The 144179-nt window shown below is 40.4% G+C and overlaps 2 protein-coding genes and 1 non-coding gene across 11 annotated transcripts in view; all 3 read right to left on the bottom strand.

Moving 5' to 3' along the window:
• Nucleotides 1-44960, bottom strand: part of FHDC1 (FH2 domain containing 1) — a 51295-nt gene extending 6335 nt beyond the window's left edge. The window contains exons 1-11 of one of the 2 annotated variants that reach the window (XM_020781346.3): nt 44800-44960; nt 29709-30340; nt 16603-16664; nt 15947-16049; nt 9699-9784; nt 9508-9608; nt 7155-7225; nt 6932-7039; nt 5915-5985; nt 4769-4886; nt 288-452 (exon numbers count right to left, since the gene is read on the bottom strand). In XM_020781346.3, the coding sequence (XP_020637005.3) occupies nt 288-452; nt 4769-4886; nt 5915-5985; nt 6932-7039; nt 7155-7225; nt 9508-9608; nt 9699-9784; nt 15947-16049; nt 16603-16664; nt 29709-30188 (1365 nt within the window). In that variant the 5' untranslated portion in view covers nt 30189-30340; nt 44800-44960. Of the gene's footprint in view, nt 1-287; nt 453-4768; nt 4887-5914; nt 5986-6931; nt 7040-7154; nt 7226-9507; nt 9609-9698; nt 9785-15946; nt 16050-16602; nt 16665-29708; nt 30341-43706; nt 43914-44799 lie in introns of those variants that run through there. The other variant, XM_073001546.2, reaches the window with a different exon arrangement.
• Nucleotides 44961-66750: 21790 nt separating this feature from the next.
• ARFIP1 (ARF interacting protein 1) lies at nt 66751-130580 on the bottom strand. Of its 8 annotated transcripts, none has more exons than XM_020781334.3 (10): nt 130387-130575; nt 124127-124206; nt 111656-111757; nt 100031-100139; nt 99561-99656; nt 94152-94264; nt 88728-88949; nt 88036-88193; nt 86127-86301; nt 66751-68017 (listed from the first exon to the last, which is right to left on the bottom strand). In XM_020781334.3, the coding sequence occupies exons 2-10, from the start codon at nt 124202-124204 to the stop codon at nt 67862-67864; spliced, it is 1209 nt and encodes a 402-aa protein (XP_020636993.2). In that variant the 5' UTR covers nt 124205-124206; nt 130387-130575; the 3' UTR covers nt 66751-67861. The 8 variants fall into 8 exon arrangements, with proteins under 8 accessions (XP_020636993.2, XP_020636995.2, XP_078250903.1 ...); XM_020781338.3 differs by lacking the exon at nt 66751-68017 and adding an exon at nt 80853-82987 and having other exon boundaries at nt 130387-130580; XM_020781336.3 differs by lacking the exon at nt 124127-124206 and having other exon boundaries at nt 130387-130577.
• On the bottom strand, nt 105918-106077 carry LOC140707880 (U1 spliceosomal RNA). Its single transcript, XR_013537114.1, has one exon. It is a non-coding gene; the product is annotated as a U1 spliceosomal RNA (small nuclear RNA).
• Nucleotides 130581-144179: the final 13599 nt, after the last annotated feature.

Genomic DNA, 144179 nt, shown 5'->3' with positions numbered 1-144179 from the left:
CTCACAGGAGGCACAGTGGGGAATTGAACTCCTAACCTCAGCCTCTGCAGCCAGATACCTAAACCACTGATCAATAAAATATCTGTAGCAGCAAAACATTTGGCTTGAAGTTAGAAGAGGGCAGCTTTCTCATCAGAATTGACAAGTATCCTACAAACTAATCTAATCTTCTTCCATAGTATTACATAAAGGATTAACTGTATAAGATTAGCCAACAGCAAATCACTTTAATGACCCAATAATAATAAGATATTCCAGTACTTTGTTGAGTACTGTGTCCTCCTTACCTTAACAGCTTTTGTGAACCTTAGGCAAAAATCCCTGAATATCTGAAAGCACTCCTCCAGTTTCATTGTTTCTTTATCTTCACATAAGAAGTCTATAAGGGCATGTGCTTCCTTCAGCAAATCCCGTTTCCAGTGTTCTAAGTCTTTTAGTTCTTTCACAGCAAACTTTTAAACAAAACCAAAATACACATTAGATTCCAACAGGGATTGAGAAATGGCCCATATTTAATACTCTATACATATATACATGGGCTAATTTCAGCATGGGTAAAATCCTGGATTAAAAAACTGTGGCTAGAGATCACAGGGCTACAGCACTGAGAGTGGTATGATACCTTTGGGGTATTCATAGACTTTTTATCCCTGAGGCCAAACAGGCTTTTCCAGTATTTTGAAACACTACTCAAACCTGCAAGAACATTTTATTGCATGGAATAATAGGATACTTGTATGTATCACAGACAATGATGCTTCTGTACTGCCACTTTCAATATTTTGGCTCCTGACAAAAAGGCAACCACTGAACATTGTTCAAATAGGATATTGAAAGATGACATTTCCGTGAAGAGACACAGAAAAGCCAAGCTTTCACTTTCTAATAAAGTAGAAAGTAGGCAAATAAAATTAAATTTATGACACATTTGCAGCTAGGCTATAACACATAGAATTTAGCTGCAAATACAGGTGGGAAGTAGTAACATAATCTTGATATATTTAGAAATTTAATACATGTTTTAACATACTACACTAAGGTTCAGTTGCTGCTGTCCAATTGCCTGAAAGGAGTTAAAATGCAGGAGTCAAACTTTTTTGTCAATTATTTCACAGTTTACCCAAGATAGGTGCTTGATTTATTTCACCAATCAAATTCTCATCAATTCTGGCTTCTTTCACTAAAAACCCATTTCCTCAAATGTTACATAAGGCTATACAAGTAGTGTTTCAAAGGCCTTTGCTAAACAACAGGTAGCTAGGATGTTAAGCCAACAAATACTAATGAGTTTAATCCATTACTATTTTCCATCTCCTCAGTGAAGACAAAGGTATAGTGCACTTCATGTGAAATCTGTGGCACAAAGTAGGCTAAAGGAAAGCAAGTAAAGGAAAATAACCTAGCTTGAAGAAGTAAGACAATAATCTGGAGAAGAAACATGCACCAAAATAGATCCTGCTAAACACAGTGCAAAATAGAACAAATTTCAGTTAGCATTACAAGGCTGCTGGTGACTGTTGGGAACTATCACATAACAGTGGAATTTATTTCAGAAGTTATTTTCTAAAGAAAATGTTTCTGCAGGGACCACTGATGTGTGTTTCATCCACAAGCCACATTTAGATCACCAGGTCTCTGTATTTTGATAGTTTTTCCAATTCTTTATTTTCAGCTCTGGCATCCCCTGGAATTGCAATGTAAATGATCCAGACATTTCTGTGCATTTATCAATTTCAAATTTCATTTGAATATCTTCATTAAATTTCTGCAGTATGTTTAGCAGTGATTCTATCTCAGTGGAACTTTCAGCATATAGTTTTAGATCATCCGTGTATAACAGATGATTGATTTTTCTTGCTTGTTCTGAAACAGGAGCATGCATTATATGAACAAAAAAGGATGGGGGGGGGAGAACTATTGCTGTTGCTGTTGTTACACCTTATGCTGACTCCGTCTATCCAAGCAGTCTCAAAACTGGTTAGCAACAATTCTCGAGAGTTTGAGCCTGAGAACTCATTCATCCACAGCAGGAACTTGATGCCAGATGTTTTGGACCAACTTTGGCCCTAATGCCTGGGGTTTCTGGGAGTAGAAGTCCAAAACACTTAGTGCAGCAGAAGTTCCATAAAGGCACCAACAATCTCATGATAATATGCCCTTACATTAGGTGTGTTGCCTTAAGAACATTTAGTTTGAAACTCAAATTTTATTGAGACTTAACAAATATAGTTCCAGTGACAATTATTTGATCAAGATAATACTACAACCATAGATTTTAAGAAGATTAGCTTGGTTATTCCGCCCCCCCCCCAATCCTTCTTTGTTCCTATAATGCATGCACGCAGGCACATACAGAAAAAACAGGATCTTTCCAGCACTTTTATTTGTTTAATAAAAGAACATTCTTTGAAAATGAAGAGTGACAGAGGTGTATTCAGCTTTGTTTTCTTGGTGACTTCTCTTACAAAGCAGAAACTCAACTGGGAGCCTAAGGGTTTCCAAGGGATGGGGTATGTAAATGCTGCCCCCAGAAGGAGAGATAATCTTAGCTTATCACTCATCAGGGGGGGAAAAGATAGCATCCAAATCAGCTTTGTTAGTCATCCATTCCCCTCCCCCCCAAAAAGCAGTTATATAGATAAACTGGTGAAGGAACATGTAAAAAAATGGCACCATCTTTCATACTAGTATGTAATTCACACAGAGAAGCTAGCTTTTGAATCAGTTAGCCATTTTAGGGACAGAAATATTACATAAGAGAATGAGAATCACTTGTAATTAACTCCAAATTGGGAATTAGTACTAATCAAATCTGTTTGAATACAAAGTAAATATGGAAGCTACAAGAATACTGTGTCCTGATACTACAGGTTTGATGGCAATGGACAGAATACGAAGCCAAGTAACGCAAAATACAGGATCTTATAAATTGCTGAAGGCCTGTATAACTACAGTTCATTCCACTTAAATTTGAGGTGAGAATGGATCTAGAGTATTATATACCTAGTTGAAAACAATGTCAAAATCAATTAAGTCCTTTCCATTTCAAGAAGACAAAGACTGTAACTAGTACTGTATAGTCTTAGTCTGGATCCAACTCACATATCTGAAACTTTAGAATTCATAGGTCTTACAGCCATTATATAAGCTTAATATTTAACCATGGGTTATTTACCATAACATGGGCCAATGCTCCATCTAAAATTTAAAGTGTGGGATTAATGCTTGACCACAGGGCAGCACATAAAACCACTGTCTGAACTGGGTTTGCAGACCTTTATTTGGGCTAATCACATTTAAATGTTACATTTGCACCAGAAAAACCAGGTTTAAAGCCGTTTGTTGCTTTTGTAATCTCTGGCTTCTAATGTAATAAGTCTCTCTTGCTGTCCTTTCCTTCAGTATATCTCTCATGCACAGTTTAGCCTAGCAAATATAGTTTTCACTGCATGCTTGGGACTTTAACCAAGACTATTACAGTAAACATAGTGAAGCATTGGTTTACTCTGTAGGCAAGATCAGTAAACCACATATTCCATGTTACAGTTGAAGGAAGGAAAGAAAATGCACCAAGTACTTTTGTACAGGGTCAAAACAAAGGTTTTCTTCAGCTTTTAACTGCTGTCAGTAATGTTCACTCGTGAACTAGAATTACTGTATATGATGAATTATGAAAGTTAAAAGTTCCTATATTAGACCAGAGTGGATTTGACTTAAATTTGATTTAAATCACAGTTTAAATTTAAAAATTGGATTTTAAATGATTTAAATTTAAAAAAATTAATTTAAAAAATTGAAATCAAATTACTTTTTAAAAAATAATTGATATTTATTGACCCTGCATTAGAAAGATTAATTTTATAAGACTGCCAGGAACACAATTATGCAACCTGTAAAAATGTTGATCCGATAAGCTAATCAAGTGCCATTTAATTAGATAACCTATTAATGTTTTAGAAGAAACAATAGCTAATCTGTGACACTGCCACCATGCCTGTACAACTCAAATTACTATTGTACTAATGTATAGAGACAAACAGGGCTCTGTTTCCAGTCCTCTAAGTACTCTGGCAAACATTTCCCAAGAAACAAATAATGCCTGCTGTAAGGAGGGGTCAGGAGGGGGTCAAAAAGCAGCCAGAGTCTCTGAGGTTCTCTAGCAATAGCAACAAACTTTGCTTCTATTAATGAATGAAAGGTGGGATTCTTAGGAAGCTAATGGATACCCAGGACACTAGGCTAGACAATGTCCTCCATTGGACAGGACTCAGCTGTCAATTATTCTGCAAACTAACTCTATTTTAAATTGAAAATGGTGTAGAACTACATAAGGATATCAAAACAGGTCAATTACAGCTACTAAAAAGCAGAGTTATACATTTAATGTAGTGGTACAGAATGCTTTCATTATTCTTACTTTCTCATTAGTAAATTTTAACTCTGTAAGAGTGAACAACAACTTAATTAAGATCCCTCCAATTAAGAAGACATCCATGCTATTCTGAGTGATAGGCACAATGCATATATATTTCCTATACCCACTTGTATCTCTCAACAATCTATCAGTAATTTCAAAGAAGTAAAAAGCACCTGACATACCTAGCATCTTTCAAAATAAAAATGCCACTATAAGTAATGGGCTGCACTATAGGAGGAGCACTACTGTTTAAGCAACATTTTAAGATGACCAAGATTAATGTGGCTAATTAGGGCATCCGATGACAAATGCAGATATAAAAGAATACAAACTGCAGAAATCTAGACAAACCTGAAGGAAGCCTTCCATCTGTCGAAAGAGTTCTAGGTCCCGTCGAATATTGTCCTTCAGAGATTTTGTTTTGGTTGAGAGTGAATGAAGTTCAGCCTCTATATTTTCAAGAGATATTCTGCACAGGAGGAAAAAAGTAGTTACTTGCAGCAATTTTCAAAAAGTTATCTTTTTTTAAAAAAAAACTTGCTTGTTCTAACATATACTGATAAACAACATGAGCATTTTTGTTTAACAAAACTTGCATTCATAGTAACCTTCTTAAATAACATAATATACTGTAGCTGCCACTGCCTCCATAAAAAGCTGCTAAATTAGGGGTTTACAGAATTATAACAGAGATCCCAATTCTTTCCCCTAGTAATGGAGTGGGTAAAGGAATACATGTGAAGAGCCTCATGGCACAGTGGTTAAACTGCTGTTGTGCCGCCAAAAATCTGTTCACAATCGGGAGCTTTGTTTTTTCAATCCCAGGTAGCCGGCTGGAGGTTGACTCAGCCTTCCATCATTCTCGGGTCAGTAAAATGAGTACTCAGTTTGCTGGGGGGGGGCAATGTGTAGCCCACATAATTAACTTGTAAACCGCCCACAGAGTGCTTTAAGTGCTGGGAGGGGGTGATATATAAGCAGCACACTTTGCTTTTTGTTCATGCTCTGCTCTGCGCCTTAACAGAGCCATTTTCTGCCCAATCTGCACTCAACCCCAAAAATGACTGAGGAGGAGTATATAAGCCTATACAGTGCCACTCTGAATGTTGGACTTTAGCCTTTATGACCAAACAATGGGAATGGTTGTCCACAGAAGTGAATTAGATTAGTCAAGGGAAGCATGTTAAATCACCAAATACAAGCTGTGCCCCATAGTATTTATATTTATTAGAATCAAATGACACATCAATAAAATATATTTTTAATAATAACTTCTAATAAATTATTCTAGTAACAATCACCACAACCCGCTTAAAGATTAGTTCATTGTGTCTCTTAAAAAGAGAAATGTTGCAGGCATCCTTCTGTTTCCAGTGAAAATCAAACCAGAGAGCCTACAGTAAACAATTGTGGGGTCTGTTTTCAGGCCCAAAATTTGCACATGCTTTTAGCACTTGACAAAGAAAACGACCCCACGTTCTCAGCTTTCTCGCTCACCTGGCTGCCTCCTGAACATGCTTCAATTTCTCAGGAAAGGTTAGAAGGCCTTTATCTTTCTTTTGGGCTTCCTGAAACAAACAAAATGTTCCCATAACATTCCACTCTCATGTTGAAACCTATATTACACCTTCATGTATGTCTTTAAAAAAGAACAATTAAGATGTTTCTGCTTTGAACCTGTTCTGTCCGTTTGTAGAAAAAATATTGAAAAGCTGGAAAGGATCTAATTTAACAAGTTAAAATGACAAGTTCTGTTCCAGAGATCTAAGCTTTAAGGAGTCTCTCCCTTGAATACAATGAAGACACATTAAGGAGGACTATTAGGTAAAGCCAGCGTACTAATGTCTTTTGTGCGAACTAATTCAACATTTCCTTCTTAATCTTCATCACTTTCCCCCCCCCCTCCCCAGCTCTGGAGCTGGCAGATTAGCTGTTCAACCAGTTTGCACAGGGATAGGCATAAAGTCACAGAAATAAATGCTAACTCTTATGTTGTTGGGAAACAGAGAAAAACTAGGAGAAAATTAAATGGCATCCTTTATCATGAAGTATAAGGGTACAACTGCATAGCTAAAGAGAGTTAATTGCAATCTTCATAAACAGAGTCAAAACAAATAAGGCCACCACCCCCTTCTGTCTGGCATATCTGTTGTTAAAACTTTCAAGTGTTTCTTTCAAAGTTTCACAACTAAATAATCGATCAATCCAGGGCAGCTTCTGCTCCAGAAATAATCTGGGATTTGAAGAGCTAGACAGACTGAAAATCTAATCTAGAGGGGTGATTTTAAATATAGCACCACAAAATTTCCAGTTCCAGATCAGTTTACCAAGTTGCAGATCTAAATATTACAGCCATACATTGATGAAGAGGTAAACAAAAAAAGGCAGTAAGAACTGAAAGAACTCTTAGATCCTGTGACATGTATCCCCTTCCAGGAGATCCTATCAATCACCTATCCCTGCTCCTTAGATTTCTGTAGTCTATTATCTTGGAAATGTTTTTTATTTACATACCAAAGCAACAAAATGAAGCAGATTCATTCCAGGCTTGTTTGCTTTTGTATCTGCCAGCTTGAGTAATGATGACAATTTAAAGCCAACTGCATTGCCAGCATAGCCTCCCTAAAGAGTAGGAGTGGGGAAAAGGCAAAGGCAAAAAGAGGCATGAGATGGCAATCTACAACACTAGAAATCATTCCCCATCCCCACTGTGCAGGATCAGGCTTGTACCACTTACTGCATTCATAATATTGCCAGCTTGAAGGACCAAGTGCAGTATGGAATGCAACTCTTCACAGCACATAAGCTCTGCAAAAGAGAAAAGAATCTAAATCCACTGGTTATTTAGAAGGCAAGTATCTAACACTTTCAAATGGAATCTTCTCACAGATTAGTTAATGTAAAATGTATTTGGGATATAAAATTAAATCTGATTTGCCCAAGCAAAGGAGGGAGGCAAAAGCCTATTGAGAAGGCTTGAGCATTAATTTGTGCTGGATCCAAAGAAGGGCATACAAAAACAAAACAAAAAAAAAGCTGGCATAAGTTAATTTCTCATCTCTTCCTTCTCCCCTTCCCCATAGATCCTCAGTCCTCACAAATGCTTCTTCTGTGGATTGGGAGACCCAGATAAATAGGGTGGGTTGTAATGCCATTGCCATTTAGGAGATGCCCAGAACTAAACAGTAGGGGTGGTTCAAGGAATATAACTTTGCCAATTTCTCCTGGGTCACAGCCAATCATATTTAAGAATAACTTCTCTGGAGAAAGGAAGGCACAGAAAACTCATTTTCCAGCATTCCTCTGAATCTTTACTAAGTCCAACTACCAAAGGCATATTGATTATTTTAGAGCCAACTCCACAAAGAGTTTACTGTGAAGAACGTTGTTACGTCACAGTGGTGTGTGTAACAACCTGAAAAGTGCCTTAACTGATCAGTCTTTAACATCACAGCAAAGATCATTAAATGTTCTCATTCAATTGTGCCTCTAAAAAAATTGGGACTGCATGATTAGGCGAATCGCATATGTTCGCCCAAAGCAATTTAAATAGTTAGCTAATATAGAAGACAGAAAAAATAAACAAGCAGTTTATGCATCAGTAAGCAGTTCTACCAATGTGCTTTTTAACTTAATACTGAACTCAACAATGGAAGCAAACATATCATCACTTCCAGATTCCAAGCACCCTACAGTCCTTGTCTCATTGATTTGTTATTCCTCTGCAATGAATGTGTGACACAAAAACTAATGTTAATTATTCTGCAGATTTTATACCAGTTCAGAGAGAATGGCTAAAGGCTAATTTGGACATAGTAGGTTTCTCGAGGGAGTGACACATATTGTACATAGTAAAAGTGTAGAAATAACCAGTTGCTTAGCATATTACATCATACTAGAGGATGCCCACTGAATCAATAGTGGATTTTATGAACCAACTCCTCCATAACTTCCACTGATTCAAATGGGCCTACTCTAACTGCCACTTATTTTAGCACAGTAAATCACAGTTGGAGTAAACCTATTTGAATCTATGGAACTTACAGAGCAGTTGACTCATCAAATTCCAATTGATTCTGTAGGCCTCCTCTAGTGCAATTTATGATGCTAAGCAACAGAATTTTAGCCACTGAGAGTACTGTAGTTGAGTGATTGGACTTCCCCTTCCCCAAGCTTTCTATTTTTTTTCAAGTTGCAAGTAAACCCTTATTTATCTTTGCTCCATAAATCTTTCTACCCTAAAGTCATCACTACCCACTTCAAGACTGTTTCTCTTTCCTTCATCCTACAAATAGCCCTGCTCTTGCACTTGGCTTGCAGCTAGAGATAAAAGACCAGACAGAGCATATTTAAGCCATAGTGGGCACTGTTGCCAAACAGATGCAGGAGAGAAGAGATAAGCAGTGTGGAGATAAGGCATGGGATATTAAGAATCACAGTGTGTATATGTACATTACACAGTGGTCTTCATTCAATGCATCAAGACCCACTCTAGGTCAAAACCTGATGGGAATCATAAGAGCAACCTTGCCACTATAGAAATACACGGCCAAAAAACATAAACAAGACCTAGAACAGAAACATAAAGGTAAAAAGAAAAGGAAGATAAAAAATTAAGGAAGATGAAAATGTTGTGACACCTTAAAGACTAATTGCTATACAGTATTTTAATGTGAGCTTTCGTGGACAAATGCATTTTGTCAGACAAAGAAGGCAGTAAAAGTGGGGCTCACTAACAAGATACATGCACAGAGAGCACTATTCCCCAAACGGTAAGTTACTACAAATTACTAGTAATTTACAAATTACAAGGAAACAAGGCAAATGTGAATTCTCTCCCTCTCTTCCTCCCTCGGAGGGAGGGGGGAAGAGTAGAAAATTGACTCCAATAACTGCGCAAAAAACAGAAGAAGTGCAACACACACCAGACTGATAACATACACACACCCTTATGGAATGTGTCAGAGCTAGCTTGCTTCCTTTAAATAGCTATAGGGATCCTGAAATTCCGGATCTCATCACTGTAGTTAGGTTGATTAACCTGCGAGGGCAAACAAGAGCCTAATGCATGCTGCAGCATGTTTAATTACCCTTTGTAGCCATTCTTATAATTGTCATGTCTTTCTGCAGAGAAGTACAAGATGGCGAGAACTCTTTTTTTAACACCATGGCTTCGAGTCGCAGTGAATAGCTGAAAACAAACAAAAAGGCTTTAGAACTGGCATACAAGAGAGTGAGAGAGTTAGTTTATGGATGAATAGGACCAGGTTAGTTTTCTTACTTTGGCACCTGGATTAGCATGTACATAAAAGAATCTGGTTGACACAGTTTTGATAAGTCTCCATTGAAATCCTTTAACTTCTTTACCTAGGGGAAAAGAGGCAGAAGAGAGAGAACACAATTACATATAAAGGATAATCATGCAAATGTTATAATGATTTTTTCAAATTGAAGACTTCAACATAATTACTAACACATATTAAGAAAACAGAAAAACTGATTTTGAGGCTGGAACTCGAGATTGTATTGGATGACTGCTCTGAAAACAACCATGTACCTTGTACCTCGCTGCTATTCCCCAGTGGTACAAAACACAAGATATGAATTTCCCCTCCCACAATTTCCTTCTATTATTATTTGCAGGTAAATTTTGCATATTACTATGACCATAGACCCCATCAGGCCCAGCCAGCATGTTTAGTAGTGTGAGATCAGGATAGGGGAAGTCTAAAACATCTGGAGCATATCCAGTTGCAGAAGCTTGATCCAAAATATTTCTCATGCACCAAATATTAACATGTTCTGAATAAGCCAATAACTTCTCTGCCTTATGTCCCCACAGACAATAAATTCATAATGTTGCTGTAGGGTAGCAAAAAAGTATCAATGAACAAATATATTGGTGGGGAAAGCAGAACCCTGGTCTTTGCAAGAATTAAATGTGCTCATTTGATTGCTTAATGACATTGAAGTCTTCTTTCTGATAGGTATCAGGCAGTCAAAAGATGAGAAAATCAATCTCCACGTTGTCACAAATTTGGCAAAATGCACACACACCTGGCAGTTAATAACATTTAGTGCTACAAGACAGCATGAGACAGCTTGCCAACACATTAGCATGTAAGAGATAAAACAAGTTGTGTCTCATTTTCTTTCTCCCTCTCTTTTCTCTCTGCGTTTCTCCTTTAGGGGGACAATTTCATACATTCTTGGCTTCTGCTCAAACAAGGATACGTTTATTATTTTTGAAACATGTAAGTCTCTCCATTGACACAGTTTACAATATGAGGGTGGTTCAACAGACTGTGAAGAGTATATTAAAAAAAAAGGTAGATCAGCAACAATGATCATCACTATCATCACCACAAGTAACAAAACTTGGCAATGTGCTCTCATAGAAGCTTAGTGCTTAAAGTAGAATTTACATTCCAAAATATCAAAGTGAGTTTGGCATATGGCATGAAGTGAAATAGTACTGAATTTGGTGTTTGTGCACACCCACTCACCCACTCCCAATCCCAATGGTTCCCAACTTTGGGTAACCCAGATATTTTTTTGGACTGCAGTTCCCAGAAGCCTCCATTAGCTGTATTACCCAGGATTTCTGGGTATTGCAGTCCAAGAACAACTGGTTCACCCAAGGTTAGGGACCACTGTAGAAGAACAGGAGAAACGGGGGTGGGGGGGAGAGAAAAAGACCCCAGCACTATTTTTCATTACAGAAATAATAAAACGATGCCTTACCAGGGACAGGCACATTGAGACAGACATATTCCTTAAATCATGGCAAAAAGGCACAGCCATCAGAAGCCTAATCCGCATATCCTGTTCTATTTCCCCCTACTGAAGGCTCACTAACCTCGGCTCAGTCAAACCCAGACATACGTGGTGCTGATTGCTAAAAATTACAGATCCTATTCCTGCCAAGAAGTTACACTACAACCCCCATCAGTGCTGCCTGTGCATGATGGAGAGTTTTAGCCCAACGCACATGAAGATGATAGATCATAGATGGCTAGAAGAAGGCCTAATCCCCATTACGAATCTGCACATAGTTATTTAATCTGGGGTTCAAATCCCAGGTAGCGGCTCAAGGTTGACTCAGCCTTCCATCCTTCCGAGGTCGGTAAAATGAGTACCCAGCTTGCTGGGGGGGCGCAATGTGTAGCCTGTATAATTAAAAATTGTAAACCGCCCGGAGAGTGCTTGTAGCGCTATGGGGCGGTATATAAGTCCAATAAATAAATAAATAAATAAATAAATAAATAAATAAATAAATAAATAAATAATCATTAGGCAGTTATTTCATTATGATCTGCATAAACAAGAATCCACAAATTCAAAGGTTACTGAACCTTACACATGCCTCAACGTTGAGTGACAACATTTAAGAAATTCTCCAGTACTTTGTTCCTTTAAAAGCCAAACCTATACTCCAGAAATCAGAAATTGTACCAAACACAGAATTCCCCAGCCAGCTATGCTCCGCTATAGTCTGAAGATTTTTAAGCTTAGAACAAACTTTTGTGCACATTCTCTTTCTTATGTTGTGCTCATTACTATTAAGACAGCTACTGGCTCCAATATAGGAATGGCAACACACTGATGATATTCACATGGGTTCAATGGATCAGAAGACATCCCTGGAGGTGGTGGGCACAGAAAGCAAAACACATCCAAATGTCACTACACAGTGTGTTAAAACCAGCCACAAAAGCACATGACCTGTTAACAAAGTGTGTGAATTGGATCTTTGAAAGGTATTAGGTCCACAATCTATTTTAGAACAAAAAACACTTCTATAATAAAAATGATCACAAACTCCTAGTAAGAATTTTCTTCTATATTCTGAATTGGGATAGACAAGCATTACTTTTATTTATCTCAGCACTATGAAAGCCATCCCTGTTTAATTGATGCTATGCAGGAATCATGAATGTGTCATCAGGAGGCTGGGCAATGGGGGAAATGCAACAGGTACAACCCATGTGTTTCCTATGACCATATCACTCCAAATGTGTCTCATTTTGGAAGCTAAGCAGTGTGAGGCCTGGTTATTATTTGGATGGAAGATCACCAGGGAATACTGTGCCTAGAGAGGACTAGGAAACAATTCTGCCTGAAAGCCTGACAAACCACCATCAGAACTGGCAAAATTGGAACAAAAGGAACAATGGTCTGATAGGCCAATGGTATGACTCAGTTAGGCAAATTTTTATGTTCCTGTAAGTCAACAGCTTATCTGAATTATATAGGATTTTGCTGTGGTGGTGGGGAAGATCCTCTTCTTCTATTAGCATATGTTAACATGTCTAAACAGTAACTTTAAAAGATCAAGCAGATGGAAGGAGAGAACCCATCTTTCCCCTTCCATTTGTTCCTTCCTATTTCTTTAAGATATTTAAAGAGTCAAAGTGATAGTTCATGCTTTTGCAAAATTTTGCAGAAATGGGGTACTGACATTCTGGCAGGCTTGAAGCAAGGTAAAGTGGTGTTTAGGTGCCTATTGACTAGAACTGCAACTATGTTATGGAAGCGTGATAAATATACATTAGAGGGGCTTAGTTACTCCTTTCCTGTTGTGGTGTTGGAAGTCCTCTACAAACACCTTTTTATTAAATGTTCATTCTTGCTTAGTGTACTGGTAGTGTACATGTCAAAAGGGTGAAGAAAAGACTACACCTAGGAGGAGCAAGGCAAAAGCCAACAATAGAATAGGCTAGGGAAAGCTGCTGGGGGAAAAGGGGATGCTTAAATGAGAGCCAAGCTGACTGGGGAATTCTCAGAGCTGCAGACCAAAAACACAAACATTTCCAAGCAATGGTGTTGAATGGTTGAAGCAAGGATAGACACCATGATGTACAGAAATGGGGGTGGGGGGAACTGCCTTAGGTTTTAAAAGTAGCATGGTAAAACATGTCAGATAACAGAGTTTTAAGGTACATATCTCATACAAGAAGTGAGCTCAGCAAAGAGAACCTAGCAAGATGGTAATTAACAGCATGTGAGGAGGAATAAAATGTAAGGACAGAAGCTAGGCATTGATAAAGAGAGGACTAGGCATTTAATATAGACTGGGAATAAAAAGAACCAACTAGAATACCCAAGGAATCTTGAGTACTGTCCCCTAATTGGGGTTGCATGATCTCAAAATAAATTTCTCTAGTGGCAGTTTTGCAAGTATTGTATACGTTTACATGTGTGTGGTTTTTTTAAAGGAGGATTGGTGAGTTGTAATTTTTGTATTCAGTCTGAGGAGAACCACCCTTCAGAAAGACAAAAAAAGTCAAGTTTATGGGCTTGAAGGGAATATGAAATGTTGGAGTAAATGGTGAAGTTCTTTGTAAGGCTGTAGCAAAAATCATGTAAATAGGAGCGCCTAGAAATTTTATAATGAATGTCATAGATTATGAAGACTTTTCACTGAATGCTGAAAAAGTAAGATTACTGCAGCTAATACAGAACAGCCACCAACTGAGATGGGAGCATGGAGAGGAGAAACAGGGAATGTAGGAAGTTCAAAGCTGAGAAGAAAATTGAAATATATCAGGCAGGACTTTTTAAATGTGTCATGTCCATGGATGTTTTCCACAGAACTCAACATTAACATGTTTGAACTTGAACACCTTATTACTGCAGTCTAGATACATTAAGATATTCACAGATTTCTCACTTCCACAAGTTAAAGACTGAACATGCTAGAAACTAGCATGTTAATAATTAAGCCAAGATTGCAGTTAAGACAGCATATAGAACAAGGCATTGCTTTTAGAACTTGGACTTCGAAGGAGGACATTTTTATTATCTCAGTGGCTTGTTCCTTGAACCATACATTTCAGCAAGTCATTGTATTTGATCTTGGACACATACTGAAGTTTTTTTTTTCTTTTGCGTTCAAAATTTATCATGTTTTTCATGTAGGCAGAATTTAGAAGGTAGCAAATGTAAATCCTCGTAGGACTTTGCTCTTTCCTATGAATATCCCCAAAAGTCTACAGATAAACAGTCCCTGAAAAGGTATGCCAGCAAGAACTAGCTACCCTTAAGGTTACCACTGTTTTTGTTGTTGTTGTTGTTGGCTTTGCTGCAACACACTAACATGCAGCCTTGATATGGTTATAATTTTTTTGGTCCCTGCCATCCCAACTCTCAGACGATAAGACATTTCATGAAGAGCTGAATCTCATCTCTGATTCTATACTGGGTTTCAGAGCCCAATCCTCCTTTCCGAAGTACAGCTTGAAGTCATACATTGCAAGCACCTACCTGAGACATCCTCCCTGCCCCATCAAACAGCCCAATTCTGGGAAAGAGGAAGAGTCTGAGCTGCATTTTGATGCTAGGAAGTTGGAAATCAGCAAAGTTGATTGGCAGGAGGACAGGATGTTCTCACGGGGACTGACTTTGTGGGTTTTTGTTTATGCAGATTTGCTTTAGTTTACATTGTTATAGAATGAATCTTTCATTGATTCAGAGTTGGTTAGTGTACAGACTTGTTTAAAGGTGACAGTCATGCTTCCAATGCCATGAAACCTTTTTTTTAAACCAGTGTCTCTACCTACATGCACATGGCACACATTCCAGTTACCACCTGGTTTTTATCCTCCTCATCTCTCTGTTCAGGAACACTAATCAAAACAGGAGTTTTCTTACATCAGTGAAGTAAGTCCCAAGCGAAGCACTGTACTTCGAATATAATGCTATACTGTGGGCAACTGGTGCGCCTTTTTCCTCTAGTCCAAATTTGGCACAGACAATCCTTCCACTCTCCTAGGATAAGCAGTTATTAGAGATTGGCACCTTTTTAAAGGCAAGTTTTTGCAATTTGTAATTTGTCAAGATTGATGAACCACAAATCACAAGTTTATGATTTTTTCCTGACAAATTGATGTTAATTCATCTTGATTTTAAAACCCTATAAATTCCCCCTAGCACCTAGAAACACCAAAATTGCAGAGACACTTCTCCTGACTCTCCCCTACAATCCCTGCAAGTTTGGTGAAGATTGGGTTTTGGACATCTGAGTTATACACCCACAAAGTGGGTCCCCCCCCCCAGGAAACTGCCCTTTGGCAGCTGGTTTGTGGCAGTGCTGGAATTTCCCCAAGCCAACTGCTAAAGGCCACTTTCCTGGGAGGGACCATTTCGGTGTCCCTAGGTGGCTATGAGGGACATTCCTGGGGGAACCCTCTTTGTGGATGTATAACTTGGACATCCAAAACCCAAACTAACTTGCAGGGCTTATAGAGGAGTCAGGGAAAGGCTCTCTGAAATTTCAGTGTCTGTAGGTGCCTGTGTGTGTGTGTGGGGGGGGGTGTTTTAGAGCCCAACAAACTGACAAATCAAAAATCATTAAAAATCATTTATTTATGTTCATTGGGGGCTTTGCTTCTAATGAATACAAACTGAGGAATTAGCAGTTATTCAGAAAAAATTACTTTGCAATTAATGTTTTAATTTGTATCCATCTCTAATAGTTATTTGTCTCTGTTCACTTCAATGATGGTTGCGATATAACCCTCCTCTTACCTCTTCTGTTTCTGGCAATAGCTTGAGAAGTTCACGTAGGATCTCACAGCTATAGAGATCACTTCTTCCTGAGTGAAGATCATCAATTATACACTGAAAAGATCTTGGTAGGGAAATATAAAGATAATATATTTAAGCTTAGGAAAGGTGCTACTTCCAGATATTAAATCTTACACATTTTTCTGAGCATCGGATTCTATGAGAGTTTCATTCTAGTACATTATTAAATGGCAACATGTTAACATGCACACAAAATATCGCTTTGCAAACTCCACTTAGGTCTCCTACAACTTTGCTCCTTATATCTAAGAAGAATAGTGCCCAATCATTACACTTATGCTATTTTCACATAAAATAAAAAGTTTTAGAAAAACTGTTGCAAGTTTTTTAAAATCCACAATTAAAAAAGAAACTAGAAACAATTTTCAGTTAGGCATGTAAATTGTCCCCTGCCTAACATTACAAATATGGTGCCATGGACTGGAACTTGAGATGATGACAAATATACGAACCACCATATCTGCCAAACAGACAAATTAACTCTGTTTCAAACCAGATTAAGCCTGCAGCTTTATTACTTGTGGCTAAATATTTCTCCTTTCCTGCCATGCTTATTTCATCATGTTTGAGATCTGAGATGGGGTACAAAATCTTACTTTTTAAACTGTTTGAGAAATATCCCAATGTTCATACTTCTTTTGGCATCCAAAATATTAATCTGGAAAAAAGACAACAACAAAACACATTAAAAGGCTTGTTCAAACAGTACACTCTTTAATCAGGCTGGATTACACTGCATACATTTTCTGGCAAAGCAGAGACATTCATATCAAAAACAATAATAATTGTGTAGTTACGCTAGTACACAAGTCACACCATTTGAAGAGTTTAAACTTAAAACCAGATATTTTTAAACTAGAAATTTGGACAGAACTCTAACTAGGCATCTAGGTTACTTCTACACTTAATTCAGAGTGCAGTAGTGGTGTTTTGTTTGCTTGCTTTAAAAAGAGAAAAGAAAAAGAAGAAAGCTCAGAAGAGCTTGGACCAAACTGACCTGAAATACTCTCTTTGACTACATATACCTGTCTAGACCCTAACATTATTTTTACAGGCGTCTCTCCTGATTTTCCTAACAAATGAGACAAGGGAGGTAGTTTCTGGAGAAAGGGTCTTTCAAAATTTAACTCCAAACAAGGTTATGATGCAGAAATTAGGAATATAGGAATTGAAGAGAAGGGAAATAAGACTTGCTATTGATGGGTCAATTCATTAAAAAAAGACACCTTGAACTGACTTTTTACTCTGCTAAAATAGTATAAAGATCTTAAAATTTGAGCTTTCATACTGTTAAAATAGTAAAATAGCAAATAGAAGATGCTAATAGAAAGTGCTGTACTGCAGCCAAAACTGTGCTCACGACCTAGGGTTCATTCCCAGGTAGCCGGCTCAAGGTTGACTCAGCCTTCTATCCTTCCAAGGTCAGTAAAATGAGTACCCAGATCACTGGGGGTGGGGGTGGGGGAGAATGTGTAGCCTGAATAGTTAACTTGTTAACCGCCCAGAGAGTCCTTGAAGCGCTATGGGGCAGTATATAAGCAGCATGCTTTGCTTTGCTTTTTTGATATGGAAAATGTTAACATGAATAGTTTCCTTTTGTTACTATATGCTATTTCAAACATACATGTTACAAGGAACTTAGGAAATTTGCTTCATTGTACTACAGCTCCCAGAACTGTCAGGTCAAAATGGACTTTGCAGGTTGAATTAGAGGTTCTTGGAATTATAGTTTTAAAAGAAGAGCAAGTGAAAGCAAGGGGGGAGGGAACAAACCAGAAAACAGCTTTTCCACGTTCTGATATTTTACATGCAGTCAATACCTTTTTCCACACATATCTATAGTCTTCCAAAGGTAATATTGTCCTCATGACAAAGGTTATATCTGACCTGTTCTCTGGTGTTTTCCTGAACGCCCTCTTGCTTATTCCTAAGACTGTTAATACTTTTGGTTAAACTAATAAATAGAGATGGGAGTATTCGTATATGAATACGACTATCCCCGCACTGGTGGAAATAACGAGGGTTCGGTCCCATGGGGCCGGACTCTCCACTCACAATTTTGCAGCTGCCGCTGGCTCCGCAGAGGCTTCCGTTATTCGCAATCGATTACTCACTCCTGGCAGGAGGCGGGATGACAAGCCTCTCTGCCAGGTCACACAGTGGCTAATCCATTGCGGAGAACAGCATGATAGGAAGCCACCACGGAGCCAGCAGCAGCGGAGAGATCGTGACTGGACAGTCGAGCCTCACGGGGTTGGACCCTCGTTATTTCTACCTGTGTGGGGATATTTGTATACGAATACCCCAATCTCTACTCGTAAATATGGGCTAGGAAAGATCTGAAATGGCATTACATGGAAACAAACCCTTTCAAGAGCACTTGGACCTTTCCCAAGATAAATGGGGCTCTTCAATGCCAGTTTTAAAGTTAGTGTGTGACAATTACACAAGACCATTGTCTGTTTGCCTCTCTCACACACACATACACACACAGAGAGAGAGAGGGGGGGAGGGAGGGAGAAACAGGTAGTAGCTTAGAACACATAGCAGATGAAATCCTATTTAGTAAAGCTGCACTCATAAAAGCTGCTGATATCATCAACTACATATGCTAATATTTAATTTAAAGTTTCCTACCCATCCACCCCCAGGTTCTGAGGGTCCCTAGGTATCCCTTTGAACCTAGGAAAGCTTTTTGGGGCTCAATATAGAAAGGGGACCCTTTAATGTCTGAAATCACCACTGTTAATCCCACTAAGTTACCCATCTGTTTAGTGGAGATATTTGCACCTTGGTGGAACTGCACTGTACTAAAGATTAAGATCATGAAAAGAATGAAACCTCTTTAGTAAAGGGCAAAAACTCTAATTTGTTCCCAAGGATGAGATTTTCAATGTTTACTGTGCAGTGACATTTTGAACCCCTTACTTTGCTGATCCATCCACAGTATTTTCTTCTGTTTTTGCCATCTCAGCACTCACCCCAAAACTTTCCTAGTGGATATTTAACTGCAACACGCAAGAAATAAGCAGCCAGAAAGCAAAGTGGCTCTCCAACGAGGCCTTAGAAATAGCAAAGAAGGGAAACAAAATGGCAGGGAGATAGGGAAAGTTACAGAAAATGGAATGCAGACTTCCAAAGAATAGCAAGGAGAGACAAGAGGGCCTTCTTAAATGAACAATGCAAAGAAATAGAGGAAAATAATAGAAAGGGAAAAACCAGAGATCTGGTCAAGAAAATTGGAGCTATTAAAGGGACATTTTGTGCAAAGATGGACATGATAAAGGACAAAACTGGGAGGGACCTCACAGAAGCAGAAGACATTAAGAAGAGGTGGCAAGAATACACAGAGAAATTATACCAGAAAGATCTGGATGTCCTGGACAACCCAGATAGTGTGGTTGCTGACCCTGAGCCAGACATCCTGGAAAGTGAAGTCAAGTGGGCCTTAGAAAGCATGGCTAACAACAAGGCCAGCGGAGGTGATGGCATTCCAGTTGAACTATTTAAAATCTTAAAAGATAACGCTGTTAAGATGCTACACTCAATATGTAACACAGCAAGTTTGGAAAACTCAACAGTGGCCAGAGGACTGGAAAAGATCAGTCTGCATCCCAATCCCAAAGAAGGGCAGTGCCAAAAAATGCTTCAACTACCATACAATTGCACTCATTTTACATGCTAGCAAGGTTATGCTCAAAATCCTCCAAGGTAGCTTCAGCAGAATGTGGACTGAGAACTCCCAGAAGGACAAGCTGAATTTCGAAGGGGCAGAGGAACTAAGAGACCAAATTGCTAACATGCGCTGGATTATAGAGAAAGCCAGAGAGTTCCAGAAAAACATCTACTTTTGCTTCATTGACTATGCAAAAGCCTTTGACTGTGTGGACCACAAAAAAGTATGGCAAGTTCTTAAAGAAACAGGAGCGCCTGACCACCTTATCTATCTCCTGAGAAATCTATATGTGGGACAGGAAGCAACAGTTAGAACTGGATATGGAACAACTGATTGATTCAAAATTGGAAAAGGAGTACGACAAGGTTGTATATTGTCCCCCTGCTTATTATATGCAGAATATATCATGCGAAAGGCTGGACTGGAGGAATCCCAAGCCGGAACTAAGACTGCCGGAAGAAATATCAACAACCTCCGATATGCAGATGATACCACTCTGATGGCTGAAAGTGAGGAGGAATTAAAGAACCTTGTAATGAGGGTGGAAGAGGAGAGCGCAAGAAATGGTCTGAAGCTGAACATCCAAAAAACTAAGATCATAGCCACTGGTCCCATCACCTCCTGGCAAATAGAAGGGGAAGATAAGGAGGCAGTGACAGATTTTACTTTTTTGGGCGCCATGATCAATGCAGATGGTGAGAACAGCCACAAAATTAAGACACGCCTGCTTCTTGGGAGGAAAGCAATGACAAACCTAGACAGCATCTTAAAAAGCAGAGACATCACCTTGCTGACAAAAGTCCGCATAGTTAATCCTATGGTTTTTCCAGTAGCGATGTATGGAAGTGAGAGCTGGACCATAAAGAAGGCTGACCGATGAAGAATTGATGCTTTTGAATTGTGGTGCTGGAGGAGACTCTTGAGAGTCTCCTGGACTGCAAAGAGAATAAACCTATCAATTCTGAAAGAAATCAAGCCTGAGTGCTCACTGGAAGGACAGATCCTGAAGCTGAGGCTCCAATACTTTGGCCATCTCATGAGAAGAGAAGACTGGAAAAGACGCTGATGTTGGGAAAGTGTGAAGGCAAGAGGAAAAGGGGACGACAGAGGACGAGATGGTTGGACAGTGTCATCAAAGCTATCAACATGAATTTGACCCAACTCCGGGAGGCAGTGGAAGCAGGAAGGCCTGGCATGCTCTGGTCCATGGGGTCACAAAGAGTCGGACACAACTTAACAACTAAACAATGACTTCTGGCTTGACGTCGCGACGAGACAGCAGCAGGAGGACAGAGCTCTGTCCCCTGGGCTGAATTCTGACCCGTTTTGGGACACCGTAGGGTGTCGGAACCACCCTGGAGGGGTGGTGAACTGGGGGAGAAAGCCTGTTGATCACGGGGGCGGCGGCCACCCCAGTTCGATCCAGGAAACTCCCTAATCAGCCAATGGGCAGAAATAAGCAGCTTCAGCTAGCTTTCAAGTCGCTGGCACCCATCCGAGAGAAGCAAGGAACAGCACCTGGCATCGCTGTCTTTCCATCGGGTGAGAATTCTTTTGCAACTAATTGCCTACGTACCCCTACATATGGAAAAAAAAGAATTGCTATCTTATCTCAGTAACTTTCTAAAGCGGCAGAAAATCTGGTGAGAGGGATAGCTGAAGAAAGTAACTTTTTTAAACTATACTTTAAGAATATTTACAACCTGGCGTTATAAGCTTAAGAGACCTTCATGCAAATTAAGTGTGGACATTGTTCTGTCTATCTAAAGTGTTTGGAATGATTCCCAGAAGAGGTGGCCTTGGACATTCTGTTGTTGCTTAAGGCTGAAAAACTGTTTATCTCCTCATGAGCTTCTCTTTGCATTTGGCCGGAATTAACCCTAAAGTGGACTTTTCAAAAACTGTTCCTTGGGTCGAATTTGGTTCAACTCTACATAGCCAAAGCGGAACTCCTGAAATGACTCTGGAAATTTGGAATATCTGTTTATAAGCATCTAGGCAGCAGAAACAGAATGGCACAACAAGGACAATTTTGGAATGAAGTAAAATTTATGCTTCAACAAATATTAACGACCGTGACATCTCATTATGAAGAGGCAAAATTATCCAATCAACATAAGGACTATAGTCCACAAGCAACTGAAAACAACAAGGAAGGAAATGGGAGTATCACAGATGATGCATGCCAAACCAAGCAGCAGCTTGAGAAAGTTAATCTAAGAGAAACATCAGTCTTGGACCAGAGGAGAGTACCAAGGGAAGACAAAGGGGAAAAAACAGCAAAATTAACCAAAAAAAGCCTGGAAGACTCATTGAAGATAGACCAAGTACAAAAAATGGACATAAATCAGATCTACAAAATGGTTTTAGAGGACATGAAAGATGACAGCATGTTTAGAGATATAGCAGGGAATGAAAAAAGAGGAACCAGAGAGGGAATTACCTAGGAAGATAAAAAAAGGGAAAACAAGGAAGGACCCCTTAATATTGGAAACATGTTTATATTTATCATTTGGATCTGTAAAAGGGTATATTCTATATATTAAAAGGAGAACTAAATTGAAATAAGGGAGCCCGAATCAGGGTAAAGATGTAATATGGTGACTTTTTATTTTAGGCAGACTAAACTAGATATAAAGCTGGGTCATGGATCTGGAACAACTTTCAATAAGAATGTTATTAGAAGATCTTGAGAACTTTATATAATATGAGAGTAATATTATGATAGTAGCTATACTATATACTAAAATCTGTATATGAATGGTTTGAAAGAAGGTCGGAATTTGGGGGGATAATCGAGAAGACACTGAGATGTAAAAAACAAATAATTGTAAGCAAGTATGTAACACGATGTCTGATAAGCACAAACAATGTAGATAGATTGGAAAATTAATTAAAAAAAGTTAAAAAAAAACAAAAAAACCCAACTAAACAACAACAGTGTGATTACTGGAAAAAGGAGTGAAGCAGCACGGTCCCAGGACATCCCCAGGAGAAGGGAACAGTAAGCCACTCATGAGTACTGTCTATCTGGAAAACCATGAAAAGGGTCACCATATATCAGAACTGTCTTGAGAGCCCATTTATCATCATCATCAAGTATGGAGGAGAAGTAATTCCTCATCCAGCATGTTCCCATGTACAGAACAAGGGAAGCTGGATAGATTGCTTTAAAACTAAGAGAATAGAGAAGTCTAATTCTGCCAGCGCAGTCATATATTCCTAAACATGTACCTTACTCATTCAGCTGAATAATATGAAAGCCCTGGTCTCACCTTTCCAGAGCTTTGAAATATTTCATTAGAAATATAATTACTAATAATTTATTTTTGCGATACTTAAAGCATAGCTTAATAACATTTCAATTGTAACATAAGGAGGGACACCTTTACTCATTTTGAAGTATAATTACCATATTTTTCCATTTATAAGATGCCCGTTTATAAGACACCCCCCACTTTTCTAACTCCCAAATTAAGAAAACGTAGCTTTGAGTATTCAGCCTCTGGGTTCAGAAGGCTCTGACATTTTGAGTCCCTGTTGAATCTGAGCCTACAGGCTCCACCTCCAATGAGGTGTGTTGCAACTGGTTTGTTCAGCATCAGCTGATGTCAGTTCCATAAGGCTCGTGATTGGAGGAAGCTGGTTTGCAGAGGCAAAGTACAGGCCATTTTGTTCTCAGCTTACTTCTGTATATAAGATGGCCCTCAATTTTGTGTGTAATAATTTTAGGAAAAAGTAGTGTCTTACACACTGAAAGATGCGGTAACTTGTTTTAATTACTTTTATTGGATATATGTGGTCTCACTATTCAGCTGTATGCCATATGCTAGTGGTTTATAAGCATTCTGGGGTGTGTGTATCTGTATGTAATTTTTTTTCATAGCAAAGAAGCAAATTGTTTCCTTCTAAAAACTGAACTAACAGTTTCTGTGGTCCTGGCTCCAGTAGTCAAATAATAACTTTTTAAGAGTAACATTCCAGTGTCTACCCTTCCTTATCAATTTTTCAAACACATCATTTTTCAGCACATAGCATCAGCACAAGCAAAGTATTTTTCAATGTATTTTCAAAGCATCTTCTCTTCCCTTTCAACCTTTTTTTCCCAAGATCATTCATCCACCTCAGTTGCAATATCTACATACAAGGGTGCACTGCAAACTCATCACAATTTTTGTTGCCACACCCATTAGGATAAAGAGTAATATATGTGCACACCTAGCGTCTACTTTTTTCTGAACAATATTCATAGTTTTACTCATCTGCTGGTTATATTCTGCAGATTAAAATTTTCAGCTTCTATGATCTGGCACAACTTAACCTTTATTTTTTAAAAAATAAAACTATTTCTGACAAATATTTGGCAGTTCATGATAGTTCACCTTTTATGCCTGCTAATTTTAGCAGCCACTTTTACTAAACCAGATGGAATCAAAGCAAGGACATCTAGATCACAGATGGGAATCTTTTAAGGAAAAAAAAATACATCATCGTATTCCGGAATCACTTCATCATGTTATCCTTTCCTTTGCTGGTACATGTCTTGATGCCCTGCAGCTGCAAAAGTCTCTATAGCATATAGATGTCAGAAAATGGTGGTTGCCATATGCAGCGGAAGTTCTAAGATTGTCTCTGGAGATTAAGAAAAGTGCTGTCTCACCTTTAAATTTAAGAGATTTGTCACTGCCTGTGCTTTCGTGGATTATACCGTTACCCCCAAAATAAGACCTAACCTGAAAATAAGCCCTAGTACGATTTTTCAGGATGTTCGTAATATAAGCTCTACTCCCAAAATAAGCCCTAGTTAAGTGAAATCCTACCCTCCACCATTGTGCAGCAATCAGAAGATAACATGACTGTATTTGAATAAATGTAAATTGTTGTACATGAGAAAAATCGAACATCCCCTGAAAATAAGCCTTAATGTGTTTTTGGAGCAAAAATTAATATAAGACCCTGTCTTATTTTCGGGTTCACTTCTTCAGATACAGAGTACAATGCTTAAGGTACAGGATTACATCCAGAGTGGAATGGGATGTACAAAATGGCAATCATGCATTAAACTTCCAGTTAGCTGATCCATTGTTGTATCCTTCCACCTGGCCCAGAACAGGAGTTACAATCTTTTGACTTTTCACATGACTCCATAGTCACATGGATGCCATAAGACTTCTGTTCCAAGCTACTCTGAAACTCAGGTAATTAAGATCTCATTCCTCCTAGCTCTTCCATGAGTGCTAGAGGCCTGAAGAGGCAAACGGTCAGGTTCCTTGGCAGCTGATGGTTGACCGCAAAGATCAGGACAGGTTTGTGTGCCCTGGCCTTGAGATTGTTTGTCTAATATTTCAGCATACTGTGATGTGCTAATTTCACACTGTAGTTAAATAAGGGCTGCTGTTTTACTTTCATACTACTCCGGCCACTGAAAGTCTGACTGAATCAAACACTTTTCAACATGATAAACACAACATATTAGCATCTTTCTGCTCTCCCCAAAATACTGATTAGCAGTTCTTTAATGAAAGTGTTTTCAAATGCAGTTCTTTAGGAGAATACTAGGAAAACTTTACTTTCAAATTTAATTTGACTTAAAAGCCATATAGCTTTCCAGCCTTACTCTCTTGTAGGCTATAATGTCCACACCAAACAATTCCTACCATAACCACCACTTGAGACGTGTGCATAATTGAATGGAACGTTCACATAACTGAAAAACACTGCTTTCCAGTCTTTCACAAATAATATAGTTTGACCAATGCTGTTAGAATCTACAGTCAGAGCAAAACCAGCTTTTCAGCAAAGCAAAAACACCACCATTTAACTTTTAGAGACCTGTGATACAATGGTATGAGTGCAGCTGTTAAAGTCTACAAAAACCCTAGGTGCCAGCCTCTTAAGAGAAGGTGAGCAAGTACTTTAAAAACATTTTAGATGTGCACACAGCTCTGATTCACACACTTAAGTATACTTATACACCTAATTGCCACCACTCCTTTTCAATCCTACACAAAATGTTTATGCATTTAGTCATACCAAACTTTTTACTATTTTGTAACCACCAGTTGCAGATAGAAAAATGTTTCCCAGAATTATTTTTTCTAAATTTACTTCTAGAATGACCAAGTACTGATGCTTTTCCCCTTCAGTGTTCATGAATATGCATTTCCCCTATACTTGTTAGATTCCACATAATTTTCTTCTAATTATGTCTGCATCTCAGATACTTCTCCAAAACCACATGATAATGGCTCTCTCTAATATACAGACACCAATCCTAGGAAAACCTAACATTAGCAACATTCCAGGAGTCTGAGTCTAGATTTAAATGATATTATCGCACTGCAAACGAAAACAAGGAAAACTTTATAACAGCCTAGCCCAGAGAAGCAAATGTACTGTTAAAAAATGAAAAATTTAACCATGTTGTATATTGTCAGAGAAAAAAAACCTAAACTGGCTGGATAGCTCAATGGTCTAGAGGTTGGGAGTTCAATTCTCTACTGTGCCTCCTGGGAGAAAAGTCAGATTGTGTGGTTTTGGGCAAGCTGCACAGTTCCAAAGCTGCACCCAGAAGAAGGGAACAGTAAACCACTTCTGTGTATTCTCTATCTAGAAAACCCTAGAGGTTTAAGGGTCACCTTAAGTTAGAATTGACTTGACGGCATGCAATTATTATAGCAATGGCAAATTAGCAATGTAATTGCTTATGACATTCACAGGATGGCAAGTAGGGTTTTAAAAATACATTCTGTTTATAAATATTTATGCAAGGAAATCCCTACAAAAATATAGTGGCGAAAATCCTGTTAGTTACAAAAGTTGGCATAATGCCATCAACCATAATTTTCAGGGACAAATTGATGCAAGATATAATGTCAACATAGGCATTTCATATTGTACCCTATGTTTTTCTGCAACACTTCCTAAAAAGGAAAGCCTGCATCTACACTGTGAACCACGTTCTGTAATCATGATACCCACCTTTGTATCTCCTAAAATGTTATACCAGAACATATTGCCCTTCTTCCTTTACACAGATCTTTTAATTAACCAATGTGCGCTTTCACCAAGTAGACTAGCCTCAGTTTGAATCTCCAGAATGAATTATTAATTTTACATTCCAGCAGATCTAACAGGTCACTAGGATAAAGAACATATTCACATGCCAATAATGACTTAAAGTAAGTTCTCTGTGAGAGGATTCAAAGTCACTTCCACTGTTTCTCTCAAGGCAATTAAAAAATCATCGTTAAGACTTAGCAATACAGACTCAGGAGGCAGCATAAATACCAAAGATGTCTACAGTATATTCCATGGCCAACAGCCCACAATCTAAATGGGGAATGATTAAAACTAAAATTAGCAAATTTAGTTGCTATTTAAAACTGCCTCAAATGTTTGTTTTTTAAATAATTAGCAAAAAATAAGATGAGAAATATTTTTTTAAGCATACAGTAAGCATGATAAAGGGCAGAAGTATCTGTACAGGGAAAGATAGCATGAAAACTGCAGTTATATAGCTAGAAAAATCATTTAGGGGAATAGAGCCAGAGATGTGCAAGTAAGATAAGACTGAACTAGAGGAGACAGAAAATACACACACCTGGCTCATCAGCTCCAAATTTTAGATGAAACCTGAGATCTGATTTTGCTCTTGTTCATCCAGAGTCAAGTCAGAAAGTCAAAACAAACCTCAGCATCCCGAAGCATGAGGGCTTGTCTTTGGCAATCCAATCAGAGTGCCATTAATGCCAGAGGAAAACAACCTTCTACCTTCTCCACTCTACTTGGCACAGAAGCACAGCAAAACAAGGCTTTTCCACCCTGCCTCTTTTCTACTTCTGGTAACAGGAATGCAAGAGGTGGAGGCTTTGAGGTAGAGCAAGCCACCTCAGAAACACTGAGGATGAGGATTTGTTTCCTGATTTTATTTCATATTCAAGCTTTCTGGTGGAGATATCAGTTCAAAGCTTGGATTTGAAGGGTATTTCCATCTGATCTAGCATAGCATTGATGTAGCACAAGAGGAGTCCTAACAATAGCCCCTCTTTGGCTGGGCAGCAAGAAGAGCCAATACGAGCTCTGATTGTATTGATTGATCCCTGACTTGGGCATATCTATCAGCAGACTAATGCAAGTTTTGTCAGCCACAGACTTGGGAGTTATGTCAAAGCTTTGCAAAGAGTCACCTGCAATCACAGATCTACAAATGCAGCTCTTCATAAGTTACTTGACTGCAAATCCTATCAGCCTTAGCCAGCATACCCAATGGTATGGAAAAACTCTTATTGGCCCCTATTTTAGAAGCTTCTCTTCAGTGAAAGTGGGTATAGTCAATTTTCTAAATACTACCTTCTGCTCAACAGAGTCCTGTAAAGGTAGCACCAAGAAGATTATAGGGGCTATAACTCTATGACAAATTCAAGGCATGGTTCTTCCAATGTCTTGTTATTACTGGGCTGTGCAAATTAGTTACTACAACATTTGCCCTTCTTTCCCCTCTAAACAAACATGTAACACTCAGTAGTAAATACATGGTGAAGTCACATTGTGTGAATATTTGACTAAGCACACTATTTTGTAGCATAACATTCTTCCTGTTGGTCCAGAAAAAGTGGATTGGACCCAGATGTTGGCATAAGCAACGGAGCTGGCAGAAGGAAAACTCCTGTCTGTTTCCCTTTTAACACTGTCTTACCATGCACTGGAAAAAAACCCTATAAAGAACAGTGTGTGATCCTGTTGTACAGGCTATGGTACAGAGGGAAGCAGGCGTCACTGAGTGTGAGATGGAGCCAAATTCAGTGAGGGCAACTCTGTGCTTGATGATTTATTAGTCTAAATGCTGGGGATCCATTTATCACCGCACCACAGCCAACACCACTCAGAATAATCTTCTGGCTCTCTGTATGGCACTTTGTGGATGGGTGTGGAAGGACTGCCATGAAAACTGGTCAAGAAGTTGATCCCACCACCCTAGTTACATATGCCTAATCCTAGATTCAATCTAAATATAGTTGTCAGAATATTGGGTTCTTCTGAATGGGGGGAAAAGTTCCACCATCATGCCTCACTCCTCATACATTGCAATGGATACAGGATTTACTGGGATTTTTGTCCTAGCCTCACTTTTAAAAGCCACTCCTCTTTAAGAAATTTTTGAAATGCTTTAATAAACACAGACAAAATCCATTTTTCTGCTGGAACTTCCCTTCTAGTGGTCTTTGAGGATGGTGTTTGTGTGCTAACTGGAAGTTTCCAACCAAAAGATTGTGGCTGTGAGGATGAAGTTCACTGAATACACCATAGCACTAAACTCTGCCTTCAAGAACAAGCAAAGTAAAAAAGAAACCATGCCAGAAAGAGCAAAAAGATTAAAAGTCAGCACTCAGGAGATCTGGTTTAAATCCCCACTCAGCCATGGAAACTGACTGGTGGGCATGAAAATGGTGAAACTCCTCCTTAAATATCTCACTTATCTTGAAAACCCAATTAAGGTTGCTGCACATCAGTTCTGACTTGCTGGCACGTAACACATGAACCTTGAAAAGATGAAGATTGTACAGATGGCAGAAAAAAATACCAGTAATTACAGGGACAGATAAAGCAAATATTTCATCAGGAAGAGTCCTAGTTTTCTGAACAGAGGATTTATTACTATGTTATTGTGGAAAGGAAAAGACTGGACATTTTTGTAAATATGCATGTGATACAGAAAAATATTGCAAAAACTCTTTTGTGTGCATGTGTTACGATAATCTTAAACATTGTGAACCATGTCATCACAACCATTCTGTTTTGTAACCATTTGATAAATGACGGACTTAAAATGCTGGTTAATGCTGATGTTTTAAATCTGGATTTTGGCCAAAAATAATAGACTTTTGTCTTTTCAGTCTTAAAAACTACAGCTCAAGATTGGGAGGTAGGCAGATGGAAGCAAGTGAATACATATTTAATTTTTAACAAACAGGATTTGTTTAATTAAAAAATGAAACATTTGCCTCTCTCAATATTCACTCTTACCTCTTGTTTGCTATCTTTAAAAGACCTCCTTAAAGTTTTGCTTCTGGAACTGGAAGGTGACGTTTCTTCTTTTTGGCCGAAGAATTCCTCAATTGTCTTTGTGTCGATCTGATAATTCTGTTTAGCACCAATAGTCCAAATATTGTTTTTCCCACGGACTTGCTCTTCAGGAATAGTTTTCCAGAAGAAACTACGTATTCGCTTCTTCTTGCTGGAGTGGCCATGCCCGTTGACTAAATGGGGCAATGAAGACCGGCTCAGCACTGGAGGGGGAGGGGGAGGTGGGGGCGGCACTCCTGCTGGTGAAGAGAATCCAGCTTCTGTAGACAAACATGGTGGAGGTGGTGGAAGTGGTGGTGGAGGTGGCGGCGGCAGCTGTTCTTCTGGCTCTGTTGTATCTCCAATCATTAATCCAGTTTCAACTGAAATAGCTCCATTTTCCTTATCACTGACCAAGGAGACACAATTCATAACATGCATTTTACAGTCCCTCTCTGTGGAGAGAGAGAGACTTGCGTCCAAGGATGTGCATGTAATATCAAACAGCAGGGCAGCAAGGTATAACTTGTTCCTCTAATTTTTAATGTATGGCAAGCAAAGGAAATTCAGGAAATCAGTCATCCCTCTGAAATCTGCAATAAAACATAATCAGAGAAATAAGATGTTAAGAAAACTGGATACATATAATGCATGGGCAGGAATGGGCATGGCTAAAGCATCAGTTTGTAGGTTGTGTATAATTAAGAGCACAAATTCCAATGTACAGATGTTGGGATCTAGGAGACACCCATGTGTGGTGTTTGTAATCAGCAGACTTAGTGACATGCACTACTCTGGGTGGTTACCAATATATAAACCACCTCCAAACCACACCCAAGATGAAACAAACTCCCAAAATACACAATAATCAAAAGCCAATTCTGAATTAAAACTTGAACCAATAATCCAAACACAAATCATGGTGGTGTAAGATGAATCCAGATCCTGCAGCTACCTTGGGGGAAAAGATATCTTCAAATGCTTCCTTAAAGAATTTTGTCATAAGTGTTTTCTTGATGGTAGGGAGGGAAGGGGTCTGATGATTCTCCAGCAGGAGGCCATTCCATAAAGGTGGGGTCATAACCAAATAGGCTCAACTCCCAGTGAACTGTATTCACCTCTGTTGGTATGGCTACCCATATGTGTGAAGTCTGGGAGAATTGGGTGGGGCAAGCAGAAGTTCTTTTGGGGAGATGCTCTGACAGATAATGAGGCTCCAAACAGTTAAGGGCTTTGTACATTAGCACCAAAACCTTGAATCTGGCTCGGAAAGGAACAGGAAGCCAATACAGGCACACCAGGACCGGCAAAATATAGTCAAACCTATTCATGCCAGATAGCAACCTGATGCTGCATTCTGCAGCTGTTGCAGTCTCCAAGTTAACTTCAAGGGAAGCACTACACAGAGAGCATTACAGTAGTCAGTCTTTGAGATCACCAGTTTTACTGCAGCAATGCTGTTTAAACTGTAAATTGCATTACCACTTGAAAGTAAAAACAGCTGTGGTGAAATAAAGAGAAGATGACATCTCAGAGAATAATCCACAGGAACACTCAGAAGGATTATGAAACTCAAGACAGTGCTAAAACATTGTTACCTATTTGCTGTTTCTCCTCTCTCTCTCTCTCTCTCTCTCTCTCTCTCTCTCTCTGTGTGTGTGTGTGTGTGTGTGTGTGTGTGTGTTGAACTACTTTGCTCTATCATAATTTAAGAATAGTCCTAAAGTTTAGTAATTTAGATCAATTAGCTTAAGACATTGCCAAATATAAAAAAAGAAGTAGTCTGTTTCTCTGTCACTGCAGCATTTAAAATCAAATCCACAATACATTAGAAATAACTGTAACTATGATCTCATGATTTGATTACTAATCATAAACATAATTTACATATCATTATCATCAAAGCTGTGGATATCAAGCTACAAAGGAATGTGCTTTACACATTCCATAGCCCTGTTTTGAATTGCTATTTACAAGGATAAATAATTTATTCGGCTTCTTCTAAATACTTGCTATAGGAATGGAATGAGAGAGAAAAAACAAAGTTCTAAAGGAGATTCTGTAATTGCTTATGATTCTTTACAATTCTGCCATTACACCTTCAAGCATGTTCTCTACAGCTGCTAGAGGTAATTTTCAAATTGTTCTTTCAATAAAACCTGTTGTTTAAATTTTTACTCTTGCATCCCTCCTTTGTACGACAACCTTTCAAGTATTTGAAGAGTGCTATCATATCTCCCATCAGTCTTCATCATTTACTTACAGATGAACAGATCAAACTGACAAAAAATGACTGTTTAAAGCAATAGGTCTCAACAGTGTTACTGCTTCCAACAGACAAAGAAGAGGGGGAAAGCTCAAAAGGAGAGAGGCAGGACTCTCTTTGAATTCAGAGGCAGGAAATGAATAATTGGTTGGTGCTGGATAGTTTGGCAGTAACCCCATCCCAGAAAGGTCCCTTCCAGCCACTCTTACTGAAGATACCATACAATGCTGCAGAAACCCCTACAGTATCTCCTGTCTTGTAACTATACATTTGTCTCCTGTCTTCCCAGGTGTAGAACTTTGCACTTACCCTTCTTAAATTTCATTTTGTTGTTTTCAGCCCAGTACTCATACCTATCAAAATCTTTTTGAATTAGGTCTCAGTCTTCCAGGGTATTAGCTATTCTATCCAATTTTGTGTCATCCACAAATTTGATAAGCATCTCCCTACACCTCATCCAAGCTATTAATAAAAACATTGAAGAGCACTGGGTCCAGGACTGAGCCCATTGTACCCTCTCCTTGTTACCTCATCCAAGACTGAGAAGGAACCTCTGATAAACACGAGTACAATTCTGTAACCAACTATGGATCCACTTGATATTTGTTCTACCCAGCCCACAGTTAGGTAGCTTGCTAATCAGAATATCATGGGGCACTGATGTCAAGCTGACTGGTCTGTAGTTACAAGGTTCCTTTTTTGAAGACAGGGCCAGCATTAGCCCCCCTCCAATCATCTGGCACCTCACCCAAAATAATAGTTGTTCTGAGAATTCTTCAGCCAGTTCCTGCAATACTCTCGGATGAAATTCATTGGTCCTTGGAGACTGGGAACTCGTTAGTCAATGTATTCCTTCACTATTTACCTATTAATTTCAAACTACAATTAGGAATGTGACTGACAGCTTATTAATTGATGATTCACCACTATGACTTCCGCAATGTCATTTGCATGTGCACAAATAGCCAACAAGATTGTAGCCACTGTGTTTGGATACCTTAGTAGAAACTGGATGCCTTCACCTCATTTTAGGGACCTCATTTCCTAATGTATCAAAACATATATCATTCAAAAAGCCTTTTGACTGTCTGCATAGCAATTTCGCAGGCTGGGAGATATGCCCCATGGAGGAAAAATCAATTTGGACCAGCTCAAGCACATGCATCAAAATCCGGGTCCAGTGCTGTGTGTTTTGTTCAGGGCAGTAAAAACAGGAAATACAGTAGGGGCATTGTAACTGCTGCTGCTTCTTGAACTGAGTAGCTAAACCAAAGCTTCCTATTCTTTTCTATAGAGCAAATGTCCTTTCCATGTAAAAAATGGCACAAGTTCCCTACTCATAGAGAAATTAATAGGAAATCCTAGTGAACCGTCATCTTCCAGGGGTTTACTGAAAGAACGGATCACATTTCAACTGTTTAGGTAGGAGGTTATCCAGACAGGTGAAAAGAAGCATCTCGTTTGGATCTTCTTATCTTATACCTGCTGGTAAGGGTAATTTGCCTCATGCTGCCATCTCCATCTGCATCTCCTGCCAATATCTCTACCCCTTTCAGTCATTCTTATTTCATATCCCGTGTGTCTAGGTCCTCCTTCCCAAGCAAACATGGAACACTTACACTGGGACATTCAGGAAATCATAGATTTTCAGACCATTTTAAAAAAAAACAATCTCTACAATGTATCTTGCTAATTCACCTCAGTCAAGTTCAATCAACAACAGTTTCTTAAGTGGGATGATTGTGATGTTAGTGCCAATCCACTAACACAATAACAAAAACCTAGCACAAAGGTTTATTTAAAAAAAACAGGGAGTCTCCCAAAGAGTTGTTGTCAAAGATAGACAAATGAGATTAAGACTAGTGCAAATCTCCCCACCCACCCCAATATCAAGGGTTAAGCTTGGAACCAGTCAGTGATAGTATTAATCTACCTCTCAACTGCACCCCTCCAGGAAAAGCAAAGCAAAGCAAGAAGGATTAAACACTGTCATGCCATGTCTCACTGGTGAAAACACATCCATCAAAGACAGAGAAGGCACCAAGATGTGCAATCCCACTTTACAATAGTGATGAAAAGTAATACACTACCACTACCACCACAAACAAACAAAACAGACATTTGGGACTGAACTGAAAAGACATACAAGTTTTTTTTATCAACAACATACAGTGATGCCTCACAAGACAAAATTAATTCATTCCGCAAGTCGTGTCGTACTGCAAAAATTTAATCCTGCGAAGCGTGGTACTAACAGTTGTACGATTTAAAACAACCCCCCCCCCAAAAAAGGGAAAAAATCATCTTGCGAGTCACCAAAAATATCGCAAAACGCTTTCATCTTGCAAGTTTTTCATTGCCTGAGGCATTCATCTTGTGAGGCATCACTGTAAGCAAAAGCATAATGTGGGTATTGGAGAAAACAGTGATAACAATCCATGCAGAAGCTACTCTTTACAGGAGCATGCACAAGACCTGCCTTAAAGTTATCAACAATCACCTCCAGTTCTCGATTCATATTTTCAAGCAAAAGCCTTACTGTCATAGTCACAAAACATGACCCAGAGTACAAACCAGAAAACTTAACATTAAGAAACTTCTATGTCACCAAATGTCTTTTTTCATAAATTATTCTTTCTATGTAATGGAGCAGATAAAATCCAGTTTAAAAGCTAGTGATGATTCCAGAAGTATTTTAAAACAGTTAATTTAGTTTGCCAAGTGATACAATTATGAATTAATTTCCATTACATCAGCAAATAAAACAAGCTGAAGTGGTTGCTCCTAACAGATATGGATGTTCCAATAAACAAACCACAGACATTCTCACTGCAAACCGGACTAACTGGGCAGCAATTAGTCCACAGAACCCAGGTTTATCACGCTATCTGAAGATACTCACTGGTTTTCCACGAAGGGTTATTATTTTAAAATAGATTGATCTAAAATTCCCAAAATATTTTTACTTTAAGCATAAGAGGATAATGTATTCGCAAAGGTTTTCACAGCCGGGATCTAATGGTTGTTGTGGGTCTTTCGGGCTTTTTGGCCCTGTTCTGAAGGTTGTTCTTCCTGATGTTTCACCAGTCTCTGTGGCCGGCATCTTCAGAGGATCCACAACAACCGTAAGAGGATAACCTAAGCTAGTCCAACTGTTAAAGGCCAGATTTTGGATTCCAGAATTAACAATGGTCTCAAACAATCCCATTGTATTTAAAAAGAAACCAATCAGCTCAGTATTTTTTTTATGTTGTCCTTTTTGATCTGTGTAACTAGAAACTGTATAATACAATTTAACATTGGATGGGAAGAAAATCTAAACTGTGAACAGTTAAAATTCTTATACTATATGATTAGATGCAAAGATGACGCATGGCCAAACTCTATGTGCACAGCAAAGTATTTACATAGGCTAACCTGTCTTTCCAGGTTCTCTCATGCTAGAGTAATAGGCATTTTAAAAGCTACGACAACAACTATATAATTGCACTATGATCATCCGGTAAGCAAAGGCAATACTTGGTAACCAAAATCCTGTTTTCAACTGTGTTTCAGATTCTGTTCTCAAAAGTGTAAGATTCACACACTTTACTGACTTCCTGGTGCTGCCTTCACAAGTACTTACAGCAAACCTACATTAAGCAATAATAATCCTGTACCAAGTTTTAATCATGGATAAAGGTTTAAGAGCTCATATCCGCTACATGAACATATCAACATTTGCAAACAGTTCACAGCAAAAATTAAAAACATGACAGGGCGATTCATATAGAAGAAGCTATAGAAAGGTGCTCAAAAAACCATAATATGATTAGTGCAATGGTCAAGAATAGAAATGTTAGCGTTCAATCGCTTCTCCAACCTGCCAGAACTCTCAGAGCACGAGTGGAAACACATCCAAAAACAGCTCAAGATTCACATCTTGCTAATATGTGGATATAATGTCAAGCTCAACTATGGGAGAAAAGCTAGAGGTGTACATTTTAAATGGCTATAACCACTGCAAGACAAAAAACTTAACAGATAAACAAAATAAGTTCTGTTTCAAGGATAAAATAGGTAAACTAACATGGAAGAACTGTGGGCTTGAAACTGCGCGTAAAAAGTACACATTTCAGCTGAGAGAGGGAGACCATGCATAACATTCATATAGAAGACATAGAGAACCTGTTTCTTAGCCTCCAACTTAGGAAGCTGCTTTGAGCCTGAGTAAATGAGTAAGGACCAGGGGGCAGGGATGATGAGTCTCCCCGCTCAGCTGCTGAGTGGCCAGAAGAGCAGGAAGGCAGAAAAGTGCCAGTGGGGCTTTGACCAAGATTTGAAGTGACAAGCAGGATGCTGGCCATGTGCACTGTGTGGCGACCCATAAGTGGCCAGATCAGTTCAAGGAGGCAGGACTGGGGATCCCCACCATCTGGGGCTGGGGTATTCAAATATGAATATCCCATCTCTACAGTATACATATATTGCAAATATATGGCACACAAGAAGTGTCAGTTAATTCAGGTGATTAATGACACCACAGAACCTCTCTTTGGCTAACTCATTTTTGAGGCCATAAGAAAGCATTTGCTGGATCAGATCAGATTCTTACGTAGTCCTACATAAAAGGATTACCAAATGCCTCTGGAAATCCCAAAAGCAAGACATGAACACAACAGCATGTTCCGAAGTAACTGAGATTAACTAACTTGTCCAGAAGATATTTCATCTCCAGTATTATCATAGATGGATATGAATGTGAGGACAGGACAGAACTGTTCACATTAACCTACAAATGAAGGTGTGGTCAGTTGGATGACTTCCACTGTATGCCAGCTTGCATCTCACAGAGTAGCACTTCCTATGAAAGACTAAAAAGGGATGCAGAACAACAACAGCATTAAGTTCAATTGATGTAGTACTGATCTTTCCAACTAAAAGTGACCTAACAGAACTAACAGAATGTAAGACCTTTATTTTACCTACAGTTACTTATTCATTATATGTAAAAACTGCAGATGAAAATTTAAGAAACAAGCAGAAAAATGCTAAATCCCTTTATTCTAGTTACTGTACACAGCTAAAAACCACCTTTCCAGTGTGAAGTCCCATCAGGTGTTGTGCAGTTCCTCTTTATGTACCGTAATAAGACTTTGTACAAGTGGCCTTCCAGATGAAATGCACTAACTGGGAAAATGATGTTGATGTTTGTTTTAAATAGCAGCAGAACTGTGTAACTAACTTAAATTTAATTAATTTATTTAATTTTTGTAATACGCACTATACAACCAGACATCTCTTCTACTAGACCAACCAGATTTTTTAAAACGGCATCAATAAGTAAAAAATGTTAAACGTATCATGCTCGTGCTTAACATTCACAAAAGCCCTGTAATCTCAAATTGCATCTCATGTCTCAGGGAAGCATGACTCCTATGAGCTAGTCTCTGTTCTATCCACTAGTTAAGAAAGAAGTTGACAAATGACCCAAGAGGAAGTGATTAATAAACCCTTAGATTGTACTGATGTGGAGATGGATTCAACTATGAGGATGACAAAAAAGATTCCTCCATAATCAAGGGTAATTCTGCACAAGACGCAGGTCAGGTTTTCTAAACAGCATTGTATCAAAGAGTAATGGACAGTGGAATCATTCTCCTCCAAAAGAACACATTAGTATGCCTAATAATTCAGTTTATTTCAACTGCAAAATCCCATTTTTGATTCAAATCAATTTGATTTAAACCAAGTCCACCTTTCATGAGATGCTGATGCTTATTTGCAGAAGATGCACAATTGACAACGACCAGAGTGAATTAAAAATTGATATATATTTAAAAATTTAAATTCAAGATTTTTAAAATTTAAATCAGATTTTTTTAAAATTAAAATCAATTTTATTTTAATGAAATGCTTTTGGAAGAAAAATCTATTTAAAGATAGTTGTTGTGGGTTTTTCGGGCTCTTTGGCTGCGTTCTGAAGGTTGTTCTTCCTAACGTTTCACCAGTCTCTATGGCTGGCATCTTCAGAAGACAGCACTCTTGGCTTGGGAGTGCCAAGCCAACTACACCAGAGCACAGAGTGCTGTCCTCTGAAGATGTCGGCCACAGAGACTGGCGAAGCATTAGGAAGAACAACCTTCAGAACACAGCCAAAAAGCCCGAAAAAACCACAACAACCATTAGATCCCGGCCGTGAAAGCCTTCGCAAATACATATATTTAAAGATAGCTTTCTATTTAAGATACATTATAGTTCAAAGATTATTCAGCATGAAATAGAACTTAGATATGTAGCATGAAGCTGTATATTCATGCAATATTTACATTTTTGGTTATAAGTTATTGTATTAGTTAAATCAAACAATTTAAGTAGTTCTCCAAATGTGAGTGATTAATCTATTAAACTAAAATCTGTATAGAATTGTTTTACTAATCTGACAGATTATTATTCTAAATATGACATTTTCATCTGGTTGCAAATATTAAAGATTATAACTACCAAAAAAATGAGTCTTTACATTTTAAAATCATGGTTTAAATCAAATCTTACTGTCTAGTGATTTAAATCGACTTGGTTTAAATCAAATCCACCCTGATAAGGACATTTTAAAGATGTATCTGGGTAGCAACAAGTCTTAGGTTTTAGCCCTGACATTCAGGTTTTAGGGTCCACTCTTCAGTTCTCAGGCTTTGGACTTGAAATCTTAATGAATTGAATACTTAAAGCAACCTTAGATTTTGGGGATAATTGCCACATGCCATTTATATATATTCAGAAAGGACCTTGTCTTTTTCATTATCTCTCAGGTTCCAAAGCTGCTGATGGTGCTGGAATTAATACATTAGACTTAAATTCCTCACAACATATCTAAATTATCTTTCTTTCTCTGTGTGTGTGTGTGTCTCTCTCTCTTACGCACATTTGCAATTGTTGTGTCAGGAACTGGCCCTGTGAAATATTACAGTACAAGTGCCTACCTCATGACATCCAAAATGCCTGCTTGTAGGTCTCAGGCTTTGACCAGGCAATCCAAGTAGCAATATATCAGTACAAATGTTTTAGATACAGCACGTTAAGCTACCTACAATAGATGTCTACAACAGCGTCTTTCCTGTCCCTTAAAGGTGAATCTTCTAAAAAACATAGGAAATGACAGGACATCTACAACTGACAAGAGTGCAAAGGTCTTCTACCCTGTCCTTTAGCTTGAACATAATACACCAAAATAAGAAAAGCCCTGTGGAATCAGACCAAAGCCCCATCTAGTCTAAAATTCTGTTCCACCAAGGGCCACACAAAATATTCTGCAAAATATTTCTTGCACATAAAATATTCTGCAAGCAGTTATTTTGTCAACCTCAAAGAATGCCATTAGAAGACATAATTCCATATAATTTCCATATAAAATTCTAAATTTGAAAATTCCATCATAAGGCCACCACTGATATTGGGCCAGCAATAATCACACATTATAAGCATGCTTCTTATAGAATAATACTGGTAATAATGTAATACTAAATGATTGAGGAGTCAATTAAAGAAGTTACATTGGTGTTTCCTGGACTTTTCGACCCCCATCTTCTGTTGCTACATTATACTAATCAGTTCAAGAAAAAAAAATATAGCTGAATTAAAATAAAGAAGTTGAAAAGATGGACCTGTATAAGGTTGTATGCATTTCAATTAAAACTTTAGTTGCCAGGTTTAAAGAGTAAGATACCTAGTTGAGTAAATTGTATATTATAAAAAAATTAAGCATAACCAAAACAATAAGCATTAAATGGCAAAACTCTATGCTGCACAGCTTCAATACAATCAGGGACAGGGGTTTCCTGAAATTTCTTTGAAATTAAGTGATGGTGCAGTTTATAAAAAGTATTAAATAACATTTCAATTCAGTTCACTTTCATTAGGCAAGTTCTCTTGCTGCAGTGTTCAACCTAGGCAAGACCTAAATTTGTTTTATTTATTGCAGCTTTTTTCCCCATTCTGTGTCAGCTGAGTGTGTTTTAAGCAAGTTTCTAACTCACCTTGGCACAGCACAGAAACACTAAACATTAAGTGGTTTGATTTTTCAAGCTGTTGATTTACTCAAGGTTTTACCCACTTGTGAAGCACATTCACCATATAGTCTCTAGCTATTAAAGAGGAGGCGAAGAGCATAGGAGCCTGAAGAACCATTGCTCAATTTATTTCAGCAGGTATCTCCTACTTCTAACTGAATGCAAGAATAAACTAGAGGGCTCTTGCCACACACTTTGCTGGATATGGCCTAACACCCTGAAGAACCAGTCTGAAGCAAAGCAAATTTCCATTTCTAAGAGGTCTTAGAGCCAATTCCCACACAACCCAGGTGTTCAGGTTATATATGTGGTGGGGTGCAGCAGTGAGCCTCAAATAAGCCCTGATTCTCATAAAAGGGTGTGATTGAATTCTGTAGGGAGAAGTGTGTATGACTGATGTGCTCACACTCTCAGACAAATCATACGGATTTCTTACACACTACTGTTGTGCATAAACTTAGAATTACTTGTAAACCTATATATACCATATTCTAGTATGTAGCAAGGTGTTTGAGGGAACTCAAACATTTTGCTACAAATGAAATGCACAAAAAATCCCTTTAGCATTATCTGAAAAGTAAAAAGAGAATGAACCATTATTAATGCCGCTGCTTCCTAGGACAGGTTGAATGAACTTATTTTTTATTTCAGAAAGGCAGACAAAAAAGCACAAGAAAGAATACTAATTTCATCTGCTTACAGTCAGCTCCATCCTTCTATTATGTCAGAATGAGGCCTAGCTGCCCACAGCCTGGATTGATGGTTGGATGATGACTAATTAATTAGACTGAATCCCAGAAAGACAGAGGGTCAGGAAAAACGCCTCTGGGAATTGGCAATTTATGTGTCCAGGATGGGATTGCACTTCCCCTACGGGATAGGTGTACAGTCTGTGAGTGCTCCTAGATTCATTTCTGTCATAGAAAGTTTAAGTAGCCTCTGTGATAAAGGATGTCTCAATGTTAGCTTCAGCTGACCTGGCCACTACTGTCCCTGAACAGAGGCAGTCACAGTGAACCATCAATCGTGAACCTCAGTGCTGGACTATTGTCACGTGCTCTATGTAGGATTACATTTCGGCTTAGTTCAGAGGATGCTGGTATTATAAAATGGGACAGTCAGGCTGTTTAATGAGACCTTTTATTGTGTACATACAAATGCTGAAAGACTTGCACTCATTGCCAAGGTCACCAAGTAGACACTGAGCCCGGTTTAAGATGCAATGTTTGGTTTACAAGGACCCATACAATTCTAAAGCAGGATATCAGAGAGACGATCTTCTCCCGTATAAATTACCCCATTTTTATGTTCAGGGTGTGTATGCTCTGCTTCCTGGTGCCATGGCCTGATGAAGCTCATTCAGTTGCAGTGTGGAGAAGTTCTCTGCTGCAGCACCTGCTGTGTGGAATGGTCTCCTCACTGAAATGTGGCAGATTCCCAGCGTTGTGCGGTGCTTCCATATCAACTAAAAACTTACAGTACCTGTTTTTTTACCCTGATTTTTACCCTGATTTTTTTAATTAATTGTTTTCATTGGACTTTATTTTTTGCATTATTTTATTATTTTTACCTGTTTTCTGCATCACTTCCAAGCTACTTTGAGAAGTTTAAAACAAGTAGTGGAACAGAAATGCTATAAAACAAAGAAACGAAACACACAAACAGCTGATGTAATTCTTTGTATCTCTACTATCAAAAACATTCTTCTCCAAGCTGGTGCCCTTCAGATGTTGTAGACTACAACTTCAGTAAGTGTCTGACAACATGGCCAATGACTCTACATTATGACTCTATGTTATGGGAGTTTAGTCCAAACTATCTGGAAAGCACCAGGCTGGGAAGGCCCATCAAAACTTTAAAGGAAAAAGCCCACCAGGGTGGTCAATATTGAACCGTACATGGAGTTTATCTAGGATCTCCAATTGTAACTGCCACCAAAAATCAAACTGAGAATCACAAGATGCAAATTTTAGTTTGGTTAAATTAACACTTTATATTCCTATAAGATTCTAATTAACCTACAATTAGCATGACAAAAAGCCATTCCCAGTCTCTCTGTCAAGAGTAACACATACTGTAGTTGTGCTAAAGAGCATAAGAGTTAAGCAAGCAAAGATCATACCATAGGCAATAAATGCAAAATATCATTGACAGTTTGGAGTTTGCACTGCAAGTGAAGCTTTCTATTTCACAATAAAGTCTTTGGCTTCTCATATACCACAAACCTCCACTTCAGTGCTTGAGTGGCAGAATGTCAATAAAACTTATACGGAAAGACAAACTGAGCTACTAACCACAGGCAGAACAGCATTAGATGCTGCTTTATATAATAGGAACATAAATGTCATTGAAAGAAGACTTTATTTCCTAATAAGAAATAAACATGAACAGACCATGTACATATAGGTTTCGTTTTTGTTTTTTTAAGAAGGAAGTCCAAATTATTCCAAAATAAAGCTCCTGAGTGCCTCTCAACACAGAACATGCAGAACAGGAGTTAACTGCTACTCTTCTAGAGAGCACATGAAATCCCATTCTCAATTTTAAAAATACACTGCTAGGAATTTTCATTCCTTCAGTCTTCAAATCACAATGCTACCAGCTTCGTGTGATTTCTACAGTCCTGCTAGTGCAACAGCTGAAATCATACCAAAAATCAGCAGTATACATTGTTATAGGCATCTCTGGAGTTAACTCCAGAAAAGAGCTTGGGAATTTTTCTTTTGGGGGAATTTTGAACAATTATGGGTTTTTAATTACATGGTTCAAGAATTCCGGAAGTTGTTGTGGTAAGAAAAACTGAACTTTTCAAGCTCCGTTTCACAGCAATAACCTGCAACCAACCCTCCTCTCTAAAAGTTGCTCTGTTACCCTTTAATCCAAATGGAATTTGCCATGTTGGAAAGAACCAAAATATAGCAATGCTGGTCCCTGCTGGGGTTAGCACTAGTAAGGCAAAAAAGATTTGTAAAGGTCTGAACAACTTCCTGAGAAAGAATTATCTTCCTGTACAGCTCTTGTAAAGGAGTTCTCACATGAATGACACACGTTTTATATAGACCAGAGCCGCACCTCCACCAAACTCACTGTTGTCTCCGCACAAACAATTCACCAAAATGCCACTCTAACCAGCTGCTAACTTGCTATTTTAGTTACTAGGTTCTGAAAAAGTATGTTTCTGAGTCAGGAGGGAAGAATATCCTGCCTTTAAATGTATGTAAATTAACTTAATTTGCTCCGAAAGTGTACCACCCAGGCTAAGGGTTTTGTCCTCTGTGCCAATAAAGGGGGGGGGGGGGGGAGGGTTTGAATGTGAATTGTCCTAAAGACTGTGCTGTCTTTAAGAGACCACCCAAGATTCGAGTTGGCAAGTGAAGGGAAAGGTGTTGTTACAAGTTGATCATTACAAACAGGCTAACCTGAATTTACCCTGTCTTCCATGGTGAAGGACAGCCGCCCAGAAGAGAGATCTGGAATTAGGAACTCCATCCTTAGTACCCAAGGAGTGTTTTAGACCACGATGTTTTGTGCTAAGAACTCCAAAGGAAACCCAAGCGCCAGGACGGACGGAGAGAGAGAGAGACGCTCTCTCCCCCGCGCCATTTATCTCAAAGGAAGAGCAGTAAAAGGTTAAAACTCCCTTACCTCATAGTTGCTGTTCCAGGCGTTTTAAAATTGCTTGTTTTGTTTCTGGGCGGATCCTGAGAGGTAGGCGGGGGGGGGGGAGAGAGAAGTCCAACTATAAAATAACAAACCGGCTGTCAGACGGCGCCCAAGTTGGATTTCAGCTCGCCACCCCCTCCCCCGGAGAGGGCACGGGGGGGGGGCTGCCTCACAGAAAGCCAGAGGGGGAGGCAGATGCCGGTCGCCACAGCAGCCGGTCGATGGCTGCAAGGGCAACCGCGTAGAGAGGGGCCGCCCCCCTCTTCTGCCTGCACATGGGGGGGGGAGGAAGGGAGAGGGGGCTTCCCCTTCACCTCTCCCGGAGGTCACCCAAAGAGAGAGGCGCCTTTCCGAGCTCCCGTCACCGCAGCGCTTGGACGTCCCCTCACGAGCCCTCCCGCCACTAGTCCCCCTCCCTCTCCGGCCGCCGCCTCCGCGGTTCCTCCGCCAAGGAGCCCCATTGTTTGCTCCGGCCGTGCTTCCCCCCAAGACTTCCCCGCCTCTCCTCCCTTCATTATTCCCCCCCACACACACACACACACATACAAAGCCCTCCAAGGACAGGGCGTGGGGGGGGGGGCGAGAGCCCAAGAGAAGGATTTCGTCTTCTCACAATTACAGGTGCCTGTGCCGGGAGCTAAAGACACGGCGATCGGGGGCCGGCGTTAACGCCGCCGAGGCATACTAGCCGTAGAGTATTGCGAAGCCAAGCTATTGTTGTAGTTCTTTTATTCTAAAGAGACGGAGAAGCTGGGCAGAATCAATTCTTTTTCTACCACCGCCCCCACCGACCCACCGTGACCGCGCTATTTACGGGATGGAGAGGCAGCGGGGCCAAAGAGACTCACAAAATACCCTGATTTGGAGCCACCAGTTTCACAGGAAGCATCGTCTGGAGCCTGACACGCGCTGGTCGTCCTTCCCAGCCAACAGAAAGGACGGACGACCCCCGTCACGGGAAGAGATGGGCGCAGGAGGGGAGGGGGCGTCTTAGAGCCACGGCCTCACTCTCCGGCACCCCGGCTGCCCGTCGCCTCCGCGGGCCAAGCACTCCTCGCCAGACCGATCCTCCTACCTGTCTGCCAGGTGCGGAGAATGTTCCTCCACCTCTGGGCTGCTCCGGCGCTTCCGGACGCCCAGCTCCCGCGCCGGCTGGCTGGCTGACTCGGCTGCCCAACTCGCTGCAGCGCCGCCGCCGCCGCCACCGCTTTCTGCTGCTGGTGCTGCTGCTTTGCCTCCTCCCTCCGCTCTCACTGCGGCCAAGATCCAGCTGCGCCTGCTGGGGCAGGGGCAGAGCGCAGGCGCGGCGTTAGGCGGGGCTGTTTCAGGTAACACCACCGGCCTGGTGTCCAACTACCTATGGTAGCCCAAAGGAAAACAGCAGCAGCTCAAGCCAAGTGACTTATGGAGATCCTTTCCAGAGTTTCCCAGGTAGAGAATATGTGGTTTGCCATTCCCTTCTTCTAGAGGCGCCCCGGAATTGTACAACGTGCCCAAGGCTACCCAGGGTTATTCTACTCATAGGAGGCACAGCGGGAATCGAACCCCCAACCTCTGGCTCCCTCAGCTAGATTCTTAAACCACTGAGCTGTCCAGCCAGCTTGTTCTACCATATAGGCCCTTACTAGTGCCGGCTGGAAATTGGAATTCCCACCTTCATCACATGCTTACTGTAGTTTTCCATTTACAAGACAACCCAAAATATAAGCCCATCCCCCATTTTCTGACCCCAAATTAGAAAAAGCAGGGATCAAAGGGATGCCTTTTTGCTAAGCCCAGCACGCCCTCGTCTTTTGAGAATACATGGAGCTTAATGAAAAGGAAGGGAGCAACAACTCACCTTCCTTTTTGCTAAGCCCTGCACGGGTGCCCTTGCCTTTTGAGAAGGCAGGGGGCTTAGCAAAAAGGAAGGGAAAAAAGCCTCCCCTTCCGTTGTGCTAAGCCCCGTACCTTTGCAAAAAGCAGTGGTAAAGAGCTGCCTTTCCTGTATAAAACAACCCTCAATTTTTTCTCAAATTATTTAATGAAAAAGTGTTGTTTTATACATGGAAAAATACGGTAAGTTCAAAGATCAGGCCTTCCTGCAAAAAGCAACAAAATATTTTTGGGTGGACCTTTGATGGTATGACTTGTGTGCAGTCAACCCAGTTCTGGCTTATGGCGAACTTTTCCAGGATTTTCTTTAGTGCAGAGTATTCTGAAGTGGTTTACCATTCCCTTTTTCTGGGGATACCCTGGGACTGTGCCCAAGGCCACACAGGCTGGCTGTTCTCCTGAGATGCACACTGGGGGATGGAACTCCCTGCCTCTGCAGCCAGATATCTTAACACACTGACCTGTAGTGTTCATAAATTTATCCCAGCAAAAGCTTTCCTGATATGCTCCCAACTCTCTGATAACTGCATTTGGGAGTACAGTATAGGGTAGAGTTCCCTCAGTGATTGGGGACCTATGGCTATATTTGGAATTTTGTGAGTCTCAAGTGTGCACACACAAAATGTCTACCATAAAAGGCATGGGGACTATTCACAAAATGGTTGCCATGATAAATGTATCTAATTTAAAAACACCAATTTCCCAGAAGGCAAATTAAGAGCCTCCTCAAAAAGGGAACAAATTCCATTGATTACATAATGCAACGGGAAACATGAAACAGTACAAAGTCCTCCCCATCTATAGTTTTCCTCCTCACATGAGACACTCCTAACTTTTCAAAAGTCAAATACTTTTGCTTCAGTTCAAAACATGAAATTGCTTTGAACCAATGCAGAAATGAAGGGACAATTGAACACACATACGGAGCAATTCTTTGGCAAAGTACGTTTCCTCTCCACTTTTACCTAATGAGGGAGGATGAGAACAGCATGTGCATGCGTGAACACACACACAAATAGTGGCAGCACTCACTTTTCTCCACAAAGCCTCTCTCCTAAGACAACTTTTTAGAGCAGCTTTCCTGGGTGGGAAGAGCTTTGATCGATCGATCGATCGATCGATCGATCGATCCATCCATCCATCCATCCATCCATCCATCCATCCATCCATCCATCCATCCATCCATCCATCCATCCATCCATCCATCCGTTTAGCAAGTTCTGCCAGGGCAAGATGAGGAAATGAGTGACTGAGGAAGGAAAGCCTTCTTAAGGCAATTCCTTTGAACTGCACCACGTATAGGGGAGAGTGAGGCAAGTTGGAAGCCTGTTATTATCTCCTGTCAGTTATCATAGGAAAGAGTGGGATTTACCCACATGCTGCATGCCAACAGTGCAGAAGAATCCTCCTCACTCCCAGGAGTAGGTCTTAGGGGAGAAATAGGACTATCGTCATGCCTATCTGTAGACAAGACTGAAACAGTCTGTGAGTCAAATCAAGTTCATAGGCTCTTCTCCTGAGGTTACAGGATTGTAGCCTTTAAATAGGTATGAACAACTTTGTCAGTCTGGGGGTGGGTGGCGACAAATTTTCAGAGCACCATCTGCAGACCCAACAGGTTTATACGTAAATGACCAATGTAGCAAAAATAGCACTTTGTCCCTTACTGCCTTAAAATGTTAGTTTGGGATGTGATCACACAGTAGGACCCTCATATCTGCTGATTCACTTATCCACTATCTGAAAATACTAAAAATATTTTGATCTGTAGTTGGAGCAGATGGTGTAGGCTTATCCGTAAACTGCTTAGCCTTTTGCATAGTCAATGATTTTGTTGCGATCCCCTCTGAAGTCTCTATCTTCCTGGCCTTCACGAGGTTCTTGCTATTCTTTCTTCTTTGCCACCACCAGATATTAATGCTTTAATATCAATTAAGTATTGAGACATGTGTGCTGTCAGAACATAAGTCTTTTATTTTACCAGGGAAGTTAATAATCAATAGATACTCATGGGATAGATTACAGGTTGCAAATCACTTATATTTGAATTGGTTAAGATATTGCTTCAAATCTCTTTTAACCCTCTGCTTCAGTCTACTCTCTTACAGTTCTCTAATGCACTCTTCTATCACTTTTAAACCACACACAGTTTCTCTCTCCCTCAGACTTTATCCACCCGTTTTTTTATCCTCCTCCCTCCCCCCTGGCTCCGCTTTCCATTCACTCATTGGCTACTCCATCAATGTTCTGCGGTGACGGGCAGGTGAGGGCAGGGCTGTTCGCTACAGATTTCTGTTTCGGTGTCGGTATCGAGGTGGTCTCGATCAGGAAGAACTCAGTGATTGAAACTGAGATACTGTAAGTACTTTCTGATGGGAAACAGAAGCTCACTAGCCAAGGTGCTACTGCAGCGGTGGCAAAATATGAACTAGGGCACTCCGTGCTAAGAGTGGGGCCTAATGACATGCGTTAAAGCTCTAGAATTTTTTGAGGTTCTCTGCACAAGTGCACTAAAACCCATTAGTGTGCATTCACAGAGACCACGAAGAAGCACCAAACACTGTTATATAGGTACACCACCACCATTTCACCTGATCTTCTGGCAACACACACACACACACACACACACACACACACAGAGACGTCTTCAGTCTTCAGCACAGAAATGAGAGAAAATTTCAACTTGAATCTTACTCATAGAAGTCCCATCAAGATAAAAGCTACAAGTACAGAGGATTCCTGGGTCCAACAGACTGTGTTTGCTATAATCCATGCTTTTCACTATCCATGGGGGAGGAGTTGGAACTGATCCCCCACTGATATGGGGTCCTACTGTAGATCACAATTTGGATTGATTGAGGTGTGGTCCAGTACAATCTATTTCAAGTGACCACACAACATCTGGGGAAATATGCTTTAGTCTAACCCTGATCCATGCCCAAGGGGAACCTTTTTGGTCTCACTGTTGGACTTCTACTTTTGAGGCCTGGGTTAGAGTAATTCCCTGGCAGATGGAAAGGGAGATCATTCCTTTCAGATGTGACTAGGTGCATACCTTTGCAGCTGTTTGATTTTACCTTTAGTCCTACCTTCACTTGGTGATCTGTGGAATGGCACTTTTTCTGAAGCTGATTACCCTAGTTGTAAGATGGAAATGTTAAGATCCATAGGATTCTTATAATGATTAGTATGATGAGGATAGCAAAATATTACATAGATCAAGGGTGGGAAAAACTTTGGGATTCAAAATGTTGATAAAATTCTGTTCTCATCATGCCTCGCCATTGGCTAGTTCAACAATATCTGGAGGACAGAGGCCCTTTGTTTAGTCCAATGATGGTGAACCTTTTTGAGCCCGAGTGCCCAAACTGCAACACAAAATCACTTTTGAGCTGCTGTGCCAGGCAACACTTAGGTTGTTTTCTTAACGGGCTCCTTATAATACAATGGTGCCTCGCAAGATGATTGCCTCACGGGATGATTAATCCACAAGATGATGGTTTTTTGCAAAGGCTATTGCGCTTTACAAAATGGTTTTTCCTATGGGCGATTTTCGCTAGACCATATTTGGGTCTGTGCTTCACAAGACAGTTTTTTTTTTTTTTAAAGACCGATGCTTCACAAGACAGTTTTCCCCCCATTGGAACACATTAAATAGATTTCAATGCATTCCAATGGGGGAACAGCGTTTCGCAAGACAATGTTTTCTATGGACAATTTTTGCAAGACAACAATTTTTTCCCCATTGGAACGCATTAAATAGATTTAAGTGCATTCCAATGGGGAACTGTGTTTCGCAAGACGATGTTTTCTCAAGACAGCGATTTTGGCGGAACGAATTAACATCGTATTGCGAGGCACCACTGTATAGTTTTCATGGCAAGGGCAAGAAAAAATATCCAAAATGAGGCAAAAAAGCATCAAAGGCTTCATTGTGTGACTGTGCCCATCCTTATTCATTTATTACTTTCATTTCCCCCCCTAGCTCAGGGCTTAGGAAAGTTCCCTTTGGTGCAAATGCTGGAAGATAACTTTTTGGAGCACCAGCCTAGAATCCTGTCAGAAGGCCAACATGTGGAGATTTAACAATCAGAGGTATTGGTCACAGGGGATATATTAATAGGCCACAAATTTTAAAAAAATCATGCAAAATGCAAGCTTTTGTGGATGAATCACATGATCATAGGGACTGTGACATCATCTTCAGGACTCAGCCAATCCTGAGGGTGCTGCTGCTGCCTTGGGAACCCAACTCCACTCTCCTGGGTCTTTGTGACCTCACAGAGCCCCACCTCTCTGCTGGCAGATAAAAGGGGCTTGCTGGGCAGGGCAGGAGACCGGAAAGGAGGCCAGTGGCTAGAGGGCAGTCCGGCAGAGAGAGCGGCAGTGGCTGCAGGGGACCCAGCCCTTCTGCCCAAGGCAAGTTCTCTCGCAAAAGCAGATGAATTTGCTAAGTGGGCTTGTGAGTTAACAGCTCGAGGCTGGCAGAGATCCGTGGCTTCAAGCTGGCTGATGTCAGCGATAGACCCAGGGGGAAGTTGGTGGATGTTGGCAGATAGAAGCTGGTGGAATTTCCCTGCAGAAGCTGGCAGAGGCCGCAAGGTGGAGGCCGGCAGAGGTTGGTGGATGAAGCCGGGGGACGTTAGCCTCCTGAAACCATATGGCGGAAGCTTGGTGGATATCGGATGGAAGCCCGGGCGTGTGTGTGAATGGCTGGTGGAGTGAAGGTGTGTGTGTGTCGGGGGTGGCTGGTGTGTGTGAATGGGCTGGCTGGCATTCTGTGGGGATGTCACCGGTATGTGTGTGTGACCCAAGCATTTGGGAGCTGGCGGAGCCTGGCTTCAGAAGCTGAGTGGAAGAGATGAATGGGTGGATATTCCTGGTGAAAGCCAGTGGATGTTGGCAGGCGGAACTTCGGGATGATATTGCCACAACATTAGTTGGTGGATATGCCTGGATTGAAGGTGGACGAGCTTGCCCCTTAGTTGTTGTTTTTCTCTCTCTCTCTCGTAGCGTCCAAAGCGTCCTCTTCCCCAGGGGGATGCGAGGGACCAGAAGGCAGGCGTCCTGCTGGAGCTGAATCAGGCCATTGTCTCCGTTGAGGATACCCGTTTAGCCTCTTTTCCAGAACCAATAAAAATGTTCCGGAATGGTTTTGAAGTGCTGTCTTGTTTGTCAAGGGCTGTCACGGGATTATCTTCCCCATCCCCTCATTATATCTGGGGCCCAATGCCTGGGGTGGGTCTTTGTGAAGTTATGGTGTGGGGCCTTGTGATGTCATAGGAATTGGAAAATAATATTTCTCTATGCATGTGTCAGGGAGTGAGCTAGGCATTGTGGGTTCCCTGTCTGAGCTCCTAAGCAAGTATATTATGTGTCGTGTTGGACAGACACAGGAAGCCAGTGAGCCCTGGTGCCATTTGGAGGGTTGGAGTTGGGTACCCAAACACTATGGCCACCCCATAACAATAAACGAGACTCGCTCCTTCCCTTCCACCACTGCTCCTCACATTTGTTTGCCTGGCCTGGAGATTCAGGGGAGCCCAGCCATTTCCTGGCACAGCAGCTCATTCTCTGAGACCTGGCAAGCCTCATCATCATCAGCACCATGAGCATGGACTTGCAGAGTACAAGTGGGGAGAAAATATGCCACTTCAAAGAAGCTTCCAGTCCTACTTCTCATGCCAGTGTCACAACTGAGGTAATGGAGATGGGCAATGATTTGGAGATGAGCGTACATTAAAATTCATGTGGATCCATGCCATGGATAGATGGCAAAAATACACTGGTACTGCAAAATCTGCTGCTTGAGGGCAGTGGCTGCCTCTGAGTGCCTAGTGAACCTTTTTTGAGCCCGAGTGCCCAAACTGCAACACAAAATCTACTTATTTATTTCAAAATGCCAATATTGCAATTAAAACCTGAATGCTGAAGTTTTAGTTTAGAAAAAATCGCTCCTGTACTGCAAAGGTTAAATGCTTGTTTCTCTCCACCACCACCCATGGGTGGTATTAACAAATAAATACTTACTGGTCCTCCAATCCCCCATTGGGCTAGACCGGGACGGGGATGGGGTGGTGGCGTCCCGGCGCTGGGAGGCTGAACCTGGCCAAGGGCGCTGTTGTGGCCGTGCCCGCCTCCCTCCGCCATGATCCACCTCTCCAGGCACTGGAAGGAGAGTCTCTTTCTGGCCAGGGAGCTCAGACCACTTGCCCCTGCCTCGCCCTCCAACATGGCCGGCCCCACCGCCACTGCCTTGGCTGCGATATGCCGCTGACCGGGGCCTGTCGCCGGCTGCCATCCACCATGGCTCGGTTGTGGCCAGGCCAGAAAAGGATGTGGGAAGGGGGTCATCAGGCAGCCCCCACCTCTGGGCTGAAGAGGAGGAGGAGGGAAGGGGGTTAGGATCATGTCCTCATTACCCTAGGATTTTCATTTTTACCCCATTTGGGGTAATTTACCCCTGTTCTCTGACCACTGCTCTATGGTGACTTATGGCTTATGTGCCCACAGAGAGGGCTCTGTGTGCCAGCTGTGGCACGCGTGCCATAGGTTTGCCAGCACTAGTTTAGTCCATATGAAAATCTGGATGGAGAGTTTTCTGGATATGAAAACAAAGATGAAGCAAAGAATACACAACTAAGTATATTTGGTTTGGCATTATGACTGAGAAGGAATTCCAGAGCAAAGATTGTGCTTAGTTCAGTATGAAATACTTAGGATCCTTCCAGGATATGTCAAATTCAAGCACACTAACTGGTTAATTTTCCTTTTCTATACTGCTGCTGGTATTGGGGGGGGATAGTTCCCATGGTCATATTTGGAAAATAAGTTTGCATTCACTAAATCCAATTCTGAAACTTACCTCCTGTGACCTACACATCTGACCATAGATTTTGGGACTCTGTGAGTTGTGGGGAGTCAAAAGCCAGCTTCTGTGAGTGATATTTTAGAAGTCTAATAAAGGTTTCACTCATCTAATTTTGCATTTGCCATTTAACTTGCTGGTGTTGTGGCCATAATTAACTACTTAGTGCCCTAGAGAGACCCCAACTTTACTTAATGTCTCAGGGGTGTTTAGGCAAGAAGCAGTGTAGTAGTTCGTTCATGTTATCTAGTCCCCTCTGCATGCCAGTATGAGAAGGCAGAACCCATTCTATTAACCTGAACACACTGGTAGACATAACTGTAAGAAGCATGCTGTTGAGTTTCCTCCAGAGTCAATGCACATCCTTGAACTGCAATTGCTGCTGTGTTTAAAACAGACTTGAGGCATATCTTTTCATCAGAAAGGAATTATGTGAAAGCAGATAAATACCAGTGGGAGTACACTGTGGGCAGGATCCTGTGGCACATTTCTACTGATAAAATAGCTTCCATTAGTGCAACTGGGAGGAACCTTACTAAGCTATTTTTGGGCAATGCCTATGACTCTGTGGAAGAAAGAAAGAAGAAAGAAAGAAAGAAAGAAAGAAAGAAAGAAAGAAAGAAAGAAAGAAAGAAAGAAAGAAAGAAAGAAAGAAAAGAAAGAACAGACAGACAGACAGACACCAAAATTTGTGTCTTAACAGTGGGCATTTGTTAATATAACATATTATATGGTTTCATAGGAGAATGTTCCAATGGTAAGAATTTAGATTTGAAGTGGATGTGTGTATGGGCCTTTAAATGAGAAACAACTTATAGGGAGAAGTAGCCCTTTTAATCTACCAATAACAAAACCAGAGTTTTGCAGCATCATTAAGACTAACCAGCTTTATTATGATGTAAACGTTCATAGACACTGTCCACTTCATTAGAGGCACAAGGTGTTAACATTAGCTATCATGATTAGGTGGGTGAAGGGATTGTAAACAATGCAGTCAGACAGAATTCAAATGCAAAAAAAGTACAGACATTGTTAATTAGCTCAACAGTAGCCATTAGCAAAGCTATATCTGGGCAGTAACAAACACATTTGTCTTTTGTTGAATTGACTGAAATATGCAATATGTTAAGAAGTCACTGTCTTTGTTCAAGCCATAGGAGAGATGCAAGCTGTGATGAATTCCTGTTCAGCTGTTTTGCATTGGAATTTGTCTTTGAAGTTATTTTGTTTCATAAAAGCAAAAACAAACAAACAAACAAAAAACCCAAAAAGAGGTACCTTGAGGTAAATGGCAGGGTGCCCTGGGAGGCTGGATTTGAACAGTGCCATTTTGGATGGCATGTTTTTATATCTATTTATTCTTTTCTGTAAAGACTGACCTGTTTGTCCTGTGCAGTAGGGTTATACTGCATTATTGGGCACATATTAAAATGTGCTACATCTAACTCTTTAATGTTAATCAGAAACAGCCACAGAGGGCTAAGAAGTATTGCATAATGTGAAGATAATTAATGTTTCTGGATATCTAATTGCCTGGTGGTTGAATACCCATTTAAATTCCAGTTAATATACATTCCTGAGCAGTATGCTCAGCCATCTTGATACCTACAGGAGACAACCCCTTTGAAATATATGGACTAATCATGTATGAATAAAGTGTTTTATCTGACAGCCTTGATCAGAGTCGAACCCCCTTCAGGGGCAGAATTCCTCACTACAGTAATCCCCCCCCCCCCCAATCAGTAGTTCCCATCCCCTGACAATCTCTAGGCTATGAAATTTCACAGAGTCCCAGTCTTGGTAAATGTTCTTCTATTGTCATTCCTAACCATGTTTACAATCAAAGATTGTTGACCTTGTGCAATTTCAATTTAACTTCTTTATCTTCCTCAAGGAGCAAACAAACAATCATCTTCTCCATGTGCGTGTTTCAATGTATGAGATTTATACCATCTCACCTTCACTGTTGTTCCTATAAGTAAAACATGCAATCTGTCTTCAGACCAAGATTAGTAGTCAATATGACAGAAGTTGGGTTTTTTTTGGCTCAGATCTAAAGCGGAATCAAACATCATTGGAGAATTGGACTTAGGAATTAGATATGAAGCAGTAAAGTGTCTGAGAATTATACAAAGCCGATAATTTATGCATTTCAAATATGACAAGCCAATAAACAGAAAATTCTACATATGTATGTCCCCTGGTAGCCAGTACAGGAATCAATTAGACCATATGTGGCAATCTCCTCCAAAGTCCCCTTAGTCCTTCAAGAGGTTCTCGCTCTTCTTTCTTCGCTGCCACCAGGTATTATTGCCTTAATACCATTTAATCATGGAGACATGTGTGCTTTTAAAACTCAAGTCATTTATTAGATTAGGGAGGTTAATATATGATTAATATTCAAGAGAAAAATCACAGGCTGCTAATCACTCATACTGTATTTGAATCAAATCTGCTATAACTTTAAAACTCTATTAACTCTTTGTTCCATTCATCGTTCTTACAGATCTCTAACTCACTCTTAGTTCACTTTTAAGTTTCACACAGTCTCTCTCTACCAGAATCTCCCTCAGACTCCATACACCAGCCTTTATATCCAGCCCCTCCCCCCTTGGCTCCGCCTTCCGTCCACTCATAGGCTCCTTCTCCAATGTTCTGCTGTGACGGACAGGTGAGGGCAGGGCTGTTCGCTACACCATATAACTGGAAGCAGATAATGAAGCTCTATTGTTGTTTTTATTAAAAAAACAAGATCAGGAGCAGTCTATAATACAGACTACCAGCTGTACTATGATGTTAACATCTGTCTGTCTGTCTGTCTGTCTGTCTGTCTGTCTGTCTGTCTATCCATCTAATTTCCCCGAAAATAAGACAGGGTCTTATATTTTTGCTCCAAAAAACCCACTAGGGCTTATTTTCAGTCGATGTTTTATTTTTTTCCAGCAATCTACATTTATTCAAATACAGTCATGCCCTCTCATTCTGGTTGCTGCACAGTGGTGGAGGGCGGGGTTTCACTTAACTAGGGCTTATTTTTGGGGTATGGCTTATATTACGAGCATCTGGAAAATCATACTAGGGCTTATTGTCAGGTTAGGTCTTATTTTCAGGGAAACAGGGTATCTATTTTCTATACCACCTGATTAGCAAAGATCACCAGGAAGTGTGAATAATAAAGAAAATTAAAATGAAGCTGAAGAAAGAGACTAAAACAAGCTTAGTGCCAAAATACAATTGTAAAAAAAAATTCTGATGAATTGAAAGATTATGTAAAGAGCATAGCTAAACTCCACTGATAACAATTCAGAAAACCTGTGGATTGAAAACAGAGGTATTATAAAGGGAGAATACAAATAAATTATTCCTGTAGCCAAAAGAGAAAAAAAGTATTGAGGAATGTCTAATGAAACTCTTGTTTATCACTGTCAGGAAGTAAAAGTAAACAGTGACAGAAATAGAGACAAAATCATAATGCAACTTTTGTATGTAGGGACAAAGAGAACTATTACAATCTATCTTTCTTTGTGTCAGAAGCACTACAATACAATTAATCAATGTATCATGTTTTGCCCAACAATGGAGCATTTGGGTTCTGCCAAATTCAGTCCATAGCATATTAAGTGACTTCCAAGTAACCCAGTTCTTTGTCTGACTGCAGGCTAGTCTGTCCTGGTTTCATCCATTTTAAGAGGTGGGTAATCCTTTCTTTCCACATTATAACCCTGTCATCATCTGCTGTTTCTTCAGAATTCACAAATATACTGAAAAAACTTTTCCTTGATTTTAATCTGGGAGAGGCAGGATGGTAGCTGAAGAGTGGGTGTGCATTTGATGCAGATGCTTTCAGTCTTTCACTATTAGCTGCTACCTCTTCATATATGTCACAGGGTGCAGTGTCTGTTAGTTAATTGATTTTATCAATAGAGGTTGGTTTCAGGCACCCAGTAGTGACTCCACCACTTTCATTTAATGTTACATCAACCTATTTTCTATAGGCTAAACTATACCACACTGGGCTGCCATGTTCACCTGAGGAATAGCATAGGGCCAAGGTTATAGTTTTTTGTGTCTCTGCAACCTGATAGATTTTAAAGGATACTGTTGCTTGCACAGACCTGTGTTTGGCAGAGTTTCTTATTGGTGAGTGTAAGATCCAATGTATCACTTAGGCAGCTAGGGGCTAACCAGTGATCTAGAGTTGGATGCCCTTCCAGGTGACCTGACATTTCTGAGATACCTCATGATTTCTCAGATAAAGAGTACATATATCACTATTACATTAACCAAACAAAGAAATAGAAAACACCCCCCAAGATATATATATATATATATATCTGGGGGGGTGTTTTCTATTTCTTTGTATAGTTAATGTAATAGTGATATTCCATAAGGTCCAAGAAATTGAAGGAAAAATCAACAGGGAAATATGTTTTCTTATCAGAGTAAAATACAGAGAAGGTGAAATATTTTGTTAAAGAACAATACAGAAGGGATGCAAAGATGAGAGATTCCTTTGAAGAAGAAACCTGTGATGTAGAACCTACACTTTTAGATAGTAAAGTTCCAAAGCGATTAGAAGAAATACATCACCAAGAGTAGATGTGATATCAATAGTGCTGTTGCAAACTGAAGAGACAATCAATCAAAATCTTAACAAGAATATGCCAACACAGAAAACAATACAAGTGCATTGAGAACATTAAATGTACATGGTCAGGAAAGGAGACACTAAAGAGTGCAGTAACCATAGGATCATTGCATTAATTTGTTATGCAAAAAAGTGATGCCAGAAAGACAAATAACAAATGAAATCTCTTTAAAGCAAAAACTACTAAACCGAGGCTATCGTACCTACATCATGCAAAAACAAGACTCATTGGAAAAGACAATAATCCCAGTAAGAAAGGAGAAAGAGTTAACATGAGATAGATTGAGTCAATAAAGGAACCACAGCTTTTAGAATGGAAAAATCTGAGCAGGGCTGTAAATTACTTCTTTTTAATATGTTGGGTTTCTAAAAGTCAGAAGTCACACAAAAAATGGAACAATGCCCCGTCCATTCTTTGTTACTTTTAAGAACAATGTACTTGTGATCCATACCCATTACTGCTGATTAAGGCACCCCAAGAAACTCTTGTGGAGAAGGGCAATGATAAACACATATAGTGCCAATGGATCAACAAACTGTATAGAATACAGTGGACCCTCTACTTAAGGAATTAATCCGTATTGGAATGGTGGCTGCAAGTCAAAAAGTCTGTAAGTCAAATCTTCATTGACCTACAATGCACTGAAAACCGATTAATCCCATAACCAGTGGTTTTTATTCTATTTTTATTTCATTTTGGTTTTTTTCTGGTCTGTAAGTCGATTCTCTGGCTGCAAGTCGAATCTAAATTTTGCAGCCAGAGAAGTCTGTAACTCGAAAAGTCTGTAAGTCGAGCCGTCTGTAAGACGAGGGTCCACTGTATATATAGCTCAGCTAATACAATGGGGTCTTGACTTGAGAACTTAATTCGTATTGGAAGGCAGTTCTCAAGTCAAAAAGTTCTCAGGTCAAATCTGCATTTCCCATAGGAATGCATTGAAAACCATTTGATCCGTATCTGCTCTTTTCCGTCCATAGAAATTAATGGGAAGCTGCTATTCCTCCTTCTTTTTTTCTTAGGTCAAGAAAGGCTCAGGGAAGGCAGGGAAAATACAGTCCAGGCAGTACAGTGGACCCTTGACTTACAGAATTAATCCGTATTGGAACGGTGGCTGCAGGTCAAAAAGTCTGTAGGTCAAGTCTCCATTGAGCTACAGTGCATTGAAAACCGATTAATCCCGTAACAGGCCATTTTTGTTCCATTTTGGTTTTTTTCTGGTCTGTAAGTCAAATCTCAGTCTGCAAGTCAAACCTAAATTTTGCAGCCAGAGAAGTCTGTAACTCAAAAAGTCTGTAAGTCAAGCCGTCTGTAAGTCAAGGGTCCACTGTAGAAGGTATCTTATCTCTGCTGAATAAACTCTTTCCGGATCTCACTATGCTGGATAATTTCTGACCAGTCTCACACTTGCCGTTTTTAAAACAAAGTTCTTGAATATGATGTCACAGCTTGGCTCCAGAGTTCTCAGATGAATAGATTGTCTAAACCTATTTCAAACCAGTTTCATGTCTTGTTTTGCTGCTGAGAGAGCTGGGCTGCTATTGTAGACAGTGTATGCTATGCATGAAATGTGTAACATCCTCTTAATTCTGCAAGTTCTTCTACTGGTATTTGACACTGTTGGCCACTATGAACTTCTCAGCTACATAAAGACCATCTTGTTTCCAGTCTTCAGATTGAGGGGGCAGTTTCAGAAGATGACACTGGGTTCTCATGCCTGATGCTGTCGTCGTTGGTGCATGGTGTCCTGCAGAATCAGATTGTCCATGGTTTGTAAGTGGATTTCAGAGGCTTTGACAATAACCTCTGGGTATTTTGGGGTTACAGATGATAGGAGGAATGGCAGTCTAGATTTCTGTATGTCGGCATGGCTTAGAATCAGTACAGAGGGCCATTTTCTGTATCACTGAATCAGGTTTGACCCAAATCCTGTGGTTGCTTTTCAGTGACATAACACATCCCTAGTTATAATGGACACAGGTAATATTCAGGTTATACCAGATGCTGAGACATTTCCCTGCAGTCACTGCTGTCACAAAAAAAGCTGTTTCATTGCTAGACAGGAGGCCAGAGCAGCTAAGCTGCAGATAGCCTGGCGTTCTATGATGTACCATCTCTACTGCAAAATATAGGAAATGTCCTACTGTAATTATATGTGGAACTTGCCACAGAAGAGATAAGAATCAAGATCACTATAATAAGTATAGGAACACAGTCCATACTGCCATTTGGGTTACTGTTTAGATTAGAATATATAAATGGTTGTAAGACACTCTCTCTCTCTCTCTCTCTCTCTCTCTCTCTCTCTCTCTGAACTGAACACCAATGTTTAGATTTGGGTCCATGGCAGTTTCAGTTCTTTTTATAGACAGTTAAGTGGCTTTTGTTTTTCCCATTTCAATTTAGGAATATGATTTGCTGTCATCAACAAGAATCCCATGCTTCATACATTGCACATCTGTTTGTGTAGGCTGGCTAGGCTGGGATACAAATTAAATCTGTGAGATAACCATACGATGCAAACATGCTATACCGGATTCAAAATGGGAGGAAAGTGATTTATACCTGGTTACCCTTTGAAAACAAACTACAACCCTATCATATCCCCACCCTTCTCTCTCTCTCTCTCATGATTTTTCCATTTGTTTTATCTGAATTGAAAATGCTGTTTTCATTATGTGAATATCATAATTCTTTAAACATGAAGGAGCTCTGTTGTAGCATCAGGAGGTAGAGTGGACTGCAGTAAGTATTCAGGATCGTATCACTACCTTACAAGCTACAGTGCTGAGAGTATAACGGGGGCTGGGGAGGGGAACAGAAATAGGGCAAATTGCTATATATATTTTTAAAAATAAGAATATTCACAGGCGGGAGCAAAATTATATATTGCTACACAAGTGCAATTCAAGTAGATGGCCCGGGGCACTCCAACACAGTGTTTTTGGCTGTGAATGTTTGAATAATAAATGTAAGATTCCTGGGAGAGCAAATGGCCCCCTTTGGACATCCATGAACCCAAGACTATTTTAATTCTGAATTATCTCATTGGAATAAGAATGTGAAATCTAACCTAATGGGTGTAAGAGAGCACTGCTGTGTGGAGTACTGGTTCTAGTCCACTCTACACAATTATATAGTTGTCTCCACACATTTTGAACTGGAGGCTCCAATATCAACATCCAACCCCACCCACCCCCACCCCCACATTTTGGATTGCTTTGTAAGGCTGCATTTTGTAATCAATGTACCTGGGCTTTATCCTCACTGAATTAGAATTGATATGCACAGGATTATTCTGGATCACTGACTTGATGTTGGAATGGTGATACAAGTAATTTGGTAATGGGAGTATTTAACGGACACCTGCATCCACATAAGTACTTGCACATGTTCTTGTTACATCCTGAAGAATTAGATTTTTGGTGGTTTATAAGTAAGTCGTAATTTATGGATATTATCGCTGGAAATATCTGATAATATATAAACACCATTCAGGTCTAAATAATTCAGTTTCATGAATGATGGACTTCATGAAATATGCATGAGGCAGCTAATTCAGTTAAATATGTGGCTTGTTTTGATAGGTCAGGCTAAAGGGAAACAAATGGAAAAACTGATATCCATGCATTTTAAAACCACTAGGATCCTCTAATTAAATATCTTGGGTTCTATCTCCCTCCCAAATACATATTTTGGGGAATGCTTCTCTGCTTTCCACTGTACTGTTTTTAAAAAAACAAGATTATAGTTACACCATCTAATTGGAATGTGAACGTATCTTTGTAGATGTAATGCAAAGACTATTTTCAATTCATAAATGCAGTAGAATGCATGAATGCATGCTTGTTAAGTGTAGAAGTTTAATCACAGGAACATTGAACGTTAGGAGTCAAATTTTGCCACTAGTTTCTTCCCTCTGTTCATTCTCAGGAAATGTGTTGCTTGTTCCACTTTACAGAGCTTGAATCTGCTACTATGTGTTCTATGCCATCATTAATCCTAACAATTCCTGACAAATCAGAAAAACTGAGAAGTCACAGAATCACAGAAGGTGCTAAAAGAGGCCACCTATTAGCAGCTGAAAACAAATTATGATTAGGAGGGAGCAACATTAGCACTCCAATACGTGGTGGCGCTGTGGGCTAAACCGCAGAAGCCTGTGCTGCAGGGTCAGAAGACCAAGCAGTCGTAAGATCGAATCCACGTGACGGAGTGAGCGCCAGTCACTTGTCCCAGCTCCAACCAACCTAGCGGTTCGAAAGCATGCAAATGCAAGTAGATTAATAGGGACCACCTCGGTGGGAAGGTAACAGCCTTCCGTGTCTAAGTCGCACTGGCCATGTTACCACGGAAGATTGTCTTCCAACAAAACGCTGGCTCTATGGCTTGGAAATGGGGATGAGCACCGCTCCCTAGAGTCGAACACGACTGGACAAAAATTGTCAAGGGGAACCTTTAACCTTTACCTTTACCTTTTACTCTGAAATAATTTTTTTTCAGCAGCTTAGGGGCAGGTGACCCGGATTGTCTCCTTTCTGCTATATCTATCAGTACCCTCAGATGTTCTCCCTGCATGCCACCTCTTAGTAGGTGGTAGGAGTCAAGTGACTACCATGGAGACTATTCAGTGACAGAACAATGTTATGGAACTTCCTTGCCTAAATAGTCTTATTTACTGCCTACACTACAGTTTAAACATTATTAGATCATCTTGTTCTACCAGGTTTTTATCACAAATTATATATGTACATACATACAAAAGGGAATTGTGTCAGTTGTCTGAGAGCAGGAGGCTGCTCAAGATGAAATGTAGCAAGGAAGTGGCCCAGATGCTCCCTTGCTTGTCTCAGAGTTTTAGAGTACAGAGAAGTCCCCAAAATACTTTTAAGAGCCCAGGGCTTTACATCAGGTTTACCTGTTTGTTTCTGGAGCTAAACGGGAGTATTATAGACATACAGTAGGGTTGTGCCTCCAAAATGTTTAGGGCATGTGTGACATTATTCGTCTCAGCTATAACAGATCTATTGAATCAACTGCTGAATGGTGATTCAACATTCATGTAAATTCCATTGATTCAATGGATCCCTCCTAACTGGGATTACCAATTGGATCCAAGTTCTTTAGTCTATGGAAATCTATAATTTAGAGCCCATCATGTTAATTTTCCACATTCAAGCACATTACTGAAAAAAGAATTTTAGGTAAAGCAAACAGTAAATTGCTGCATCAGAATGCATTGTTACTGTTCTGGAAAAGGAAGAGGAACACTGTTATTTGTCTTCAATAAAGCTTACATCATTTTCTTTGTGATGGAAAATTATTAGTGATATACGCAAGTGGCTAAACAACACATGGGACACAGCTGAAAGTTAAGGACACAGATGTCCTTAGATCTCAACAAGGTAGACACTTAGGCCTGTTACAAGCACCTTTCTCAATCAAATGTACATTGTACAGTTAAATTCTAAAACTGATTGAATTAATTCAAGATAGCAATAAGCTTTAGTTGTCCATTAAGAATAAATAATACAGGACTTACGCGGCCATACTGAAATGAAATAGTTTCCAAAGAAGATAGATCAGAATTCAATTCATTAAGAAGAAACCAACTTCTCTTTACATATTACAGCTGCTGTGGTGGAATTTTTTTTTTTTATTAGCCCTCAATCTAAACATTCATTTTGCTATTGATCCAGTTGATGAATTCTAGGACTGAAATGAATGAACTGAAGCAAAAATCAGGGAAGAAAGTGCAAACAGATCACATACAGTGGTGCCTAGACTTATGAACTTAATCCGTTCCAGAAGACGATCGCAACTCGAAATGGTTGTTAAGTCAAAGCACCATTTCCCATAGGAATGCATTGAAATGCAATTAATCCGTTTCTGCCGAAGAAAAAAATCACACACACACCCAAAACCCCACTGCAAGACCCATTGGAAATGCGATTAATCCGTTCCAGCTGAAAAAAAGCAAGCAAACCATGCAAGCCCCATTGGAAATGGGGGGGACCCCAAAATCAAACAAACCCAAGACCCATTGGAAATGGGGGAAACCCCAAGAGCAAACAAACCCCCAAGCTCCATTGGAAAGGGGGGGACCCAACAAACCCCACAAGACCCATCACAGCATAGAAACATAATCCCACCACCCAGCCCCACATCACGCTGCAAAACCTACCCAGAACAGTTTTTAAAAAGCAGAAAGCAGTTTTTAAAAAGCAGAAAGCAGAAACCAGGTAGTCCGAAGCCTCCTCCGACCACACTCACTCTAATCATTGGGGCAAAAGAGCTACAAAGAAGCAGCCTCTTTGCCTACCAATGGTTAGTAATTTGAATTCCTGGCTTTTTTCTGTTCGTAACTGGAAGCTTCAGCCGCAAGTCAAATCAAAATTTTGCGGCCGGAGCTGGTCGTAACTCAAAATGGTTGTATGTCGGGATGTTTAAAGTCAAGGCACCACTGTACTTTGTTTCTACTTGATTTGTGGTTTCATTGTGTTTTTGTAGTAGCCACACTAGCCAGTTTGTAGTAGGCACCACTCTGTCCTGTACACTGAGAACACTGTCTTTAGAGTGACAGACTCTAAGAATAATTTATGTAGTATGTTGTGTAAAGTCTAAAGATCTAACCAATGTCAAAACCCCACTAATGTCAACAGCTACAAAAAGGTTTTAACTGTGCATCACTGCTCAGCACAGCAATATTGCTGTTGGAGCCTTCACATCATATTTAACTATTATGCAAGTCTTAGTCCAGCCATGAATTACTTAGTGGCTTTGGATAACCTGTGTTTTCCCAACCTCAGGATGTGGCTATCTAAAGAACAGCAGGAGCTTGTTAGTAACATCTCAAAGAGTCATGACAAGCATTTTATATTTAACTCCTACATGTCATTTGGCCAGTGAAATTCAACTCATTAAATAAAATAATTAACTAACCAAATCTTTTGGGTTAGCTAGTTTCTACTTACTTGGCTTTGCATATGAAACAAAGAGTGAAACTAAGTAAATAAAGACACTTTAGAAAATGTAACTAGGTAACTGAATCCTCCCTCCCGCTCACAGGGCACTACTAAAGATTTAGTTAAGTGAATGGATCCATAGTACTTGCAGTGAGGAGCAGTACTGGTGACAGAATACTGTACTAAAGTTCACCATTATATTACAGAACATGAAAACTTTATGATGGAAATGCTGCACTCTAGCCCACATCTTTACTCTGGATACAAATTCTTGTAGGTACGCCCAGAAACTTGGGGGTACAAAGTATGGCTATTTTGACACCTCACCCCCACTTGCGATAAAGCTTAGAAAACATGCATGTGTCAGTTGTAGTATGTCACGTATCACGGGAGGATGGTACTGAGGAAAATAAAAAAAAATCCTTGGCCACACAGAATGGCGTTTTGAAATGGTTAGAATCCTAGGCAGTATTTTCATGAATGAAACGTCCACGAAATATGAATGAGGCCTAACAAAATTACAGTACTAGCAAAGCAAAGCAAGTATATACCACCCCAGAATGCTTTAAAGCACTCTCTGGGCAGTTTACAATTATTCTGATGCAGGCTACACATTGCTCCCCCACCCACATGAGCTGGGTACTCAGGTAGACTTACCTTGGAAGTATGAAAGGCTGAGTCAACATCAAGCTGGCTACCTGAGCCCATCAGTATCAAACTCAGGTTGTGAGTAGTTTTTTAACCACCGTGCCATGAGGCCCAACAGTTATTAACCACCATATGGTACGAGGAGCACAGAGAAATTGGTAATGAAGATTATATCACTTGATGTGGCAACAAAGTACTTTGTTATATGAGCCTTACTAGTTAGACCGCATCGTTATGTGACTGTACCTTTTCAGTTGGAAAAGAGAAAAGCCATGTAGTCTTTGTACACAATCCAAAGGAAAAATTGGGGTAATACCTTTATCAGACCCTTAAAATCTCACAAACAGATGCTAGTTTTTGCCTCTGCACAAGTCTTCATGAGGTTGGGCATTACAAAATTGGGGCTACCAATTCTACTCAGAGGTGGCAGGGCTTAGATTTCACCTCCAATCATGTGGATTACAATGATGTTTTACAAAGAGCTGCCAGTCATGAAACACCTAGTAATGAAGAGTTTGGTAGGCTTTACTAATTAAAGGCACCAGAAAATATATTACCTACACCATGGCAAGGACTGCCTAGATTAAACAGGGGCAATCTGGGGGCTTACAGGTGCAGTGGTGCCTTGCTTGATGAGGATAATCTGTTCCAGTGAAATCGTCGTTAAGCGAGGGAAAAAAACCCCATTGAAAACCAGTTCAATGCGTTCCAATGGGTGAAATACCTCAGCGTCCAGCGAAGATCCTCCATAGGGCGGCCATTTTCCAATCCTTGTTAAGCGAAAGATCCATCCTAAAAGCAGCGGGGAGCCATTTTGCACAGTGGGTGGCCATTTTGAAACCCGACGATCAGCTGTTTTTAAATCATCGTAATGCAAAGAATCGGTTCCCGAAGCAGGGAACCAATCATCCTCAAACGAAAATCGCCCTTTGAAACATCGTTCAGCGATTGCAACAGCAATCGCAAAAACATTGTCGTGAAGTGATTTCGTCGTTTAACAAGGTAATCATAAAGCGGGGCACCACTGTATTTGAATTTACAATTCCTATGATCCCCGATCATTAGCCATATTGGTTGGCAATGATGAGAGATGTAGTCCAACACATTTGAAGGGTGCCAGTTTGTATTGTTCCCCAATTTAAAAAGGTGATGGGAATACATGTAGAAGTACTGGACAAAGATGTGAAATGTGAATATGAAAGCTGGGGAGTGTATGGTACTGGAGACTAGAGGAAGAAAGGGATAGGTGAAACAGAGTGAAAAAAGTAATGGCCATCTTGGGGAAAGGCAAGTTAATTTTCTCAACTGATGCTTCAATAAAATCAAGCTATTAATCTTGAAGAAGAAAAAATATTTCACAGGGCTGTGGCAACAAGGATGCAAACTGGTGCACTGGTACTCCACATTTCTTCCCTGAATGTTACACTTACTGAACTTGCTAGTTCTTTTCTTTCTATATAAAGCAGCATTGCTCAGAAAATGGTGTACCTAGTACAGAGAGAAAGAAGAGATGACTTAAAATCAGCTGCTAAGTTTTAAAACTGGTGTAAGAAATAGAAACATATGCTTATCACTTGTATACAAATACTGCACTTACCTAGGGAACACTTCTGCGCTTCTGCTAACAAGTTTCTGACTACAAATCCACACAGGACCCAAGGATGGAACAAGGTGTATGCTCTTTGTGTGGATATCAGAGAAGAGATGAAGAGTGTGTTTCTCATGTACCCTACATCCTTACAGGCTTTTTTCCCTACCTCCCAGTGATCAGTGATAGGCACTACTGGAAAAAATAAGTGAATGCAGCTGTAGAAAGCAGCCCATGACACGGATTAACTCCTAGGATGGAAGACAATAAAAAAGCATCCCATTGCTTGCTAGAAGAAACGGAAAGTTTGTGCAGATTTGAATACACAAATGTAACAAAATAAGGGAAACAGACTGCAGCAAGCCCTTTTGTAACAAGTAACAGATATGTTCTGAAGAATAGTAATACTACAAAAGAAATAACACCAACAGCAAAATTGCATTCAAGGCTCAGGCAAGAGTGTAATAAGGAATGATTTAAGTTGTACTTGATAAACATTTTACATTAAGACTGAAACAAAACCATTTTAGAATTTGAATCTATTTCAACATATAATACATAATTATACAATCCATATAAGCGATGATAAGTTACTTTAAGTACTTCATCTATATAAACACAAAAAGCAGTGGAAAGTGTGCAAAAAAGATGCTTCAAAACAGTGAATTATAAAAGGCTATGACAAGAAAGAATTGTACATTTAGTAACTAATGATTAAGGGAAAAATAAACATACAATCCACTAGAATAAGGTGACATTTCCACAGTTCAGATGGAAACACACATAATCCAGACTGGCCTTAAGTCTCTCTTCAAAAAGAGATCAGTCAAAAGCTTCTTTTAGACTATATACAGGAAGTGTTGCAAAGGCACTTTTTGAATTTAAGGCAAGAAAAGGTATGTTTTTATATGAAGTTAAAAATGGAATGAATGGGGCTAAGCCCTGCTTTCTTAGCAAGTCTTCTTTACAGTGCTAAAATGTACATTAAAAGCTTCAGACTAAGAGGGCCTTTCTCTGTAGTGTTTCCGAACATACAGTGGGAAGATTTAACTTTTTAAAAGGTATTTGCTGCAACTCCACATATCAGCCAATCACTGATTGTGTGGATGCCGTTCAAAAGCCCTGTGTAGTTACTCTAAAATATTTATTCTTTAAACACCATTACATGAAAAAGAATCTTGAGAGAACTTTTAATACATTTATATAAAATATCAGATGTTGATACAAATTATGAGTATCTCCCTTTGGAAAATTTTTCATCTAGGCACCACAATTACCAGAGATCACAAACATCTTTGTCAGTGCAAATCTATATTTCCCTATTCAAGAAAGCCACCCACCCACAGATACAAAACATTGTTTCTGAAGTGGCAAATTACATCTGGGTACATCCACCCACCCTCCCAAATTACTACATTATCAAGGGGAAAGAAATTAAAGCTGCTTCTGCAAGTATTATTATAAACAGTCCTTCTTATTAAGTTCCTTGATTCTCATTAAGTGTACAAGATCCTGGGTTGATTGAGGGATCTTCGGGCCTGTTTCCATTACTGATCTTCAAGCCAGGATGGAGCATCAACTCCAGGCGTTTTCAATTTGATATGGAATAGTTTAAGCGTCTGTTCAAGCTGTTTTTGATTTCCTGAGAAGTATGCTGCGATGGCATTGTGGAACAGAACAAGCTGATTGTGCAATACTTTTACCTGCAAACAAGGGTAAAATTGATCAATGTAATCAAATTAAAGACAGAAATATGAAACATAATATTGATGCTACTGCACCAGAGGTGAATCTGTAGTCTTTTTTTGATTTGACCAAAACTCGTAAAAATGAAAATATTCATCATAAATCGCATGAGGCAGATTTCAAGTAACTGTAGCTGAGATAGTCCTGAGAAGTATGATGGACTAGGCAGTTTACTGCTATATTTAAGAACATAGGAAGAGCCCTGCTGGATCAGGCCAAGGGCCCATCTAGTCCAGCTTCCTGTATTTCACAGTGGCCCCACCAGATGCCTCCGGGAGCATACAAGGCAACTAAACACCTGTCCCCTGGAGATTATATATTTCCATCATGAGATGGACTTTTCCTCCAGAAATCTGTCCAATCCCCTCATGAAGGCATCCAGGCCAGATGCCATCACCACATCCTGTGGCAAGGAGTTTCACAGGCTAACAACATGCTAGGTCAAGAAGTCTTTTCTCACTCTCCCAACACTCAATTTGAGTGGATGTCCCCTGGTTCTAGTATTGTGTGTGTGAGAAAACAGCTTCCCTCTATCTTTATGTCTCAATCATGCGCCCCCTCAGGTGCCTTTTCTCTAGACTAAAGAGCCCCAAATGTTGTAGCCTTTCCTCACAAGGGAGATGCCCCAGCCCAGTCATCATTTTAGTCGCTCTCCACTGCACCTTTTCCAGTTCCACTATGTCTTTTTGGGGGTGCGGCAACCAGAACTGTATGCAATGCTCCCGGTGTGGCCTTACCAGTATTTTGTACAATGACAATATAATGCTGGCTGTTTTATTTTCAATCCCCTTTTTAATGATACATAGCATGGAATTGGCCTTCTTCACTGCTGCTGGACACCGGGTTGACACTTTCATCAAGTTGTCCACCAGCACACCAAGATCTCTTTCCTGATCCATCAAGGACAGCTCAGAACCCATCAGCTGATAAAGTTTTGATTTTTTGCCCCAATGTGCAACTCGTTCTTTCTAACGAGTTTCCTCATCTGAGGGAAGTCCACCCTTCAGAAAGCAAGGGTTTTTGTGTCAGAGTTGCTTGACACTCTCCCCCATCATGTATGGCGAAAGAGATCGCAGCATGGTCACCATTCAATAGGGGCTCAGTGACATTCATGTCCCTAACCAGGTCCTGAGTACCACACAATATTAAATCCAGAGTTACCTGTCCCTCTTGGACACCTCTCTGATTTGTCTCCTCAATCAAGATCCCCCTCAAGCTTTTATTCTGGAGGACGATAGCAAACCCCCCCCCCATCACACCGCTCCTTGGGGCTGGTAGTTTAACCCACAGTGATTCTATGATGGAGTCACACCTGCCATCCATTTCCATTCTGCTGGATTCTACCCCTTCTTTGACATAGATGGCTACCCCACCTCCAACACGCCCCTTTCTATCCTTCCTATAGAGTTTATAGCCTGGGACTGTGGTATCCTATTGGTTCTCTGAATTCTACCAGGTTTCTGTTATGGCCACTATATCAATGTTATTCCTAGCCACCAAATGTTCCAGCTCTCCCATCTTTCTTCAAACACTTTGTGCATTTGCATAAAAGCACCTGCATATAGGGTCACCCAAGAAGGGCTGCTTGTTTGTTACCTTTCCCCCCACAGCTTCTTATTCCATGTCCCTTCATGCTCCCAGTCCTAATTCCTACACTGTCCTCACTTTGTGGTTCTCTACCCTCTCCACTCTCATTCCACAGGGATGAGGAGTCCTGAACGGGACACTACTCAGCTCCTGTTGTCTTTCCCCCAGAATTCAGTTTAAAAGGTGCTCTGCCACCTTTTTAATGCTGTGCACCAGCAGTCTGGTTCCATGTTTATTCAAGTAAAGCCCATCCCTCTTGTACAGGCCTGGCTTGTCCCAAAACGTTCCCCAATGCCTAATGAATCTAAACCCCTCCCCTTGACACCACAGTCTCATCCATGTGTTGAGACCCCTGAGCTCCATCTGCCTAGATCACAGGTAGCACTTCCGAGAATACTATCCTTGAGGTCCTGGCTTTAAGCTTCCTTCCTAACAACCTAAATTTGGCCTCCAGGACCTTGTGGCTACATTTCCCCACATTGTTGGTGCCAACATGCACCACCACTGCTACCTCATTCCCAGCACTCCCTACCGGCCTATCCAGACGAGACGTGATGTCCACAACCTTTGCATATTTAAGTCAAAACTAGAAACCTGAATGTGTTTAAGCCATTATAGACCAAGGCAGCCTCTGGAAATTACATCCAACAGCTTCCAACAAATCACTATCATTCAGGGTAGGCCAAACACTCTATAACTACAGATTAAATAGACTCTTCCATTCACAGTGGCATAGAGCACATCTTTCAACTGATGTTACAAATAGACCAGTGATTGGTACAGTATACAAATGAGAAAGATGGAGGTGAGGAACGGGAATACAGCTTGCTACTGAAAAGCATCTCAGCCAACATTCCAGTGGATATAGACAAATCATTAAGGAGGAAGAAAAGATACCTCCAAGTTATAAACAGTAGAATGAATTGTAGCCCATGGCGTGCAGAACACAGGACCTGCTGACGTTTGCACTTCTTGAATGCAATGTAAAACCTTGGCAAAACAAATCTGAGGATCATATACAGAGGGGCAAATGTTGCATCCTATTACATGCATCCTTTTGATCTATGGTTGGCCAATACGTATGTAAGTAAATTTAGCTGTATAACTATTATTGAGCTGTCATGATTTCATGTCAACTGGAGAATCAACAAATAAAAATCAAGTAAACATGTAATCAGTATTTGAGTCTAGTTAACCAGCTCTCAAATCTGTATGCCATCATTTCACCAAGTAACTCTGTATTCTATCAACCAATTCCTGTGATGTAAGATCAGGCTGAAAGTTAGATCCTCCCACTACCAGTGTGCTTCATAAATAGACCCAACACTTAAGTGCAAGATCAATTGTCATGTATTAATAAAATATTGCAAAGCAAAAAGCAAAACAAACAAACAAAGTGTGCTGCTTATATACCGCCCCATAGCACTTCAAGCACTCTATGGGCAGTTTACAAGTTAATTATGCAGGCTACACATTGTCCCCCCCCCCCCCCCCCGTGAGCTGAGCACTCATTTTACCAACCTCGGAAGGATAGGAGGCTGAGTCAACCTTGAGCCACTAACTAGGATTGAACCCCAGGTCGTGAGCACAATTTTGGCTGCAGCACAGCGGTTTAACCACTGCACCACGAGACTTTACATCTGATAAAATAAACCATGAACATCTTCTCAACTTCACAGCAGGATTAACAATAGAATCTAGCAGCACAGCAGCACCAATAACATCAGATGAAAAGGCTGTATAAGATAGTAGTATGGAAAATATGCAGAAGCTAAGATGTAAGTTTAGGTTTAATTAAAAAAAAGCCGAAAGAAAAAAATTGCTTAGAAAAATAGATGATCTTAATGCTTCAATGTCAAGCCTATTTATTTGGATTTAGGCTGCATGGCAGTGGTTCCCAAACATTTTGGAGTCATGGCTCCCTTTATTAAAAGACAAATGGCCTTGGTGCCCCATGCTCAGAGGGGCCATCAGGGGCCTCACTGCTACCAGGGGCAGGATCTTGACATTCCCCCTGCCATCCCACCTCCTCCCTGCACTCTGAATATCCCCAAGGGAATACCTTCTTCCAGGTCCTGAAGGAGGAAACTCCTGAGGTGAGGCCATCCAGCAAGGGCCTCCACTGGGGACCATAGAGACAGGAAAAGGAAAAGGAGGCACACAGTCTCCACTTCCAGTTCCTGTTTGACACAGAGAGACTTATCTGCCGAGGTTGCTCAGGTCATATAGCTTCAATAACAGAAAGAAAGCCTGCATTCTCCTGCTTTCCTCTTCCCTTTCATAGTGTTTTTAAAGACTCCAAGAATGCAATCAAGAACTGCCTTTTTTTTCTAAACTGTGTACAGCACTTAATAAATTTTATGAACTTTATAAACAATGTGATTGTTAGCAGCAGCTCGCACACATAATTTTAGATCTATATCAGACAGTTCTGAGACTACATCATTCACCCAGAAAAAGCCAAACAAGACCAAAGCAAAAGCCAAGAAGAATCTATTACAGGTCAGAAATTACAAAATATCACCTGATGTCAACTATAGATCCATGCTCAAACCACTTGAACATTAGCTCTCAGAAGCCTCAGGTGGTAACCTTGCCTTTGCTTACATATAGTCAGTCCATTAACCTAACACAACTACTTGACATCAACAGACCACTTAAGTGGCTCATAAACCCTGAAAGTGCATGGTAAATCATTCCAAAATGGCAATTTACCCCCAATATTTACTTTAGCAACAGTATAATGAGACCGAATAATGGCACCAACAATGTCAGGGATTCATATTCCAGTGAAGTACATACTTATGATTTGTAAACAATGCCTCTCTACATGTGACAAGCAGGTCAGATTCTACACAAAAGAACAGATACTTCTGACATCAAAAAGGAAAAGTTTGAGAAACCAATGTGAGCACCGTCCAGAACAGTGGTTCTTAACCTTGGGTTACTCAGGTGTTTTCGAACTGCAACCCCCAGAAACCCCAGCCAGCAAAGCTGGTGGTGAAGACTTCTGGGAGTTGTAGTCCAAAAAACACCTGAGTAACCCAAGGTTAAGAACCACTGGTCTAGAAAAAAGGTTTCCAACCTTGGGTCCTCAGATGTTCTTGGACTAAAACTCCCAGAAATCCTGGTCAGCACAACTAGTGGTGAAACAGTTTTAGTCTAAGAAAATCTGGGGACCCAAGATTGGGGACCACTGATCTAGGACATGATTAACTGACCTTCATTCTTGAACAAAGATTCTTCAAAAGGAGCCTGTGTCTCTGCAATGTCGAAATGGAGGTTGCTGATGTGATGGCATAACAGTAGAATAAACGGACGCTGCCGATGACGAGCATGAAGAGTGAATTCCGTCATATACAGTGGTGCCTTGACAGTTTTTTCGCTAGACATTGACTTTTTGTGGTCGCTATAGTGATTCGCAAAACAGTGATTCGTATGGGGGAATTCCGCTGGACAGTTTGGTCCCTGCTTCCCAAACCGATTTTCACTAGATGATTTTGACAGCTCCCTCCGTGCTCGCAAAACAGGTGTTTTCGGGACCTAAGCTTTGCAAAAGAGCGATTTAAACAGCTGATCGGCAGTTTGCAAAGCGGCTTTCCTATGGCCGATCTTCGCTAGACAATGACAATTCTTCCCAATTGGAATGCATTAAATAGGTTTCAATGCATTCCAATGAGGAAATACTTTTCGCTAGACAATGATTTCGCTAAACAGCGATTTCAGTGGAACGGATTATCGTCTAGCGAGACACCACTGTATTGCAGTAGGAAAGTATCAGGTGGCTGGGGATGCAAAAAGCCTCATGTGTGGATGAAATCTGCTCGGCCATCCGAGGTTTTTTTCAATACCAAGTGGGGAGCAGGATGAGGTATAGCCACCTCTCAATGATGTGGCTGCTTCAGCACCGATGACTGTCGAGAGGTAGGCCGAGTACTAGATGGTATTATCGAACCGGGTAAAACACCTAGTCGACGAGTTGGTGCAGTTTGCCAAGCAGAGCATTGGTTGGGGCAAATGGCAACCCAATGTGTGTGCTGGTTAGGGATCGGTGGGCGATCCGAGGGCATCGAATATGGAATGGTGTCGAGTCATTTGGGATGGGAATCCTCAGGCAATGGAATAACTGAAGGACTGCTGGAAGGAATGGAAGGTTGTGGACTGGGAGGAGAGGACGTTAATCGGTCGCCTTTATCATCTCATTCTGGAAACTGAGAACAGGGTTGATGGGACGGAAGTCCGTCATCATCTGAGGAAGATCCGACCGAAATTGATTCAAAGAGTTGTTGCTGTGGTGGGATGTCTGTAGGCTTAGACTCTTTAACTCGTTTAGGAGGAACAGGCTCCGGAGCTGAAGCAGCTTCAGTAGGTCCCTGACGTTTAGAAGTTGTTTTCAAAGGACTTCGGTATTGAGGGTTTTGATTTGTGTGTCTTCGAGGTCTTAAGATGATGCAGATAGAGAATCGGAATGAGCTGGTGTAGCCGATGGACTTTTAGATGATTCAGTAATGGCTTTTTCCATTGCTTTGATTTGGGAAGTGGCCCTACAGCGAGGTTGGGCCATTTGAACTGGTTGTAAGGATTGTTCCTAAAGCCAGAGTTTTAGCCTCGAGAGGCAAGATCAAAGAACTCCGCACTTCAAATTTTTGCAATGGGTATAGGAGGAAGTTTGATGTTGTTCTTCCAAACAGAAAAAGCACTTAGCGTGTCCGTCGGAAAGTGGGATCTTATTATCACAGACAACACACTGCTTAAATGGGGCCATGAACAGGAGAAAATAATTGAGGAGAAAAACCAATGACTGAAGGCGGGGGGTGCTGCAGCTGGAGACCGAGCAAGGGGAAAGGAAAAATCTCTGATGATAATGAGTTTGATCTAATAGTATCAAAGAAAAAAGATTGGTAACAGGAAGGAATAAAAAATAAGCTTTCTCTTTTACTCACAGAAACAGAATTATGAGGCTCTCAACGCGGCGGTTGAAAGAAACTGAAAGAGGATGCTTGCCGCCAAGGTACTTATATGGGTGGGTAGGGGCATATTCTAATGTGTTTATTGCTACCGCAGAAGCTCTAGAATCTTCTGATGAGACTCCGCACAGGCGCAAATCACCCAGGGTGTGATTCACAGAGGCCACAAAGAAGAACTGAAAATACTGCTAGCAATCCAGAAAAACATGAAATAAAAAAGTCTTTTCCTGACATAATCACATTACAAAATGTCATCACTGCAAGTTGCTCCATGTCTGCTGCCTCTTGAAATTACTGTCCTTGGCTTTCAGGTCCTCAGTGCTTTAATAACCCTACCCTTGTCATGGAAGGCTTTTTCCCCAGTAAAAAGCAGGTGACATAGTTCTATTAATGTGTGTGAAGGAGATATTAATTTCAAGTATTTTCCATTTAGAAAAGCAAGTGTAAAGAGGAAAAGTTTTCTCTTTAGCCATTTCCCCCTACATGCTATAATTTTAAATGAGAGTCTTCAAACAGTGCTGTCCTTCTCTTGGTGAACTACACATTTGTTTTTTCAAGTTGCATAGTTCCATGTGTTTCATAATTCTACTCCTCATCGAAGATAAATCATATTTTAAAGCTGTTCCTCTGCAAGGTTCCTTTTGCTTCACTGTATCTTTGATTTTCTTGTCCAGCATTGTAAAAAACATACCACCCAAATGAAGTTCGTAGACAAAAAAATTAATTACAGAATGAACCATTACATGTATGGAATCTCTATGGGGTCATAAATATAGATTCAACATAAAGGTATTCATCAAGAGTATCCCTGGTTATTTCTAAAAAAAATTTTTAGATGGTCTGAGATATTTAAAGTTTCCAATTAACCTGTTTGCTTAGAAGGGATCCAGCCTGCATTGGTCACACTGAAGCATAGCACTCTCTTGCTCCTATTGAGGCAGTCATCCTTGTGGTATTTCTTGGATGAAAGAAGGCACAAGAAACATGCTGCAGCAGGTACCAGTCATTCCAAGTCATAGCATTTCCTGTGCTTTTAACCATACAAGTTTGCTAAGCACTAAAATAATCCCCCAATTATGAAGATGAAAACCTCAAGTATTTCACATGATATTAGCTAGCATCCAGAATATTTGCATACATTATACTCTAAGTTTTGACCAGCAGCACTTCCAGGTTTTACAATTAATTCTTAAGGTATAGCTTCACAGTTATTTACATATTATCTATTCAGACCTCAGCCACTATTCAAACACAGAAGCATCAAAATAACTAGGATACCTATATATTATATAGAATCCTGAAGTGTGCAGTCCAAAACCCCACCGATTGGAGAACTGAACATCCGTACACTTATTTTCAAAATGGGGGATTCAAGGCACCCTTCAAAATGGGAAACCAACTTAACCCCTCTCTCAAAAAGGAAAAGAAAAGCTGAGTTTTTGCACACATGTATCTCATGTGAAACAAATTACCAGATACTTGTCTAAAGGAAGGCCATATTGTTAAGAGATGGCTACTAAAAAAAAAAAACCCCAACCAATCAACCAACAAAAAATACCAGTCCCTTCATCCAGTGTGGCCAGCAAGGGCAAAGACTGGTGAAGTCATTTCAACCTGTAAACCAACATCGCTCTCTGAGTGTTACACTCACATAGGAAGATAAGTTAACACTGGTGAAGACAGGAAGCCAGAGGAAAGAGAGGCATATTATGAAATACTTTATTCTGTGAGCACCAAATCCAGGTCACATATGAAGGACTATTTCTGTGGACTTGCAGATGAAGTAAAAAATATATTTTCTGTATAAAAATGGAAGGGGGGGGGGATTTGTGGCCAGAGATATTGAGATCTCTTTAAGAGGGCAAGCTCTGTATAATTAGCTCACAAACTCAGCTATAAAACTATCAGGTGTAATTATTTAGAAAGTATGGAACACAATGCATCTAGAAAGCATTTTTATAAATGTATTCTATACTTTTTAGATACCCAAGGTTGTGTAGTGGATAGAATAATGGACGAGGACTCTAGAGTCCTGAGTTGGAACCCCTACTTGGCCATGGAAACTTGTGGGGTGTGTATGTGTGTGTATCAGCACTGGTAAAACCACTCTTTTAATTATCTTGCCTTCAAAATCTTATTAGGGTTGCTCTAGTGAGTTCCAATCTGACAACACATAACATGGTACAATGCAAAGTTCTTTTAATTGACTAATTTGCTGAAGTTATAGAAATGACCCCAAACTAAACAATTAATAAAGGTAACACACATGTAGTTAAACTATGATGAAGAACCCTTCAGAGGCCTCATTATCTTGAAGATTTTACATTTTACATGTTTTTTCCAAAGAGACAAAGGTCTTAGAGTTCAACAAAGTAGTCAGCAATTTCAGAGAGAAAATTACAGTCCCCCTCACTCCCACACACACTTCTAGGATCAGCATAGTTAAAAAGTGGTATATTGCAAAACTATGTTCCCTCAGATATTCTCAAAGACTAAGTAGATTGCCTAGCACAAACATTTCTTGAAGGGCAACATTTTGCAATGCAGAAGTCAGCAAAATTATTTTCAAATGATACAGTACTTGATATTAATGTACCATTCAATATAAAGGATCTAAGGACCTCTTCTCAGTTGTCCTTTATAACTACTGCTCTTTGACAGAATAAAACCATATTCAACATCCATCACCTTTTGAATTACTAGCTTAGGTATTATAAACAGCAGATGGGGTGGTATGGCTATGTCTAGACTGTCTCCGTATAGACTCCAAGTGGAAACTTCTATGAGCCATATTCTTCCATGACACAATATTCCTGCATCAAGAAAATTAGCAGACCAAGAAGGAAAAGCTGGCATTCTTTAACATCTGGTTATCCATATGCAAGGAGAACAATGAAAAAGATTCAGTCATATGAACTCTACATCTGCAGCCTGGAGTGATTATGGTCCAAATACAGGGTACTAAATTCAATGTTACAGTTGTGGTCTCCCAACCCTCTCCCTGTAACCCCTACATGGAACTAAAAACATTTCTGGAGTGTAGGAAAAAACCTTTGGAACCCAGCATTTAGGTCACACAGAATTGCAGGGGAAAAAGGAGACTGTCCTGCTTCCATGTCCAGAAGCCCTTTCTGCCAGTAGAAATCCTCTGTTGAACAATGGCCAGGTTTTTGATCTCATCTTGTGAGGATTGCATGTCTTGGTTTCTTTCTCAGCTTTCTACCTACTTTGGCTTACAGTCAAACCTGCTGCAATTTTACAGAAACCTCAGAAGAGATTTATCTAGCTGAACCTCTATTGTGTAGTAAGGCTACTACTCTATGTAGAAGAGGGAATAGAGCTGTATATACCTGTTAATTCCACTTTTATAAAATCATGAGCCTAGTTTTTAGAACCAGCAAATGTTTCCCACTCACTATTTCTACCATGATCTTAATTGATACAAGGATACGCAAAAAGTTGATGTGTTCAAAATTAATTCAGCATTTTCAGTTGTATCAACATTTTTGTCTAAGTAAAAAACAATGCAGAGGTACAAGTGACAGTCGTATTTCCACAACACTAGAAAGAAGTATTTTGTTGGTCAAATCAGTGCATCAACCAATTTCCATGCCTTCACAACTGAACTTCAACTATGCCTAGTAATCGTCTATGAATATGATTAAAAATGAAATGCTTTAAAACCTGGTTGTTTTTTCCATTATCCCTCTGTCACATGAAGAGAATCACATCTGCACATGATTAAAAAAAATCAGCCTGCATGCAAGCTGTCACATGCACATGAATTGTGATTGCATCCCATACTATATTTCCGTGATTAGTCATGGGAATGAGTTGCCAAAGTACTAAATTACATGGCAGCAACCATAACTCGAAAATCCAGCAATGTTTCTGGGCTTCCATCTGTGCATGGTTCAAAGGAAGCATTCAGATTTTCTCCTGACCAGTGACTGAATGCTCTGCAGGAATAGGAGTACTGTAGAATGGAAGTAGAATGCTGCAACTGATGAGGTTACCAGTAAAATCTTATTTTTGAGAGTAATACCTTGTTTCCCTGAAAATAAGACCTAACCTGAAAATAAGCCCTAGTATGATTTTTCAGGATGCTCATAATATAAGCCCTGCCCCCAAAATAAGCCCTAGTTAAGTGAAAGCCTGCCCTCCACCATCGTGCAGTAACCAGAAGATGACGTGACTGCATTTGAATAAATGTAGATTGCACATTAAAAAAATATAGCATCCCCTGAAAATAAGCCCTAATGTGTTTTTGGGAGCAAAAATTAATATAAGACCCGGTCTTATTTCTGGGGAAACACGGTAAAGATATAACAGTATGAAACAACAGAAAGATTAATAATATAATGACTTTTTTTAGAGTAACAAGTTATATTTAATACCTACTCTTTAAATGTTTCTTTGGAAGATTCACTTTGCAGGGTTTTTTTTAACCTTAGTAATTTTTGTGTTTAAGTGTATATTTTAAAAAAATAATCATGAAGTAACATAAAAGTAAAGTAATAGTATTTTTTCCTTTTCAAACAATACCTGGAATTAACATGTCACTGGCATGGAAATACCAATGAGCAGCAAGTTACTTTAACTTTCTCATGTTCGCTACTGAAAATTTGCATACATCTGCAAGTGTGTAGATATGGATGGTTACATTTAACGAAGTAAAATCTGTGCAAATACACACTAGGCTTGTTTAACAGGTACTACTATTACTTATCAAAAGATTTTGACAACTTACAAACACTTACTAGTGCAGGGTGTTACTGAACTTTTTTATTCATTGTGAAGAGAACAAACAAAACAATTTATCGGAACATCTGAAGAGTTGCCAGACAACCTTCCCCTCACGGCATCTATGAAGTCATAGTGACCACGGTGGGAAAAAAAAATCAACTTCAGTACTCTTGCATCTCTAATTAATATTTTCTGAAAATGAAGTGAAGATTTGTAGGCTATTCCAAAGAAATGGATGATCCATTTCAGAAAAAAATGGAGAACCACATTCATTCACTAAGAATAGATCTCAAAGTGTTCCATGTCCTCCCTCCCCTTCAACACAATCCAACACAAGCTTAAATATAAAAGCTATATGAATTGTATTTAGTTTATTTATGTATGACATTTCCATGCTGCACCATAACCAACTTCTCAGGACGTCTTGCAACAAACTGAAACAATTTAGATATAAAGCAGAACATAAAACAATAAAATCAAAGCAATGCAAAATATAGAAAGGAAAAAAACTCATAGCACGCAGCCCATGACTACACAACTTAGTTAAAAGGCCTGTGTGAATAGAAAGTTCTTCATATGGTGTAGACATGACTACAGGGATGGCACTGGATCAATCTTTATGAGGAAAGGCAGCATCTGGTGTATCAGTCAGAGCTGTTAAAACATGCTTCAGCTCACACAGGAGATCTGAACTTGATAAATAAGTACACTTAGACCAGTGGTGGCAAACCTTTTTGGGCTTGCGTGCCCAAACTGGAAAAAAACAAAACAAAACAGCGGGCGGTGTGCTGCCACCGCCGCGGCAGCAGACCTGGAAGTGGCAGCAGCGGTGGAGGACCAGGAAGTGGCGGACCTGGAAGTCACCCACCTTTCCCTTCTCCCCCCTGGGGGCTACCTCCCTGCCCCCCACCTGTCCCCTCAATACAACCCCTTTCCCTCCCCCCCTCCTTGGACACCCACCCCATGGGTCTCCCCCTCAGCCCCCCATTTCCTCTCAGGGACTCACATAGACAGGCAAGCCCAGGGAGAAGGAGGAGAGGGGGGAGGTGGGCACCACTCTGTCCCCACCAGTTGGGCGCCTCTCTATTGTCTTGCGTTCTGGGGCGATTGCTCCTCAGGAGTAGTAAAAGCCATGCTGCCACCATTTTGAGCCGCTCCTCCTCCCTCCCTCCGTTCACGCAGCATGCATGTGCAAAACGACCCTCCTGGGAAAGGGAGGGGAGACAACCCCCCTGCGCAATCTCTCTCTGTGTCCCTGGAGCAGTTTTCCTTCATGAAGAGCGGGTGGGAAACTGCAGGCAGGCGACAGCAACCAACTAAAGAGAGAAAGAGAAATGGGGATAGGAGAGAGTAGGAGTGCACCAGCCTCGGGAGGCGGGGGGGAGGGAATCCGAAAGCACGCCAAAGGCATGTCCTGCATGCCCATGCCACTTTTATGTGTATAGAACAGTTTGGCTGTGGGGAGTGGGGGGGGGAGTTGTGATCTGGCAACCTATGGTCACGTGCCGGCAGAAAGGGCTCCGCGTGCCAGCTGTGGCACGTGTGCCATAGGTTCGCCATCACTGTCTTAGACCATGAGCCTGATGCTTTAAAGAGGAGCATGATCCCATTCTGAAGACCATTCATTAGTGGATGAACTATCAACCAAATCGTATGCTTTGTTCATTTTCACCTAGACCGTTGATATTATCAATTCTTTTTAAAAACCCTCCTTTATGAATGCGGGATATTGTGCTTCTGCACCCATGACTATAAAAGCCAGGAAATGCCCCAATATTGCTGCACAATATCGTGCCCATGATGTCAACAGGAAAAAAGGTTACCAAGTTTTACATAGCAAAGGGTAGCCTGAATGTTAACAACACCGATGGCAGCAGCCAAGATTGTCTACAGCAGGGGTCCTTGACGTCTAGTTCACAGTCTGGTGCCAGTTTATCGGCTTCTCGGAACTGAGCCACGGAGACAAATCTCCAGCCCCCAGTGGGCGTGTTGTGCTTGCACAGGGGGCGTAGTGTTAGCGTGCATGCACATGAGCGCGACGCCCCCTGTGCGAGCATGGGGTGTCCCTGCCCCTGCGCATGGAGCTCCCCCCAACCAGTCCGCGGTACCAAAAAGGTTGGGTACTGCTGGTCTACAGGATAACCTCTTCTGCTCACTACCATTCACAAATGATGTCACACAAGGAAAAATCCCAGAAGCTGACTCATTTTCTCATCTGTTAAACACTTCTTACTTAAACACAAAGCAATTGTCAGAGCTGTTTTTCCAGAAGTGTAAATGGTAGTGAACAGAAGGGGGTGTTGCAGGTTACTTGGCTATTATAAAAGAGGGCTGCAACTCAAAAATGGTTGGTAACCACTGTCTTAAAGCTGCTGAACAGCAATGTAAAGTAATGGTCCTTTTGAGATTTTCCTTGAACTGTAGCGCTCAACAGTCATGGGTTCACTTTGATTTAATACAGTGGTGTGCAAAACGTGGCTTTCCAGATGTTAATGGGTTGGAACTCTCATAATCCCTAGTCAGCATTTTCAATAGCAATAAATGCTGAGATTGGCAATCCAATAACATCTGGAGAACTACACACCATTTTGTTTTTCCATGCACATTCTGTATTATTTCTCCTCCCCTCCATTGTTAAACCCAACCCAATTCCCTTGCCTGATACACTGAAAAAAAAGAATCAGTTATTTGTATGCCAATTCTAATAACATCCAACATACAGTGGTGCCTCGCAAGATGATGTTAATTTGTTCTGTGAAAAACGCTATCTTACGAAAAATTGTCTTGCGAAACGCAGTTCCCCATTGGAATGCACTGAAATCTATTTAATGCATTCCAATGGGAAAATCATCATCTTGCGAAAATCGTCCAAAGAAAACATTGTCTTGTGAAACGTGATTCTCCATTGGAATGCATTGAAATTTATTTGATGTGTTCCAATGGGGAAAATCGTTGTCTTGCGAAAATCATCTGTAGGAAACCATTGTCTTGCGAAGCACAACAGCGACTGCAAAAACTAATCATCTTATGGATTAATCGTCCCGCGAGGCAATCGTCTTGCAAGGCACCACTGTATTTTCCTTCTTTAAAAAAAACAATGAAATGAATAGGGTTGTTATCTGCCACATTTTTAAAAACAGAAAATACCATATTTGATCAAGAAACATCAATGACTCTAAATTGCTGGCTTTCACTTTTTAGTATACTTTAATGCTGGAAAGGTAAAATTTCAATTTTGTTTGGCCTGTTTCCCCAAAAATTACAGCAAGACAAGTATGTTTTCAAAGTAAAATGAAATCTCAGGCTTTAAGAGGAAAATGAAATTGTATGCTAAATGAAACTCAAAGGACTCAAAACAAGATTGTTGATGGGAAGGATATGAATATGGCAGCATTTACTGAAGGTCATAGAACTACATTAATTTTGTTCTTATTTCACTTAACACCAAGGTTCCGCTAAGCTGTGTGTGCACAAATTTGCTTTCCTCAGTGCAGCTGTCTTCCTCTTCCGCAGAGTGATCGCATTAGGTTCTGGTTGTGATGGAACCCAGTGTACATGGGGGCGGAGTTGCATGTGCATGCAGGGGTGGAGTCACGCATGCGAGATGCGGAGCCCTACCCAGTGGGGCTGAAAATTAGAGGATACGTTGCTTAACACACTAACTATTCTAGAGTCTACAAACCACATTTATGCCTCAATGTTTTACAATATGTGGATAGTTTGTATATATTTTGTGTACATGTTTGTATCGATTTGCATGGTAAGAGACTGGGGTTGACTGACAGTTGTTATGAGAGATGTGTGCCTGGAGTAACAGTTAAAACAGGTGAAAAATGTTATAGAATTGTTATGACTGCAACTGTGAGCTGCATGGTTTCTGGCTGAGGAGATCCTGTTTTGTCTATAAAGTGGTGTGTGAGAGTGAATGCTGTCAGAGTTTGGAAGTTATAAGTGTGCTCTTTTTGTGAGGAAGTACAGTGGTGCCTCGCTTAACGAGCGCACCATACAATGAAGAATCCGTATAGCGATCCCTTTTTGGGGATCGCTATACGGAGCTGCCCCAATCGCCACACTCGCTTTGCGACGATTGGGGCGTCCGGCGGCCATTTTGGAGCCGCCGATCAGCTGATCGGCGGCTCCAAAATGGCCGCCGGACCGCGAAAACATCGCTGGAGGGGGAAGTTTGGGCGCCTATTGGAACGCATTAAACTAAGTTTCATGCGTTCCAATAGGCTTTTCCTGCCCCGTACAGCGATGTTTTCGCATAGCGAAGGTTAATCCGGAACGGATTAACCTCGCTATACGGGGCACCACTGTAAATAAAAATGTGGTCTTAGTACATGTGTCAAAGCAAGTTATCTACATATCTATAAAAGGAACAGGACTTGTTCAAAATTAAAAAGTAAAGAACATGTTATTTATTTTGTATTGTTTTAAAAATATTTTTTTTGTTTTCAAACCCTGCTTATTATGTTGTAGATATAGCTCATAAGACATTATATTCGTACATACCACTATTCAGTGCTACCCTACATGGCTTAGGTACTGTCACCAAAAGAAATAAATATGTGCTTCACCAAAAACATTTGTACTTTTAAGAAAGCAGTGAAATCAGCTGTTAGCTATGGCAGGTAAAAACAGCAGCATAAAATTAAAAACTGGCTATTTGCCTGAGTTAGTGAGAGGAGATTCCAAGAGAAGAATTCCCTGTTCACTTGTCTAAATGGTAATCCCAAACTTAGTGGAGGGGTTTGGGAGGAACTGTCATTTAGGTATAAGTATACACAGGTAAAGAAATTGTGTGCCACACAGTACACAGGTAATCACCATTGTTAACAGCAGTGGTTAACATTTGCTAGTGTACAGGACCAAACTGTTTGCTCTCATTTCTAGCTCTGCAGCCACAATTACTTGCAGGCAGTGTTACAGTGTGTTCCATTTCAATCCTTTCCCAAATGTGAACTTTTGCCTTCCATTATGAGCCCTTATTTTATTTTGAGGGGTTCAAAGGACCCTTATGAATAGCAAAGTACAGTGGTGCCCCGCATAGCGACGTTAATCCGTTCCGGATTAATTGTTGCTATCCGGAAACATTGTTATACGGATGGAAAAACCCCATTTTTCCTATGGGGGGAAAACTTACAGCTAAGTGGGAATCCTCCATCCGGCCGCCATTTTCCCCGCCTCGGTAAGCGAGGGCAGCGAAAATTGTTGTGGTGGCCATTTTGGAACCGCCGATCAGTTGTGTGAAAATGGGGCCTTTGGGAGGACCAAAGCCCCCATTTTCACACAGCCGAAGCGCTCGCGGCGAAAATGCCGCGGGAAAACACACACACGCACACACAAAACACAAACATAACCCACCAGTCCAAACCCACCCTCCAAAACCCACCCAGAAATTTTTTTAAAAAAGGACTTACCGGTCCGAAGCCTCCCGACGCTCTGCTGGCTCCGCGTGGCCAGGGGCCCGGCCTGCTCTAGCCTCCCGGCCCTCCGCTGCCTTTGGAGCTTTCAAAGGGCTTCCTCCAATGTCAGGGAAAGCCCTTTGAAACCTCTGAAGGCACCGATCACAGTGGCGAGGACCCCCCAGGGAGGTCTCCCATGGTGGTGTGCAAGCCCTGGGAGACCTCCCTGGGGGTCCCCACCGCCACGATGGGCGGCTTTGGAGCTCTCTGAAGCCAAAAAGGCAGTGAGAAAACACGGGAAGTTCGAACTTCCCGCACTTTCTCCCTGCCTTTTTGGCTTCGGAAGCAAGCCAGCGTGCCAGGGAGGAATTGTCTCCCTCCTTACAAGCAACGCTGGGTCCTCCTCGCGCTGGGATGAGCTCATCCCAGCGCAAAGAGGACCCAGCGTTGCTTGCAAGGAGGGAGACGATTCCTCCCTGCCTGGCTGGCTTGCTTCTCCTTTGGAAAAGCCAGCCAGCCAGGCAGGGAGGAATCGTCTCCCTCCTTGCAAGCAACGCTTGCAACCAAAGGAGAAAATGCCGGCCAGCCGGCGCTTCAGAGCAGCCGCGGGAGAGACCTCGCCCGCTCCGATGCACCCGCCCCGAAAATGCCGGCCAGCGCTTCAGAGCGGCCGCGGGAGAGACCTCGCCCCCGGCCGCTCAGACTCGCCCGCCAGGGGCCTATGGGGAAAAATCGCAAAGCGATTTTTCCCCATAGGAAACATCGCAATGCAATCGCTATGCGGATTTGTCATTAAATGGGGCGCTCGTTATGCGAGACACCAATGTACATTATCAATACATCCCAATATTTGAAGAATACTGTTAAAGTAGTTTGAAAGGTTTTTTGCATTGCAGATGGAGGTTAAAATTCAGTTTATTTTAAAAGGAATAAAGTGGTTCGGATCCAAACTTGGTCAAGATTAAAGTAATTCCAATGAAATCAAGGAGTCTTAGTTCAGCCATAGTTACTATTAGTCTCTCTGAGCTGAAAACGTTTGTTCTAAGCAGGACTACAACTACATATATTTGTTTATTTATTTGTTTGTTTATTTATTTATTTTATTTTATTTATATCCCGCCTATCTGGTTGGTCAAGACCACTCTAGGCGGCTTATAACCTTATATAACCTGGTCATTTCACTGCTTATTTAAATCTACAGTACTTGGTAGCTTTGAAAACTATGTAGCTTTCCCCTGTCCCCCCAAAAGACTGAAATACTGACTGCTTGGTATTCTACATATTAAATAAAGTCACACAAATATCTGTATCTCAAGTTTTGATTACCTAATAAAAAGTTACACGAGGAATTAGCTTCTTACCTTGTTTTCCTCCAAAAACTTCAATTTAACTGATACATCATTGCGCATTTTGTCATACTTCTCTTTATACAGTTGGAAGAGTTGCTGTGAGTGCTCAATCTTTGGCAAGGTATTTGCATCTCTTGGGCCAAGATTCAGTTCTTCTAGATCTGTGCGATAAGCATCATACTCAATCCTGAGAACAAGAAAGAGTTAGCATCCCTGCACAAATCTGTAGAGCAACTTATAAAGTCAATATATTAGTCCCACTTAATACTTTGATTCTATCCTCCAGTTTTTATAATTTAAGGTAGAGACACATCAATTTGCATATACCAGTTGAACTGACATAATCATGCAGTTAAGAATCATGCGTTATTCAGACAGTACTACATTACTGGATCTTCCCTATTTCATTCTATATTTATATCACTAGTAAAAATGATTGATCTCTACTTTCTCCCTCAAACTCGAATATCTGAGTTTTCATGCTGACAACATCATAGTAAGATATAAATAATCCAATTTTACATAGAAATTCAGCTTTCAGAGAAATGGGCAACACTAGATCTATTCTAACGAAAATATTAAAGGACACAATATGAAAACTATTATTCTTTCTAATAACATGTTGTAAACATATAAAAGCAAAGTATGCAGCTTACATACTGCCCTACAGCACTTAAAGCATTCTCTGGGCAGTTTACAATTTAATTTTGTAGGCTACACATTCCCCCCCTTGCAAGCTGGACACTCATGTTACTCACCTCAGAAGTCAACCTTGACTAGGCTACCTGGGATTAAACCTGGTGTATGAGCAGAGTTTTGGTTGCAGTACTGCAGATTAACAACCGCACCACAAGGTTTTCCCAATTATTAGTTCCAAATACAGTGGTGCCCCGCATGACAACGATAATCCATACCACTGAAACTGCTGTTTAGCGAAATCGTCATGCAAAATCGGTTTCCCCATTGGAATGCATTGAAACCCAGTTTAATGTGTTCCAATGGGAAAAATACCTCGTTGTCCAGCAAAGATCGCCCATAGGGAAGCCATTTTGCAAGCACCGATCAGCTGTAAAAATGGCTGTCCTGCGAAGCATTGGTCCGGAAAACACAGGGCAGCCATTTTGCGAAGCCAACGGTTAGCTGTAAAAACCGTTGTCTTACAAACAAACAGTTCGCGAAGCACGGACCTAATCAACGTCCAGTGAAAATCCCCCATTGGAATGACTGTTTTGTGAATCGCTATAGCGATCACAAAAAGTCATTGTTATGCGGATTCATCGTTTAGCGGGGTCGTCGTCTTGCGAGGTACCACTGTATAGCAAGCTCACTGATTCAATATGACTTAGGTTTTAACTTTACAAGTCCCATCCATTCAGTGGGTCAGCTCTATTACAACTATCAACTGGTTTCAGACCAAAATGTTCAGTCCCATATTCATGACAATGTAAAAAGCTATCATCTTCCAGAAATCATTTACATTGAAGGATGGGAACAGATTATATTGGCAGAACACTTTGCATCATCTGTTTTCCACCTTCAGGGGCAAATCATATTTCAACCTACAGCAGACTACAATTCAACAGTGGCAAAAGACCTGCTGCGGAGAAAGCCATGAAAAGAACTGTGGTTGCATAACATGATTCCCTCATATAAATGCACTCTGGGGAGTACAGCTTTTATAAATAGAGACTAAAATATATTTCTAAGCACAATTGGTTGGCTCAAAGTTTAGTCAGCAGAACTTAAGAACAGAATCTCTGAGACTTAATTGTTTTCAATTAGTCTGGTTCAATTATGAATGCATTTGAAGCAATACATATGATTTACTGCAATCTGAATTCAACATTTCACTAAGGACTAGTTTATTTCTCTAAGTTATGTATATATAAATGATGAAAGATGATATTACATAATGCATTACCTGGCACTTTCATATTGCTTCACGGTAAGTAATGTATCCTCAATAGTTTTATTCACCAAGGTATTCACACTAGCAATAAAAAAATTAATTGCCCCAAGAAGAGTTTCGCCATTTTTAGCCAGAAGTTTCTGTGTCTCTGCATTGTATCCAAACTCCTCCTGAGAATAGAATGGAAATAAACTGGTATTTTTCAGTGCTTTGTTTTCTGCTACCACCAAAAAATACTGGAACTATTGGAGCAGTTGAGAAATTTCAAAGATCAGCCATAAAAAGTGCACATAAATAAATGAGTGATCATATTCACTCACTTTCTATCACTGAAGTGCTATTTAACATACTTTGAACAAACCACAAAGAGTATCATTTTCAGTATAATGCAATTGTATGTGTTTTTCAGATATAATATACATAGAATCACCATCTGACTTCAAATACTGGAGCATATTATAAAGAACATCATTATTAACTCACAGAGTGTGTATCACACTACTGGGTGGTATATAAGTTGAATGAATAAACATATGTACGAGCTTATTGCAGATACCCAAACTGGCAGAAATAGGATATTTCTTTCTTTCTTTTATTCCACCATTCATTAGCCAACCATATTAACATTACGATGAAACCTACTTTTAGGTGTTTCCAGTCATAGTATAAGCATAACCATTTTTCTAGTGTAATGAAAATCTTACATGAAGTTCTAATGATTTCAAACTTAAGTCTGCAAATGCATCTCCAAGTTGCCTTTGAGTATTCATCATCTGGAAAAGCTGAGTTGACAAGGTTTGTGCCAGTCTCAGGATGTTTTCATACTTCTTTTTGTTATCCCTCAGAATTTCTATTTGGGCTTCCAACTCTAGATCTACTGTTCGTGAGCCTCGGCCCAGCTTCTCAGAGATTATCTGACGAGTGCACTGCAAGTTTGCAAAACGAAGTTTAAAATTAGTTATTAGGTTTTTGCTCTTCTTACTTAATTTAATCACCTGACATCATACATTCTTCCAGATATGTTTCAGAAGGTGGACTGTTCTGTAGACACATTCAAGAAAGCAATCATATATTGACAACAAATATGGAACTGGCAGCAGTATTTATTACTACAAACACAAAGAACTAATACAACATTTATTCTGGGTAGGCAAAGTACTTATCACTGGTTAAAACATTCTCCCTTCTCCCTAAGAACATCTATGTAGTAGTAGTAGTAGTAGTAGTAGTAGTAGCAGCAGCAGCAGCAGCAGCAGCAGCAGTAGTAGTAGTATACTTTATTATGGTCAAAGACCAGTAAAATCAAATCAATATAAAATCAATATATATAAGCCACACACATCTAAAAATAACTGATTTTACTTGTTTTATTAGAGAAAACTGTTCAAATGTGTCCTAAAACAGAAACTTGAGGTTCACAACTCAACAACAGTGAAAACCTCTCCTTGAACATCTCATATACTTCAGAAACTCTATTAGAGTGGTTGTAAACTGGAAGTAACCTGACAAACATAAGAATAAAAGTGAGGAAGTGACAATATTAGTTATCTTTTTTGTCAAAAAAGCTGAAAAGAATATTTAGAATGAAACTATTCAAGCAAATGGACACATCTGACACTTGCAATTCTAAGCAAATAATAATAAAGAGCTACTAAGGCATAATGTAAGTATGGAATACATGATTCTACCACAACACTTAAATTCTGTCTGCTTTCCAGAGATAGAGAAAAAGTAAGAATGAAAACATGAAGGCAAAATGAAGTATATGATCCAATGATGTTTTTAAGAGCCAACTCAAGATCTGGCTCTTTCGGCAGGCCTTCCCTCCTGTTACCACTTGATTTCTATTTTTCCATCTTGAATGATATTGTTATTGTTGTTAAATTGTTGTTTGATATATTAGATTGCTTTTAGCCTATTTTTATTGTTAGTCGCCCAAAGCAGATGTTGGCTAAATGGGTGGGGTATAAATGAAATTAAATGAAATAAATGAAATAAATGAAGTAAGTAAGTAAGTAAGTAAGTCAGTAAGTCAGTAAGTAAGTAAGTAAGTAAATCAATCAATCAATCAATCAATCAATCAATCAATCAATCATGATCAGGCTCCTCTACAAATAATTTAGCTATTACTCTACTTTCCCATCACTAAAAAACAAATAAAACAAGAAAAATTAATTGAATGTTACAAAGATTAAGACACAGCATTTTTGAAATACATGCTAATGTACATCTTATTTTTCAAAAATTCTCAAAGATGGGCCTGTCATCTCTCATTTACCCTGAGAGATTTCCACAAGTGTTGGTCACTATATAAAAAAAGGACTTTTCTCTTGTATAAGCCTAATATCATAGATCAGCCAAACAGCAAGGACACAGTGGCTGATAATAAAGCAGGATATAATGGATGCAGGCAGGCTTTTAGGTCAGTTGAGTGCAAGATTACTTGAACACAGTTGGTTCACATTATACTCTAGAACACAGGTGGAAAGCATGTACTTTCACAAGCTCCCCAGGCCTTTTCCAGCAAAAAGGTGTTTTTGCCGCAAACATACACTCTTCCAGAGGCCTCAGGTTGCGGTGTGCACTGTACACCCAATTCCCACTGGTGTTGTTTTAGACCTTAAAAGGCTTTTTTTTAAAACTGAAGTTACCAACCAATCACTTGCTGCCCCAAATTTTCTTATCTATTTATGATGGTGCAGCAAAAATTGAATAAGTTTGGGAGGCTAATTACCTTACGAAATCACTGTAGACATTAATCATTGCATAGTGAGCTGAATGACTCAGCATGCAGCTGATAATGGCTATGGTGCTTTATTAATTTGTGACAAATTGCCCCCAAAGTTACACTATTTGCATAACTATGTAAGAAGATTTTGGCTGCTGTTTCTAAAAAGACCTTAACATGTCCTAGAGAGGATCAGATTTGAAACACAGTACAAAGCATGCTCTGGAAAAACCTTTTGGGGGATATCACCTGCATTTTAAGAACAAGAATCTTTCAAGGTCTTTTAGGTGGTGTTATGGGGAGAGGAGTGCCACCCTTCAAAGTCTAGTGGAGGGCAAAACTGGCCTCCTGACCTTGTCTAAGTTGTGTAGTATTTCTAGAATGATCACTGCTACATCACAGACAAGTTCCAGTACCTATTGCAAGGAAGTTTGCTATGGACAAAGTCTTAACAGTGGTTGTTATGAACTGAAATAGGTTAAGCTCTACAGCGGCAGCTAATATATCAGCACTCAGAATATGATAAAAAACCCAAAAAGTGAAAAACACCAATTTCTGCAACAAAACCTTCTGAGCAAGTTGGCTCAATTTAAGTTGGTTCAGTCTGGAAAAGAGAACATGCATAATTTCCTGGCCAGAGGGTAAAAATGTCAGTCTGGGTTATTGCTACCATGTAGACATTTGCGGGTGGGGGGGAAAGCTCATTAAAAAGATTAACTCATCCTGAAAAATTGAGACCAGATTTAGCATTAGTCCTTCATATAAGTGGACTTCAAGCGGAATGTTGTAAGCAAGGTGACTATTCTGAATAGTAATCCAAGCAGAGACCACAATGTATGAAAAACACATGCCATTCATCTTTTGAAAAGCTGGAACTTAATTATCATTGCAAAGAACTTCAGAATATAAGAATATAAACGTAAATCTACTTCTCTCACATGAGTAGACATAAATATCCCCAACCCTTTAATCTGTACACCATGTACTGATTTAATACAAATGCAACGAATGTTTCATGAGTCTAGTTCACAGCCACAACTGTGATTGTGACTTACTCATCATGTTCACTGCCACAGGAACTGGATGCCCCACTCTAGAGGGCATCAGCTCAGTTAACAACCTGAACACTGCATTCTTTTTTCTGCAGCATCCATGTCATTTTCAAGGGTAGCCCCACATAGATCACATTGTAACAGTCTATCTGGGAAATTATCAGGGCATGGAGTACTGTGGCCAGATTATCAAATTCATATGCCAAACACATCCTTTTCACCACCATCCACTTAGTGAATCTTGCATCTTGGTATGGGCCAATCATGATGCATTGGTATGCAACAGTGCCTCAGAAATCAGTGTTTAAGTCTCCGTAGGAAGAGACCTCAGATATCTCTAATACTGAAGTGTTTTTTTGGTCTGGCATATTCCCACTGAAAACAGCTAGAGTCCTGATGCTTCTGAGCATAGTGATAATCTTGGTGAGAGCATGAATACTGTTGATTAATATTCCAGAGCATCTGGGAGTAGCCACACACTGTCCTTGCACAGGAGGTGCTATCTTTGACTTTCTGCTCAAAGAAAAACCACATATAAACTACAGTACTTAATCAGAAGATGGTATTGAAACGTTCATTAGAGTGCTTTCTGACACAGACACCATTGAGTGGAGTACAGTGGGGTCTCGACTTACGAACTTAATCCATATTGGAAGGCAGTTCTCAGGTCGAAAAGTTCTTAAGTCGAATCTGCATTTCCCATAGGAATGCATTGAAAACCATTTAATCCGTATCTGCTCTTTTCGTCCATAGAAACTAATGGGAAGCTGCTATTCCGCCTTCTGCCACTAGAGGGGGGATATTTTTTCTTTTTTTCTTTTAACCTAAGATGACTTAGCTTTACAAAAAAGGGAAAAAAAGTTCATAACTCGAATCTAAGTTCGTAAGTCGAGTCCATATAGTCCTATGAGAGCGGTTCGTAAGTCGAAACGTTCGTATGTCGAGCCGTTCGTAAGTCGAGACCCCACTGTAATAGAGACAGAGTTAGAAGCTCAGGCTGAGGCTGACATTGCAGTATGGACAACAAAGTTAATGTAACAGCTATCTCTGATGACATCTCAACCGCCAAGATGGTCACCAAACGTGCAGGTCAAATGTAACACCCTTTGTCCTATTTCCTGGCTTTTTCTCTCTTCATATTTTATGCTGTTTTTATTCATTGAATATAAAGCCCCAAAGGTAGGATCAAATATTACAGCTGATGGGAGATCCTTGGGCAGTTCTAGAATCTTGCAGGTAGAGACAGAAAGACAAGTTGAGACTTTTCCTCCAAATAAAGAATTTATGATTTTTCAGTATCAGCTTAGTAAAGCCTTGGCAAATAGTATTGCTGAGAAAGATTACTCTCATCAAGACAAAGGATATTTCATGTGCCAGTCCAAAGACGCAATCCTGCTCACACAGAAGAAAAGGCTGTGGAGACAGACCATTAAGGTTTAAAGAAAGAAATGAGAAATGAATAGTGGAAAACAGAATTAAGAGTAATAAGACAAAAATATATGAAAAATAAGAGGTTGGAAAAGCTTTGCAAAGCACCCAGAACATTCTGGCAAACAGTACATTCCGGTTGATGAAAAGGGACTAAGGGAGTTTTGTTGGGGTATCACTGAGCATGCAGGATGAAGGTGTGAGGGTAGTGATCCTACCAAAAGCTGGTCAGATCTATCATGTTTCAGATCTGGGTTTAAACAGGTGCAATACCCATATGTGTGAGTCACAGAGAACACAAAGAAAAACTTAGTACTGTGTTAGCAGTTATACAATTCTTGCAAAACCTGGTTATCTCAGATTATCATTTTGAGTAACTCCATTACTATTTTTATTGAAATGTCTGTGGTAATTGGTGGTAGACTGTAGTCAACTGCACCAAAGCCAACAAAGATAACTGTGGCAATCTAATAGGTTTTATTTGACTTTCGCTTTCACGAACTACAGTCAAAAAGCAACTAAAGAAGTAGTTTGCACTCCATGAAATCTTATGCCAAATGACTTCTTAAAGTGTCACAATTTATTATTTTTATCTAATTTGTTTAACTGCACATATATGACTGCCTGAAAAAAATAGTGTATGTTCCTTAGGTATTACTCAATATCCCATTTTTAGAGTCAAGTTCACAAAGTGATCAAAACAATCCTAAAAATATAAATTCTAGAAACTACTTATGTTCCTTTTCCCATGTAGCTGTTCCAGAAATCTTTCTTCCTCCCAAGAAGCCAATGTAGCAGGAGATTAAATTTTTAAAATGCACACCAGTCTCTCTCAGTCTTCAAGTGCTGGTAAAATGATAAATCCTTTTATATGTGTAGGACAAGAAGTATTAAACTTTGATGGCAAAATCTGTACAAACCTTGTAAGTGTTCAAACTCCATCTTCTTACAAGCTCAAGTTTCTCCATTGCTGGATTCTTCACCTCCTCTGCTAGAACAACTGGTCCACTTTTCTGCTGCATTCTTACACTGCCTATTTAAAAACCAAATATAAGCATTCAGGCCTACATATTAGTGTAATTGCTGGTGTCCACTATTTGTAAGGCTGGAAACTAAAAGCACTGGGGAAACTATCCAAGCATACTGAAAAATTAACTATTCTAGGCATGTGGAAAAATATGGGATTATATGTTTTCCACATACACATCTATTTCACTCAAGCTCATGAAGTCTAAACTTTTCAAGTCTTTGAATGCATCTGCTGTTATGAAAGCAAATTCCACTGTAGTCAATGGGAGCTGTTTAAAATTAAGAGGAAAAGTACCAGTTTGCAGGAATATACACTCTGCCAAGCATATTTTCAAACCCATTCTACCTTCTATAGCACTCTAACTCATTAAGAGTTTGAGAAACAAGTTAAAAAGCTTTCAACTTTTAAAAATGATATGTTTTTCCAGGGGTTGTGCTATGGATGTTGTGCTACACATTTAATATACAGAGACAACATCAACCGAAACAAAGGATAGGTGCTGGAAACTGGCAATTGACTAGATTCCTAAAATGTGCCTACCATGTGTTTGCATATGATGTCTTTATGTGTTTGAATACGATGTGTCACTCTCCTCATGTATTCTGATATGACGTGTGTAAAGTAGTCCTGAGTAAGCAAACTGTACAGCATTTCTAAAACAAGAATGGGCAAATATGTTAACTAAAAGAACTACATTCCCTTTATGAATCTCCGTATCAAAGGTGGGCATCCTCTTCAAAGTTACAAGGCCAAAACCCTCCCTCCCTCTCTGTCACAGACATTTCTCCCACTGTTGTAATGAGACTTGAATGATACCTTTCATTAGCACCAATAAAAAGCTTTTTGCAAAGCTAACAGCACTACAGGAGTGCAACTGGACAGGGAGGGTGCATGATAATGGCTGCGTGAAACCTTTCCTCCCCAGCTGTGATTTCCTCCTCACCTATCTATCCCCTGTGTGGAATTTTATGTTTGAATATAGTTGCTGTAGGAGTACCTAGCAAGGAAGAGAAATTATGGTCCTGTTGGCAAGAGCCCGCAAAGAGTAGGTTTTTCCCTAGTGCAGTGGTGGTGGTGAGTCACCATCCGATGTCTTCAACTAGAAACGTCTTAATACAGTGGTGCCTTGCTTGACGACATTAATCTGTTCCAGCGAAATCGCTGTAGAGCAAAATCGTCGTCAAGTGGGGAAAAAAACAATTGAAACGCATTGAAAACCGGTTCAATGCGTTCCAATGGGCTAAATACCTAATTGCCCAGCAAAGATCCTCCATAGGGCGGCCATTTTCCCGTGCCTGTACAGCGAAAAATCCATCCTAAAAACAGTGGGGAGCCATTTTGCACAGAGGGCGGCCATTTTGAGAGCTGCCAATCAGCTGTTTTAAAACCATCGTTAAGCGAAAAATTGGTTCCCGAAGCAGGGAAACGATCATTGTTAAGCAAATTTTCCCATTAAAACATTGTTTTGCGATTGCAAAAACCTCATCGTCAAGCGGATTCGTCGTTTAATGAGATAATAGTTAGGCGAGGCACCACTGTACGCAGTCAATTCAGGACCATTACTTACAGTGTTCTATTACTCCAAATTTATGTTTGGGATAGCACAGCCCAAGTGCAGAAATTAACTATTGGTATGATCTTCAAATCAATAGATAGCAGTGAAACTCAGCCACAGAGGGAAGTTAGTAGAAGAATCTCAAGCAAGGCAGGAAATATAAAAAGGTCATTATTAGCATATTACGGTTAACTGAAATATAGGTAGAAAATGCTCTTTCAAGCTTATTGTTATCACACATATTTAAAAAAAGAGAACTCTGTATTCATGCTGAAAATACTGTGTTCATTGGTTCTGATTCTCCTTGGATATCCAGTTTCAGAAAGTGGAGGTGATAGTGGACTATTGCTTTATCTTTGGCATTTATGCTATGAAGTTCCACAGTTGACTATTTTATTTTACTTTATTTGACATCTACGAAAAACTGCTGGGATAAGTTTCCCAGAAATATGGATAGATATGTCACCCCTATGAGGATAACATTTACTTCTTCTCTTTTTTAACACATACAAGTGAAACAGGAAGTGTTTTGAATCAGGACTAGGACTGATTAGAAAACTGAATGAAGGCTAATAAACTGAGAACCTTCTCAGACAAGATGGATGCAAATTGGCACTGTGTCTAGCTGAATAGTATTTTATCTCTTCTGCAGAAGATACCACCTCCTGCAGTCATCTTCCTCAACTTGGTACCTTCCAGATATAGTGAACCACAACTCAATTAATGACTACTAGCCATGTTGGCTAGGCCTGCTGAAAACTATATGTTCAAACATTTGAAGTTGCCTGCTTTGGGAAAGCCGCCCACAAGGACCAGGTTTATAATTTGGAGATAATCTTGGATCCAGCACTAACACTAGAAGCACATTTAGACAGGGTAATTTGCAGTGCCTATCAACTTCAGATGATGGACAGAGATAACATTATCTTTATTTTTTAATTTTATGACACACTGCAGTAATTTAAATTAGTAGTTATTAGAGTGTGAGTAACTGCTGAGTATGAATAACTGTTGTGTATGTGGGCTTCTCTCTCTGTGTGTGTATGTTTTGTCTTGCCTGATATAATTTAACCACAGTTATTCACATTCTAGTAACCACTAGTTTAAATTAGTGCCATGTGTCATAAATAGGTTTGCCACTGAAAACACTTGGAAATTTAGATGCTCCAAAGTAAGGCAAGCACATTAAAAGTTACTCATTGAGATCACCATATTATATAACACTGCTCTGCCATCTGCATTGGCTTCCAGTCAATCTCTGCTCCAAAGAGAAAATGCTGACATTAATATTCAAATCCTCATGAACATGGTACTTGGTTATCAGAAGGATCACTTGCTTTCATGTACAAGACATACAGGCTCTCAGATCAGAGGCTCTTCAAGTCCCACAAACACATCAGGTCTGTGCACCCTGGTTATGGAATGTTCTTGCACACAGAATTTCATGGTATGCCTACATTATGATCTCTCTTGTATGTGGTGAAGGTTATTTTGCTTTCTTTGGGTTGTCAAACTTAATTTTAGTACATTTTAGCATCAATACAACAAACTTAAATACCTGTTGCTGGTTTCAAAACTAACAATTTAGGTTTTTTTAAACCAAGAAGTCTCCCAAAGAAGTTTTGGTTTGGGACAATATATAAATGTTTTAAACACATCCACAAATGTGTGTGGGGAAAAACTATAAACTGACAACATGTGCAGAGAATATATTGGCTGAAATCCTGTTGCTTAGCATGATAAGCTGCAACCAGAATTCACTGAATTAATTGAACATGGAGGAGTTGATGCAACAAATCACCACGGATCCAATGAGCCTACTCTAGTTGTGACTTACTACACTGAGCAATAGGATTTTAGTCATTAAATTCCTTTATATGCTGCAACATAGTAATGTTCAACATGGATGCATGTTAATCCAATGATGAATTGTCAAGGCTGTATTTATTCCCAGAGAGAAGGCTATTTTAGTATGTAGGATAGAGTGTAGGGTTACAACCTAAAAGTGAGGATTGTAACCATGGTGGAGACATGAGAATACAAGTTTCTACCCCAAATGCCCCACAAATGGTCTTCCATCAGGCCTTAACATATTCAGCATAAAACTCTGAAGAACTATATTCAGCTGAATTCACTTGCAGAGCTTCCATGAACAGGAGCCTTGATTATGGCAGCACTCCTGGCCATAGAAGCAGCACATTTGTTGTTGTTTAGATGTTAGGTCGTGTCCGACTCTTCATGGCCCCATGGAACAGAGCATACCAGGCCCTCCTGTCTTCCACTGCCTCCTGGAGTTGGGTCAAACTCATGTTGGTAGCTTTGATGACAATGTCCAACCATCTCATCCTCTGTCCTCCCCTTCTCCTATTGCCTTCACACTTTCCCAACATTAGGGTCTTTTCCAGGGAGTCTTCTTTTCTCATGAGGCACATGAGAAGCAGCACATACATTCAACCAAATATGCATACAGACATCTCTTCAGAACTTATTTTTAAATAAAAAAATCTAATGGATAATTGGGGGTACTAAGAAAGGCACCTAACATATTTGCCCCTGTGCCCACTATTGCAGCTAAAATTCTTGAATAGGGCTAATGTTAAGCAGCAAGGGAACGTCTGCAAATGTAAGAACAACTACACCCTCACATGTTTCTGGAGTATAAGACAAATAGCTGGGAGGTACACATTTTAGCTACTGTGTAAATATTAACTACAGGTTCTCATGAACAGAAATTTTCCCTGATTGGGGAAAAAATGCCTCCAGCAACAGTGGCCACAAAAAACTCACCCCAATGTAAAGTAGAACCTATCTACCTCAGCTAGTACAGTATCTGACTGCACTGTTTGTATGATCCTTAAGAATATATCCACTATTCCATCCACGTAAAATGTCTAGGTTTTAAAATTCTAAGATTTATGGCTTCAGGTGATTTCACTTGGCACATTCTACCAGTATCATCATGTATGAAATAATGTCCAGTATTCTATCACTTGGTGTAAATCAGCAGGTTAGAGCCCCTGGATACAGTCATTCATTCAAATCTTTATTGTGTCACCAAGTAGAGAGGCCATCACCTGGAACATGCATGGCTGGTAACATTATATATGTACAACCTTGGTCAAGATGTAGAGTGCCAGAACGCCACCAGAAGTAGGGACTGGTAAATCATTTCTGTGTACTTTATACATGGAAAATACTAGGAGGGTCACCAAAAGTCAGAACAACTTGATAGTACATAATATTGATCCAATGCAAAATGCACAGCAGAAGGTCAATCAAACAATCCCCCCCCCAACTCCTACAAGCTCTTTTCATGTCCCTCCGCTTGCACTGGTTGTGAGATCAACCGTGCAACTGATCATGCATCTACTGGGAAAGGAGGAGGACACTTGCACAACTGTCTGTTTAGGCAAGAGACCATGTTTTCCTATTACTATTCAGTATTAAATAATAAAAACAACTGTTCAGAGAAAGATAGTAGGATTAAATCAGAATGTAATGGCTGATTACCATTCCTCATAGTTTATTTTTTTGAAGAGAATACTGATTTGATTATGTTCAATGCAAAAGGAAGACAGTACACAAAAAGAAAAAAGGCATCAATTATTTTGTTAAGCAACAGAATCAGGATAAAGCTGGTGTTATACTTCGTTGTAGCAGGTAATCACAAGTCAAGTAATTTTATGCAAATTTAGGAGTTAGTATTGAAGCAGTAAGAATGGATCTGCTTAGACCTCCGAATACCTTTCGGAATTATTAAATCACTCCCTTGTCCAGCCAATCTGCTAGCTGCTGCACTGCTAGGTGATATAACAGGTGACATAGGTAATGATGAAGAACCTGAAAATGGGACATATACCAAGAACATCCATTTTTAAAGGATCAACAATTTCTTGCACACAAAACACCAGGGAAAGTAAAATAGTATCTTGTCCATCAGAATTTAAAGTGAAACAGGCTCCTTGTTATTGTCTCTACATGATGGTGGCACCTTGTAGCAAGCCAATGTATAATCAAAAGTACTGTATTATTTCCCACTACTAACATAATGAATCAGCTCTTAAAATGTAGCCTGAATTAAAAAAAAATCAGTGTAAGAATTAGCAGTTCATAATACTTCACTGAAGTGATTCTTCAGCTATGCCTAAGTATGAATAAACACTATACAGACCATCTCTTTACATGTTTAATCACTCACAAGTAACGGTTATTACCTTGGAACGGTCCAGCTTCAATGATGCCTTCTTTGGTACTGTCAAAGCCATGTGATGTAATTTGTGTCTCAGACAAACCAAGTCCAGCTGGTAGGGAACGCTTCAAGTCCTTGGAAATATTTGAATAAAACGGAATATCCATGTAAAGGTCCCAGATAAGAGAACATTTAGGCATAACAATATCTGGTTCAAACTTATCTTAAACAAAGGATTCTATAGCCTAGAATCTAGTTTATGTTGTCATGACATTCTATTTTGATGACTTAAGACAATATGTTTTTGCAGCCGACATTACAGATTTCATTTATAATCATGGACTAGACACTATCTACTGCCTGTCCAAAAAATGCAGTATGGAAACATAGAGAACAATATTACCAGATTTCCACAATATGCCTTGTTTGGATCAAAAGTGATCATAAGCCTATAGTAGTTGCTGGCAACAAGTACCTCCACACACATACTTTTTGGCTTTCATACCTTTAAATACATTGAGTCTTTAATATAAGTCCATCCCCATCAGTATCAAACTGGAGAAATAATTATTGTCCAATAAATCTGCTATTTTTCATTTAGTTGCATATGAGAAGGCTTAATATGGACTGTCTCCAACAAGATCAATGCAAGCTGCTTTCCAGAGCATTACTAGAGTGGACGAGTTGCCCAGATAGGTGGGGTATAAATCAAATAAATAAATAAATAAATAAAAAACAAACAAACAAATACGTTAAGGGTAATGTTTTTTTTTCCTTTTCTGACTAACATAAAATACATTTGAGAACCCTGCAAATGCAACTCTATCCTTCCATAGGTTCTTCTTAAAAACTAAGCTGGAATTCAAATAAGCTTAAGATCTACTATCTTTTCAAAAGCAACAGTTCAAATTGTCGTTGTCCATAATAATAAGTATTTTACAGACAGAACAAAATAATTTATTTCAGCATATTATACAGCATACACCTTAAGCGTCTACATGTTAAAGCAGAGGTGGAGAAGATGTGGTTCTCCACATGTTGATGGACTGCAATGCCCATCACTCTTTACCACTGGCCATGCAATCTGAGATGATGGACAACATATTCCCCATCTCTTGCTATATGTCAGATGTTTGAGAAATAATGTCACTTAATAGAACTTGATTTGACCAAGCTTGCCAAGAATTAAAAGGCGTCATGATAAGAAAGTCTTCCATTACCGAGCATGACCAGTAATAACTAGCTCCCCAAGACCAAATGCACAAAAGGCCTGACTTTCTTAAGGGCTGAATTAACTTGTTACAGCTTGGGGCAAATCTGAATTGGGTTCTGGTGCCTTTTCTGAGGCTTTTCTGACAATTCCCTGCTTTCCCAAACTTAGCCAGGTAATGGAAGGAATCAAAAGCAGATGCCTCAAGAGATGTCAGAAACTACTGGAAGCAACATTTCCCAATAGTTCCCCCATGTACTCATGGAAATGTCCAGGACATTAGCTTGAAGCCGCTACTCATACTAGGTTTTCTTGCCATTGAGCTCATAAAAGATTAGGAACTGAAACAGGGGATGATACTACTCATTACTTTTAAAGTAAACAGGAAATCAGAGGTCTGGTACTAATTTAAAAAATCTTTCCAATCTCAATGATCCAAAGCCAAGGTCTGGCATACTTTGCCTACTTAACCAAAGTAAAAGTACTTTATAGCAGTGGACATTTACACAGTTTGCAGCTACCATTTCCTGACACAAGTTCTTGGAAGCCTCAGGCATGCATACTTGTTCTCCTTTCCACCCAATTCACTACAGGTGTACCGTGGATGCCCGAAATGGTGGATAGTGGGCCTACCCCGTTGTATGATTCCTGTGTCTAGCATGCTTGCCTCACATTGGACACAAAAAGTTTTAAAAGTTTAAAGTTTAAAATTTTCCATTTAATATTTTTGGGCAGCAGTAAACTGCAGATAACTGACCAAAGTAAATGGTCCTTTTAAATGTTCCATTTAATATTTTAAGGCTGTGGTAAACTGCAGATAACTCAACAAAAATAAAATCTGTGGATATGGTGAGACTTCTGTATTTCAATTCAAGTTTGCAGTAACTCATATTTTGACATTTCAGTTAAAACAAAGCTATAATTTATACTTTCCTCAAAAGTAGATTCAAGCCTTGCATTGGAGACAAAGGCCAAGCACAAGATCAGGAAAACTAGAAGTAGGTTAACTTACCTGTGAGAGGAAGAAGGAAGTACATGATCCTTAAGCTCCTCAACATTAGTGCACATAAGAACCACATTTAAGTGGGTGATATGGCTCAATCCAGATATCATGTCAGGCCATTGTTAATAAATTCAAACTATGGATTAATGTATTGATAAACCATGTATTGCAACTGGTGTAAAAACCAAAATAAGAAGATACGTTTTGAAGTGAGTTGGGTGAATAATTGTTGGGAAAGTGATCTGAGTTAAGCTATCATGCTACATGAATTCTGGCTATAATTACTCCTGTTAAGACCTGAGACCTAAGTAGACAGAATATTTAAAGCAAGGGTGTCCAACCTTTCACCTTCCCTGGGCCACATTAGAAGATGAAAATTTGGTTTGGGCAGCACATACATTTGGTTTGGGCTGCATGGGGAGCAGCCCTAGCAGTCTTCTGCAGCCCTGCTCCAAGCGCGCTTACCAGCAGCTGCAATCTCAGACAGCAGAGGCTGCCAGCTTTGACTCCGGCAGCTTTATGGGGCCGGGAGGGGATCCAGCTATTGACGGGGACAGCGCAATACAGTCACGCAGCCCCCCCTGTCCCCTTCCCCTCCCACTCCCACTCCTTCCTTCCTTCCCTCTCTCCCCCTCTACTGTTGTGACTTGCCCCGGCCACATTCCGGCCACAAGCGCCGGCAGTGTAACTTGAAACTTTGGAATTTCTTTTAAAATAAAAAACTGCACTGGGCCGCATTACGAGCTACCTGGGCCGCATGTGGCCCTCGGGCCGCAGGTTGGACAAGCCTGATTTAAAGCATAGGTATCTCTACAGCAGAACTGAGCTGCATCTGTAGCTTTGGAAACTCTAGCAATAGTGTAGCATTTTGCATTTGTGAAGCATGTGCATCTCCCAGTTTCCCTGAAATTATGGCTACTAATGGATGAACAGAATATTATTACACCATAGTAAAATGAGAATATAAATTTAGATGCAACAGATGCATACATCATAAAAACTTCACAGAGACTACAATAAACCATAAGCCATATAGGTTTACTAGGCCAAGCTTCTCCCCTGGATTTCAGTTCTGTCGTAAAAGAAAAGACCACATAAGCCTACATAAATAATGACATTGTAAAGATACAGTCTGCTAGACAAATAGAAAAGATGCATATCTTACCAGTATATACAGTGAAGTTACACTTATACGCTGATAAAATAAGGATTTAATTTTCCCTTTTACAACTTATATTATAATTGGATAAGGAAGCATTGTTAGCTTTCCAGACTAGACATGGGGGTATTTGTATTCATATATGAATATGAATACCCCTGCACAGGTGGAGATAACGAGGGTCCAGCCCCCCCCCCCGGGGCTGGACTGTCTACTCACAGTTCTGCTGCTGCCACGGGCTCCACACTCCCTTCCTATCACTCTGGAGTGCCCAGTCTGCAAGCCACTCTTCAACCTGGCAGGGAGGCTTGTTGTCCCGCCTCCTGCCAGGAGTGGCTAGCCAACCGCAAGCTCCGGAGCGATAGGAAAGGAACATGGAGCCCGCAGCAGCAGCAGAACGGTGAGTGGAAAGTCTGGCCCCATGGGGTTGGCCCCTCGTTATCTCCAGCCATGTCTACTCCAGACTATTAGGGCGGTGCTGATCAACTCAGGATCTGGTTTTGAGTTTTTGCTCTTGCATTAGGTATGAGAGGCTATTGCTTATTTCTGACGTTATACTTAATCTCTCCCCTCAGAGTACAACTTAATGATGTCTGACTTCTTGGGCTTCTGTCCTGCTTAATTCCACCAAGGAAATCTTTCTATACTTTCCTGAATTGTCTATCACTAGCCCTATTCTGCTTATGGTTTAGGACTCTACTTCTTTCTCTGAGACCTCTGCACACCTTCCTGATTCATCATTCATGTTGATTTGCTTTCCATACCCAAGTTCTAGTAGTTCTGGAATATGTTCTTGTTTTGTACTAAATTCCAAAGTCTTGTAGCAAAGAACAGTCACCAAGGATTAAAGATTTAATCACTAATCACGAGATTCAGTCTTTATTGAGAAAGGCTGTCAGCTTTAGTTTCAAAACCACAATGTTAATGACCATAATAAACATAAAAAGATGTCAAAAGTTACATATGTCTTAATTCTGCACTTGACTCTTTCAAAGATTTAAGAAGCAAATAGAGTCTCATTAAGTTTTTCTTATAGCTTGGCTCAAATGGATACCTTGCTCCAGTAGAAAACTGTCCTACATTTACTCCTTGACATTTTTAAATTACCATATTTGCCGGCATACAAGGCGACTGGGCGTATAAGGCGACCGCTCAACATTTCCACTCAAAATATAGAGATCCTTATATACTCGCTGTACAGGCCTACTCCCTCTTCCACACACCTTCCACACACCAAATGTCTGGGGTTGTGAGGTGTCTGTTTCAAAGCATCTGAAACACTTTGAAGTGCTGCCTCCGTTTGTTGCCTGGAGGACTCTGCTGCGAGGGTGACTCTCTTTCCCTCTGGAGGACCAGCGAGATAAAACACAGAAGTGCTGTCTCCGTTTGTTGCCTGGAGGACTCTGCTGCCAGGGTGACTCCCTTTCCCTCAGGAGGACCAGCGAGACAAACTAGAGAGACCAGCCGAGACGAGGGGGGGAGAGATACTTTTGAAAACTGGCTCCATGGATTGTGCCTGCAGGGAGACCAACCTGAGCAGCTTGAACAGCGGGAGAACTGTCGGGTCCGAGAACCGGGAGCGGCATTTTTGGGAGTTGGGAATATTGGTGCAGCTGTGCCTGGGCTTTGACTCGGGGGAGCTCCCTCCTAGACTGGAGCTGCCGAACAGAGGAATGTAGTGCCCTGGCGTTCGGAGTCAGCCGCTGGAGGGGCGCTCGGAGACACGATTCGGCTTCACGCTGTCAGAGGCGCGCGGATATAGCCGCTCTGGGCTGTTGGGGTTGAAGTGAACCCGGTGTACAAGACGACCCCCCCCCCACTTGGAGGCATGTTTTTCAGGGCCAAAATGTCGTTTTGTACGCCGGCATATACGGTATTGATTTGAATTAAAGAGTTGACAATTCACAAAACTTGTAAGAAAACTCACTGTTGGATAATATCTGTCTCAAATTGCCACTAATTTTATAGCAACTTTATAGTCAGTGCCACATTATTTGCTGATTTTAGTCTTCTACACACTGAGAAGGGACGGCAAATGGTACAGCAAATGCCTCACATGCAGAAGGCACAGCTTTTTGCCTGCCTGGAAAGTTGAAAAACTATGCTAGATGGACCAATGGCTTGAGTCAGTATAAGACAGCTTCCAATGTTTCTACTGGAAAATGTGATACTACTGAAAATGGCACCCTTCTTAAATGCCATCTACTGTTCTAGGAATTTACTTACCGTATTTTTTGCTCCATAAGACACACTTTTTCTCTCCAAAAAGGTGGGAGGGAAAGTACATGCGTCTTATGGAGTGAATGCAATAACCCAGGGTTCAGCCACCACCACCCAAAAGCATCCCACTGCCATGCCAGGAGGCCTCTGAACTGGCAGCAGAGACTGCTTGCTGCTCAGACCTCAGCATTCTGCACTGCTGGCTTTCCAAGATCTGCTCCCTGCAGCTCAACTGGAAAACCTGCAAGGCAAACAGGCCTGTGGCAGCAAGCAATGCAAACAGCCAATGACCAAAGGGGAAGGAGTGATACTATAAAAACCAGGGGAAACCAGAAACACAGTCCCCCATTTAGGCAGTTGATTTTCCCACATTTGGGGAAATCACAGGGGTTAGCTCATCTGAAGTGCAATAGATGAGCCTTACCCTGGGAAAACCACTCTTACAAGAATGGTACTGTATCTTCCCTGCCAGGTCTGAGTTTGAATGGCCCCTAAGCCTCCTGGCCCTTTGTGTGCCCTGCCCTCAAAAGGCATGGTGACCGCTTGGCTGCACCTCTTGATCAGAACAGGGTTGCACAGCCCCAGTGCTGAAAGAGGCCAGGAGAGCTCCTCAGTGTTTTGGGGTGCCCCACAGGACCCCCATCAGGGGCTAGATGTTCCTCCCACAATCCTCCAGTGCACATATATTAGCATACCTAATATGTGGGGAAGGCGGGGAAATCGAAAGTTTCAGTTAGTGAAGAGGCTGCTTGTCTGCTTCCTTGCTAGTCCCAGCAGTTAGAGAGCTGCTTGTTTTTCTTTAAAAGCTTCTTGTTTTGAGTTAAACCCTTTTTGGATTAAAAGGTGCTCCGTTTGAGTTGAAACCTGCTTGCCTGGGAAGAGGCTGATCAGCTGTTAGGTGGGGAAAGGGCAGGAACTGAGAAGAGCACAAAATGGGTGCCGTCTGCAGGCTGCCTGCTGGCATTTAGCTGTTTGGGGCTCTTTTTTGGCTGTTCTGGGGTCTACCAAGGCACTGTGAAGAGCCAGGCTCAGTCTACAGTACCTGGTAAGTGAATTTCTTTTAGGTTTTTTAAAGTTTCTGACCTTTTTCAATGTATTTCTATGGGAAATTTGGATTCAACTGGCAAACTTTTCAACTAGCTCTGGGTATCTAATAGAGAATGTATTTCCAAAGGGTGTTGCAGCAAGGAAACTAACTGTGCCTCGTGACTTCTAACTGGATTACAGTACCTGCTTCCTGATTTCAGTTACTATAGTTTGTATTCAGTTTTTTTGGCTGGTCAAGAACATTGTTCCTGGCTTTGTGTGTTGTGCCTTGCATGCTATAAACGTTCAATTATGTCAGAAAATGGAGATTTGGTCTTATGCTGAGCATGTGCTACTGCTGGTGAATGGGATCAGGTTAAGCTTTGTGTTGCTGTTCTTTTGCATAACCTAAAGTAAATAAGGAAAACCAGCTGTTAAATAGTTTAATTCCACTATTTATCCTCCACACAACTAAAAGGGACCTCTCAATGCAGTGCCCAATCAGACAAACCATTTCTAATTTAATATAGGATTGAGCTGTAGATGGGCAGAGTTGCACAACAATCTCATCTGTCATTTCTATAAGCATGGGGAGGAGGTGGCTGAAAGGAAATATAAAATATAGGTAGCGTGGTATAGGTCTTATCACTGGCTGATAATGGTCTATATGTACTTGAATTAAATTTATGGTACATGAGTACACAAAGCTTTAAGTCTCTCCATTTGTTAATGACAGTGGTAACGGTTCTTAATGCCACTGTTGACTGCTGTTCACTTTACATGGTTCAAATGTTATTCTGTTATAGTGTATTAAATATTTTATTACACTATTTGGTTCAGAATATATTTTCCCTGTTTAACCCCTCTAAAAATTATGTGCGTCTTAAGATCCGGAGCGTCTTATGGAGCAAAAAATACGGGTAATTTGCAAAACCTTTTTGCAACACATGTACAGTATTTCTCAAGTAGCAGATATCTGGGTTCAAACCCTACCAGAAGTAGAACATTATCCTGAGCTAGAACATGTTGTTTATTCAAACCAGACTCTCCACTCACTTTCCATATATCACTTTTCTTCCACATTTGCATCCTTAGAATATCTCTCCAATCCCACAATATGGTTCACTGTGACAACACTAAGATCTAAATAGGAAAGGACATACTAAATTGCTAATACATAGTCTAATAAAGTATAAAGTCTAATAAAGTATAATGAAGAATTACCAAGTCTAACTGTGTACCAGCTTCAATTCAAAACATTTAACTGGGCAACACAATCTACTGATCACCTGGGAGACACACCACTGACTACACAACAGAGCACCAGGTGTCAAACAGGACCTACCCATGTGCAAGTACACTTGAGAGCAGAGCTCCCTGGTGACTGGGTGATGAGACATGATTCTTTGCCTTAAAAATGAGGCTTGCAAGAAAATTAATGAGCAATACCAAGTGCAAAACAGTAAGTGAACAAGCAAATGTCTATCACATTGCAGTGCTTCATTTCAATTGCACAAGCAGGCAGTTACAATCAACTGTGTGAAATGTTTTTATACATTTACAGTGAGGCCTGTCTTACAGGATGGATGTAAGCAAAAGTACTTTTCCTTTTGTCTGACCCTATTCATACTGCACAAGGCAGTAACTTTGCTTGGCTATATGTGCAAGGGTCCTTGCTGATTTTCCTGTGCTAAGGAGTAGCATTGTCAGTGAGAAATGCCATTATCACTAAAAAAAACCCCTCAAACATACACCATCTATGTACAGATCTTTTGCATGAGAACTATATTTTACAACAGTATTATTGTAGCTAATACAATAGATACATCTGCTCATGATTTCTTAAAATTAATCTCAAAACCTGGTGTCTTCCATCTTGATAATGGGATGAAAATCCAAAACGTTATTAGAATGAATTATTAATGTTTCATCTATACTGCTAAAGAGACTTTCAATATAATTAAGTAACTTCATCTGATGAGCCTTTACCACATACATGATGTTATATTATAAGTGTCAAAAAATAGTAAGAAACTCGCAAGAGTTTGTAGAGAACAATTACTTTTCAAAACATATAAGGAGAGTGGTATTTCAGGAAATCTTTCAGCCTGTGATTTGGATAAGTTTAAGGCAAAAATCTGATCATATTTAATGAATGGAATTATACTCATTTGTTTCCAACTACCATAGGCCACACTCTAAATGGCTTTTGCAGTTTATTTTGTATTGCATAAGGTCAACTCTATATATTATAGTTTATCTGTGAATTCACTATAATTTGCATAAATATATTATAAGTATTTGATACATAGCCTAAGGTGATTAGTCTGATCCACGATGAGCCAGATTTTTGTGTGTGTAACATACTCTTAAAAACGTGAACAACAGCAATGCGGAGGGATAATAATTATTTCACTAACACCAGTGAGAGCTGCTACTGACACTAATGTAATAGTACTTTGGAGGAGTAATTTTCAACAGGATCATAGTTGGAGAGGAAAGGGTCAAAATTACCACACATGCTCTGACACATTACCACAGGTATTATGAACTACACTTTTTCAAAACCCATGTGAAAATGCAGATCCAGTGAGTCATTTCTCATTAGCACAATAAGATTTACTTTAATAGCCCTCCAAATGACTCAGGCACATGTTTCCCCCCAGCTTTGTTATCTTTAACTGAGGATGGCAGAGACTGAACCTCAGAACTGTTGCCTATGAACCACATGCTCTACCACTGCATATTTCCATTTCAGATGAGATCAGTTAGAGTGGTAAGCTACCAAATGCCTATGAGTTCACTACAACTGTGAAGCTGAACCAAAGTGTAGATACTTGTCTTATGACACAAGGAAAAGTATTATTAATTTTGAGGGGAAGGGGCTTATTTTTATATGAAAAAAAAATCCAGAATGTTCCCCTGATTATTTCCTTTAACCTAAAACTCTGCTACTGCCTCAAGTAAAAGCAGAGCTGTTATCAAGAACCTGGTGGCACTGCAACAGCCCATGCAATGGCCCAATGGGAAAGATGATGCATCATTATAGCATCATTCGCAGGGGCAATGTTGGGAACATAAAACAGCTTTCCTAGTGATGTACAGAACTCAGGAACAGCTCAGTGCAGCTCGCCTGCTGTTTGAACTGCTGGCAAACTTTTTTGGTTAGAAGAAAGAAATGAGAAAACCCTTTATCACCTCCTCCCAGAAGAAATTCCTTGTTCCTTCTTCACCACAAGAAACAGAAAATTACCTCCCATATTAAGAAAAAGCCCTCTGAAAAACAGTCGGAAGTGGTTTGCAATCTACAAAAGGCCACACTGAAGTAAATGTGTTTTAAAGCTGCCACAATATTTTTGTTTTTCTCATTCATGTGTAGAACAGACATCACTAATGTAATTTAACCAAGACTGACATAGTACATTATTCAAAAGGAAGATGCCAAAGCTTGTAGCGATTATAGACCAAAAAGCTTTATGAGTCAATTACTTATGGTTTTCTGTAAGAATTTACAAGAAGTGCAAAAAGGGAAACAAGTATTTTGGATTTACAAGAAAATCTGAAACCATGTCCATATACTGTATACTTGGGGAGAGATTGTGTATCTGTATGCTTGCCTTCTTAACTACAAGAAAACATTTGTCAAAGTCCAACACAGCAAACTGATGGAAACATTCATACAGTATGAAAAAAACTAAGTCAATGATGCCTATCTAAAACTGAATGATGAGAAAACCAAGTTCATGATAATCAGTTAAAAGAAAGCAGCCCAAACTTCAAGATAAAAGATCCAAATAAAGTGCAAAGTATGTTGACAAATATAAGTATGTATCACTGAATTTGGCTGAAAAATGTAAGGGGAATAAAAAGAGATAGCATGGAGCAATTTCTTTAAGATAAAGAATGCAATATGCAAGAAAAACTTTGAGCATACCCTTTGAGAATACACAGTAGACAGGCTAGTACTGTATTCTCAATTTGACTGCATGGCATGGGATTAAGGATTTTAATACAACTACCAAGGGGGAGGGGACACATTAGAAATAGTGTTTCATTGCCTGGACTGAAATGGTGATCAACAAAGAATAAGGTAAGAAAAATAATAAAACACATAAAATGCAGAAAGCTAGAATACTTCTTTCATTTAATGAGAAACACAAAATAAATATTGCTATTACTGATTAATCAATAGAAAATAAAATATGTCCATGAACGCAAAGAACTTATTGGCTCAAGAACCTGGGGGATTGGTTTGGCTTCAACAAAATATAACTGCTTAAAGATGCTGCACGCAAATCAGAACAGCCACAATCATGTTTAATTTCTAGTATGAGAGGAACAGCAACAAGCAGGTGCACAACTGTATTTTACAATAATAATCTCCATCTTAAATACATGTGCAACTGGGACACCTCAGTTACCCACATCACCTCATTTAACTACATGGTCAGGCAGCATTATATATGTTGTTAAAAGCTAAAAATAAAAGCAGCTCAAGATTTAACAAGAAATGTAAGAATATAAACTATGCTGTAGTCAAACAGGTTTGTGCTTCATCAGTTCATGGAGAGAGCTTCATCCTCTTTGGCGGATTATGAATCAGGATGAATCGCCAAAATGGGGATTTGTCCCCATCTCTAATTCCAGCTAGTTTGGCTTCACTTCATATTTGTCTGGGAGATTTATTCCTAACTTTGGACATTTAACATGACTTATTCCCCATAATCAGAACAAATTACATATTTGTTTAATTTAACAAAAAGTGGTAAGAATAAGACTCTCAATAGCAATTAATGGAAATTTTTAAGTCTTTCAACCTCCCAATCCCCGCTTAATGTTAATAGATCTTATTACTATTATGAAGTTATTTTCATGTTTATCTCTTGCCAGGAACCAAGCTTCTTTTGAGTACCAGAAGGTTAGACAGGAGTATAGGCAGTACATTTTTCCCATAACTTGGTTACTTCTTCATTAATTTAATTGGGTTACCAGCAAGCAACTTCAGGATTTAATGAAGACTAGGCATTCCTACCCTATTAAAGTTGCGTTCTTGTGTATCTTCAAGTTCTCCATTGGTTGTGACAGAGATCTCTGCTGCTGAATTTTTGGGAGATTCCTGAGCCATTGAAGTCTCCTGCAATATGAAGAAAGATGTCAAACATTGCAAACATTATTAATGTTTATTTTTCAGAAATAATTATATCTTTAGCTCCTCAGAACACAATTTTCTGAAAAACTATTAAGTCTTCTAGCAACCCATTCAGTATATGATGTAGTCTTCTTTCAGGAGAACGGGCTACAGCACCTTAATACTAAATAGCACCATGGTCATCTAAATGTTGTTTATACTGTAATTCCCATGACTTCTCTTTGCCGGCTGTCTTGGCTAGGGATAAAAAGAATTTCAATGCAACAATGTTGAAAGTAATGGCTAACCTGCACAGCTCTTCATAGCCACCATATAGAACGTATTCCTGGAAATTAGTATGGCCATGTGGCATAGCAAATATCTTTACTTTGGTGTATAGCATATCATGTTTGTTTATTTATTTAAAATATTTTTACCCCGCCTTTCTCCCCAAATGGATTCATCTCATGAGCTTAAGATCTCAGCACAAAAGCAACTATACTCTGTACAATAATTTGTCACTTACTATACAACATCAAAAAGTAATGCCTGCAAGGCAGATAAGAGATCAGATAATTCAAGCAATAGACTGACATGGAGCCAGACAGAATTAAAGCATGCCCAGTATCTCACTAAAGTGTACAGAGGGGCAAAATGCAACTCCTGTTTTTCTCTTACATCATGTAAGACTTAGAAGTCTTACAATGGGTTAAATACTGCTGCTTATCTGAACAGATATACAATTTTGATACTGTACATCAAATCATTCCATTATTAGTTTATTGGCAAATCATTTCCTATTTCATTTAACACCTGTTGATTACATGAGTCATACTCATGTAACCATGGTATCTGTTTTTATAAGTTACAGACTATAGATTACAAGCCTAAGGCACATAGTTTCAAACCAATATGAAAGGAATGTACTACAACATTTGGCTCATTTTCACAAAATCTGCATATGCCCCATGAGCGCTTTTACTATCTCTGCCTTCTTTGGTTTACTGGCTTATGGAAGAATCTTATAAACCAGTTCACATGACACAATCTGAATCTGCTTAAATCAAGGTACAGTACCATCGAATTCACTGTTTAGTACAGGGTTCTCAACCTTAAGTAATCCAAGTATTCTTGGACTGCAACTCCCAGAAACCCGAAGCAACACAGCAGATGGTGAAGGCCTCTGGGATTTGAAATCCAGGAACACCTGGGTTATTCAAGGTTTAGAACCACTGGTTTAGCATGACCAGTGTTCCAAACAAAAGCACAGTTGTTGGCTCATTTTTGCCTGATTACAGTAAACTGCAACTTGAAGATTATCATAAATTATATTGCTTTCCAGACCAGTTACTTCTCCTGTCCCAGGATATACTAACAAAAGTTTTTCTTCATAATATAATACTGCTAACAGTCTACTTCAGGGGGAGGTAATACACAGTCTACCGGTTACATATAGCTTCCAAGAAATTGAAATTCAGCTTCTAGCACATCTATACTGTCCCATTTGTTTTAAATGGGATACTTTAAAAGTTCTTTTGTGCACTCTAAGAGAAATGTGAGTCAATTTTGAAATTTTCTGAGGTGTTTCCAGCACCTTTGCCCACCACAATTCCCCATTTATGCCACTAGGGGGCACAAGGGAACTTATAAGAAAAGATAGCAGGGTGAGGGTCATGGGAATGGGTGCAGCACCCTAAGGTCCAAGGGTGAGCATGTGTGGCTTCCAGACCCCTAGAGATTATCCACTCCAATCTACTGGCTCCTAAAGCTCTACACATGTTCCCTGTCTGAACTTCACTTTTCTTTTTTATCTACCAAATCAAACTATTATCTCTTTCCTTTGAAACACAGATGAAGACAAACAGTGCAGCAGCAGCATCTACGGATTGAAATGCATTATCATCTTAACACTTCTGAGTAGGATCCAAAAATTACATATTTTAATAGGGTAAAGGGAAATTCCCCCCCTCCTCCTTCCCATTGCACCTTTCCCATGCTACACAGACACTCAGCAAACAATGCTGAATGGAATGGGGTGTGGTGCACAGTATTCTGCAAGATGAGAAGAGGGATCCCTCTTCAGCAGGAACTTCATTCCCGGAAAGTGTCTTCACCTCAATTATGGAAACACCCCAGACTTCCTTAGTTTCCTGTGTCAAATACCCACCAAATTCATCAGTATTCCTTGACGCGCGCCCCCACATAAAATAGATGGAATATAACAGGATGTAGGGATGAGAAGTCCACATTGGCTCTACTATGGAAGACATATTTCTACCACTGGCAGTCATCAACTTTGCTATGCATTCCAAACTATGTGTCCAACTCACTGAGTTTTAAGAGTATTCAACTTTCCTTTAAAAATGTAAGTTATCTAGTTATAAAGGAGAATGATAAGAGAAGGAGACAATGTGTAGCTGAATATGCTACATAAACACATATGTTTCTTCCATTTTAATGGCATTAGTCACAATCATGTTCTGAATTCACTTTGTGGCTAACATGGACTAAGGCATGATAAAATTTAGCTGGTTGAAAACTGTATTTGTTCAACCTTCCAGCTAAAGCAGAGGGTGGGGAAGGCTAGCCTTCCTGTCACAGAAAGTAAATGTGTTTGGATTTCAGCAGGTTGTCTATCAAACTATCCATTCAGAAAATGCTACTTGCTCTAACAAGTCACTAATGGCAAGGCTGCATATGTTAAACACACACACACACACAGAGTATTTAGCTCAGAAGTACTGTCCATAGAAATATTTATGAAAGCATTTGATTTATATGCCACACATTAATGGAGGGTTCTTTCAAACTTCATTTTGAACAGCTTAATCTAGGATTGTCCTTAAAACGGGCTTTTTATCATTTATATTAATATTCATATTTCACATAAATTTTGTTAAGACAGACTTATAACCTAGTTCCAGGCTGGACAACATACAAAAGTAAAATAACAATGTAACACAATAAATGCCATGCCATAAAACTGACAGGAATAAAAAGTAAAAACTACAATGTCAGAGTGCCCTCATGTGGCAACCCTTCTGAACTTCTACCTCATCACAGTTTGATATGCTTGCACAGACTAACATATCTATCACTTCAAAAATTGCAGTACAGTGGCCGTATTTCGAATGAACTCCTTCAGTTTGGACAGTTCACAGGAACAAGTTTATTGCTACCTCACAGTTGTAACAAAACATGTTTACAATGTGGATGCAAGGTATTTTCTAAAGCATTGCAACTACAGAGGGGTTTTTTAACTACAGTGGTGCCCCGCATAGGGACGTTAATCCGTTCCAGATTAATCAACGCTATCCGGAAACATCGCTAACGGAACTAAAAACCCTATGGGGCCCAAACTCACCGTTCAGCGAAGATCCTCCATAGCGCCGCCATTTTCGCCGCCTCGGTAAGCGAGGAAACGGCGCGAAAATGCTTGCGGCGGCGGCCATGTTGGGCACCCGGCGGGCATTTTGGATCTGCCGATCAGCTGTTCTAAAAACATCGCAATGCGAAGATCGGTAAGCGAAACGCTTACCAATCATCGCAATGCAATCGCATTAGCGATTGCAAAAAATAGATTGCTATGTGGATTCGTCATTAAACGGTGCACTCGTTATGCGAGGCACCACTGTATTAGCTTTTCACCTTTTCTGCTGTAAGTATAGTAAAAAGCATTGTACTTCAAAATGCAATCTAATGCGAGGGCCTGTTACTAAAAATGGTACTTGTTCACAGGAAACTTGATGAGAAACGAATCAAACATTCACCAAATTGGTTTAATGCTGAATACTTAAAAAAAAGATATTTCAACGCTGTTTCCAGATTGAAAGCATTTACTCCAACACATAAATACTAGTCAATGTTTCAGTTTGATCTTCTATGTTATGTTAACAATAAGGATGACAGAATCAAAGCCTCCTTGGAAGGTATCCAGTCATAGTCCTCTATTTCATATACATCAATTGGTACTTTAAAGACTATGGGATAACTGGAATGAAATCCCTCTTTAGTCCCTTAGGATTTGCTACTTCACTGCCATCATACACACATCTGTACTGTTGCTGACAATTTCTTTTCTAAAAGGCCTATAATTATTTTCTATCATGCATCTTAGAGACATTCTTTGATAATAAATCATATTTACTACAGTTGTGGACCATAATATTTATTTATTTAACTTATATGCCGCCCACACTACCCAAAGTTCTGTGGGTGGCTTTCAAGAATTTAACTACAGTAAAAAAGATAAAATAAAAATACAATTAAAATATATACTCTAAAAATCACCATCAGGACCCACAGCTGATATTATTTCAATTAAAAGCTTTCTGGAACAGGAAGGTTTTGACCTGGCACCGAAATGACATCAGCATCGGCACCAGACGAATCTCAGTTGGGATGGTGTTCCATAATCTGGGGGCAGCCAACGAAAAGGCCCTTTGTTTACAAGCCATCCCTCTTATCTCGAGGGATGGCTCTTTCAAAAGGGCCCCCTGGCTAGATATTAACTGCCGGGTAGGTTCATATGGAAGGAGGCGGTCATTCAGTTATCCAGGGCCCAAGCTGTTTAAGGCTTTATATGTCAAAGCAAGCACTTGAATTGGGCCTGGGCAGTAACTGGTAGCCAATGTAGTTTAAAGAGAATCAGCTTGATGTGTACCCTAGCGGCCCCACCACTCACCAGCCACACAGCTCGATTCTGGACCAGTTGCGGTAATCGGACAGCCTTCAAAGGCAGCCCCACGTAGAGTGCATTGCAGTAATCTATACGAGATGTTACCAGTCCATATGTAACTGTCACGAGACTCTGCTCGTCCAGGTAGGGCCATAGCTTATATAATTTCCACAGCTGAAGGAAGGTGCCCCTGGCCAATGAGTCCACCTGGGCTTCCAGAGTTAGACTGGGGTCCAGGAGAACCCCCAGGCTGAGGACCCTGTCCCTTAGGGGGAGTGCAACCCCATACAGGGCAAGGAAATGGCCCTCCAGCCTGTCCGGCGAAGCACCCACTAAAAGCACTTCCGTCTTGTCTGGATTGAGCTTAAGCTCCAGTCAATTATCAGGTCCAGACATGAGTTCAGCTCAGAAACTGCCTCACCTGGATTGGTGGAAAACGAGGGGTAGAGCTGAGTGTTGTCAGCATATTGCTGACTCTTCAGCCCAAACCTCCTGATGACCTCTCCCAGCAGTTCCATGTAGATAATAAACATCCTTTAGACCAGTGGTCCCCAACCTTGGGCCTCAAGATGTTCTTCAACTACAACTCCCAGAAGTCTTCACCACCACCTCTGCTGGCCATGATTTCTGGGAGTTGAAGTCCAAGAACATCCGGAGGCGCAAGGTTGGGGACCACTGCTTTAGACCACTGGTTCTTAACCTTGGGTTATTCAGGAGTTTTGGACTGCAACTCCCAGAAGCCTTCACCACCAACTGTCCTGACTGGGGTTTCTGGGAGTTGCAGTTCAAAAGCATCCGAGTAACAAAGGTTAAGAACCACTGCTTTAGGCTTTCACTGAATCACAAAGATAAGCATCTAGAACTAGTGGAATTAGATAATACGTTTAAGGTTAATTATAAGATTATCAGTTAACATATTAACAATTGTATTCATATTTCACTGTGAACATTTCTGAAAATCGTAACTCCCAAAACTAAGAAAGATAATTTTGATCCACATAGCTTACTAGTAGGGCAAAAAAGTGAAAGCTACATGCATTATAGAATATAGAAGTATAGAGTATAGAATAGAATACAGTGGTGCCTCGCTTAACGAGTGCACCGTATAGCGATGTTTCCGTATAGCGATCCCTTTTTCGGGATCGCTATACAGAAACATACCCGATCTTCGCAATGGGGAAAACCCGCATTGCGAAGATCGGTATTGCGGCGGCCATTTTGGAGCCGCCGAACAGCTGATCGGCGGTTCCAAAATGGCCGCCGGAAGCCCGGAAATGGCTGCCGGCAGCTGTTTTTGCGCCCTGCCCTCGCTTAGCGAAGGCGCGAAAATGGCTGCCGGCACCTGGAATCCTCGCTGAACGGGTAAGTAACAAAGGTATTGGAACGCATTAAACGAAGTTTAGTGCGTTCCAATACCTTTCCCCTACCCATTTAGCGATGATTCCGTATAGCGAGGGTTAATCCGGAACGGATTAACCTCGCTATACGGGGCACCACTGTATAGAAGTGCATCTGTCTACATTATAATTTACTACATAAACATAAAATCATGTTTATTTTCCATACAGTACATTACTGTATATGGCACTACTGTCCTAATTTGTTCAAATCGGCAGACCAAAAGAACACAACAAAGATTACAGAAACAAAGCATACAAATTGTCCTTTAACTGAGAAAAAAAAGGCATAGAATGCCTGTGACAGAAAGCATGGTATTTGATTTCCAAGGACTGAAGAACAGACTTTTGATAGGGTATTTGCAAAAAAGAAACATCGGAATAGCATTAACCCACAATAAAGCTGGTGCTGGAGGAGACTCTTGAGAGTCCCCTGGACTGCAAAGAGAACAAACTTATCCATTTGAAAGAAATCAATCCTGAATGCTCACTGGAGGACAGCTCCTGAAGCTGAGGCTCCAATACTTTGGCCATCTCATGAGAAGACTCCCTGGAAAAGACCCTGATGTTGGGAAAATGTGAAGGCAAGACGACAAGGGGACAATAGAGGACAAGATGGTTGGACAGTGTCATTGAAGCTACCAACATGAATTTGACCCAACTCCAAGAGGCAGTGGAACACAGCAGGGCCTGGTGTGCTCTGGTCCATGGGGTCACGAAGAGTCAGACACGACTTAATGACTAAACAACAACAACAAAGCACATTTACTAAATATAAAAGGTAAAGGTAAAGGTTCCCCTTGACAATTTTTGTCCAGTCGTGTCCGACTCTAGGGGGCGGCGTTCATCCCGCTCTTCAAGCCATAGAGCCAGCGTTTTGTCCGAAGACAATCTTTCTGTGGTCACATGGCCAGTGTGATTTAGACACGGAACGCTGTTTACCTTCCCACCGAGGTGGTCCCTATTTATCTACTCGCATTTGCATGCTTTCGAACCGCTAGGTTGGCGGGAGCTGGGACAGGCGACGGGTGCTCATTCCGTTGCGTGGATTCGATCTTACGACTGCCGGATCTTCTGACCCTGCAGCACAGGCTTCTGCGGTTTAGCCCACAGCGCCATTTCCATATTTTTTATATTTTTGAGATCAGATGTGTGCATGTACACTACATAAATCTCATGGATAGCCAAACTAAAGCCAAGGGAGTTTGAGAAACACTGTCTGTTACCTATGTCTCACACAGATGTTGTTCCAAGAACAGGAACAAAAGAGGTCTTCAGACACTTGAGACATTTCATGAGTCACAATGCAGGCACTGAAGCTAGGAATTGAAACTGAAAGGCATACCATCTGAATTATTACAACATTTCACTTTCCATTATATCTTCTAGAAACAGATATAAAACAAAATTTGCTTTATCTCCATGTTAACCGCAATCCTATGCATGTTTACTTGAGAATAAGTTACAGTGAATTCAGAAATACTTACTTCCCAGTAAAGATAAAGAAGATTGGGCTGCATGTTATACGAAGTGCTCTAATTATGATATAAACCGGCTTAACTTGACAAAGAGACTTGACTTTCACTCAATTTTTCAATTAAGAGGAAATTCAGTGTAAAGTTACTCGCTTTACCCTCCCTTACTGTTTAAGCTTCCACAAATATAAAACAGCCAAGAGCAGCAGACTGTGCCTGAGCCTAGGTGGAGACTCAGAGCAATAAATAATAGCGTCCTCATACAGTAGCCATAATTGACCATCATTCTTTATCAAGAATCCAGCCATTGGTTGCATTTGCACACAACAATGGTCCAACTGGTATTATGACAACCCTGTCAGAGTGCAGAGCTCATGTACCTCTCATTCCACTTCCACTGTCACAACCATGAGCTATTTGATTTGTTTGTTTTTTTACTAATCACTGCTTAGTTACATCTAAACAGACAGCTGTGCACTTGTCTTAACTATTTTTTACTATAACAAGCTGATTCAAACCATAGTTTGTGAGACCATGTTTTAAAAAACAGATAGTAGAGAAGCCTTATGGCACAGTCGTTGAACTTCAGTACAGCAGTCAAAATTCTGCTCACAACTTCAGTTCAATCCTGATGGACCCAAGCTTGACTCAGACCTCCATCCTTCCAAGGTTGGTAAACTGAGTAAGCTCACTGGGATGGGGGGCAATGTGTAGCCTATATATTGTAAATTGCTCACAGCATGCTTTCAGCACCAAGAGGTGATATATAAGGAGCATGTTAAGCAGATACAGTGGTACCTCGCAAAACGATTACCCCTCAGAATGACGAATCTGCATGATATTTTGCAACCGCCATTTTGCTTCGCAAAACAGTGATTCCTAAGGGGGAATTTCGCTAGACAGCAATTTGGTCCATGCTTCGCGGACCATTTTTTTCGCAAGACAATGATTTAGAACAGCTGATCAGTGGCTCACAAAATGGCTTCCCTAGGGGCGATCTTCGCAAAATGGGTGTTTTCAGGCCCGTTTTTCACAAGACAGTGATTTAGAACAGTTGATCAGCGGTTTGCAAAATGGCTTCCCTAGGGGTGATTTTGGCAGAATGACAAGGTATTTTCCCCATTGGAACGCATTAAATGGGTTTCAATGCATTCCAATGGGGAAAGGCTTTTCGCTAGACGATGTTTTCGCTAAATAGCAATTTCAATGGAACAAATTAACATCATCTAGCGGGGCACCACTGTAACTGATTTCAGGATTCAGACAATCCTAGACTGTGTTGTGTGCCATCAACTTGGAAACAACTGATAGCAATTCTAATAGGGCTTTCAAAGTAACTAAGATCTTTAAGGAGTAGTTTTACCAGTTCCACTTCCCCAATGAGTTTCCATTGCCACATGGGGTTCAAACCCTATTCTCCACAGCTCTAGTCCACTCTCTAACCACTACAGCACACTGAGTATCTTCAACTTCCTTAAACAAGTGTAAACCAACAATATTTGCCGCATTGGGAATCCAATCGTGAACTAAGAGTTACCAAAACAAAAGTGTAAATTTCCAGTCTCCCCCTAACTGCATGAAAGGTGAGGGAGAAAAACATAAGTCCAAAGATCAGTTAATATCATTCTTAAACCAAAGGTTAGCAGCATGTGGTAACAACCACTTCTGATTACTGTAGTTTAATAGACATTTCTGTAGTTCCCATATTTAGAAAAGAGTTTCGCTGTTTCTGGTTCCCACCAGTTCAATGACTGCCCAAAACAGCAACATTAGTTATGCACTACAGCCTCCTCAATCATCCATTTCTCCTCAGTAAGGCTGTCTTTCCGTGACAGTAGTGCCAGAGAATAAAGTTATCATTATATCACCTTTTGAAGGTTTAACGCTCTCCATGGGGCAACAAAAAAGCATTGCATGCAACAATAAACAGTCATTCAAAGCAAATAAAGAAATTTCAGTACAGTATGTTTTAAATCAGTGGTCAGGGAACAGGGATAAATAACCCCAAATAGGGTAAAAATGAAAATCCTGGGGGTTATGAGGCTGGTCGCAGCAGGCATTTTACCCCCAGGCATTTTATTTCCGACGATGCTGTGTGTAGGTGGGCGTTCCGTCGTGGAGAAAGCAAGCCCTGGTGAGGAACTGCACAGGGCACCCGCCTGTCCTCCTCGCCTCCAAAGTGGGGGGGGAGAGTTGCATACCAGGCCAGCTGGACTCTTTGCCTGGCGGGGCCCTGGCCGGGGTTCTCCTTTTTGCCCGCGCTCACCTGCCCAGTCTGTTGGCGAGGAGGGCCCCTTTCCACCCCACCTCACTTGAGCTCATGGCCAGTGGACCTGCCGGACGTGCAGCACCCGCCTCCCCTCGCCAAGGACATGCTTTCCTAGTGGTGTGGCAGCTCCAGATTGGCTGCCCAGATGGTGGCCACAGGTCCCGGACAAGCACAGGAGGGCCGGGGGTCGGCCGCGGACAGCAAGTAAAAGGTAAAAAAGTTCCCTAACCCATTTTAAATATATATACAATGGTGCCCCGCATAACGAGCGCTTCGTTTGACGAATCCGCATAGCAATGTGTTTTCTGCAATCACATTGCGATGTTTCGGATGGTAAAACATCGCTTTGCGATGATCAGTAAGTGTTTTGCTTACCGATTTTCGCATAGTGATGTTTTAAGAACAGCTGATCGGTGGTTCCAAAACGGCCACCGGGTAAATAAAATGGCTGCCCGCAGTGTTTTCACGCCCTTTCCTCACTTACTGGGCAGCGAAAATGGTGGCAGCATGGAGGATTTTCGCAGAACGGTGAGTTTTTTGCCCATAGGACCGCATTAAACGTGTTTAATGAATTCCTATGGGCTTCTTTGTCCCGCATAGTGATGAATCCGTATAGCGACGATTTTTCCGGAACGGATTATCATCGCTATGCGGGGCACCACTGTAATATAATTCATGCCTGAAGCATTAAATCTGCTATCACGTTGAATAATATATATGTAAAGTGCAATGTCCAACTCCAAACCAATCAGATCCAGTTTAACTGACTGATTATTAAAAATAAGTTTTCTATTATCCTTGCTTATTTGAAGGTGTACACCTTGCCTTCTGAAATGCAAAATGAAATACTAGATGCCATTCAATTTCTCACATTACAACAATTATTTAAGCCTGGTGTCTTCTTTAACCTTAAAGATCTCTAAAGATTTTTCCCCCAGAATAGTCAGCTGCAGACAAGCTTTGGTAGGACGTACTACCCAGACCCTGCCATTACACCAGAGATAAAACTAAAAAGACTCTATCTTCATGCTAAGATACAATCAGAACACAGCAGCAATGTGATATAATTTAAGTCATAGCGGGATGTGCGGCTTGAAACTTTGTGTATCATTGAGAGCTCTGGATACCACTGGAAAATATTCCTTGTAGTACAGTTTGGCATTTCATGGGTTTTTCAACTCAACAGGATTATACTGGATCATCCAGCAATTAGATAAGATCCCTTTTCGAAAAGGCGTTGTTTCCTGTAGAGAAGACATCCCCACCTAGGGGGATTGTCCTGAACTACAGACCCTATTATCCTCAGCCAGCATAGCTAATAGTGAAGAGGGAAACTGTAACCCCAGGAATCTTAGAAGGCAGCAGCTTGAAGGTCTTCCCTGGACTTGAGAACAACCATGTCTCAAACCTGTGATGACAACAGGAAACATTTCTTTCTTAAAGTAACCAGCAGCCAAACAACTGTATTATGAAGATGTAGACATCTGAGCTGTTTATCTTGCACAAGTCCACAAGCTGGGCATTACGTATTACCTTTCCTGTATGTGTTGCATGTACACAGCATACATTTCAAACAGATCAGCTCAAGAACAGCAACAGCGGAAGCCAGAGTGATTATGGTGGAGGAAGTATTCTGAAACCTGATGAACTATTCTATAGTAACTCAAACCAGATCTAACCTGATATTTTGACCACACATGATTCCATACTACCAGCATCCTTTTTACTCTCAGATGCACACAAGAAAAACTTTCACAGATATACTACCGCATTTTTCCATGTATAAGATTATACTTTTGTCTAAAATCTTTAGACTAAAAATTGAGGGTTGTCTTATACATGGAAGTAAGCTGTGGAGAGAAAAACACATGGAGGTGAAAGCAGGGATCAAAGTGATCCTGCAGGGCTTTGATCCCTGCTTTCCCCTCCACTTGCTAAGCCTTAGCAAAAGGAAAGCAAGGATCAAAGCACTGCAGGATGGCTTTGATCCTTGCTTTCCCCTCTGCTTACTAAGTCCCATGGGGCTTAGCAAGTGTAGGGGGAAAGGATCAAAGCAATCCCATGGCTATATAAGGGGGAAAGGGATCAAAATGATCATGCAATTGCAGGAGAAAGCAGGGATCAAAGTGATCCTGCAGTTCTTTGATCCCTTTCCCCCAACACTTCTAAGCCCCACTTAAATTTCTTAATTTTGGGTTAGAAAAGTGGGAGCGTCTTATACATGGAGGCATCTTATACACAGAAACATACGGTAGTTCACTAATGATCACAATGTGCTCCTAGCAACCAAAATGGAAATTGAGGGGTTAAAAATTGGAGGGGTTTCTTTGAAAATCATCATTTCTATTCTCTTACCTCATACTTTATTTATTAAAATCAAATCAATCAAAATTTAAAGGTCAGCCAATCATAGTTTCATTTGTAATACATGTTCTTATTGTACAGTACATAAAGCAAATTAGAAAAGAGATGGCGACAAAATGTTTTTCCAGTCTGAGCCTGCCACTGGATTGGTTGATTTTGAATTGACCACAACTACATTTATCACCCAATCACCTCAGAATCAGACTGGACCTCTTCTGAAGCTTGGTGAAATTCATCAACACTTGTAGAACTGTCGTTGTGTTCTGACATACCTGAAAATGAAAATAAGTTGAGCATGCATTAAATTCTTCCAATTAAATCTCAATGTGTCTTCCTAAATACATACATAGCCAACTACACTGTATCTTACATCAGTTAGACAAGATTATCTACAAAGTTACTTCAAGTTGTTTCACAACAAAAGAGGCTGAACAAAGGAATAATTAATTGCTCAAACAGCTTAAGTAGAAATAATTAAAATAATAAATGTTCTTACAAGAACAACTAAAAGATATCTTAAAATTAGCCACAAACCCCCATTTCATAATGCACATGTTCTTCTTTTAGATCTAACCCAAACACCTAAACCAGTGGTTCCCAACCTTGAGTCCCGAAATGTTATTGGACTAAAACTCCGAGAAAACTTCACCACCAGCTGTGCTAACCAGGATTTCTGGGAGTGGTAGTCCAAGAACACGTGGGGATCCAAGGTTAGGAATCACTGATCTAAACAAATACAAGCATTTGAGATCACAACATTTTCATATCCATTACTATGAGTCTTTTTCAACATTAGGTGCTCACTGTATTATTTTCCAGATATGCCAAGTTTTATTATTTATATTCTACTTTAGTTCCAGAACCCTTGACTATAATTGTACAACTTATATATGCCTGTTAAGTCAAATGACATAAATCAATGTAGCAAGTTGCCACTAATTAAGAAGTCAAAAGTTGTATTGTATGCATAAAGTTGTGCAACTAGTACCAGATGAGGAATACAAACCTCAACTCCTGAATTAAGAACAATTTGCCACTGTGATTTACACTGGCATATTAAACCATACAATTCTGATCAATATCTACTATAAGAATTCCTCATAATATAATGCATTCTGGCCACATGCCTCCATTTATTACATGAAACTGCAGAAATTGGATGAAAGAAACCATAAATCATGTTTTTATCTTTAAAAACAAGGATTTTATTTTATATACTAAAATGAAGTTCCCTCAAATTTAGGTCATCTTGTGCTTATCAGTTTGTAAGTGAAGAAGGTTATGTCCAAATCCCTAAGACTTTGAATACACAGAACACCATTTAGCTATACAGTATATATTTTTAAAACTAGATCCGTTAAGGGACTATGCTCATCATGCAAGCAAACAAATGTAGAATATGAACAAGGGAGCTAAGGGGAAATTGAACTACCTAAGCCTCTAACAGCTTAAGGTATCCTTATAATTAGGACTGATGTGAAGGATTGAGGTCAAGGAAATGTTTGCTCTGAGTTAAAGAACTCTTCTCCATAACATAGAGAGAAGTTTCAGGATGAGGACCAGAAATCCACACCCTGCACATCCTCAAAAATTTACCACTGTTCTGATTAGAGATGGGGGTATTTGTATATGAATACGAATATCCCCACATAGGTGGAAATAATGAGGGTCCAGCCCCATGGGGCCGGACTCTTCACTCACGATTTTGCAGCTGATGCAAGCTTGTTGAACCTTCCTATCGTGCTCTTGTCCACAATCAATAACTCAGTCCTGGCATCCTTCAGTCACATGGGGCTTAGCAAAAGGAGGGGGAACACAGCAGTCAAAGAGATTGTGCAGCCCTTTGACTGCTGGTTTCCTCCTCCTTTTGCTAAGCCCCTTGAGGCTTAGCATGTGGTGGGGAAAGCAGCAGTCAAGGGGATCATGCAGCCCTTTGACCGCTGCTTTCTCCCTCCTTTTGCTAAGCTGCATGGAACTTAGCAAGTAGATGGGGAAAGCAGTGATCAAAGCACAGCAAGATTGCTTTGATCCCTTCCCTCTGCCACTTATTTTTGTTCTCTACTCAGCTTACTTCTGTGTATAAGACAAGCCTCAATTTTAGTCTAAAGATTTTAGACAAAAGTATTGTCTTATACATGAAAAAATATGGTAGATCAGATAAATATATGCAAGCATTTCTGTGTTCCATGTGCTTCATCTCTTTAAATTTTGATTTTTTTTCTCTCTAAAGGAGCTTCCAAGTATTTTTCCTTATAATATAAACAAAACCCATGTTTTCTTACAAAACACAAATGCCCACTAACAATATACTTATATGCTTTTATACATACATGTTATAAAATATGAGTCATCTATGCAAGATAAATGTGTATGATATCCAAACCACCTTAAATGAAATCCAAACCACATTAATTCAAAAACATATACAGCCACAAGGATGCCTAAAAGATTATCTCAAGGCTCCACACGTTTAGAATACATACAATTATTTTAGTAATAAATCAACATCTGCTGGGAAGCCTGGACACTCATTCATACAAAGTCCTAAATTCATTTCATAGAAGTGTTTGATTCATATAGTCCATATCTTATGCTTGACATTTCCTTGAGAGTTTTTTCAAAATCCTCACTGCTTCTCTTCAGAATCTATTTTGTTTTAACAACAAATTGTCTTTGCTTCTTGGTAATAAACTATCCATTGTTGCTGACTAAGACGTTTGCATATGAACTTGATTTGTTTTCCTTATCAAAGCGCTAGGACTCAATGTTACCAACAAGGAATAAACTTCAGTGTAAATAGGCTTCTTGGGGAGAGAAAACTAAGCACTTTTCCTCAGTAGAAATGAATCAAATTTGCACTAGTAGCCCACAAGGGATTAAGCCTGACAAATGAATAGTGTTGTATAAATACAGCATTTACATTTTAGGGGATGTCCTTAATCCCAAAGCTTCTATGAAAATAATGACCTGCACAGATGTATGCCTAGTTTAAAAGTCTGTAAAATTTCAGGAGCAGAGGTACAATGGATTTTGTGGAAAGGAAGTGTTTAGATGGAAAGAGAACAGTGCATTTTTCACATTATGCGTTCTACCATTCACTGGGATTAGAAATTAGACTGTCAGTTGCGGAATTCCAGCTTCTTGTCGTCTTCGTCACCAGTACTCTCCTTAAATGGGGAGCTTGGAAAGAAATACACCCACTTTTGAAGACATACTCTCCGCATCTTCAAGTTAAAACTTCTAACAAATCTTCAGGAGTATTCAGTTTTTGTATATAGTTGGCATTTTGGAGACTTGTTTCAACCCAGACATCTCCCATCTGTACAAATCAGGCAAAGTCATTTCTGAACTCGGGATTCAGCCAAATACAAACTAAAGCCAAAGGACATAGTTCATATAACACACTTATTCTCTTTCTGGATAAAAACCTCAAATCTTACATCTCCTTTTCTATAAAAAACTGAATACTGATGAACTATTCCATATCTCTGAAAAAGCTAGGACATAATCCAATGATCATAATCAGAGCATTTATCTGAACACATTCATTATCACTACACCAAGTGCATCAATGAAGGGCAACTATTTATTAAGCTAAGTTTTAAGTGAAGCATGCAGTTTGAACCCAGGGGTGGACAGCTCCTAAAAACACCAGCCACTATTCTGTTTCCTAGTTAGTCCATCTTAAGTACAAATGTGTAAACTGCAGTACTATGTTCCCCTAAAAATAAGACAGGATCTTATATTAATTTTTGCTCCAAAATGCATTAGGTCTTATTTTCAGGAGATGTTTTATTTTCTTCATGTACAACAATCTACATTTATTCAAATACAATCATGTCTTCTTCTGGTTGCTGCAGAATGGTGGAGGGCAGGGTTACACTTAACTGGGGCTTATTTTTGAAGTAGGACTTATATTACAAGCATCCTGAAAAATCATACTACGGCACTTTCCTGGAACACGCATAGTGTTGTCGGCGATCATACCTAGGATGGTATGGAGGACCAGATGTGACCATAGGTGCATTGCAGAAGGGAGTTAACAGGGAAGTTAGTAGGGCCATTAGGGCTCAAGGGGGTTCAGTTATTTGGCATTCCGATATTACCGTGTTTCCCCGAAAATAAGACAGGGTATTATATTAATTTTTGATCCAAAAATGCATTAGGGCTTATTTTCAGGGGATTTTTAAAAATGTACTACAGTCTACATTTATTCAAAGACAGTCGTGTTATCTTCTTCTGGTTGCTGCACAACGGTGGAGGGTGGAGTTTCACTTAACTGGGGTTTATTTTTGGGGTAGGGCTTATGTTACAAGCATCCTGAAAAATCATACTAGGGCTTATTTTCAGGTTAGGTCTTATTTTTGGGAAAACAGGGTAGTGTATTGCCACTTGTTTCCCTCATCATCCACTAATCACATGACTGATGTGCAACAAGGGCCATAAGAATGACTTGTTAAAGAGGGGCAATTTCCTACTACAATTGACATCACAGCACATACACTGGGTCCAAGTAGCCAGCAAGGTTCTGGGCAATGTCTAATTAACAACTGCATGATGTCAAATCAATTCTGGTGTAATGCTACCCTCTCAGGGTTTTCTAGATATTAAATATGTAGATCTCAAGAAGTGGTTTACCAGTTCTTCATTCTGGTGGCTCCCTGGGACCATGCAGATGGCCCAAGACTGCATAGGTGGCAAGGCACATAACTTCATCAACCGCAAGCACACTCCAGGGGATCTCTCCTGAGAGGCAAAGTGGGGATTTGAAGCCTTTTAAAGAACAGCAGTATACACATTATTTGACACAACAAATGGACTAGCTGAGCATCAGGAAGTTTTACACCAGAAATACTGAGCACTTCTGGTAATGTGACCATGCTTTCTCTGCCACACAACTAGTGTGAAATAGTGGAACTGATATCAAATTGTGGATCTCAAAATAACTGCACATTTTACACTTTTACTTGTAATCCAGTATAGTGTACTGGATGTACAGAATTATTGGACAGCAACTAAGGCAGTTCAAGTTATAAAGGTCAGTTGTTAAATGATATTTGACAATTCTTTCCCACACATCTTCATGACTGTTGCAGGATAAACAGATGACACTCACGTATGACATCCTAAACCTCTGTGGACAGAGGCAAACACCTTAGAACTGTGTGTAGCAATACTAACTCTAAGCTTCACAGAAGTACTAGCCTCAACATTTTGACAGTGTATGAAATCAGAAAACTAATGAGGCCAGAAAAAACTTACATGTCTATACACACCAAACTGGGTGTGTAAACTAGTAGGAAAAAATATAATCTAAAAAATTTCAAAAGAAGTTGAAGCACATTCTTTATCAAGATGACAGTCACCTTTTTTTCATCTCACTTGCAGAAACCATGACATGCAGGATCCTTGACTCTCGAGGCAACAATACATACATGACCAGCACATAAGAGTTAAGCCTGGTTTTCACGTTCATGCACTGAGTAAAGAGAGGGTTTATTATTCTAGCAATGTCAAGCAATACTCATCAATAATTTTCCTTCTCGGATAAACAGTGTTATTCAATCTTCCACATAATGCTAAACAAGTCTCATATAGCTATAATCAATAACAACAACAAAACCTGGCTTCCTAGAAAATAAAAATGATAAGATAAATTTTAACATTTGTTTATAGCCCACAGGTAATAACCAGGAAACACCAAAATTCATCAGCTTTAAGCATTCTGAACACCAATAGAACAAGAGCAACAAAAAACCCTAAATGAAACAAAAAAAATGAGCAGAAAACAAGGAAAGGCAATTTAAATAAGCAAATCTATAATCCTTTGCTGTGAACGCTACAACTTCCTCCTTCTCCCTATAAACTGCACATCTAACCTTGCTCCATCGACCTCATAAAATAATAAAAACCGGGTGTGTATGAGGATTGTGTCTTCCCCCCCCCCCCCTTTACAAGCTTCCTCCCGTTTTCAAAAGCTGCCCGGCAGTCAAGCCCTTAACGAGGCGGGGCAAGCCTCTTTCTTTCACCGCGCCTGCGTGCTGGGGAAAGCACTACCTGTTGAATGCCAACCTGTTCGGCAGACTGCAGTAAAGAAAAGGGGGAGGGAGGCGGCGGAAGAGGGGAAGAAGAGAGACAGAAACGCGCCTCCCTTCCCGCATACGTGGCCTGCGCCCAGACCCCAACTTTGGGGTTACGTCAGAAAACAGGCCAAGGCACCCACCCCCGCACCTGTCTCTATAGATAACAAGGGCTGGCACGGTAACTGGCAAGGCAGGCAAGCAGGCGTCACCGTGGACCAAAGAAAGCGGTTGCGGAGGACTAGGGGCAAGGCCTCAGAGCCGTACCGCTCGCTGCCGCTGACCCCCGTTATTTCTCCGCATACCCTGAGCTGGAAGCATCAGTAGCGGCGACCGCCCCCCCCCCCTTTACGCATCTCTTCCCTCAATTACCTTCAGCTCGGCTATTTCCTACTGCGGTTTCACCACAACCCACGAAAATAAACGACGGCGAAGGAGAGGCCCTTTCAAAACCTGCACTGGCACCACCGGCCTCCGCCTAGATACTTCCCCTCACTTTCCCTCCAGCAACTCCACCACCAACCGGAACTGCCTGGCCGGAAGTAGAAAGTCCTCTTGCTACTCTATTGTCTCTTGCTCCTTCCAAAAGAAAAAAGGTGGGGCCGCTCTAGGCGGCAGATTACGCGTGGCACGCTGTGACTGTAACGGCGAGTCGTAACCATGGTAATAGTATCCGGGTCCATCGTAGTACTCAAACTAACCCTTTCCATGCCGCACGTCCTATATCTATGGCACAGTTACAGAGCCATGGCCTCCGTTAAATATTAGCAAGACCTCTGGATTGCAGTGGGTGGGAATGGAATAGGCAGAACGGAGTTCGAATGGTAGCCGTATATTTAGAGAAGGAAGGAGGGGCTGTTCTAATTTTCAGGGGGAGCCAAACTGCCAAAGAGCAGCTGTGGGAGTCAATTACAATAAAAATAGTAGACTTTCTCACCGCAAGGAGTAAGCCATGAAAATTGCAGCATCGTTTCAACGCTTTGGGAGTCATTTTTAAAATGGGGATCTTACTAGCTCGTCTTTGGGTGGCCTTCCCATCGAGGCAAAACTACCTGGTTTAGCGCTGTGTCTTTTGGCTGTTTTTCCTCTTGTCGATCACAAAGATCTGGCAAGTACTGTATATGCAGATAAAAATAAAAACTCATACTAAAACAGAACAGTCTTAAAGGCACTACAACGTTTTTTGTCGATCCTTGCCTTTTTTCTTCTTTACTTTTTTTTTAACTCTTCAGGGCAGGCTTCCATTATTTAGGGCTGGGCTTTGTCCTGGTTGCAGAGCTTAGCATTACACTGCTTTCTACTGTATATAGATTTTACTTCCTCTTCAGGACTCCCAGTTCATAAGGTTTTTGTTAGCCCTTTAATTGGCTTTTAAAATGGGAAGGGTTTCTTCAGAAGCAAAAGTGCAAGGAGTTGATAAGAATTTCTTTCCTTAGTGTGCAGGCCTTCTCAGTGTAGGCGTTAAAATCAATTTAGCCCAAATCCTCTTGGGGAAGAATCTTTTCATTTGGGGCAGTGCTTGAGCCCATATGGACTGTTTATGAGGACATAATGCATGAAATAACTCTGTATTACTTGGAGGTCAGCACTTCCTTGGGAATAGCCAGCCATACTGTACTGATGTAAAAGCAATACTGTAGATTCACGAGCATCTGAAAAATCGTCGTCATTTAGTCGTGTCCGACTCTTCGTGACCCTATGGACCAGAGCACGCCAGGCCCTCCTGTCTTCCACTGCCTCCTGGAGTTGTGTCAAATTCATATTGGTTGCTTTGATGACACTGTCCAGCCATCTCATCCTCGGTTGTCCCCTTCTCCTCTTGCACTTTCCCAACATCAGGGTCTTTTCCAAGGAGTCATCTCTTCTCATGAGATGGCCAAAGTACTGGAGCCTCAGCTTCAGGATCTGTCCTTCCAGTGAGCATTCAGGGTTGATTTCCTTTAGAATTGATAGGTTTGTTCTCCTTGCAATCCAGGGGACTCTCAAGAGCCTCCTCCAGCACCACAATTCAAAGGCATCAATTCTTTAGCGGTCGGTTTTCTTTATAGTCCAGCTCTCACTTCCATACATCACGACAGGAAAAACCATAGCTTTCACTATTCGAACTTTTGTTGGCAAGGTGATGTCTCTGCTTTTTAAGATGCTGTCAACGTTTGTCATCGCTTTCCTTCCAAGGAGCAGATGTCTTTAAATTTTGGGGCTGCTGTCTCCACCTGCAGTGATCATAGAGCCCAAGAAAGTAAAATCTATCACTGCCTCCATATCTTCCGCTTCTATTTCCCAGGAGGTGATGGGGCCAGTGGCCATTATCTTAGTTTTTTTTATGTTGAGTTTCAGACCATTTTTTGCACTCTCCTCTTTCACCCTCATTAACAAATTCTTTAATTCCTCCTCATTTTCTGCCATCAGAGTGGTGTCATCTGCATATCGGAGGTTGTTGATATTTCTTCCGGCAATCTTAATTCCGGCTTGGGATTCCTCCAGTCCAGCCTTCTGTATGATGTATTCTGCATATAAGTTAAATAAGCAGGGAGACAATATACAGCTTTGTTGTACTCCTTTCCCAATTTTGAACCAATCAGTTGTTCCATATCCAGTTCTAACTGTTGCTTCCTCTCCCACATATAGGTTTCTCAGTAGATAGATAAGGTGGTCAGGCACTCCCATTTCTTTAAGAACTTGACATAGTTTGCTGTGGTCCACACAGTCAAAGCCTTTTGCATAGTCAACGAAGCAGAAGTAGATATTTTTCCGGAACTCTCTGGCTTTCTCCATAATCCAGCGTATGTTAGCAATTTGGTCTCTAGTTCCTCTGCCCCTTCGGAATCCAGCTTGTACTTCTGGGACTTCTCAGTCCACATACTGCTGAAGCCTACCTTGGAGAATTTTGAGCATAACCTTGCTAGCATGTGAAATGAGTGCAATTGTACGGTAGTTGGAGCATTCTTTTGCGCTGCCCTTCTTTGGGATTGGGATGTAGACTGATCTTTTTCAGTCCTCTGGCCACTGCTGAGTTTTCCAAACTTGCTGGCATATTGAATGTAGCACCTTAACGTCATCTTTTCGGATTTTAAAAAGTTCAACTGGAATGCCATCACCTCCACTGGCCTTGTTGTTAGCCAGGCTTTCTAAGGCCCACTTGACTTCACTTTCCAGGATGTCTGGCTCAAGGTCAGCAACTACATTGTCTGGGTTGTCTGGGATATCCAAATCTTTCTGGCATAATTCCTCTGTGTATTCTTGCCACCTCTTCTTGATGTCTTCTGCTTCTGTTACGTCCCTCCCATTTTTGTCCTTGATCATGTCCATCTTTGCACAAAATGTTCCTCTAATATCTCCAATTTTCCTGGACAGATCTCTGGTTTTTCCTTTTCTATTATTTTCCTCTATTTCTTTGCATTGTTCATTTAAGAAGGCCCTCTTGTCTCTCCTTGCTATTCTTTGGAAGTCTGCATTCAATTTTCTGTAACTTTCCCTATCTCCCTTGCATTTTGTTTCCCTTCTCCTCTCTGCTATTTCTCAGGCCTCGTTGGACAGCCACTTTGCTTTCTTGCATTTCCTTTTCTTTGGGATGGTTTTTGTTGCTGCCTCCTGGACAATGTTACAAGCCTCTATCCAAAGTTCTTCAGGCACTCTGTCCACCGAATCCAGTTCCTTAAATCTGTTCTTCACTTCCACTGTGTATTCATAAGGGATTTGGTTTAGATTATACCTGAGTGGCCCAGTGGTTTTTCCTACTTTCTTCAGTCTAAGCTTGAATTTTGCTATGAGAAGCTGATGATCAGAGCCACAATCAGCTCCAGGCCTTGTTTTTGCTGACTGTATAGAGCTTCTCCATCTTTGGCTGCAGAGAATATAATCAATCTGATTTCAATATTGCCCATCTGGTGATTTCCATGTATAGAGCCGCCTCTTGTGTTGTTGGAAAAAAGAGTATTTGTGATGACCAGCTTGTTCTCTTGACAAAACTCTATTAGCCTTTGCCCTGCTTAGTTCTGAACTCCAAGGCCAAACTTTTATCTCTTGACTCCCTACTTTATCTCTTGACTCCCTACTTTAGCATTCTAGTCCCCTAGAATGAGAAGAGCATCTTTCTTTGGTGTCAGTTCTAGAAGGTGTTGTAAATCTTCATAAAATTGTTCAATTTCAGTCTCCTCAGCAATGGTGGTTGGTGCATAAACTTGGATTATTGTGATGTCGAAAGGTCTGCCTTGGATTCGTATTGACATCATTCTATCATTTTTTGAGATTATATCCCATTACAGCTTTTCTCTTTTGTTGACTATGAGGGCTACTCCGTTCCTTTTATGGGATTCTTGCCCACAATAGTAGATATGATAATCATCTGAGTTGAATTCACCCATTCCTGTCCATTTTCGTTCACTGATGCCCAGGATGTCGATGTTTATTCTTGCCATCTCCTGCTTGACCACCTCCAGCTTACCAACGTTCATAGATCTTACATTCCAGGTTCCTATGCAGTATTTTTCTTTGCAGCATTAGACTTTCCTTTCACTTCCAGGCACGTCCACAACTCAGCGTCCTTTCGGCTTTGGCCCAATCACTTCATTAGCTCTGGAGCTACTTGTACTTATCCTCCGCTCTTCCTCAGTAGCATGTTGGGTGCCTTTCGACCTGAGGGGTCCATCTTCCAGCGTCATATCTTTAGCCTTTCGTTTCTGATCATGGGGCGTTCTTGTCAAAGATACTGGAGTGGCATTGCCATTTCCTACTCCAGGTGGATTGCGTTTAGTCGGAACTCTCCACTATGACCTCTCCGTCTTCTGTGTCCCTGCACGACATAGCCCATAGCTTCTCTGAGTTACTCAAGCCCCTTCGCCATGACAAGGCAGCAATCCATGAAGGTGATCTGAAAAATAACCACATGCAAATAGTTGCAGACAAGGGGAGAAATAAAAGTTACAAAGCCACATATTCAAATCTATTGTTTGTTGCAACAAAGATGGAAACATAGACCAATAGAATTGGAAATGGTCCTAAAGGTCATCTAGTCCAGCCCATTGTCAGTGCAGGAATAGCAAAAGCCTATTTTATGGAATGCAGACTTGAGGGTAGGTTTTAAGAGTGACAGAATGACACAGAGATAAAAGGTGATTTGATGGCGGCCACAGCTCATGGGCTCCCTTTGGGCAGGGGACAAAGTGGCAACATGAGCTGTGGTTGAACCCTGGCACTGGCGCTGGAGGAGCCAATCAGGCAGCAGCAGCAGGAGAAGGAGGTGGAGGAGCAGCCAAGCTAGGCCGCCCCTTGTGGCGGTCCATTGACTGCTCCTCTGCCTTTGGCAAGGATCAAAATTGGGAGTCATCTTATACACTGGGGGGGTCATATGCATGAAAAGGGACGTGGTGGCCCTGCAGGTTAAACTGCAGAAGCCTCTGTGCTGCAAGGTTGGAAGACCAGCAGTCGTAAGATCGAATCCATGCAATGGACTGAGCTCCCATCACTTCTCCCAGCTCCTGCCAACTTAGCAGTTTGAAAGCACGTAAATGCAAGTAGATAAATAGGTGCCAGCTCAGTGGGAAGGTAATGGTGTTCCGTGTCTAGTTGCGCTGGCCACATGACCACGGAAACAGTCTATAGACAAACACTGGTTATACAGCTTGGAAATGGGGATGAGCACTGCTGAACACAACTGGACATTTGTCAAGGGGAACCTTTACCTTTACCTATAGGTGAAAAAATATGGTACATGTGTGCAGTTTTTGGTGATGGGCTACATTTCTTCATTTATTATTCTCCTATTTGTTTGAAAAACAGGAACTCTGAAAAGTAATGTTAATCTGATCAAGATCAGATCAGAATCACTGATACTAATCTTTTGCCCTAATATGATTATGCATATTCTTTCATAAACAGATGCACAGACTTGAAGAGGTTATTTCTGTTATCCAACATATCGATTAGCACAGTTGGGTGGCACAATAATAATTTATCTGCAGACAAGAGCCAGATGTTTTTCCTCAATAAAAGGAAATCACATAATACTTTGCTATTTGGAAGAAGTGGTCTAAACCGCAGAAGTCTGTGCTGCACGGTCAGAAGACCAGCAGTCGAAAGATTGAATCCACGTGATGGAGTGAGCTCCCGTTGCTTTGTCCCAGCTCCTTGCCAACCTAGCAGTTCGAAAGCATATAAGTGCGAGTAGATAAATAGTTACCACCTCGGTGGGAAGGTAAAACGGCGTTCCCTAGTCATGCTGGCCACGTGACAACGGAAACTGTCTTCGGACAAGCGCTGGCTCTACGGCTTGAAAATGGGATGAGCACCGCCCTCTAGAGTCGGACACGACTGGACTTAAAATGTCAAGGGGAAACCTTTATTTTTGCCACCATTAGACTGACAGCTGTGTTATAGAAAGTGCAATCCTGTATATGTCTTCCAAGGACTAAGTACCTGACTGAGTACACTGAATACATTATGCTATCAGAGCTTAATGGGAACTCAACTGGATAGGCAGAGCAGATTGTTTGCCACTTTCAAAGCCTTGCTGGCTTGCTCTGGATCAGATGGGAGAAAGTGGGAATAGGTTGTTGTTATTGTTTTCAATATCCTGCATGATTCCTGGTTGTCTGTCCCCCTCTCCCTCCCCCATGGCTTCAAAGAGTAGAAGGATTACAGTATCTCTATCCATTCCAGGCTAGCACAAAGGAGAAGCAATGCCCACTGACTTCTTGGTAAACTGAGATTCTTTTGTGCCAGATATTTGTAAATCTAATTTAATGTGGCTAATGGGGTAGTTCTCACTCTTTTCCAAAAGAAGAACAGAACATTCTTTTTTTAAAATGCTACATTTGACAAAGAAAATTCACACAGTGAAATGTAAGGATACTTGCGAAGCAGATGTTTAATCGTATATGTTTTCCTAAGAATTCTAACAGTAGCACTGGCTCCCATTGTGCCTAGGATCAATGCTCCTGATTATGATGGTGATATGTTGTCTTTCCCATCAACCATTCATCCCTCTAGCCTAAACATGAGAAAATCTATGTCTGAAATTTGGGAGGAATCTTGACAGCGAAGTGCAACACCCTTTGTCCCTCAAATGACAAGTGTTATTTTTATCATACATGCTTTGCATTCCTCAAAAAGGCCTAGAACTGTAACGCCTTGTCCTGCCCTAACACGGCTTTTATTAACGCCAGCTGTCTGACAAGATTTGGGAAATGACAATATATATACCATGAAAATCTTCTCATTATAAACCCAATTCAAAGTGGAGGTTATGATCTATATAGTTGCATAAAGCTCAGGACTAGAGTATCTGAGGGACTGCACATCCTCACATAAGCCTTCTCGGCTTCTGGGATCTTCAGGAGAGGCCCTTCTTTCAGTCTCTAGCAGCTCCAAAGGTATTCAATGCTCTTCCTTGGGTGGCCTCCTCCCTCTTGTCCTTCTGGTATCACATAAAGACATTTCCTTTTAAACAGGTTTGTTTGAAAGACAGGAACTCTTGAAAAGTAATGATAATCTGATCAAGATCAGATCATAATCTTGACAGTTGCAAGAATTCTTTTTGCTAAACAATGGAAAGACCCGGAGAATCCATCTCAAGATGACTTATTAGCAAAAATCCTGGATACGGCAGAGATGGATAAACTGTAAGAATGGCTAGACTCAACAAGAAAGATGAATCATGAAGATTGTTGGCATAAATTTTATGATTGGCTTAGAAATAGAATGTAAATTAATATTTGATAATTGAAAGCCTAAGATCAATTTAGAATTAGAATATGTATTATGAGAAAGAATGAAAATAGATAAAAAATTAATTGGATTAGTTAAAGTACCTACAGAACTAGACAAGATAATACGGGAAAAAGAAAATCATCAAATTGCAAAGTTGTATAAACTATTATTGGAAAGAAATATGGAACAGGAAGTAATTAAAGAAAATATGATAAAATGGATGCAGGAATTAGGTAGAAAAATTCAGACAGAGGATTGGTTTAGAGCATGGAATGATAACCAAAAACTATTAATAAGAATGCTCCAACTACCATACAATTGCACTCATTTCACACGCTAGTGGGGTTATGCTCAAAATCCTCCAAGGTAGGCTTCAGCAGTATGTGGACCGAGAACTCCCAGAAGTACAAGCTGGATTCCGAAGGGCAGAGCAACTAGAGACCAAATTGCTAACATGCACTGGATTATAAAGAAAGCCAGAGAAAACATCTACTTCTGCTTCATTGACTATGCAAAAGCCTTTGACTGCATGGACCAGAGCAAACTATGGCAAGTCCTTAAAGAAATGGGAGTGCCTGACCACCTTATCTATTTCCTGAGAAACCTATACGTGGGACAGGAAGCAACAGTTAGAACTGGATATGGAAACACTGATTAGTTCAAAATTGGGAAAGGAGTACGACAAGGCTGTATATTGTCCTCCTGCTTATTCAACTTATATGCAGAATACATCATGCGAAAGGCTGGACTGGAGGAATCCCAAGGCGGAATTAAGATTGCCGGAAGAAATATCAACAACCTCCGATATGCAGATGATACCACTCTGATGGCAGAAAGTGAGGAGGAATTAAAGAACCTTGTAATGAGGGTGAAAGAGGAGAGTGCAAAAAATGGTCTGAAGCTCAACATCAAAAAAACTAAGATCATGGCCACTGGCCCCATCACCTCCTTGGAAATAGAAGGGGAAGATATGGAGGCAGTGACAGATTTTACTTTCTTGGGCTCCATGATCACTGCAGATGGAGACAGCAGCCACAAAATTAAAGGACGCCTGCTTCTTGGGAGGAAAGTGATGACAAACCTTGACAGCATCCTAAAAACAGAGACATCACCTTGCCAACAAAAGTCTGAATATTCAAAGCTGTGGTTTTCTCTGTCGTGATGTATGGAAGTGAGAGCTGGACTATAAAGAAAGCCGACCGCTAAAGAATTGATGCCTTTGAATTGTGGTGCTGGAGGAGGCTCTTGAGAGTCCCCTGGACTGCAAGGAGAACAAACCTATCAGTTCAAAAGGAAATCAACCCTGAATGCTCACTAGAAAGACAGCTGCTGAAGCTGAGGCTCCAATACTTTGGCCATCTCATGAGAAGAGAAGACTGGAAAAGACGCTGATGTTGGGAAAGTGTGAAGACAAGAGGAAAAGGGGACGACAGAGGACGAGATCATTGGACAGTGTCATCGAAGCTACCAGAATGAATTTGACACAACTCTGGGAGGCAGTGAAAGATAGGAGGGCCTGGCATGCTCTGGTCCATGGGGTCACAATTAGTCGGACACGACTAAACGATGATTAATAAGTACAGATTTGAAAGAAAATTATATGAAAATATTATATACAGTGGTGCCTCCACATGACCATAATCCGTTCCAGAAGATGGACATCTAAAAATGGTCGTCAGTCGAAGCAACATTTCCCATAGGAATGCATTGAAATGCAATTAATCCATTCCAGCCAAAGAAAAAAAAATCACAAAAAAAAATCAGTGCAAGTCCAATGGAAAAGCAGACAATCCCTTCCGGCAGAAGGGGGGGGGGGGAGAAAAGCAGTCAAGTGTGCCAGACCCATTGGAAATGCACAGAAAACAAACGGAGCAGATCGTAAATGCACAGAGAACAAAGGGGGCAGGTCAGAAATGCAAAGAAAACAAAGGAAAACGCAAGGGAAGCATGCAGAACCCATCGGAAATAGGGGGAAAAAACCCAAAAAGCAACCAAATCCCCCAAGACCCATTGAAAATAGGGGACCCCCCAAAAGCAACCAAAGCCCCCAAGACCCATCGGAAATGGAGGGGAACCAAAAAAACAAACAACTCCCTCGAGACCCATTGGAAATAGGGGAAAACAAAAAACAAACAAACCCCCCCAAGACCCATCACAGCACAGAAACATAACCCCCCCCAATTCAAAACCACACTGCAAAAGCATCCAGAAGAGCTTTTAAAAAGCAGAAAACAGCACCTTAACTTACCAGGCAGCCCGAAGCCTCGCTGCAAACACACACACACACACACACACACACACACACACACACACACACACACACACACACACACACACACACACTCCGAAGCAGAAGCCTGGCAGTCCCAAGCCTCCTTCGATCGCACTTCGTCTAACCATTGGGGCGAAAGAGCTACAAAGAAGCAGCCTTGTCGCCACCTACAGTTAGCAATTTGAATTCTCCACCTTTTCCCCCTGCCTTTCCCTGTTCGTAAGTGGAAGCTCCGGTCCCAAGTAGAAGCAAATTTTTGCAGCTGGAGCTGGTCGTAACTCGAATTGGTCGTAAGTAGGGACGTTTGTAAGTCGAGGCACCACTGTAGATGGTATATGACACCAAAGAAATTTGCAAAGGTGAGGAAATATGAGATAGATAAACGTTGGACATGTAAGATAATACAAGGAACTACTGTATCATAAGTGATGGGGTTGTAAATTTATTAGGGAATTTTGGAAAGAAACAGAAAAAATAATTACCATAGATTTAAAAATAAAAATGGAGATGAAACCTGAAACTTATTTGTTCAATATGGTAAAGTTAAAATCGAAACAAGAGGCAAAAATTTGTTTATACATATTAGGCGCAGCCAGAATTCAAGTGGCGAAACAATGGAAAGACAAGGAGGAACCTTTGGTGCAGGATTCTTTAATAAAATTGTAAGAACTAATATTAATGGGCAAATTAACAGATTCATTGAAAGGAAAGAGTAGAACAGAGCACGAATCTCAATGGGGGAAAGTAAAGAATTATCTCAGAGAGAAATGGAAGAAACACTCCAAACCTGTACCAAGTGACTTAGGCTTAAATTAGAAGCAGAACTGCTCTCAACAGAAGTAAAAATAAAGTAAAGCAGATTGTTAATATGGATGTAAAATAAGAATTAAGAAGGGTATTATTATGATTGCGAAGAAAATAAATGTCTAGTGGAAAATAAGGGAGTAAAAATGTTAAAGACTTACTGTTTTGCGAAAGAGATAATAGAAAGTTATTTTGGTTATGTGCTAATATTGTGATAAATATTTACTTATTTTTATAATTTTTTAAAATGTAATAAAGATTAGAAGTTAAAAAAAGAGTTAGAATATGTATTATAAATTAGTTACACTGGAAATTTCTGTATCTTTGAAATGTAATAGATAAGAATGAATATTGTAAAATGTTCATGTTGATCTACGACCCTGTTTAATCCCATGTCTCCAGTCCCCATCCCTCACCCTAAACCCTAAAATAAAACTTTAAAAAAAAAAGATCAGATCATAATCACTGATGCTAAATGCATTAGGCATCAAAACTAGATTCTCCTTGACATGGTGTTTATAATTTTTATGTGTGCTTTTAATGTCCTTTTAGGGTTTTTTTATTCCTTATTTTTGTCCTTTTAATTTTACTTGTATTTTAATTATTATGAGCTGCCTTGATTCTATGGGGGAAAAGTGGCATAAAAAATAAATAAATATCCTAAGCACAATTTATAATTTATCTTAATTTTAAACAATAATGGTTTATGCACCCTGGATCATGCATGTGTGCATGTGCATGAACACACACATACATCTCTCTCTCTCTCTCTTGGCCCTATTCTCTGCACTGCACACTTGGACTCTGTCTCTGGAACAGGGCAGTCAAAGCCTCCATTCATAGAGTGAAATTTCATGGCTTTTGTCTGCTTTAATTCTGTTAAATTGATAAGATAATTGCCTGCTTGCAAAAAGGCTATTTCAGGCTTAAAACAGGCCAGGAAAGGCAAACATAATCTTTACATAGTGAAATTGCCCATTTTCGTGCAGGGAGCAGGTATTCATCCTTGGTGACAGAACCCTGGACAGAGAGTTATAGAGTCCCTGCTTAAATACCTCCTATAAATGGAAACTTATTCCCTCCTGAGCTGGTCTGTTCCGTTGTTCAATACCTTCTGCCATCTAGGCAGTTTCTCTTATATTGTTTAGTCAATGTATCCTTTCCTGCAATTTCTATCCTGAGGTATTAGTACAGAGGCATATGCAGTCTTAGATCTGGTTTTTAACATTTCCATTACATGTGAAATACACTTGTATGCATGTTTACTCAGAATTAAATCCCGGTGTTCTCAACTGGAATTATTGTTTTCAGGCTTCATCATTTCTGGCAATATCTGGGCTAGTACCAAGTACTGTATGACCAATCGCTTCCTTCACATTTTTCAGGTGTTCATCCTAGATCAAAATCTGACTTTGAGGGAGCATCCTTGCTTTACTTTAAAGGGCCTGTTCATTTTCAGCAATTCTCAGCCCCCCCCTCTTTTTTTAATACCCAGCCATTTCTTGATGTGAATTACATCCCAGCCTTCAATCTGTAAATACTTGTGAAAAAGAAAAATGCTTCACCTCATTAAAAAAAAGAGAGAGAGAGAGAGAGAGAGAAGAGGGGATTAAATAGGATCTGGAATCTGCTGGGAAATGATATGCAAAACTCTAGAACGGAAGGGATGCAGATTTAAGTGCTGTTATTGTTATGACATCAGATTTTTGTCCTCAGCCTCTAAGGGAAGGTCAAATTCAATTAGAATTTTGATAGTTTTGTCTGCCATCATAATACCATAATTCATATGGCAATGAGTTTCCTTGGAATGGTTAGGGACGTGGTGGCGCTGTGGGCTAAACCACAGAAGCCTGTGCTTGCAGGGTCAGAAGACCAAGCAGTCGTAAGATCGAATCCACGCGACGGAGTGAGCGCCCGTTGCCTGTCCCAGCTCCCACCAACCTAGTGGTTCGAAAGCATGCAAATGCGAGTAGATAAATAGGGACCACTTCGGTGGGAAGGTAAACAGCGTTCCGTGTCTAAATCACACTGGCCATGTGACCACGGAAAGATTGTCTTCGGACAAACGCTGGCTCTATGGCTTGAAGAGCGGGATGAGCGCTGCCCCCTAAAGTCGGACACGACTGGACAAAAATTGTCAAGGGGAACCTTTACCTTTACCTTTTCCTTGGAATGAGTGGAGCTTTGCATTGTTTTCATGGACAGCCAGAGCTTGGGAAGTTGCTCTTAAACATAATTAATTATAGCCATAGCCCCCTGCCCTGAATCATTATTATCACTGTAAAGTTATGAAGCTCTGATGCAGTAACAAGCTCAGCTGAGGCTTCTCATTATACCTTTTCACCAGAGTACATATTATTCTCAGGCTTCCCTGCCTACCACAGAATGCACAACAGGACAAGCTTTTGGTTTAAAGTCTAGCACTCCCCCATTTCTCTGACAGGTGACGTGGGACCTCCTGTTGGCAAAGGCGCACCAGCTCCAAGGAACGTGTAGGTCCTGGAAACGAATGTGCTAACCCCAGTGCGACTAGGCCCTAATGACATCTCTGATAGTACTCCTGGAACCTCAGCTTCTGAATCTGTGCCCAGGCTGCTGCTGTGCTCCTGGGCCCTAACAAGTGCATATACCATCTCTCCTCAAGCTTCTCTGTTCCTATGAATTTAGATGCAGTCTGAAGAAACTGGACTTTCCTAGCAACAATGTACTATTATGAAACATTCCTGTTGTAATGTAAAGAATTTGGGGATGACTTGGTCTTTAATGGCTTGTTATGATCCATTAGACTTTGACAAAGAGCTTACTCCTGCTGGAAATTAAAACTAACAGGAATGGTCTGTGGTTATATGAATCAGAGTCATTTTCTTTGACATTTCCTTGGAGGCATAGCTATGAGAATGGTCATGATGAGCACCTGCACATAAAAAAATGCCACTGAGCCAGTGACATGGCAGAGCTTAGAACTAATTGCTGGCAGGTAACATGTCATCTATAATATAAGACAAAATCAATAATGATTTTGACACCTGTGTTACTTTTAAACTGTATCCCTGATGATTTATGTGTTCCTAATGCTTTATCTGGCCATTAAATTAACAGAACTTTAAGTGTAAAACAACACTTTGGTAAGTTCCAATAACGCAGTGGATCTACTCTAATTCAAACTAACAATTGACATTTGCTCATAATTTCTGATGTTGATGATGCCAGATATTAAATATATTTACCCTTTAAAAAACAATAGTTACCTTCCATGAAAATTGGCTTACCTACATATTCCATAAACAATTCATACGTAGGTTTTCCAGAGAACAAGAGCCTTTGAATACAGAGGGATGTGCTTCCAAGTGAACATTAGAATGCTACTTCAGCAGCGCTATTC

The sequence above is a fragment of the Pogona vitticeps genome, chromosome 5, assembly GCF_051106095.1.
Source record: "Pogona vitticeps strain Pit_001003342236 chromosome 5, PviZW2.1, whole genome shotgun sequence".
In the NCBI taxonomy this organism is placed as follows: domain Eukaryota; kingdom Metazoa; phylum Chordata; class Lepidosauria; order Squamata; family Agamidae; genus Pogona; species Pogona vitticeps.
The sequence above is the reverse complement of the archived record's forward strand: the minus strand, read 5'-3'. Positions and strand labels throughout refer to the sequence as shown.

Coding starts and splice junctions, on each gene's coding strand:
- ARFIP1 (XM_020781334.3), bottom strand. CDS start 124,204: ATGTCAGAACACAACGACAGTTCTACAAGTGTTGATGAATTTCACCAA. Junction 88,950..94,151: donor GGAGTTTGAACACTTACAAG/GTTTGTACAGAT, acceptor GCAAACTTGCAG/TGCACTCGTCAGATAATCTC. Junction 88,194..88,727: donor TGAAATCATTAGAACTTCAT/GTAAGATTTTCA, acceptor TTCTATTCTCAG/GAGGAGTTTGGATACAATGC.